At 43.5% G+C, this 120,629-nt stretch overlaps 2 protein-coding genes across 2 annotated transcripts; one reads left to right on the top strand and one right to left on the bottom strand.

The window, feature by feature from the left end:
* Positions 1–33,627: 33,627 nt before the first annotated feature.
* Positions 33,628–87,454, top strand: LOC113582967 (corticotropin-releasing factor receptor 2). The gene is made up of 12 exons (XM_035520095.1): positions 33,628–33,808; positions 33,901–34,020; positions 68,993–69,078; positions 70,791–70,897; positions 72,645–72,762; positions 74,101–74,254; positions 76,328–76,388; positions 77,975–78,047; positions 78,752–78,837; positions 82,888–83,023; positions 84,934–84,975; positions 87,096–87,454. Exons 1-12 carry the CDS (start codon positions 33,688–33,690, stop codon positions 87,234–87,236), a joined length of 1,245 nt encoding a protein of 414 aa, XP_035375988.1. The 5' UTR covers positions 33,628–33,687; the 3' UTR covers positions 87,237–87,454.
* A 12,051-nt stretch (positions 87,455–99,505) lies between these two features.
* myl13 (myosin, light chain 13) lies at positions 99,506–103,598 on the bottom strand. The gene is made up of 7 exons (XM_027019024.2): positions 103,430–103,598; positions 101,610–101,637; positions 100,935–101,084; positions 100,664–100,837; positions 100,464–100,541; positions 100,036–100,068; positions 99,506–99,765 (listed from the first exon to the last, which is right to left on the bottom strand). The coding sequence occupies exons 1-6, from the start codon at positions 103,529–103,531 to the stop codon at positions 100,040–100,042; spliced, it is 561 nt and encodes a 186-aa protein (XP_026874825.1). The 5' UTR covers positions 103,532–103,598; the 3' UTR covers positions 99,506–99,765; positions 100,036–100,039.
* Positions 103,599–120,629: the final 17,031 nt, after the last annotated feature.

Genomic DNA, 120,629 nt, shown 5'->3' with positions numbered 1-120,629 from the left:
GGTAGTGAAGGCTCGGTCAGGCAGTAACGGCTTGGTCAGGCAGTAACGGCTCGGTCAGGCAGTAACGGCTCGGTAGTGAAGGCTCGGTCAGGCAGTAACGGCTCGGTCAGGCAATAACGGCTCGGTAGTGAAGGCTCGGTCAGGCAGTAACGGCTTGGTCAGGCAGTAATGGCTCGGTAGTGAAGGCTCGGTCAGGCATTGTGAAAGCACTGGAGGTAGCACCTGTGGGCTTGAGAATAGAACATGGCACATGTGAAGGTGATTATGTGAACAGGTGTTTAGTATTCAGGGGATTCAGTATGGAAGAAGCCCAAGGGGTGTGTGTGTGTGTGTGTGTGTGTGTGTGTGTGTGTGTGTGTGTGCGTGTGAGTGGGCGGGCCCCTCTGGCTAGTGGTGACAGGTGTAATTGGTGTCTTAGATAGGATTTGTGTAGGCTATTTTCCCAACTCCAAAGCTCAACACAGCTGGAGCAAAAATGCACTGGACTGTCCAGGGGCCTTGAATAGGTCAAGAGGGAAGATTCCAGAACATTAATATTAAAAATTCAAACATCAAAATGTATTTATGTAGCACTTATTACGACAGAATTTGTCACAAAGCAGCTTTACACATGTCTGAGTCCAAGCCCCCAGTGAACAAGCCAAGGGACAGTGGGGAGGAAAACCTCCTCAGAGCACGAGGAAGAAACCTTGAGAGGAACCGAGACTCATCGTCCTGTCTGATATTCTGGATTATGTATAGTACATGTCTGCATCAAAGCACGCAGGAGGAAGTATGATCTGAGGAGAGTTCTTCGTCCATCACTGAAGCATCTCTGCTCAAAATAATCTTCTCTACCCACAGTCCCCTGGTTCACTCCAGTGGTGAAGAAAAGACTGATGTGCGATGAATCACAATGATGACATGGTAAAGTAGCTTCCATGCTCCAGCCTTATTCTCGCTTAAGTGTAACTCACTTCCTGTTAACCGTCTTGTTTATCTGAGTTCACTATAAACACAACATCACTGTTTGTATGTTTCACACATCTGGGAGTTGAGTGATGAGTTGTCATGGGGGCAGAACCTCTGAGTAGCGCTGTCCTCAGAACCTCAGAACCTCAGAACTCAGAACCTCTGAGTAGCGCTGTCCTCAGAACCTCAGAACTCAGAACCTCTGAGTAGCGCTGTCCTCAGAACCTCAGAACTCAGAACCTCTGAGTAGCGCTGTCCTTAATCTGCTCGGCCTCAGTGCAGACAGGTGCACATGTATGACTGTGTGATCGTATCTGCTCAGAGTGGAGCTGTGCACGACAGAGTCACATTCGCACATGCACGCGTGTTCTGCAGGAGAAGCCAAACATGAGCTGGTGATGAGAGACGTGTCTGGTGCCTGTAACACCAAATGGCTCCACCGTTTTAAGTAAGAAAGTAACCCTTTCACCTGTAACGTGTGGCCGTCCGAGTGCCGTAGGGTGAGGGGCAGGACACACAGACTCCACCGACTGGGACGAACATTTATTAACATAAACGACAGCAGCACTCACGTATTACAAACAATAAACATGGACATGACACGATTGACGGTAAACAAACACGATACACAAGAATACATCTAACACAAACACGTTACATTCAGACATTACGTCTACAATAACCAACACCCAGCACACCCAGCATGGGTTTATATACATTTAGACAAACAGGGTGCAGGTGTGTGCAGGTGCGGTTACAAACAAGACAGCCCTCCCACTGCACATGGTGGGCCAAACCACGTGACTCGGGGGAGGCGAGCGTTCCGTGACATCATCATTTAGAGTAACCCTTTCACCATTAGACTAACTCTTTCACCATTTAGAGTAACCTGTTCACCATTTACAGTAACTCTTTCACCATTTAGAGTAACCCTTTCACCATTTAAAGTAACCCTTTCACCATTTATAGTAACCCTTTCACCATTTAGAGTAACCTGTTCACCATTTAGAGTAACCCTTTCATCATTTAGAGTAACCTGTTCACCATTTAGAGTAACCCTTTCATCATTTAGAATAGCCATGGTAAGAGACTTCAGTGTGCTGTAAATGTTTGTTTTTAAACCATCATTTTGAATCTTTTCTATCAAGAGGGTAATTTGTTTTTTTTTTGCTCAGACCCTCTTAACTATCTTGACCTTTCTGGACCTTTCTGGACCCTTCGGCTGGAGCGTGTGCTTGGAAGCCAGCTGTGCTGAGTCTGGGGAGGGTTTGGTCTGAGCAGGCTGAGTTTTGCTTTCCCAGGCTCTGAGGGAGCCATTATTTATTGGCTTGCCCTTTACTGGGTCCTGGCCATGCAAACGTCATACATCATATAAGCATGGTGTATACATCATATAAGCATGGTGTATGAGCTGAGGAGCATAGAGGGTGCTCTGAGAACTTAAATCTTTCAAAATCCTTCAAGACAACAATAAATGATGCTTAAATACTGACTGAATGCATATTATATAATCATGTTATTGTTATACAAGAACACACCCTTGTAGGGCTTAGGAGTGAATTGTTGGTATTAATTATATATTAGAAACTATTTTTTTATTATTCTAATAAAGCACCAGTTTAACAAAACAAAATATTTTCAGAATGATTCACTCTTGATAGCTAACATTAAATAACCTGCATGTTGATTGATTGGTTCTCTTTCCAGCAGCAGTGGTCTGTCACATCTGGTCCTCCGTCCTGATTGGTTCTCCTTCCAGCAGCAGTGGTCTGTCACATCTGGTCCTCCGTGCTGATTGGTTCTCCTTCCAGCAGCAGTGTTCCACCTCCCATCATCCCCACACAGGACGGTATTTTTCTAACCAGATCTAAAGTTTCTTTTTATGCCCTTACTAAGTAACAGATGTCTCACACAACTTTGAAAATCAAGGCACTTCACATTTTATTCCAAATGAAACACGGCATGTCTTGTATTTTTCACATGCAATTAAGGAAATGCAATAGATAACACTTTCATACAAAACAACTTCATTACATAAACAACAAATGGTGTGTCACGGGAGGTTATGAATGTCTTGGGAAATTTCAGTAAAGAAATCCTATTTCTCATGAAAGGGTTGTTGAGTCCTCCAAGTGCATGCGCCAGTCTGGGTCAAGCACCCCCCTGTTCCTTCAGTGTTACCCTGTCATGTTTTATGGCATCAGGCTGTCAGCAATTCTCCATGGAAACAACACAGAACCTACCAGTTCTGAAGCTTTTATTCATCTGCAAGGCATGGGGCTCCCATCCCCACCTGATGTATTGGACGTATTGCTCCTACGCCGCTAATTATCCAACACACAGGAAGGACATTGGCATATTTTATAGAATCAAAAATATATTAAGCAGTACCTTTTACACAGGCAAAGCTTGTGGTTAAATAAATATTACAAATCAAATGCAAATCTCCTCTTTGGCGTTGCGTGAGTGCAGGGTGCACTGATCTCTGACCCTGTGTTCAACCATAGACTTGGTGGTCCACACAGGTTGCCTGGGGCCTTGCCTCTTTAATACCCATATAAGATGTTGGGTTTTTCATTTTCATTTTCATCACAACTTCCCAGAAACCCCTAGTGCCCGTACTCAGACAAGCCAGCGCTCCACGTGTTGGAACATACAACGGGCGGTCCTCTCAAATCTGGTGCAGTCTGTAGGGGGTGGGGGTTTCCTTACGGATCTCTGTAGCTCTGCTGGCCCTGGGGTTGTGAACCTGGATAAGCCTCCACGTGACACCATCTGTTGTGAAAAGCAAATAAGTGGAGCTGTGGTGGGTCACCGTTACAAGGCACACGAGTAACGGACGAAGACCAGGGAAAACGATGACCCCGAGTCTCCAAAGCGTTCATGTGAAAGAGCGCCTCACAGTGGAGGATGAGGCTGAGACCAGTGGGGGCTACATCTGTTCCAGTGGTGTTTGTGGGACGGACTGGCCGTATAACTGCAGGATGCTTTTTCTTACGTGCTCATTGGCTACTGGGTTCTCAGCTGTGACTCCCCTTCATTCGGCACACAGGCGCCTTGCTTGTTTTCCGTAGGAAGTGCATCGTCTGCCAGATGGGGACCAGAGTTCTCATGGAAAAGCAACATTCAAGATGAGATTTCCTTTGAATCTCTGACATTTCAAATTCAGATTGAGAGTTAAGACTTTTCTTATTCAAAATTCTCAAAACTCTTTGGTTTTTGTCTGTTCTTGGTCACAGACACGTCTCAGATTTCACAGCTCTCGGATGTTTAGATCCGTCTCCCCATCCTCAGAAATCGAGGGCTCTTCATTTTCTCACTTTATGTCTTTCTATCATCTTTGTCTCAGAACATAATTAATTAAAATCACAAAATAAGATCAAGAATTATTTGAATATATTTTCTTTTCACCATATACCCACAACATTTAGTTCTTCGCCACAGATTCTTGGCAAATTTCCACCTCAATTCTACATGGTAATTGATCCTTCATGGCTACAAGATCCAGGATGCATGTCTCAGTCTTTCACATACACTACACGAGAGGATTCTGCCCCATTTTTCAGGACAACCCCAGAATTCTCCTGGCCAATTAACGCAGAACTCTCCTGGCCATCTAAAGCACAGTCATTTCTCAGATATCTCATGCAAATATCAGATGTTTAGGTCCATCTTCCCATGATCAAAAACTGAGTAGTCTATCTGCCTTAAAGCTTTTCCCCCCCAGTGCATTGCTGAAGATGTCCATATATAGTCTCCTGACCTGAGAAAATGCCTGTCCTATTTTTCCAGTGGGAAGATCTGAAATCTCTCTCTCTCTGTCTCTCTCATCATTCCACATGCACTTTTATGTGGCGTGCCACTTTTCCCTGGTCAGTCCTGAAACCGCCAGTCGTTGTCTCCCAGGTGCTGGAGGTTTTCTGGAGATTTCTCTAGACATTTTAACCTTTCCCTCTTCCTTGTCCTCTCAGCTGTTAACAATCATGATTTCCATCCTTGCAATAAATCCTCACACACTTACTCTGCCAAATTCTTTCCCTCTGTTGGTTTATACCTTCAGTGCCATTTGGCACTAGAGTTGTGTGTGTGTGTGTGTGTGTGTGTGTGTGTGTGTGTGTGTGTGTGTGTGTGCGTGTGTGTGTGTCTGTGTGTTTCTCTGTTTCTGCACATATAGCCAAGAGGTGACTAGGGCAAAAGAACCCTCAGAACCTAACTCAGACCCAGGGCAGAAGAACCCTCAGAACCTAACCCAGACCCAGGGCAGAAGAACCCTCAGAACCTAACCCAGACCCAGGGCAGAAGAACCCTCAGAACCTAACCCAGACCCAGGTCAGAAGAACCCTCAGAACCTAACCCAGACCCAGGGCAGAAGAACCCTCAGAACCTAACCCAGACCCAGGGCATAAGAACTCTCAGAACCTAACTCAGACCCAGGTCAGAAGAACCCTCAGAACCTAACCCAGACCCAGGGCAGAAGAACCCTCAGAACCTAACCCAGACCCAGGGCAGAAGAACCCTCAGAACCTAACCCAGACCCAGGTCAGAAGAACCCTCAGAACCTAACCCAGACCCAGGGCAGAAGAACCCTCAGAACCTAACCCAGACCCAGGGCATAAGAACTCTCAGAACCTAACTCAGACCCAGGTCAGAAGAACCCTCAGAACCTAACCCAGACCCAGGGCAGAAGAACCCTCAGAACCTAACCCAGACCCAGGGCATAAGAACTCTCAGAACCTAACTCAGACCCAGGTCAGAAGAACCCTCAGAACCTAACCCAGACCCAAGGCAGAAGAATCTGCACACCTCTACATCTGCCACTGACATACACCCACGAGATGTCACACACACCTCTACTGATGCCACTGACATACAAACAAACAACAGACGTCCATTTCTTAGGGGTGAAGTTAGAGGATGGAAGCCCGCACAAGACATTAGTCTCCATGACAGATCCTGGGAGTACACACGCAGAGTCTGTGGAAGAGAGAGAGCTAAGATTTTCTGATGAGAGCAGTCCCTCGAGTCTACAGATTCTTTCACAAGTGGACGAATTAACAAAATAGAATGAAAAAAATCTTGCGTTTATGTGAAATGAGGTTAAACCTCACTGATGTAATATGAAAAAGGACCAGATGTGCTGCATGTTTACTGTAGGAGCTGTTGTCTAGCTTCCTCTATTCTACCTGTTAGTGTGTTAGTGCCCAGGACATGAGGCACTCCTCTTCTGCCTCCAGCTCTAGTTACGGCCAATACATTTACGGCATTTAGCTAACTCTTTTATCCAACACAACTTAAGTAATTGAGGGTTAATGGTCTTGCTCAGGGGCCTAACAGTGGCAACTTGGAAGTATTGGGGCTTAAACCAGAAACCTTCAGATTACTAGTCCAGTACCTTAACCACTCCCTCACCTTCATTGTGGAGTGCTCTTTAAACAAACACTGTAACAGCGATGAAAAGTGAAGACCTCAACTGAAGGTCTTGCCACGTGTCATTTGTTTAGTGCCCTAGTTATTGATCTGTTTACCAAGACTCTGACATCTGTTAGATATTTTATAAAAGCAAATGAAACTTTAAACAGTTTGGCATTAAACACTGTTGAATTTATCACTAGACGTAATGTTTTTCTGATGTTTGAATAAACGTTGATTTGGTTTGTCACAGATTTGGTGTTGCTTCCCCTGAGGCCTGCCATTAGTGCTGCTCATAGACAAGTGTGAATGCATCACCAGTGTTCACGCACTGCTCCAGACCAGAGTGAACCCCCCCCCCCCCCTTCAGCGGCTTATACCCATGTGGGTTTTTCAGTAAGGCATGTGCATCGTTAAAATGAATTTCTCTTTAAATATTACTGTCCTTCTGAGAAAGGTCTCAGAGTCTCGTCTGGTGATAATTATTCTCTCAGCAGGACACAGAGCAGTTCTGATGCTTGGAACAGTTGAAACTGAGTCCCAGTAAGTTCCAGTAAGAATGCAATCTCCAAGTAGAACAGGGAGCTATGTGGTGGGTGGGGTTAAGGGGAGGTTGGAACTCTGCGGTAGGCGGGGCTATGTGTGGAGCATTATGATATGGCTGGGTTTTTGGGGTTAAGGAGAGGGTGGAACTCTGTGGTAGGTGGGGCTATGAGCAGAGCATTATGTCAGGAAGAGCAGAGCCAGTCCGAGGATCTGTAGGCATGCTCCTAACTTCCTTCATTAGATAGAAGGCCAAACGTTTGCCATGTTTGCACAGGTGTCTAATAGCGCAGCTGCAAACACTGGCAGTTGCAGTCACGCACGGCTTAAGCTGCTTAGCGGGCAGCGTGGATAAGCAGCATGCACTAGGCAGTGGCAGTAAACACACGACTCCAGGCTTTTCCATGTCTGCACATTTAATGGATTTTCTGACTGTAACAAACCTGACGGGGATTTCTGGGTAGTTAGTTAGGCCTTTAAAAACTGATGCTGCTACAAACACTTCACACATGAGAGGAGAGAGTCCTGACTTCTCCTGATTGCTATAATGATGCTGTAACGGTGCGCGGTACGGCGGCGGACATGTGTCGGAGAAGAGTGAGATTTATTAGGGGTAAATCCAGAGTTGCAGTCAGAATACTACAGAGTCATCGAGCCAACATGGAGATTACGGGCATACATGACAAAGAAACAAAAGCACACGAAGGCAAACGTGGGAAGATAACAGAGGCTAGCAAACAGGAAGGCTAGGATAAACACAAAGGCTCCAAGTACAATCTTACAGGTACAGACTTTCAAACAGCCAAACATTCACACAAACAATACTATGAGCCTCAGTACAACCAACCAAACAATGAACAGCCAAGACACAGGGAACAAGACAGGGTTTAAATACATGAACCTAACAAGACTAGAAACAAGGAACAGGTGAAAGCAATGACAGGCGTGGAAAACCAAACGAGGGGCGGAGAAAATGAAACTAAGGACTGGAACTAAAGTAACACACACGACAGGCAAACCATGGAAACAGAAGACAGGGAGGGTCTAACCATGATAGATGCGCCTTGAGTTACATACACACACACACACACACAGACGTATATAAACTTAATATACAGTATAGCATTGCATACATATTATATTTGAATTGCTATAGTATTATGAGAGCTTTTTCATATTACACACTTTGTGGTAGACCTCAGAGGGTTTAGGCTGTCAGATAAATAACATTAAATACATGTATCTAGCCTCCACCGTGTCTGTCGCACACAGCCACCGAAATCCGAAAAGACTGTGGGAAGAGTACTGTCTAGACATGCTCTCACACACTACACGAGCCACCACAGATGAGCTCTCACACACTACACGAGCCACCACAGATGAACCCTCACACACTACACGAGCCACCACAGATGAACCCTCACACACTACACGAGCCACCACAGATGAGCACTCACACACTACACGAGCCACCACAGATGAGCTCTCACACACTACACGAGCCACCACAGATGAGCTCTCACACACTACACGAGCCACCACAGATGAGCCCTCACACACTACACGAGCCACCACAGATGAACCCTCACACACTACACGAGCCACCACAGATGAACCATCACACACTACACGAGCCACCACAGATGAACCCTCACACACACTACACGAGCCACCACAGATGAGCACTCACACACTACACGAGCCACCACAGATAAACCCTCACACACACTACACGAGCCACCACAGATGAGCACTCACACACTACACGAGCCACCACAGATGAACCCTCACACACTACACGAGCCACCACAGATGAACCCTCACACACTACACGAGCCACCACAGATGAGCACTCACACTACACGAGCCACCACAGATGAACCCTCACACACTACACGAGCCACCACAGATGAACCCTCACACACTACACGAGCCACCACAGATGAGCCCTCACACACTACACGAGCCACCACAGATGAGCCCTCACACACTACACGAGCCACCACAGATGAACCCTCACACACTACACGAGCCACCACAGATGAGCCCTCACACACTACATGAGCCACCACAGATGAGCCCTCACACACTATACGAGTCACCACAGATGAGCCCTCACACACACTATACGAGTCACCACAGATTAACCCTCACACACTACACGAGCCACCACAGATGAGCCCTCACACACACTATACGAGTCACCACAGATGAACCCTCACACACTACACAAGTCACCACAGATGAGCCCTCACACACACTATACGAGTCACCACAGATGAACCCTCCCACACTGCACGAGCCACCACAGATGAACCCTCACACACACTATACGAGTCACCACAGATGAGCGCTCACACACTATATGAGCCACCACAGACAAGCCCTCCCACACTACACGAGCTACCACAGACACTACACAAGCCACCACAGATGAGGCTCACAAACACCACACAAGCTACCACAGACAAGACTCACACACTACACGAACCACCACAGATGAGCCCTCACACACTATATGAGCCACCACAGATGAGCCCTCACACACTATATGAGCCACCACAGATGAGCCCTCACACACTATACGAGTCACCACAGATGAGCCCTCACACACACTATACGAGTCACCACAGATGAGCCCTCACACACACTATACGAGTTACCACAGATGAACCCTCACACACTATACGAGCCACCACAGATGAGCCCTCACACACACTATACGAGTCACCACAGATGAACCCTCCCACACTACACGAGCCACCACAGATGAACCCTCACACACACTATACGAGTCACCACAGATGAGCACTCACACACTATATGAGCCACCACAGACAAGCCCTCCCACACTACACGAGCTACCACAGACACTACACAAGCCACCACAGATGAGGCTCACAAACACCACACAAGCTACCACAGACAAGACTCACACACTACACGAACCACCACAGATGAGCCCTCACACACTATATGAGCCACCACAGATGAGCACTCACACACTATATGAGCCACCACAGACAAGCCCTCCCACACTACACGAGCCACCACAGACACTACACAAGCCACCACAGATGAGGCTCACAAACACCACACAAGCTACCACAGACAAGACTCTCACACTACACGAACCACCACAAATGAGCCCTCTCACACTACACGAGCTACCACAGATGAGCACTCACACACTATATGAGCCACCACAGACACTACACAAGCCACCACAGATGAGGCTCACAAACACCACACAAGCTACCACAGACAAGACTCTCACACTACACGAACCACCACAAATGAGCCCTCTCACACTACACGAGCTACCACAGATGAGCCCTCACACACTATATGAGCCACCACAGACACTACACAAGCCACCACAGATGAGGCTCACAAACACCACACAAGCTACCACAGACAAGACTCTCACACTACACGAACCACCACAAATGAGCCCTCTCACACTACACGAGCTACCACAGACACTACACAAGCCACCACAGATGAGGCTCACACACTACATGACCTTTCAACTGAGGAGGCCCTGATGCAGAGTGTCTGGTCCACAAATACCATTTTTTTCACAGAATGCACACAAGAAATGTAGCTCTATCTCGCCAAGATGCAGCCTGAACAATTGGCTAAAGTGGTTCTTTCTGCGCTAGCTTATAGAAACAAGAAAAAAGAGAATTAAAAGGAAACTGTAGAGGAAGAAGTGTTGAGCTGTAGGTCAAGTCATTCTATTCTGGTGGTACATAGTCCAGTAAAATGCAACAAACGCCAATAAAACATGAGCCATTTAAGCAAGAATTAGTCAGAACCTCTGATTTTTACAGCATTTATCTGACTGAATACAGCTTGAGGGTTAAGGGTCTTGCTCAGGGGCCCAACAGTGAAAACCTGGCAGTAGTGGGACTGGAACTGGAAACCTTGTGAGTACCAGTTCAGTACAAGTTGATGACCTTCACCACTGAGTTACCACTACCACCAAGCTGCTATGATGTGATTCAAAGATACTTATGTCTGTGCATAGAACAGCACTTTCATACGTTTACTGAGAGCTTTGTAGAGGCATATAAAACTATTATAGCATTGGTGGTGTAACGTTGAGCGGTAAAGAGGCGGACGCATTTGCAAAGAAGAGCGAGATTAATTATGGGCAAATCCAGAATTGTTATTGGTATAACAGTTCAGGGTCATAGAACTCATACGTAAAGCACGGAAATACATGATTAAACTAAATGAAGCAAAACACGATGAAACAGCAATGATAAGAACAAACAACGAAGCCCAGAGATAACAAACAGGCAGCAGAAACAGGAATCTTGGACGCAACTAGCGGCTAGGATTAACGCACAGGCATGGACTGCACACGGGCACCACGGCAGGGTTTAAACACATGAACGAACACGAGTTAAACAAGACACAGGTGCTACTAACGAACCACGGAAGCAAAACTAATACGAGACAGCGTAACCATGATGGAAAGGACGCTAGGAGGAGCCAATCAGGTGGGCAAGGCTTCTTTGCCATTTACTCTCATTAAAAACGCTCTTATTAAGCAGTGTAAACAACACAAAAAGGACTAACAAGCGAAAATAGCAGGTCACCATAAAGCAACACGAAGCCCGTGGCACACTACCACCACGGTAGTTGAACGATTTTCCAGTGATTCTTCACATTTTCATAATACCTGGATGTTTCATTCTAGTGGCCCACTGGCATGGACTGGCCATCGGGAGGCCTCTCCCAAGATAAACCGCGTCACAACAAGCGCGAACATATTAGTTTAGCATTGAGTGCAAAATGGAGAAAGCATCAAAAAGTGCAAAAAAAGATACTTCAGAAAGATGCAGAGAAATGCATGTAAATGCACAGCCTGTGATTCTGAGAGTAAAACAGTGCTTGTTGTTCAATGTGCATCCACAGTAATGACAGCAGGCTTCTTTATCTTTAACAAATGGGAACGGTCAGGTTGTATTTCCAACAATGTCTAGAGGTTTACAGATACAGGATGAATAAAACCCATTCCAACCATTTAAGCATAAATTACTTATCGCTCTTTAAAACTAAAAAGAACATACACACAATTCAACAATTCAATTTTAAATGTTAAAAATTTGAAATAATTAAGTCTGCAGAGCGGTGAACAGCACTATGGAAGGCAGGTATGGCTGAGGTTAAAAAAGCGTAATGCACAAAATGTTAAAAGATGAATCTCTTTCTCTCTGTCTCTCCTACACACACACACACACACACACACACACACACACACACACACACTGAAAAGAAAAACTGGGACAGATTTTTAGAGAAAGTTAAAGTTCGACTTGACTGGTGGAACTGGACACGGTCTCGACTGTCATATAGCGGACGGCTCTGATCTGTAACAATCCTGGTAGCGTCTTCTTGGTGGCTCAGTTTAGGGTGGTTAGACTGTTCTCCAGGTCTACTGTCCAGCATCCAGGACCGGACAGTAGTGGACTTTTTTGGGACAAGCTACACTGGCTCCCTCAGAGTGTATTGTTTTTATCTAAAGAAGACGGCGGACAGGGGCTTGTACACCTTGTCGGCAGGGTTGCAGCCTTTTCTCTTCAGTTCTTGTAGAGACTTCTCATTGGTCCGGCAGCCCTGGTATTGAGACCTTTGGCCTATGCGATGCTTCGTACACTTGGGGGCTGGGATATGGACCTGTCTCTGTTCCTAATGGACACTAAAACATTGCCCTCACAAAATCTGCCACCTCTTTATTCTGGACTTTTTAAAGCTCAGTGTTGGTACCTGAGAGAAGCTTTGTTTGGAGGAGCTGGCCTGGACATCACTAGTGGGTTGGCCCCTTTACTGGACAGAACCCAGTGCAGCGCTGGACTCTGGACTCTAGCGGGTCCTTAGCTGGGTGATGTGGGCAGGGGAGCCACTGACGTGTGTAAATGGAGATTCACATTAACAGATGAAGTGTGTGTTCTGCCCAAGTCTAACCCCGCCTACAGCGGTCTAACCCCGCCTACAGCGGTCTAACCCCGCCTACAGCGCTAGGAGTGTTGGCGGGGCCCACAAAACATTCCCTAGGTTGTCGCTATCGCCTCACCTTGGGAACTGCGAGAGCTGTTTTTTTTTTGCAGTTATCTGATGTTGAGAACATGACCTTAGAGGAGGTGTCTGAGAGACCCTCTATAGAGCCTGTGTTAAAGTATTAAACAAGGATAAACTAAATGGCAGGATCCATACCCCTTGGCGCAAAAAAACTTGCTCTGGCGGAAGGGTTTAGCCCAGCATGGAGAGCGCTCTATAAACCACCATGGACGAAGCCTTACTGTGATTTACAGTGGAGAATTTTGCATGGTGTAGTAGCGGTTAATGCTTTTGTTTCAGTTTTAAAGCCAGCTAGGAGTCCCGAGTGTCTGCATTGAGGGAAACAGTTTTTCACCGTTTTATGGACTGTCCCAGGGTGACGTCTTTGTTTAGCCTCTTAGTAATGATCTTTGATCGGTCTGGTGTTGTTTTTACATCAGCACGCTTTATATACAGAAGAATAAAACACAATGTCAACTTTTAAATGTCATTTCAGGGTGATCTAAGATGACCGTGCCGATCAGTAGGAATTGTTTGACTGAGGTCCAGGCTGACAGCAGTATTGAGGTCCAGGCTGACAGCAGTATTGTTTTATTCTGCTATGATCTGACTACTTTTAAAAATATTGTTTTGTACTCAAAAGATAAGGCAGTGATTTTGATTTTTGGTGATTTTTGGAGTTTTCTTTTTCCTTTTTCAAAAAGTAAGGTGTGTTTGAATGTTGTGTGCTTGTATATTGTAATTGTTTAATAAAGTTTATAGTGAAGTCTAAAAAAAATCTCTCTCTCTGTCGCTCTCTTTCTCATCTTGTCATTGAGGCCAAATAATTTGTCTGTGACAGCAAATTCACACAGTCTGCACCTGGCCTTCATCTGGCTCCATTTCCCAGTCCCACAGTTAGGCGGTATGATGAGCTCAGCCTGCCACACGGAGTGAACAGATAAATAAATGAACAGGTTTGCAGAACGAGCCGTGCACCAGAGCAGGAGTTCTCTGCCGTGCAAGCAAGAATCACAGTCACCCAAGCGGAGATTTGCACCTCCTTCTTATATGCTGAATGGGTTTTTCCCCCCGAGATTTACTTTAGATAACAAATTATTCCTTCAAGCACAGTGGCAGGAACATGACAGCGTTGTCAGACAGTAACACAAGACAGTAACCTCCAGCTCATGTTAACTTTGCTGTAGAAATATGAAGACCTTTCTTATATGAAGACCCATTCATAAGCACACAAATCCATTTTTGTGTGCGTGCTGATGTGTGACTAGACTGGAGAGTGAGGCTCAGGTCAGGGTCTCCTCGCGGATCTCAGGGGTCTTGGTGTCACCCTGTAGTGGAGTTCCTCCGTTACGCCTGACATGTCTCGCTGCGCTTGAACCCTCGGCTGTCCAGGACAGAGCAAGGCCGAGCTGCTCTGATCAACCCGACCGATTACGGATCGTTCAATCTACAGAGAGAGGAGAGTCCTAGTTCTTGTCCTAGAAGGACATTTTTAGATGTCAGTGTAGATGACTGAGATTTTCTGTGTTAGGGAGTAGCCAGTCCTGCTCTCCTGGTTTCATACTCACGGCTGTGAAGTCAGACCTACTGTTCACCGACTAACTGACGTCAGCTGACAGAAGAACGGAGCTTGTGCAGTAATCCCTGAAACAGACCATCCTGGCCTGGACAGACAGAAGCTTCAAAATCACCCAAACACTCACTGCCAGAATTCTAACTTCATTCAGTCTTCATCCTTAACAGCTAAATGCACAAGCTGACCTTGCGATTTCAAAGATTTCCAGAATGGATGCTCATTAAATGGAAGTTCATTGCAGTGGCATGCGGACAGCACACAATAACTCGAGGACTGGACCAGTGGTCAGATACGCACACCCCTTCCTGCCACGAGAACGCATACTGGCCAGATTTAATGTCTGTCCTAAACCCCTTCTGACCTGTGCATACTAGAACAAAACAGGTGCTGTGCAGTAGTGAGCCATGGACGCTGGGGTCATGCAGGAAGTCGGGGAAGAATCTCCACTGCACCACACAGAGTGTGAGCCCCTGCTTTCATGTCGTGGTCAGTTTACACTGGAGGTGAGGTTGATGTGGTGTCGGTCATTCTCAGACTGCGCTGGGTTCTCATACATCTTACTGGCGATTACACACTCTTTATTATTCACTTATATCTATTTGCACACTGCCGCCGAGCATCTTTAAATCTTTTACAGGTATCCTGATAACAACAAACCTAATAAAGACTCACACCAGAAAGACCAACAATGGCATTATCATTGTAAACTAAGTCTTTATTATTATTGCTTGCTTATGTAAATTTAAAGATGACACAGTGCATATCATTTCCATTAAAACCCCTGCTTCCTCAAGGGTGTTTCAATGGTGTCATAAAATACCTGGATGCTTGAGGACTCCCAGTGTCCTGACAAAGGTCATCTCTTGGGATTAAAAGGCCTGTCCCAAAGTGGGGGATTCTGTGACTCGCCCTCCCCTCTCTGCCCGGGCCAGCTGGCCCCAGGGCCAACCCCACTCATTTAAAGGAGGCTCCCTCTGAACTGACAGCGCACCAAAATAGTTCTGGACTCTGCAGTGTTGACTTTGGCGGACGTCTGGCTGTCTGGCTGACAGGCTGACCGGGCAGTCCGGCGAGGCACGCAGTGTGTGAGGAGCTGGACATAAGAATCAGGACGTTCGCACACAACGTTGTGTCCACCTGTAAGTCTTAACCTGACCGTGGATCCAGATTCTGCTGGGTTGCGATGGCTGAAAAAGTCCCTGTTTATCATCTCCAACGTGGATGGCATTTGTCCAGTTTGAAATCTTCCTCATCTCTACGAGTGGACCAGATTTGTACATTAATGCTATTCGTAAAATAACGCTTTTCTTTATGCAGTATTTTTAACAAATGATTCTTTTCTCTGGACCTTCTCATGCACCTGGTGTGTGACCTACAAAATCAGATGAAGCCATGAAGACATTCTTATTGCTTCTTCTGACCTGCGTGAGTATTGGGCATTTGCAGTGTTTTGACAAGCAGCCAGTGGGACTCACACAGATCATCTTATAGAATTATAATCTGAAACCTTAAACTCTGTAGCCTGTGCCTCTGGCTGTTCTGCTGAGGTGAGTCGGGCTCTTTCAGCAGGTAATTTAGATATTGGAGAAATTTCAGCTGAGAGTCCAATGAGAGCATGAGATCAATGAGAGCATGTTTTGTTGTTAAGTTGGGAATGAGCGTGAAATTTGATTGGCCAGTTGATGTGGGGCTCCATCATTCATGCAGAAAGGAACATCAGTGTGACGTCATGGAAAAACAAGGGGGTTTATCCCCACAGGACACACCGAGGTGATGGGAATACTGATCCCTAAAGGAATCGTTATTCACTTCAACAAATACCCATGGGAAAGTTTTGACCAGTGTGATGGCTATTTTATTGGATAAACACTGGCACAACCATGAAGTAGTTAGTTCACACGTGATCTGTATTATATGTTCACGTTGTATAATATATTCATATTGAACTTGTTGCTTTCAATATTCCCATGTTTGGCACACATTCAACAGCGTCCGTAAGTGCCTACATCGTTATTACATGCCACTGGCTTTTCTTACCCATAACTCCTCTGTATGATCTGAGACCCTCTGTCTTACCCATAACTCCTCTGTATGATCTGAGACCCTCTGTCTTACCCATAACTCCTCTGTATGATCTGAGACCCTCTGTCTTACCCATAACTCCTCTGTATGATCTGAGACCCTCTGTCTTACCCATAACTCCTCTGTATGATCTGAGACCCTCTGTTTAATCTGACTCTCCTTTCATTTTAATAACAAGATCCCAGCCGCTGGTACGGCTCGGAGAAGAATGATATTTTTTAGAGTTACGACCAAGTCTCTCCTTCCTCATGTCATCTCTGGGTTCATCTGTTCTCTCTCCGCTCACTCGTTAGCAGCGTAAGCCCTGACAGCTGCAGAGCTGCCGTGGAACAGCTGTTGCATAAAACTATTAGAATAAACCTGGGAGGAATGCAAGTATTTATCGAATTAGAGAAGAAAAACCTTGTAATGGATACTTCAGAGTGTGTCTTGTAGAAGATGCTGACCTTAAGGAAAAAAGGAACCTATAACCATAGGAACACGACTCTGTATCAGTGGAAGCTCTCAACTTCCTGCATGGCTCTGGAACGAGCTACTGTGCACCCGTTAAAGGTTTCTGCATGTCAGGGTACCAACCGTTCAGCACATGTCAGGGTACCAAACGTTCAGCACATGTCAGGGTACCAAACGTTCAGCACATGTCAGTATACCAAACGTTCAGCTCATGTCAGTGTACCAAACATTCAGCTCATGTCAGTGTACCAAACGTTCAGCTCATGTCAGTGTACCAAACGTTCAGTTTATGTCAGGGTAGCAAACGTTCAGCACATGTTAGGGTACCAAACGTTCAGCTCATGCCAGTGTACCAAACGTTCAGCTCATGTCAGTGTACCAAACGTTCAGCTCATGTCAGTGTACCAAACGTTCAGCTCATGTCAGTGTACCAAACGTTCAGCTCATGTCAGTGTACCAAACGTTCAGTTTATGTCAGGGTAGCAAACGTTCAGCACATGTTAGGGTACCAAACGTTCAGCTCATGCCAGTGTACCAAACGTCCAGTTCATGTCAGGGTAGCAAACGTTCAGCACATGTCAGTGTACCAAACGTTCAGCACATGTCAGGGTACCAAACGTTCAGCACATGTCAGGGTACCAAACGTTCAGCACATTTCAGTTTACCAAACGTTCAGCTCATGTCAGTGTACCAAACGTTCAGCTCATGTCAGTTTACCAAACGTTCAGCTCATGTCAGTGTACCAAATGTTCAGTTCATGTCAGTGTACCAAACGTTCAGCACATGTCAGTGTACCAAACGTTCAGCACATGTCAGGGTACCAAACGTTCAGCACATGTCAGGGTACCAAACGTTCAGCACATTTCAGTTTACCAAACGTTCAGCTCATGTCAGGGTACCAAACGTTCAGCTCAGTTCTTTTTCACTTCTGGTTTGAACAGTTCTGGAGTATTACTGCTTCCTCAGGGTCAAGGGGATAATATGAAAATCTGATCAAACTAAACAAGAGTTTAGACAAAGAATAAAACAGAATGCTTAGCAGAATAAACATTGTATTTAAGCAAATCTGTGCATATATTAGGTCACTGCAGTGAGTGGGATATTTATTGAAAAACAGATGAATAAGCGTTGTGGGAAGTGCCCTTGAAAGTGTTTTAAAATGTTCAATAGATATTCCTCTATATATATAGAACAGATATTCCTCTATATACATAGAATAGATATTCCTCTATATATATAGAACAGATATTCCTCTATATACATAGAATAGATATTCCTCTATATATATAGAATAGATATTCCTCTATATATATAGAATAGATATTCCTCTCTATATATAGAATAGATATTCCTCTATATATATATATATAATAGATACTCCTCTATATATATAGAACAGATATTCCTCTATATATATAGAATAGATATTCCTCTATATATATAGAATAGATATTCCTCTCTATATATAGAATAGATATTCCTCTATATATATATAGAATAGATACTCCTCTATATATATAGAACAGATATTCCTCTATATATATAGAATAGATATTCCTCTATATATATAGAACAGATATTCCTCTATATACATAGAATAGATATTCCTCTATATATATAGAACAGATATTCCTCTATATATATAGAATAGATATTCCTCTCTATATATAGAATAGATATTCCTCTATATATATATAGAATAGATACTCCTCTATATATATATAGAACAGATATTCCTCTATATACATAGAATAGATATTCCTCTATATATATAGAACAGATATTCCTCTATATACATAGAATAGATATTCCTCTATATATATAGAACAGATATTCCTCTATATACATAGAATAGATATTCCTCTATATATATAGAACAGATATTCCTCTATATACATAGAATAGATATTCCTCTATATATATAGAATAGATATTCCTCTATATATATAGAATAGATATTCCTCTCTATATATAGAATAGATATTCCTCTATATATATATAGAATAGATACTCCTCTATATATATAGAACAGATATTCCTCTATATATATAGAATAGATATTCCTCTCTATATATAGAATAGATATTCCTCTCTATATATAGAATAGATATTCCTCTATATATATATAGAATAGATACTCCTCTATATATATAGAACAGATATTCCTCTATATATATAGAATAGATATTCCTCTATATATATAGAACAGATATTCCTCTATATACATAGAATAGATATTCCTCTATATATATAGAATAGATATTCCTCTATATATATAGAATAGATATTCCTCTCTATATATAGAATAGATATTCCTCTATATATATATATATAATAGATACTCCTCTATATATATAGAACAGATATTCCTCTATATATATAGAATAGATATTCCTCTATATATATAGAATAGATATTCCTCTCTATATATAGAATAGATATTCCTCTATATATATATAGAATAGATACTCCTCTATATATATATAGAATAGATATTCCTCTATATATATATAGAATAGATACTCCTCTATATATATAGAACAGATATTCCTCTATATACATAGAATAGATATTCCTCTATATATATAGAACAGATATTCCTCTATATACATAGAATAGATATTCCTCTATATATATAGAACAGATATTCCTCTATATACATAGAATAGATATTCCTCTATATATATAGAACAGATATTCCTCTATATACATAGAATAGATATTCCTCTATATATATAGAATAGATATTCCTCTATATATATAGAATAGATATTCCTCTCTATATATAGAATAGATATTCCTCTATATATATATATAGAATAGATACTCCTCTATATATATAGAACAGATATTCCTCTATATATATAGAATAGATATTCCTCTCTATATATAGAATAGATATTCCTCTATATATATATAGAATAGATACTCCTCTCTATATATAGAACAGATATTCCTCTATATATATAGAATAGATATTCCTCTATATATATAGAACAGATATTCCTCTATATACATAGAATAGATATTCCTCTATATATATAGAACAGATATTCCTCTATATATATATAGAATAGATATTCCTCTCTATATATAGAATAGATATTCCTCTATATATATATAGAATAGATACTCCTCTATATATATAGAACAGATATTCCTCTATATACATAGAATAGATATTCCTCTATATATATAGAACAGATATTCCTCTATATACATAGAATAGATATTCCTCTCTATATATAGAATAGATATTCCTCTATATATATATAGAATAGATACTCCTCTCTATATATAGAATAGATATTCCTCTATATATATATAGAATAGATACTCCTCTATATATATAGAATAGATATTCCTCTATATACATAGAATAGATATTCCTCTATATATATAGAATAGATATTCCTCTCTATATATAGAATAGATATTCCTCTATATATATATAGAATAGATACTCCTCTATATATATAGAATAGATACTCCTCTATTGGCTCCTGGAGATCTTCTGGCCTACAGAGTTTAAATATAATATAATATAATATAATATAATATAATATAATATAATATAATCCAATCTAAACTAATCTAATGTAACTAATCTAATCTAAACTAATCTAATATAATCCAATCTAAACTATTCTAATGTAATCTAATCTGAACTAATCTAATCTAATCTAATCTAATCTAATCTAACCTAATCTAATCTAATATAATCTAAACTAATATAATCTAACCTAATCTAAACTAATCTAATCTAATATAATCTAAACTAATCTAATCTAATATAATCTAAACTAACCTAATATAACCTAATCTAATCTAATTTTGGCATTTCCTTCTGCCAAGAAGTAGCTCTACAACAAATATCTCATTGATATGCAACAGTAACAACTGTCTGCTTCACAGTATAAACGGCTAACAACACTACCAAGAAATATTCGTTTAAAATGTGAGTTTAAAGTGACAATAAGTGACAATAAGATAAAATGAATAGTAAAAGAAATAAAAATGTATTAAGAACAAAAGGGTAGGCCTGAGTTATTGAAGTTATTGCATTGTTTGTGTATGTTGGTCTGTACCCTTTCTTTCAGTGTGCAGTTCGAGTGAAAGGTCGCTCTGTGTGACGTGTCGGCACCACACCAGTAGTCTTGCCCCTCTGTGGCCTCTGTGGCTTCTGTGGCTTCTGTGGCCTCTGTGGCTTCTGTGGCCTCTGTGGCCTCTGTGGCCTCTGTGGCTTCTGTGGCCTCTGTGGCCTCTGTGGCTTCTGTGGCCTCTGTGGCTTCTGTGGCCTCTGTGGCTTCTGTGGCCTCTGTGGCCTCTGTGGCCTCTGTGGCTTCTGTGGCCTCTGTGGCCTCTGTGGCCTCTGTGGCTTCTGTGGCCTCTGTGGCTTCTGTGGCCTCTGTGGCCTCTGTGGCCTCTGTGGCTTCTGTGGCCTCTGTGGCCTCTGTGGCCTCTGTGGCTTCTGTGGCCTCTGTGGCCTCTGTGGCCTCTGTGGCCTCTGTGGCTTCTGTGGCCTCTGTGGCCTCTGTGGCCTCTGTGGCCTCTGTGGCTTCTGTGGGTTTAACTGTCCTGCCATCACTGCAGTCCACATAAACGTAACGGCACATCAGAATTTGTCGTGTCTGCGGTCAAACTCTCCCTCAGAGTCTGACCAAAGTGGCTGTAGGTCAAACGTTATCTTGTAAAAGTCATCCAACATTTCCCACAACTAAGGGGTGGGTAAGTAAGCAAGCTTTCGCTTAGCAAAGTATCTCTGGGGGTGATACAGTTCTGGTGTTGATAAACCTGTGCTGTTATCACAAATATCATCACCGTTAAAATGCTTCTCAACCAATCAAATACAGAACCAACTATTTATATCTTCAGAACTTAACGCAGAACCTTATAAACAAGCTAATAACTTCAGATAAATTAGTGTGTACTCTACAGGGTGTCTGGATTTAAAGTTATGTTGTTTACACTTGTTGTCATTGTTAAATGTAAATACTGTAAATAATTAAATTAGAAGACCTCCCATGAGATCTCTTCAAAACTTATAATTAGTAGCCCCCAAAGATTGCCAATGTACTCCAACAATAAAGTGTTTGGATCTCTTTATTGCACATTAAAGAATCTTATTACATGTTAAAGAATATCACCTCATGAATAAACATTAAAGCTGGTGTAAACAAAATGGCTTGAAAAATGATTAAGCGGCTGGCCTTAATTCAGATGACAACTTTTAAAAAAATTCCCTGAACAGTCCTGTTAGAAAGCTCCGCTCTCCAAGGACCATGCTGGTTCCAACAGCATCACTTACCATGCTGGCCAAATACATGTTACAGCCCTCAGATGAATTCCGTTTAGGGTTCAAATCCTTGGAATAAATTAGCACCCGGAATAAACAGCACTGCAGCAAAGTCTCTAATGGTTTACAAACTGATCAGCATTCCGATCTTGTCTTCTGAAAACAACACTCAGTATCCCTTTCAAATGGTGCGTCTGATGCGGTAACTGGTGGTGAGACAGCGAATAAACGTAGAAACTGGGTCAGTCAGTGACCACAGATCAGTCTGTGACCACCAAAGGAGTGTAACCAATCACAGATCAGTCTGTGATCGTGAAAGGAGTGTAGCCAATCACAGATCAGTCTGTGACCATCAAAGGATCATAGCCAATCACAGGTCAGTCTGTGACCACCAAAGGAGCGAAGCCAATCACAGGTCAGTCTGTGACCACCAAATGAGCGTAGCCAATGACAGGTCAGTCTGTGACCACCAAAGGAGCATAGCCAATCTCAGGTCAGTCTGTGACCACCAAATGACCGTAGCCAATCACAGGTCAGTCTGTGACCACCAAAGGAGCATAGCCAATCGCAGGTCAGTCTGTGACCACCAAAGGAGCGTAGCCAATCATGGATCAGACTATGGACATCAGAGGAGCACAGCCAGTCTGTATGTGTGGATCAGAGGAGAAGCTCCGAGCACATCTGATGAGACTAAATGCGAAGGCCTGTAGGTCATGAGTGCTGCTCAGAGATTTCCCCTCATGCATTTCAGACAGTAGATTAGCATGGTGCCAAGAAATGACAGTATCAGTTGCTGTTAGCGGACACACCTGTTTTCATGCATCCTTGCTTCTCGCTATCCAAACGTAGGAAGACAGACTTGCAAGTTCTGACAAAAGCTGAGGACTGCAGGCTCTATTTCAGACAATGGCAATCCCGCCATGATTTCATCTCACTACGGAACCTTACCTATTGAATTGAGCTAACTGGGACAAAATAATGAAAATGAACTTTTCTGGAATCAGGACTACCCACCTATGATCTGGATACTTTTAAACAGAGGCTGCAGAAATCTGCTGGCCCACACATAGTGTTTTACAGTTTTAGTTAGTAAGAAAAAAGTAAGTAGGTGAACATTTATTTGTATCGCACATTTCCAAGCAAAGCTGCAAGCTTCACAATGAACACAATGAAAAAATACATTAAAAAAAAAACAAGACCATGGGTTGAATGTCTGTGGGTTAAATGGCAGAGTCTATGGTTTGCATGGTAGAGTCTGTGGGGTGAACGGTGGAGTCTGTGTCTTGAATGGTAGTCTGTGGGTTGAATGGTAGTCTGTGGGTTGAATGGTAGTCTGTGTCTTGAATGGTAGTCTGTGGGTTGAATGGTAGTCTGTGGGTTGAATGGTAGAGTCTGTGGGTTGAATGGTAGTCTGTGGGTTGAATGGTAGTCTGTGGGTTGAATGGTAGAGTCTGTGGGTTGAATGGTAGTCTGTGGGTTGAATGGTAGTCTGTGGGTTGAATGGTAGAGTCTGTGGGTTGAATGATAGACTGTGGATTAAATGGTAGAGTCTTGGGTGGCCTGATGTGTTGTATGTAATGCGAGATGTTATATGTGTTGTACGTAGATTAGAAAAGATAGATTAGTGTAGACATTACAGATAGATTAGTGCATACACTTCAGATAGATTAGTGTATACACTACAGATAGATTAGTGCATACACTACAGATAGATTAGTGTATACTCTACAGATAGATTAGTGTATAAACTTCAGATAGATTAGTGTGTACTCTACAGATAGATTAGTGTATACACTTCAGATAGATTAGTCTGTACTCTACAGATAGATTAGTGTATAAACTTCAGATAGATAAGTGTGTACTCTACAGATAGATTAGTGCGTACACAAGAGATAGATTAGTGCATACATTACAGATAGATTAGTTCATTTTCTACAGATAGATTAGTGTATACACTACAGATATATTACTGCATACACTACAGATATATTAGTGCGTACATTACAGATAGAATAGTGCATACACCAGATAGATTAGTGTGTACTCCACAGATAGATTAGTGTATACACTTCAGATAGATTATTGCATTTTCTACAGATAGATTAGTGCATACACTAAAGATAGATTAGTGAATACATTAAAGATAAATTAGTGCATACACTACAGATAGATTAGTGCATACTCTACAGATAGATTACTGCATACACTACAGATATATTAGTGCATACATTTCAGACAGATTAGTCCATACACTTCAGATAGATTAGTGCATACACTTCAGATAGATTAGAGTGAACTATACAGATAGATTAGTGTATACACTTCAGATATATTAGTGTATACACTACAGATAGATCAATGCATACACTACAGATAGATTAGTGCATACATTACAGATAGATTAGTGCATACACTTCAGATAGATTAGTGTATAAACTTCAGATAGATTAGTGTGTACTCTACAGATAGATTACTGTGTACTCTACACATAGATTAGTGCATACACTACAGATAGATTAGTGCATAGTCTACAGATAGATTAGTGTGTCCACTACAGATAGACTAGTGTGTACTCTACAGATAGAATAGTGCATACACTCCAGATAGATTAGTGCGTACATTACAAATAGATTAGTGTGTACTCTACAGATAGATTAGTGCGTCCACTACAGATAGATTAGTGTATTTTCTACAGATAGATTAGTGTATACACTACAGATAGATTAGTGCGTACACAACAACTAGATTATTGGATACATTACAGATAGATTAGTGCATACAGTTCAGATAGATTAGTGTGTACTCTACAGATAGAATAGTGCATACAATACAGATAGATTACTGCATACACTACAGATAGATTAGTGCGTACATTACAGATAGTTTAGTGCATACACTTCAGATAGATTAGTGTGTACTCTACAGATAGATTAGTGTATAAACTTCAGATAGATTAGTGTGTACTCTACAGATAGATTAGTGCATACACTACAGATAGATTAGTGCATACATTACAGATAGATTAGTGCATACACTTCAGATATATTAGTGTGTACTCTACAGATAGATTAGTGCATACACTACAGATAGATTAGTGCTTACACAAGAGATAGATTAGTGCATACATTACAGATAGATTAGTGCGTCCACTACAGATAGATTAGTGCATTTTCTACAGATAGATTAATGCATACACTTCAGATAGATTAGTGTGTACTCTACAGATAGATTAGTGCATACACTACAGATAGATTAGTGCATACATTACAGATAGATTAGTACATATACTTTCATATAGATTAGTGCGTACACAACAGATAGATTAGTGCATACACTTAAGATAGATTAGTATGTACTCTACAGAAAGATTAGTGCGTCTACTACAGATAGATTAGCCTGCTAGTGTTCCACTGTGACTACACCTGTGTAGGCTACATTTCATCAGTTCTGTACTCCACCCAATTACAGGCGATGGTAGCATGATGTAGGGGGAGCATTATTGTCATCATACATCACACATCAGACTCGGGCTTGCTCCAAATGACCCCCCTTTCCTGCGATGGGTAAGAGCCTGGGGCTGATGGGTGCGCCTGGCTGGGCAGCGCCTGGAACGGACGACCTCCGTCCACTGAGTCATCATCTCTCATCAGTCAATTAGCTCAAAGTGGCAAGACGTCTGGAAGTACACACACATACACACACACACACACAAACACTCAGTCAGTGCGCCAGTGAGTGACACTGTGCATACAGTTAAAATGCAGCACATGCACTGTGATGAAGTAGCCATCTATTCAGCAGTGTGTTGACGAGCAGAACTCAAGCACTTTACTAAATATGGGATGGATTTAAACCTCTTACATTTCCTTAAGCGTGTGTGTTTAGGTTAAGGGCAGGGAGGGAGTGAGACATGATGGCAGGGCAGCAGTGAGACATGATGGCAGGGCAGGAGTGAGATGCGAGGACGGGGAGGGAGTGAGACATGATGGCAGGGCAGGAGTGAGACATGATGGCGGGGCAGGAGTGAGACATGATGGTGGGGCAGGTGTGAGACATGATGGCAGGGCAGGAGTGAGACATGATGGCGGGGCAGGAATGAGACATGATGGTGGGGCAGGAGTGAGACATGATGGTGGGGCAGGAGTGAGACATGATGGCGGGGCAGGAGTGAGACATGATGGCGGGGAAGAAGGGTCTTTATTCTCCATTTCAAAATAAGGAAACAAACTGAAGAGCACAGTGATGAGTCTATAAGCACTAAAACGCTTAATAGTCAGCAGGGGAACTTGGGGTGCTGAGACACAACAGAGCTACTGCAATCCTCAGGGTGTCATGTAGAGTACAGTAGACCAACAGTGTGCAGCACTGCAGAAGAGTAGCTGTGGAGGAGAGTAGCTGTGGAGGAGAGTAGCTGAGGAGGAGAGTAGCTGTGGAGGACAGTAGCTGAGGAGGAGAGTAGCTGTGGAGGAGAGTAGCTGAGGAGGAGAGTAGCTGAGGAGGAGAGTAGCTGAGGAGGAGAGTACATGTAGAGGAGAGTAGCTGAGGAGGAGAGTAGCTGAGGAGGAGAGTACATGTAGAGGAGAGTAGCTGAGGAGGACAGTAGCTGTGGAGGAGAGTAGCTGAGGAGGAGAGTAGCTGTGGAGGACAGTAGCTGAGGAGGAGAGTAGCTGTGGAGGAGAGTAGCTGAGGAGGAGAGTAGCTGTGGAGGACAGTAGCTGTGGAGGACAGTAGCTGTAGAGGACACTAGCTGTGGAGGAGAGTAGCTGTAGAGGAAAGTAGCTGAGGAAGAAAGTAGCTGAGGAGGAGAGTAGCTGAGGAGGAGAATAACTGTGGAGGAGAATAGCTGTGGAGGAGAGTAGCTGTGGAGGAGAGTAGCTGTAGAGGAAAGTAGCTGAGGAAGAAAGTAGCTGAGGAGGAGAGTAGCTGAGGAGGAGAGTAGCTGAGGAGGAGAATAACTGTGGAGGAGAATAGCTGTGGAGGAGAGTAGCTGTGGAGGAGAGTAGCTGTAGAGGAGAATAGCAGTGGAGGAGAGTAGCTGTGGAGGAGAGTAGCTGTGGAGGAGAGTAGCTGTGGTCTTAAATAGGGGAGAGAACAGAAGAGACAATCAAGGCAGATGTGCTCATATTCAATTAGCAGTTGATTGGGAGAGAGGCCGTGTGTGTGTGTGTCTCAGTGGGTGTGTGTGTGTGTCAGTGGGCGTGTCCTTCAGGTTGTGTGCCTAACACACCATGACACTGAGCTGTGCACTGGTCTATTATGTAATCTGACTGACAGATACTGCAATTAGGCCAACAGTAAAGAGGAAAGATATATAATCTCTGAATTACATGTATCACGAGTTCCTCTTTTATGGCTGCTTACCATTTTAGGTTGATTAGCTGGATTTCAATCTCAGTCAAAATCTATTTTCAAATTTCCTGAATTAGTTTCCTTCCCATTTCCTTTCCTAGATCCTACATGCGTTACCCACGTCCTGGACACATCCTACATGCGTTAACCGTAGTGCTTGGTTACAGTGCAATATTCTGCATACATTCACAGTTTTTGTTGTTGTTGTTGTGTTTTTGTTACAGTGTAACATCTAATCATTTCTGTTACAGCTCATCATACATGTAAATGAACATGTCTCTATTAAACACCTACTACACTCTATACACTCTTAAGAGTTTAACCTCCGGTATAAAGTGTCCGTTTCTTTTGAACCACTCCATCCTGTGTGAATGCCTCTTCTCTCTGTTTCAGCACAGCATCCTGGGTGAGTTCACCTTGTTTGTTCTACTACAGAAGTACTGTGAAGCCCTGTCTGCCCTTCAGAACATCACAGGTGAGGAGAAACACTCCTTCTGCCCTTATGTGCAACACATTGTCTAAAACCAGTCTGATAACCTTCCTAAAGCTCTGCATTTGTTTTAAATTTACTTACACCATGGAAAGGTTTTAAAGCCATTGGGAAGAATATTACCTGGTACAAAGATTAAATGTCCACTTCCAGCTATAATTCCATTCAGTCCCCTATAGTAACTTTGACCAACACAAGATTAATTGGTCACACATATTACACCTGGTGTCAGTAAGTCATTAATTGGGCACACATATTACACCTTGTGGCAATAACTCATTAATTGGTCACACATATTACACCTGGTGGCAGTAACTCATTTAGTGACTGGCATGAGAAGGGAAGACTGCCATCAGAATGACTTCTCAGTAGCTTTACAAATAATGTGGCCATCTCCTCTTCAAACACATTAAACAGATGGAACACCCTAACCAACCACTCCCTACATATAACCTACCACTATACTGACCTATAACCCTAACCAACCACTCCCTACATATAACCTACCACTATACTGACCTATAACCCTAACCAACCACTCCCTACACATAACCTACCACTATACTGACCTATAACCCTAACCAACCACTCCCTACACATAACCTACCACTATACTGACCTATAACCCTAACCACCACTCCCTACACATAACCTACCACTATACTGACCTATAACCCTAACCAACCACTCCCTACACATAACCTACCACTATACTGACCTATAACCCTAACCAACCACTCCCTACACATAACCTACCACTATACTGACCTATAACCCTAACCAACCACTCCCTACACATAACCTACCACTATACTGACCTATAACCCTAACCAACCACTCCCTACACATAACCTACCACTATACTGACCTATAACCCTAACCAACCACTCCCTACACATAACCTACCACTATACTGACCTATAACCCTAACCAACCACTCCCTACACATAACCTACCACTATACTGACCTATAACCCTAACCAACCACTCCCTACACATAACCTACCACTATACTGACCTATAACCCTAACCAACCACTCCCTACACATAACCTACCACTATACTGACCTATAACCCTAACCAACCACTCCCTACACATAACCTACCACTATACTGACCTATAACCCTAACCAACCACTCCCTACACATAACCTACCACTATACTGACCTATAACCCTAACCAACCACTCCCTACACATAACCTACCACTATACTGACCTATAACCCTAACCAACCACTCCCTACACATAACCTACAACTATACTGACCTATAACCCTAACCAACCACTCCCTACACATAACCTACCACTATACTGACCTAAAACCCTAACCAACCACTCCCTACACATAACCTACCACTATACTGACCTATAACCCTAACCAACCACTCCCTACACATAACCTACCACTATACTGACCTATAACCCTAACCAACCACTCCCTACACATAACATACCACTATACTGACCTATAACCCTAACCAACCACTCCCTACACATAACCTACCACTATACTGACCTATAACCCTAACCAACCACTCCCTACACATAACCTACCACTATACTGACCTATAACCCTAACCAACCACTCCCTACACATAACCTACCACTATACTGACCTATAACCCTAACCAACCACTCCCTACACATAACCTACCACTATACTGACCTATAACCCTAACCAACCACTCCCTACACATAACCTACCACTATACTGACCTATAACCCTAACCAACCACTCCCTACACATAACCTACCACTATACTGACCTATAACCCTAACCAACCACTCCCTACACATAACCTACCACTATACTGACCTATAACCCTAACCAACCACTCCCTACATATAACCTACCACTATACTGACCTATAACCCTACCACATCTTATCATTGAGGTTTTCCAACCACGTACTGGTGGCCTCTGTGTCCTTGTAGACAGAAGAGTGTTCCCAGGCTATAGCACTGAGTGTGGCTGTAACCGTGTGCAGTAGCACATCTGCTCTATTTTCAGAAGTTCAGCAGAAGGGTGAAGATGCAGGGAACTGTGTTTTCTTATATCTTTTTTTGATCTACTGGTTACTATAAATACCTTTAAATGACTCATTTATTTTGCCAGTGTAACGTGGCTCATGCTTATGTTGGGTAGAGATTATGTAAGATTTACTTTCACCAGTCAGAAAGCCAATGCCCCTCCCACACACTCTCTGCGTTTCTGCTTTTTCAAGCGGTTTGAGTCTGAGTAATCTAGCTTGGAGTGAAAGCGTTGGCCTGATGCGTAGTATCATTTGCATCTTTAGGATGGAGGAGCTAATTACGTTACAAACATTACTCCGATCGTGCATCCTTGCACCGTTGTTCTCAGCTGTGCTGGTGTAACGCAGCAGGCCGTGAGTCTATGCCAGTGAAGAAGACCCCAGCCACAGCTTTATTTCTCATATAAACATACACAGTACAAAGACACGCTTGTGTCCACATATCCTGGCTTCTTTTGGAGGCTGGGGTCAGAGTGCAGGGTCAGCCACTTTACTGCATGCCTGGAGCTGCGAAGTGTAAGGGTCTTGTACAAGGGCCCACCAGTTGCTGCATGGCAGAGCTGGGATTCAGACCCACAACCTCCCACTTGGTAACCCACAGACTCCCACATGTGAGACAGAGGACTGTTTGGGTGGATGTGTACATTTCTTAGAGACTCACAGCACAACAGATCTGAAGGTTTGCTCTGAGTGAATGTGTGCGCTAGGGCCTTCCATGACCTTTCTGACACACCTGCTCTTGACAAGGCACCAATAATCAGCAGATTGAAAAACACATTTTGAAGCAATAATTAACTTACATAATTCATAACACTCCTCACTTTATTGTCCATGGGACACATTCCAGCAGGACACTGAGCACACAGCCTGCACACATCTCCCTCTCAACTCACTCACTTCATTAGTATTAAGATCTAGGCCAGATGGAATGACTTTTTGGTTATATATACATGTACACGTGTGCCGTACAGTGAGATGTTTCTCTTCTCATATCTGGGATCAGCTGGGATCAGCCACTGTACCCTGGAGCTGAGAGAGTACAGGGCCTTTCTCAAGGGCCCAATAGTAGTGTCCCAAAGCTATCCGCTGTGCTCCCAGTGCCAGTTTGGCTGGAGAGGTTCAGACATTAGATCTGATTTCAGGACTCATCACAGCGAAGAGGGTGTCTAATGCCCCAGTATGACACTGTCCTGGTCAGCACCGGACAGTGTGAAAGCAGAGATCCAGCAGGACTGGATGGAGTGGGCGGAAGAGGAGTTGATCTTGTGCACAGTGCAAGGCAGACATGTGGCTCTCTGCTGCTCTCCAGGCTCGGCGCACCTGTCTAATGCCTGGGAGGAGATTTCCAGCCAGTTCTGTAATAAGACAGAAGCTCGTTCGATCACGGGCTGTCATTACTGGACGACTCACACTCTGGACTATGTTATTATGCCTAGCAGTTCAGACAACTGTGGGCAGAGAGTGCTCGCTGATCACTGACAGTGTCTCTCTCTCTGTCTCTCTCTCCCGCTTCTCTCTCTCACACACACACACACACACGTCATGCTTGTATGGGACTGGCTTGACTGGAGCTGTCCATCATGGCCAATACTTGAGAATTAGGCATGATTCACTCCAGTTTGCTGATATTTTCTGTAATGCCAACTAAAATGATAGTTCCAATTACATGACTCATCTTTTAATTTGAGGGATTTGTTAGTGCCAGAAACTAATCATATTAATCACATCATCTGATGTTGTCCCTATATCGTGCATTGAACAGAACATTTGTGCCACTCTGTGTGTTAAATAGTGTCTGTTTTAGATTGAACAAGAACGTCACAATGGTCCAAATGTTTTAATTTTTCATAAAGTGATAGAATTGCTCTGATTTTATTACTAACCAGAGCTGGATGTCCCGCTGCTTCATTAATTACTACATATTTTTTATATCTGCCAGTATGGTGCGTCCTACCCCTGTTCATTTGGAGAGGCTGCAGGACACTGTGATAGCTTTATTCAACTGTGCAGTCCCACTGTGCATGAAAACAGAATCATTCATGCGACCTGCTTTCTTTTATTGTGTGTGAATTTGTCTGTGCGTGTATATGTGTATGTGTGTGTGCTTGCGTGTGTGCATGTGTGTGTGTGCGTGTGCGTGTGCGTGTGCGTGTGTGTGTGTGTGTGTGTGTGTGTGTGTGTGTGCGTGTGTGCGTGTGCGTGCGTGTTTGTGTTGGGGGTGTTTAGGTGTGCGTTTGTGTCCGCGCGCGTAGATGGGTGGGATTTATGATACTAATAAATTAGAATTATGAGACTCGTAATCATCAGTAACGCCCACACTTTGCCACGTGGCGATGCGAAATCGTGCGCCTCTGACGGAGTAATAATGTTTAAAATAACACACTGACATTTGCCAACACACACGCGGTGACTCTCAGCAGAGCCCGAGCCGCAGACGCAGGTCTTCCCCCTCACATAACAGGGCCACCGAGACAAGAATCCCATGATTCGCATGTTTACATGGAGTGGGAAGGAAAATTCCAAACCCTATTAATTGAGATGAAATGATCGTTGAAAAGCAATTACTCATTCCTTTTACCATAAATTAATCTATGTTTGGTTAATTATAACCAAAATATAAACTCTAAAAATGTCAGTTGTAATGATTTAGTGCCAATGCCAATATACCCTAATTCATTTAAGGGGGTTAATGAGTTCGAGCCCATTTGAGTTTAATGAGGCACGATCGCTCTACACAGGAGAGTACTGTTCATGGTACAGCCTACAGCTTGTTCAGGCTAATGGAACCCACTTTCTCCAGGTAGGAAAGGTTTTTAAATTTTTTTTTTAAATCATTAAAAATCCGCTACGGGGGCATACCGTTTGTGCTGCTCCGCTATAGAAAGAATGCTCATGTTTTACGTAGATTGCTCACGTTGTTAAGAGAACACGTTGCGCCGTGGCAAAGTCAAGTCAGCTGTATTCATATAGCGCTTTTTACCGCACACGTGTCATCTTTACGCATGCATGGGGACAGGGCAAGACAGAGGCCATAACGCCAAGGAAATTCCCTGCGCGAAATTAAGGAAAATAAAAAACGTGGCGCCCCAATAAAGTAGAAAAAGGCGTGAAATAATAAAAACAGTTTCGAGCAAAACGGTTGACACGCGGCTCCTGGGGAATAAGACATGTTTTCTGCCTGACAGACACTTCGACACAGCGCAAGCTTCAAACCGGTGCGCGAGTCCGAGAAAGACGAATTCATTTCGGGACACGCGAGCGCTCCAATTGGGTGAAGAGCAGGCTCCTCGGTGTGCGCGCGCGCACGCGGGACGCACTTGCCTTCACGGAGGAGATTAAAGTGTGTAGGTGGTCAGATTGGACGCCGAGGAACGAGACTCCAAACCGCACAGTCCGCTGTACCCCGCGAGCCCAGATCGCTGAGCTCATTCATGGACGCCGCGTTATTCCAGATCTTCATTGGAGAGTTCGGGGACCCGAACTGCAGTCTCATGGATGCACTGGAGGCCACTTTCTATACCAACACTTCGGTCGCTCTGCTGAGTCTCGACGGTGCGGTTAACGGCGAGACCGTATCCCAAGTTTGCTGAAGCAGTCGCGTGATGTGCGGTACTGAGGTGTTTGTGTGCATGCTTGTTTTGCAGGGCTCTACTGCAATGCCACCACCGATGAGATAGGAACTTGCTGGCCAAGAAGTACCTCGGGGCGAATGGTTGAACGGCCGTGTCCGGAGTACATCAACGGCGTGAAATACAACACTACAAGTAAGTTCATGTTTGTTAAGTTTGGAGTGGTGGGGTTGATGATATGACCCGAAGAGCTGGAGCGCTAACTTGTCCTTTAAGGGTTTGTTGCGCGTGCATTGATTTGTTACCTGTGTGCAGTCTAGCGATAACTGTTAAAAATGTTCATGAACAAGAATCGCGAGAGGAATACGCTGCTTTGGTTGCACTGCTACTGTTGCACCGGCTTCTAATGCGCCGGATTATTGTCCGTTATATCGGCTTTCTGGACTTTCTGCTTGTGCGCAAAAGCTTATGCGAAGCTAATAGACTACTGTTGATTGGTCGATTACTTACGTTTTGTATGCTCTTAACCCCCAAATGCGAAAACCGTACTGTCCCAAAGTGCTTCAAGGAAGGGATGCAAACTCAATAATGGAAACAGTCGTAAGCAGTCGGACTGTTGTCACGTGTCACTTGCGTTCTGAACACACGAATTACGCACGAGTGCCCTGTCCTACACCGAAATAATAAAACATTATGGGAACTGGAGAGCCTCTTAAATAAGGTGATTGGGATTAATGACAGTAAGCCTTCATTTAGCGCATGTAATGGGGATTCTCATGACCGGTGCAGCCGTGTAATACACGTAAATGTGTGAATCCGTGTCATTTGTTACGCCTTTCAGAAGTAGACCTACTTCAAATTGGTCAATGCCCTGTTGTCTAAAGCTGTGTGTGTGTGTGTGTGTGTATTTCTCTTTGTAAAACTGAGCCGTGGTGCAAGGGGTATGATACTAATTGTTTACGAATTCATAATTAATATTTTTTACATTTTTACTATTTTTCTTGTGAAATGGCAAATGTGAATTTGTATTATTGGTTGTTTTTATTTTGTTCATTCATCCATTCATTTAAATTACAGAGAGACCATAACTGTGCTTTCTGTTAAAACATGGTAGTTGGTGATATATATATATATATATATATGATTAATATTAATTTCTCCAAGGGTCATGCGTTGTTTTCTATATTGTGTTAAATGTGTCATTCCCCCAGATACCTCTGTCTGAATGAATACCATCAGCTTCTTCAGCTGTGAGTAGCCTCTTGTTGATGCTGTGAAGTCTCCAGATCACAGATGCCCGTGACACTTGTTCTGTTTGGGGATGGTGAAATTACCTTCTCCAAAATGCTGCGCAGTGCTGTAGATTGCTGGTTGGTGACAGGCTCTGTCAGAGCTGCATGTTTAGGAAGGCATGCATGCCTGTGTTTGATTAGAGCCAATAACATGGTTATTTGGGTATCGATCCTTTATTGGGTACTCAAAGCTGTTTATTCAGGCTTTTCCCATTACTTGCAACAGAAACATTATCTGTTTGTGTTCTTTGTTACTAATCAAACCCAAATGACTGAAGTCTTAACCAGTCAGTTCTAAAATACCATACTAGCTCTGTATCAAAGTTTGCCAAGATAAGTGAGGTTTTTTTAAATTTGTTTGTTTGTTTTTTTCATTGATTGATTGATTTTAAAAAAGATCAATTAAAGATCAGTTAAAACAGTGCAAATTGCAGTTAATAGGATTTTGATTGTTGTGCCTGAGTGAATTTGGTAATGTTGGGAAGCAGGAGAACATGAACCTCACTGAACTGCAGATGAGCTTAGCACTTAGGGGTACAGTGCTGCCTTCTAGAGGTCATGACGGTCATGACTAGGAGTCCAATTCATCAGTCCCGTTGTGGCTTTGGTCTGCATGACATCACAATTCTGGACTTATCCCGGCCAATTAACAGCTTTCCTGAACATACACTTTCATCAGAAACTGCATCAATTTACTCTCCCCTCATCCACCATGAAACTGTACCAGGTCCAGATGACCTTGACAAACCCAAAATAAAAAGAAACAAGGTTAGTTCAGTGATTCTCTTATGACCAAAATGTGCATGTGATTGCTATATTAACTAGTCCTACAACACCATTTATCATATTGCGGCTTATAAACCTAATATTTAGCTATCTTAATATTTAGCAATGGATGTTTTCATCCTGAAAGATCAGAGGTTATGTTCTCCTGTTCTGCTCTGGTAGCAAGGGCTCTGGTCTCCTATGTACTAAAATAGCTGTTGTGTGTGTGTGTGTGTGTGTGTGTGTGTGTGTGTGTGTGTGTGAGAGAGAGAAAGAGAGAGAGAGCGAGAGAGAGAGAGATAAAGAGAGAGAGAATGGTGGGGATATTAAGTACTCATTTTAAAAGGTTTATGAGTCACACCACATCTTAAATCTCATATTGCTTAAGTGCTGAGATGTAGAGAGACTATAGAGGTGTGAATGTGAGTTTGAATATGTGTGTGTGTGTGTGTGTGTGTGTGTGTGTGTGTGTGTGTTTGTGATTGTGTGTGTAAAGGAGGGGAATCCTAAGGTTGAAAAGATAAAACAATAATCGCAGTGTGAACTAGGCAATTTGTTTCGTTTGATGAACAGAGAGATGGTAGTTCCTGTAGATTTGTTTACTCTTCAGTGCCAGCGTGTGTCTGTTCTTAGCAGTGGAGATGTGGCAGTCATTGCAGTGTGAGTAAGGCCAACCGCATTTGCATACTTCTTGTTATCTGAATGGGAAACTGGGTTGTCAAGCTTTTCTGTGCTTAATTACTGTGAAGGTGCAGTGGAAGGAGATGTGATGTGCTGCTGGTCCTCATACCCAGTGAGGAGCTCTGGGGTCAGGGGTAGAAGTCCAGGATATTATGAACAGGAACCAAGCACCACTCCTAGAGGCCATACATCTTCTGGAGGTGATCGTTCCTAGTCCTCGTTTAATGGATGGTGCATAAAGACATACTGTCTATGTTTGGTGGTTGAAGGGAAGCCTCTGGGGTAGCTGCCTCTGCCTTTGGACCAGGAATCATTGGCTTTAAAGGGGAAACATGAAAGGACAGTGAAACTCAGAAATTAGAAGGCAGCAGAAGGTTGTCTGTGATGGAATTGACCACATTGAAGGGACAGGGAAATCAGAGGTCTATAGTGGACAGCCTAACTGTCCACTGTCCACTTGTTGATGGGTGTGGGACATGGACGATCAGCATGGTTCTTCTTTTGTCTTTGTACGCAAGCAAGGTGGACATCTGTAGCCTCCCAGACCTGCTCCACATTGCTAAACCATTGCTAAACCTCCTCCCATCTCAACATTCCAGGGATATGATGGGGGTTGATGGTCAAGCACACACTAGAACGGGGTCAGCCTGTGGAGGAGTGGATGAGCGAATTCTTGGTATATTCAGTCCAGGGGATGAACTCGGCCATTCTTACCAGAAATTCTACAGGAATCTGCCAAGCACATAGTTGTTTCTGTCTATCTGACCGCTGGCTTGAGGATGATAACCAGAGGTCAGACTGGCCAAGCAATGAAGGTTCTCCACAAGCAGGAGGTGAATTGTGGGCCTGAGACAGTGGCTTTGGTTGTTCCATTCTTCCAAGCCAAGCTTCCCTGCTTGTAGCTCCTGGTTCACTATGTTGTAATCGTGTTCTGCTGGGCATAATATGCACAGGGAGTCTCTCTCTCTGCCATTAGGACAGCACTGCTCCCACTCCTACCTTTGATGCATCAACCTTCATGAACGAATTGGTAGGGTAAGGGTGCTTAAGACAAACACTGGATGTGAGTAATGCTCTGGTACTGGAAGCCAGTCTCCACAACATCATTCCACGGCAGCTGTTTATCATTATTATTATTATTATTTACATTTATATAGCACCTTACTCATACTGGAGGATGTTTTATATATATATCATTGAGCAGTGTTGTGAAGGAAGATACTGATCGAACTGATGTTCTAATCGGGGGCTCTATGAAGGGACACCCCTTTTGTAGCAATGGTACCCCTTCTGGCAACACTAAGGCTTTTCCATGCTCAACGGGATGCACCTGTGTGGAGAGACAAGAGAAAAAGAGAGAGGAATGTGGTAAGGAAGGTAGGGCTAAGGAAAGGAGAGGGGGTGGATGGAGTGAAAGTGGGGCTCCTCTTGGTAGGCTGCAAGTTGGTCCTCTGCAAGCCAGATGGCCACCTCCAGGAACCCGTTCCATTGTCCTTGTGGAAGTCGGGTGATGATTTGTTCTAGTACCCTATCGGGGTGATGACAGTTGTGAAGTCTCACTCTGGACTGAAGAGCCACCTCTTGCAGCAGTCTCAGAGCTGGCAGGTTGAACTCCTTTAGTGTCAGGATCTGCAAATGTTGTCAGCGCTGCTCTGGAGTCCTGTAGACCTACTGCCAGATAGCATTCTTCATCATTCTCCAGCCATGAGAAGAGAAGCAGATGCACCACCCACTTCTCCCTTATCCAGACCCAGGCAGCTGCTGCATGTTTGAAAAGCTGGAGGCAGGGGTTAAACACAGAGCTCTCACAGACAAATAAAACAAGGTAACTGTTCCATTTGGGATTCATTCATTCATTTCACTTTTCAGCACTGTTTTTGCAACCTCCTTAAAGACGTTTACATGTAGGTAAGCTGCTGTCAACCACACTTAGGTGCAATTTTAATTAGCCACCTGGGTCATCTCTGTCTCACGCATGATAATTGGCCACACCCCCACACCACAATCAGGATGCCATCTACACAGATGATGCTTGAACACACCCCAACACCACAGTCAGGATGTCATCTACACAGATGATGCTTGGCCACACCCCCACACCACAATCAGGATGCCATCTATACAGATGATGCTTGGCCACACCCCCTCACCACAATCAGGATGTCATCTATAAGGGTAATGATGAATCTGTAAAGATAATGATCATACTGTTCACAAATGATTGGAAAACCGAAGGAGCGGAAGTGAGGCCACAGGGCATAAGCAGATATTTAAAGTGCCTTCTAGTGGAATCTCCAATGGTGTGCCACAGGGCTTGGTGCTAAGTCCTCTTTCCTTATTTATTTACAGTTGCTCTTTTGCTGCTGTAATACCTTTTCATGGTATCTCCTACCGCTGCTATGCTGAAGACCCTCAACTGCATTTCTTTCCACCTTCCGACACTCAGGTTTCCAGTTGTATCTCTGCATGCTTGGCTGATATTGCTTCTTGGATCACCACCTGAAGCTCAACCCAAGCTAAATCAAACTTTTGTACATCCTAGGAAATTCCGATCCTCACCATGGCCTCACTATATCCTTTGCGAACTCCCTGGTAACTCTGTCTGAAGCTGCATGCAGCCTCTGTGTAATTTTGGATGACCAATTATCATTCTTGACTAGTGCTTCAAATCTGACCCAGTGATGTTGCAACTTGCAATGTTGGATGCGAAGCTCTCTTGGGAAGCTGCCAGGTAGTTGTTCTGTCTCTTGTCACCTCAAGGCTCGACTTCTTCCGCTCATTCCTTGCTGGTCGTCCTCTACAGACAATCAGGCCCCAACACTTGATCCAGAATACAGCAGCATGACTGGGCTTCAGTCATTCAAAGGTGAACCATGTTACTCAACTCCTGCTTCCAGTACCTGCTCGCAGCAGAGTTCAAGCACTAATGCTCACCTACAAGGTCAAGAGTGAACCAGCCCCTCCCTACGTGATGGCAAGTTTCAAGTTTCAAGTTTCAAGTTTCAAGTTTGGTTTATTTGTCACATCCACAGTCATACACAGTATAACTCGCAGTGAAATGGTGGAGAGTGCTCTGTCCAAACTGAGGGAAAAGAAAACAGGGGTGCATAGAGGAATATAGATATTCTATATATGTACAAAAATATATTAACAATTGTATGTACAATATATGTATATTATGTTTATATACACAATGTACAATGTATATGGTTATGTATATATGTATGTACAAAATGTACAGAATGTACAGTTCCATCTTGTAGATGACATATTTGCAGTTTTTATGTTACATGGTGATAATTCAACATATTTACAGTTATGTAAATGGTGGTGGTGGTCCCCACAGTTTATCAGTTTCCCTGATTCAGGGCCCGAATGGCCTGTGGGAAAAAGCTCCTCTTCAGTCTCTCTGTCTTGGTCTTCAGGGAGTGAAAGCGCTTCCCTGACCTCAACAGAGAGAAGAGCCTATTGTTGGGATGGGTGGGGTCCTTCACAATCCTCCTGGCCTTGGTCTGGCACCGCTTGTAATAGATGGTCTGCAGGTCAGGAAGTTCCGTGTGAGTGATGCGCTCTGCTGAACGCACCACCCTTTGGAGTGCTTGTCTGTCCTGCTTTGTGCTATTCCCAATCCAGACTGTGATGTTCCCCGTGAGGATGCTCTCGATAGTGCAGGTGTAGAAGTTCTGCAGTACCTTGGAGGGCAGTCTGAAGTCTCTTAGGCGTCTGAGGTGGTAAAGACGCTGACGAGCCTTCTTTGCTAGGGAGTTGGTATGGTGGGTCCAGGACAGGTCTTGCAAGACGTGAACAGCAAGGTACCTGAAACTATCTACTCTATCCACCGTGGTTCCACTGATCCTCACAGGTTGGTAGTGCCGCTCCTACTTCCTGCTGCAATCCACGATCAGCTTGTTTGTCTTACTGACGTTTAGGAGGAGATTAATTTTCCTGGCACCAGTTTTCCAGGTGTTTAATCTCCTCCAGGTAGACCCTCTCATCGTTGTCCGAGATCAGGCCCATGACAACGGTGTCGTCAGCAAACTTGACAATGATGGTGGAGCTGGAAGTGGCTGTGAAGTCGTAGGTGTACAGTGAGTAGAGCAGGGGGCTTAGGACACAACCCTGAGGAGCTCCAGTGCTGAGGGTGAGGGTGGATGAGGCGCAGTTGCCCACCCATACTGATTGTGGTCTGTCCGTTAGGAAGTTGGAGATCCAGTCGCACAGGGATGTATGCAGTCCTAGATCCTCCAACTTAGTAGTGAGTAGGGAGGGGATGATAGTGTTAAATGCTGAACTGTAGTCCACAAACAGCATTTTAACATAATTACCCCTCCCTTTGTCCAGGTGGGTCAGTGTGGTGTGGAGCAGATGTGCAATTGCATCATCAGTGGAGCGGTTGTGGCGGTATGCAAACTGCAGTGGCGGTATGCAAACTGCATGGAGTGGTCAAAATCCCAATGGTCAGTGGTCAAAGCCCAATGGTCAGTGGTCAAAGCCCAATGGTCAGTGGTCAAAATCCCAATGGTCAGTGGTCAAAGCCCAATGGTCAGTGGTCAAAAGGCCAATGGTCAGTGGTCAAAGCCAGATCTGTACCTCAGGCCCTACAGACTTCAAGTTTGGCTCGGACTGAAACACCATCCTCCATGTCTCATGGAAGACAACCATTCAGTCTCTCCTTTGTCCTGGGTCCCAGATGGTAGAATGAACCTCCACTGTCCAAATAACAGAGTCCCTTGCTGTCTTAAAATGTAGACTGAAGACTCATCTACTTGTGCAGAATTTGCATGACCACTAATCCTTCTTATGATTTTATTTAGCCGATTAATGCTTATTATTTGGTACTGCACTTATGATGTGGTCATTTTGTCATTTTTTTCTAGGCATCAGCATTGACGTTATATCTAGCATTATCGTAGTATTTTGAATTCTGACCTATTGTACTGGTAAGTTTTTATTCTGTGAGTAGATGCCAAAGCACTTTTGTAAATCGCTCTGGATAAGAGCATCTGCTAAATGCCGTAAATGTTAAATGTCATCTTCCATTTGTGTTTAGTTCTAATTCAAGAGTTTCTCAGCACTGCAGAGACTGGGCTTTGGGGAGCGGTGCACCCCCGCAATTGTTCCAGCACAACATTTTTTTTACTTCTCCCTGACTCTGGAGCAGAGACTCTGGAGCAGAGACTTGGTAGCAACTGAACTCGATGGCACAGTTGTTGTGTGTCACTTATTTTTACTGAACACCTCAATGAAATGAGGAAAGGAGAGTCGAGTACTGGGTGCTTGTAAGCTGTGGTGAACACACAGAGTATCTCAATGACAAACTCCAGCCGTGAGACATCATGGTAGCAGTCATATGGGCAGAGTAGTGATGGTTAAACATAAAGGTAGGGCACAGTGTTGATGCAAAGTAGGGGGCACTGTTGATGGTGGAGCAGGCTTACTACATTCAATATGCTATCTTTGATATTACTACTGTAAATATCCTTTAATTTATGATTGTTCCCAACAAGCTTTTAATTCATAATTTTCCCATCCAGCATTTATTGCTCATGCACTGTGGTAGCAAGATTCCCAGTGTACTTGGTCCCACTATCACCAAGGACTGTGTAACCAAGGCTGAAGGCCACCCTACCCAGGAGGACTCAAACCCATGGCTCACGGGAGCTACGCATGAGCACTGACCACCAGACCAAGGAGCCAGCTCCTTGGTACAGCAGCCATAACACATGCCAATGGTCTCCATCACAAATGGCAATGCCTTCTGGTGCAAATTAGGGGGACTGGATACAGTAGCAAGTTTATTGGACTAAGGCAAGAATCAGGGTCAGACAGTCCAAGGTCATTCACCAAACCAATGGACTATTGGAGGCTGGTAGTCTCAAAGTCACAGAAACACAAGTGTTTGTATCTCTTTTCTCTTTCTTTCTCTCTCTCTCTCGCTCTCTCTCACTCACACACACACCACACACACACTGTTTTAGATCTTGGGGGTGCCATCATGAGAGACTGAGTAGCGGAAGAGTTCAGCTCCTGTGTTCTGTGCGAGTGTTTTCTGTGAGTGTACTATGCAAGTGTTCTGTGCGTGTTATATGTGAGTGTTCTGTGAGAGTGTTCTGTGAGAGTGTTCTGTGCGAGTGTTCTGTCAGAGTGTTTTGGGAGTGTTATATGTGTGTGTTCTGTGTGTGTTATATGTGTGTGTTCTGTCAGAGTGTTCTGTGCGTGTTCTGTGAGTGTTCTGTGCAAGTGTTATGTAAGAGTGTACTGTGAGTGTTCTGTCAGAGTGTTCTGTGAGTGTTATATGTGTGTGTTTTGTGCGTGTCCTGTGAGTGTTATATGTGAATGTTCTGTCAGAGTGTTCTGTAAGAGTTTTGCCTAAAATTCCTCCTATAGCCCTGTAGCAACTGATGGAACCAGCAATAACTGGGTTACTTTTATTATTATTGTTTTTCAGCCAACAACAATGCTGTGCATAGACTGTGCAGTAGCTGGATTTCCTCCACTCTCTGAGAGGAAGTGCAGCGGTGTTGCTATGGTGATGTTTCATCACTGGGGTTCTAGAAGCCTAAGTCAATCATTTTGCTCACGGTCATGCTCTAGAACTCATCACATAAATGAGAACCGTTTGCTTATGGACAAATGAGTGCCAAATGAATAAAACCCACCAAATTTTGTCTTCTTTTTGGAACTGTAAATAACTTGAAAATAAGGAAAGGGAACTTAAAATAATTGAATGTGGTATCTGACATATTCATGCTGTAGCTGAATTGTTTGTTGTTTGGCATCATTGAACAGCCATAAACATCATTCAGCACAATAACACTAAAAGTTGGATAATGGGCCTTGGAAATCATCAGAAATGTATCTGAGACACCAAGTCTAATCCTCCAAAGGCCTATTATTGCAAGGAAGCAATATACAATTTACAAGGAAGCTGCATTCCAAAAGTTCATTATTAGCACAACTCTCTTGGCAGTTTCATATAAATGTGCAGTTAGTAAAACAATAAAACGACTCCTCTCAAGGTTAAAGGGTAAGTATTTTTGTGTTCCTTGGCACTAAGGGTGCAGTATTCGATTTTGGTGGAAGTGAGCTGATGCTACTGGTTTTGATCAATACAGTCCTGTCCTCACCACACCCTCCAACCCGTCAAAACCATGCTGGCAGACCAGTATAGACTGGGTGCCAATCCACAGTTCACATTTTTTTCTGATTACAGAGCATCCACAGATAGTGGATTGATTTCCTTTGAGCATATACTTTATTGCCAGCATATGTTTTGTTGAATTTTCACCATATATTACAAAAAAGTGTTGCACTTAAATTAATCTAATTCTACTAATCCTACATTTAAGCAATCTTAAATTTTCTGTTGTTCAACGAAGGGTGTTGTTTGTTGACTGTTGTTCCTGGAAATCCACCTGAAAAGCTGGACTATGAGCTGAGCGAGGCTTTTTACGAGTTCACACACACCAACAGTGGCTGCTCAAGGACACACACAGTGTTCCACTGCGGTCACTAATGAGTCCCAGCACTGACCTAATGATCAATTACACAGATAGCAATTATGCAAAATGCTTCTTCCTGCTGAGACCTTTCAGTACTGGGAGCTCTGGTCTGCTCTGGTCAGTGTAGTTCACAGACACACACCCACGCCATGCTGCCAATCTGTGTGATCCGTGAGTCACTCCTTAAAAAAAAGATACTTTTAAAATAAGAGGACTGAAAGGTGAGTGCTCTGATGCACATGTCTAAGAAATTGTGCTGGAAATTATGGCTTTAAGTCACAAGTGCTACCATGGATGGGGAACGTGACCCCAGACTTGAAAGCTTGGATTTAAAAGTCTGTTGTTCATCTTTTAAGCGCTGCCCAGTGTCGCTGTAGTGCTCCAGTCGTCTCTGAGACCATGCAGGGGGGACAATGAGGGTCGTTCTGTCTGCCGGAGTTTGGACTGAGCTTGTTGCCCAGTTGCCCCAGCCTCTGTTTCCCCAGAGCAGGACTTCCATTAAGTGCCACACGCCCTGGGCCTGAGCTGTTCTTAACTGTGCTGAATGTGGAGCACTAATCCATCTCTATCTGCAGAAGGATTTGTTCTCAGCTCTGTCCCAGTAAGGACGGCTGCTTCTACTAGTGCACGCTGGCCAGTATTTTTGGTTCAGTCAGTAGGTTTTGGTTCTTAAAAGAACACCAGTTAGGAGAAACCTCATTACAGAGGCTCTGATGGGCTTTTTCACATTATGTGTGTGGCTTGTTTATTTATCATAAATAATCTCAGCTGCATGGTGTCCATGTCTTTACGGCTCTTCACAGCGCCCCTTTTCCCAGCATGCTAGTACCAAACCGACTCCTCGTCCCACGAGCGCACACACAGGAAGGCAAGCGTGACTCTGAGGTTGGAGGTAATGAGTCAGTACAGGGTGAAGTGAGATGTCCTGCTGCTAACATTATGGCTTTATGCCTGGGATGATCTCTATGTCTCCATGCCTCCGCCCGCCATGCAGCTCCCTGCCTCCACCTAGTAGATGCACCTGGCAAATGTGGTCTCTCTCTCTCTCTATCTCGTTGTCTTTCATTTTGTCAGTTGCTTCTGTCTCTCCCTTTCTCTTACATTCTGTCTCTCTCCCTCTGCTTATCAGCTGCCTATAATGCTCTGTGCTGCCTGAATTCCTGCAGTGTAATTTGAATTGGTGCCTTGTGATTAGTTTGAGGTGTGAAACCCTCGAGGTTGGTCAGAATTAACACCCTCCCATAGCTGTGAAGATTGGTTCTAAATAGGCTCTTGATAAAGAGAGTTATATATGTAAGGACCTAAATACCCATCCTCCTCTACCTCCACTGAAAATAGTGGATTCTTCTGCTTGGGTTTATTCCAGACTCAGAAATTCACTGTGCTCATGTTCTTCAAAACCAGTGCAGCACAGGCAGAGGTTGGTGCTCTGGGCAGTGGTGGCTCAGTGGTGAAGGTACTTGTAATTGGGAGGTTGTGGGTTCAAGCCCCACCACTGCTAAGTTGCAACTGTTCGGCCCCTGAGCAAGACCCTTAACCCTCAATTGCTCAAGTTGTAATTTTCTTTGGATAAAAGTGTCAGATAAATATAAATGCTCTGCAGAGCACTGGGTTGCCTGCTGGAAGGCACAGGCTGGGGGGTGGTGGGCCAAGGGGGACACGCAGAGTATGTCATCTGCAGTACTTGGACAGAGAATGTGTAAATAAGATCTACAGGCCTGCTGGGCCCTGTCTCTGCCCTGACCTCTGTCCTGCCAGTAGCTGTGTCACCACCACTGCTCTGCCTTGACCTCTGACCTCTAGCTAGTGACCTCTCTCCCAACATTGTGTTCCTGGGGAACAGGGCCTTGTCCTCCTAGAAAGCCCATGTGTGTTTTTAGGAGTGCACCAAAACGCATTCACTGAAATAAACAACTGAAACAGTTATAAATGAGAGCTATTAGTACAGTGTTTTATTTTGTAAGCTTATTGTCTCACATAGTAACTTGCCTGCAGAGCACCAAAATTACTGCTGTTTCACTGGTTTTTCCAAACGTCCCACAATCCGTTTGCCTTTTCATTTTGGTTAAATGCGTAGGACTTCAATAACCAAGCAAACTTTCACTTCATCATGACCCCAACAGAGTACAGTGGTATCTGCAAATCCCTGCCCTGTTTCCAATATTGCAGAGTATGTTGGGATAAAGTGTTCAGTTCTCTTGAAAATAATCAGTGTAATCAGAACATTTTATTCAGGAGAAGGTTGTATAACAACATGGTACTGTGTGTGTGTGTGTGTGTGTGTGTGTGTGTGTTTTTGCATGAGTATAAAGTTATGTAAAGCAGTAACAAATCTCACAGGGAAAGAGGTGTGTATTCGTTGATATACATGGCCTGCGTAATATGTATGGACGGTGTCTGACTTGTTGGATATTCCTTGTTAAAAGGAATTGAAGAAGTCATTATATTTTTTTAGCACATCAGTTGCAATCTGATTATATTTGTTTGAATTAGTTTGTTACTGGAAGATTTTTTTGACATTCTATTATTGCCATATGAATCTCAGCTACTGCAGCTCTTATTAGGCACATAGTGGCTTCAGTATAACCCAACTTCCTATCCTCATCTGTCTCAGAAATATCAATAACAGTGGAGGGTTTTCTTTCGCTCTCATTTCCCTGTCCTGTTGTTCGACAGTATGTTACGCAGAATGCCTGCTCATCATGGATGTGAGTGTCATAACCGAAGCTGCTGTTCATAGAGTGTTGTGAACAGCGTGTGGGGTGAACAGCGTGTGGGGTGAACAGTGTATGTTGTGAACAGCGTGTGTTGTAGTCCCAGGTAGACACAGGCTTTGCATATCTATCCCGAGGGGGTGTGTGTGTTGTGGGGGGTGAGGAAAGTATGTGTGTGTGTTTGTGTGTGAGTGTGTGTATGGTAGGTGAGGAGAGTGTGTGTGTGGGGGGGGGTGGTTGATGAGGAGCATGTGTACATATGTATTGTGTATTGTAGTGTATTGTAGTTGAGTGTGTGTGTGTGTATTGTAGGTGAGGAGAGTGTGTGTGTGTGTGTGTGTGTGTGTGTATGGTGGTACCATTTCAGTGGGTATGCAGGTCCATTACAGCTCTGTGCATTGGAACAAGCTCTTGCAAGGAACGACAGATGAAACTCCAGTACTCCACAGGGAACGACAAATGAAACTCCGTCGCTCCACAGGAAACAACAAATGAAACTCCGTCGCTCCACAGGGAATGGCAGGATCTTCTCAAGAGGTTCTGTGTGCACACACCGTGCACCCTTTAAAAGCTTGGCCAGCAGGCTGCCAGCCTGAGCTCATGCACCAAAACCCAAAAACCTTTTCAGGGTTCAATGGCTGGCACAAGAGCATCTGTGTCTCACCCTGCTGGTTTGGAACAGCTGTGTGACGTGCGCACAGAGCCAGACTGAACTGAATGATTGTGTACTGTAGGTGGCGTTAATGTGCAAAATGGTGCCTAATCTGTAATACGAAGAAGAAGACCTGAGAAAGTGAATCATGTTGATATAGTCTAGAGAAACAATAAGGTTGAGTTCTGGGACTGAATTAAAAACAAGCGCTCTGCAGAGCCACCATTTTGAGAGACATATGTCACCACACATTTAGGATAAGGAGGGCATGTGCAGAAAGAACACAGTCAGAGGGTTATTGGCTTTAGTCGTTTACATGGGTACACAGTCAAGAGGTAATAGGGTTTAGTCCTTTACATGGGTACACAGTCAGGGGGTAATAGGGTTTAGTCATTTACATGGGTACACAGTCAGGGGGTAATAGGCTTTAGTCATTTACATGGGTACACAGTCAGGGGTAATAGGGTTTAGTCGTTTACATGGATACACATTCAGGAGCTAACAGGGTTTAGTCGTTTATGTGTGTACACAGTCAGGAGGTAATAGGCTTTAGTCATTTACATGGGTACACAGTCAGGGGGTAATAGGCTTTAGTCATTTACATGGGTACACAGTCAGGGGGTAATAGGGTTTAGTCGTTTACATGGGTACACAGTCAGGAAGTAATAGGGTTTAGTCGTTTACATGGATACACATTCAGGAGCTAACAGGGTTTAGTCGTTTATGTGTGTACACAGTCAGGAGGTAACAGGGTTTAGTCGTTTATGTGGGTGCACAGTCAGGAGCTAACAGGGTTTAGTCGTTTATGTGTGTACACAGTCAGGAGGTAACAGGGTTTAGTCATTTACATGGGTGCACAGTCAGGAGGTAACAGGGTTTAGTCGTTTATGTGGGTGCACAGTCAGGAGGTAACAGGGTTTAGTCGTTTATGTGGGTGCACAGTCAGGAGGTAACAGGGTTTAGTCGTTTATGTGTGTACACAGTCAGGAGGTAACAGGGTTTAGTCATTTACATGGGTGCACAGTCAGGAGGTAACAGGGTTTAGTCGTTTATGTGTGTACACAGTCAGGAGGTAACAGGGTTTAGTCGTTTATGTGGGTGCACAGTCAGGAGCTAAAAGGGTTTCATCGTTTATGTGTGTACACAGTCAGGAGGTAACAGGGTTTAGTCATTTACATGGGTGCACAGTCAGGAGGTAACAGGGTTTAGTCGTTTATGTGGGTGCACAGTCAGGAGGTAACAGGGTTTAGTCGTTTATGTGGGTGCACAGTCAGGAGCTAACAGGGTTTAGTCGTTTATGTGTGTACACAGTCAGGAGGTAACAGGGTTTAGTCATTTACATGGGTGCACAGTCAGGAGGTAACAGGGTTTAGTCGTTTATGTGGGTGCACAGTCAGGAGGTAACAGGGTTTAGTCGTTTATGTGGGTGCACAGTCAGGAGGTAATAGGCTTTAGTCATTTACATGGGTGCACAGTCAGGAGGTAACAGGGTTTAGTCGTTTATGTGGGTGCACAGTCAGGGGGTAACAGGGTTTAGTCGTTTATGTGGGTGCACAGTCAGGAGGTAACAGGGTTTAGTCGTTTATGTGGGTGCACAGTCAGGAGGTAACAGGGTTTAGTCATTTACATGGGTGCACAGTCAGGAGGTAACAGGGTTTAGTCGTTTATGTGTGTACACAGTCAGGAGGTAACAGGGTTTAGTCGTTTATGTGGGTGCACAGTCAGGAGGTAATAGGGTTTAGTCGTTTATGTGGGTGCACAGTCAGGAGGTAACAGGGTTTAGTCGTTTATGTGGGTGCACAGTCAGGAGGTAATAGGGTTTAGTCGTTTATGTGGGTGCACAGTCAGGAGGTAACAGGGTTTAGTCGTTTATGTGGGTGCACAGTCAGGAGGTAACAGGGTTTAGTTGTTTATGTGGGTGCACAGTCAGGAGGTAACAGGGTTTAGTCGTTTATGTGGGTGCACAGTCAGGAGGTAACAGGGTTTAGTCGTTTATGTGGGTGCACAGTCAGGAGGTAACAGGGTTTAGTCGTTTATGTGGGTGCACAGTCAGGAGGTAACAGGGTTTAGTCGTTTATGTGGGTGCACAGTCAGGAGGTAACAGGGTTTAGTCGTTTATGTGGGTGCACAGTCAGGAGGTAACAGGGTTTAGTCGTTTATGTGGGTGCACAGTCAGGAGGTAACAGGGTTTAGTCGTTTATGTGGGTGCACAGTCAGGAGGTAACAGGGTTTAGTCGTTTATGTGTGTACACAGTCAGGAGGTAACAGGGTTTAGTCGTTTATGTGGGTGCACAGTCAGGAGGTAATAGGGTTTAGTCGTTTATGTGGGTGCACAGTCAGGAGGTAACAGGGTTTAGTCGTTTATGTGGGTGCACAGTCAGGAGGTAACAGGGTTTAGTCGTTTATGTGGGTGCACAGTCAGGAGGTAACAGGGTTTAATCATTTACATGGGTGCACTTTTTTCTTTTTGATGGAATTATGAATTTTGGGCCATTTTATTTTGATTGAGGTGTTTACATGGAGCTTTTTTTATTTGGTTGGGACTACCAACTATAATTGGAATATTATGCTCCATGTAAACTGATGTACTGTCCAGTGGGAGAAGTACAAGATATTACTGTTGTGCTTTTCCTCCATTAGCGTTGCGATCCCCATGGTAACCTGTCTCGTGTTCTTGTTTTGCTTTCCTTCTTGTTTTTCCCGTCCTCATTTATAGTCGCCGCCCCTTATCAGATTGAGTTGTTTCAGGTGTATTTAAACCCCGCTGGTCATTGTAGGAGACACTGTCCTGTGTACACGCCATTGTCTTGTGTTCTGTGCTCGTTTTGTGTTCATTCCGCCTGTGATCTGTGTTCTGCTTTGTGTACCTCTTTAGTTTTAATTTCTGGTTTACCCTGTTTTGTTTCTAATCTTTCTGGTCTTGTTATGTTTGCCTGTCGCATCTCCGTGTGTAGAACTTCTGGCTACTCAACCCTGGTCTTCATTAATGACTCTGATTACGGGTTTGCCCTGAATAAATCTCATTCTATTCTGTGCTTGCATCCACCCCTCTGAAGCTCTGCATTACAATTACCTACAGTTCTCAATTTGGGTTCTTCAACTTACTGTGAAATGCCGATTTATGATGGAGTGTACCAGCAGGAGTAGTTTTGCTTATGTCTAATGATAACTGTAATGTTATAACGGTTCTCAGGCACACCAGGGAGAGAGACTAGGTATGAGAGTGTCAGTTCCCCAACATTTTTTTTCTCATTTGTTTGAACTCATGTTACTCATGTTACGTCTGTAGCTCTCTGTTAATGAACAGCAGTCCTCTTCCTTTGTTTTTCCAGCTCAGTGCCCCCCGATTGGCTCTCTACAAGTTCATAATCTACCAATTAGATCAGAAAACATTTGCATCCTGTTATAAGACCTGAGAGCAGAATCCTATTTTTACATAACCATGTGCAAGTCCTTATTTGGTGAAAAATTGTCCTTATTAAAACCACACTGATCATTTCTCCTCTTCTTTCTTTGTCCCACACAGGCATTCAGCTGTACTGTGTGTTTTAGGTAGTTTGGGGCCTAACAATGAGGTCATTCTGTAAAAATCAGGTCAATCTGTAATAAGTAGGTCAATCTGTAACAAACAGGTAATGATCAGTTTGACTTTGGACTGCCTCCATGTACATGCCATGTGCCCCATGCTAACACTGGCTAATCAAATTCTCCTTAAAGCCAGATGTTTCTTTAAATCAAACAGCCTTTGGGTTTCTGATCTTGGTAAATGGTTTGTTCAGTTTTCAGATTAATGCAGTCCTTTGCTCATCATTTATGGGTCATTATTTGAAGCTCCACCCCAGTAAAACCGAGCTTCTGTACATTCCAGGAACTCCCAGCCCTTACCATAACCTCACAGTTTTGAGCACAGTACGGCTCGATTTAAAACGCCATGCTTCAACTCTCATGGAAGACAAGCATGGAGACTATTCTCTGTCCTGCCTCCTAGATGGTGGAACAAACCTCCACTGGCTGTCCGGACGGCAGAGTCCCTTGCAGTCTTGAAACGCAGACTGAAGACCCGTCTATGTGTGGAGTATTTAAATGACCACTGACCCTGCTCCTGTATTGACTAACTGAAGCTCGAGCACTTATTGTCTGGTGTTGTTTATAATGGGAGGAGAGACAGGATGCAGAGACAAGCTGTACTGTACACACAGACGTTTATTAACACGATGACCAAACATGAAGAATGAGAACTTCGCAGACTGATTAAGACACAACAAATGGCCAAATGCGGTAATCATGGTCTTACACAGCGAGGCGTGTAGAACATGAGGACAAACATGACAAGCACCAACAACTAAGCAGGACTTTATATACACACGGTAACAACGTAAAACGAGGAACAGGTGTGATACACGTGAGGGGTGTGTGCATACGAACACACACACAGGGCAGCGTCTATATGGAGGGGTTGTGCCATAACACACCGATGTTGACTGCTCCTATGCTGAGTAATTCTTGTACTTATTGTTTATTGCGCTTATCATCTAAGATGGAGCTTATATGTATTTTGTACTTCTAGGCATCAGCATTGATTCCTGTATTTCTACAGTGTTCTAGTTCATTGCTATCTTGGACTCTAACCAACTGTACTGGCAAGGATGTATTCGACTAAAGGAAGTCGCTCTGGATAAGAGCGTCTGCCAAATGCCGGAAATGTAAATGTAAATTATACAGCTTGGAATCTCATGATGAAGTGAGAAAGAAGCTCTCAGATGCTATGGTAATTAATATTTTTTCAAGATTCAAATTCAGTAAGCTCATTTGAAAAAAACATACATGGAAAAGGCAGCCAGTGTTCAGCTATTTCACCTCCCGCTCCTCAAACATGACAATCATTGCTCCCCTGTGAGGTTTTGCTTTAGACCCCAAACCAGGACTTGGTCTGAACACATATTTTATGCTTAAAATCCAGGGTTCACATGTACACTGCTAAACTGGGAATTTCCTACATGGCATCACTTGGGGGCTAATTAATTTTGCCCAGCATTTTCTACTCGTTAGCTTTGTTAACTCACTGCACTGTTTACTCCCTTACTGTCCTGCATGTTATTTTCAGTGTGAATTCATCAGACTGACATCAGGTCACACCATTGCCTGCCATCTCATGTTCTCATCTGTTTAAAATAAGATTATTTAATGGGAATTAAAACAGAAGTAAACCCACAACAAAACAAAAAAACTACTGTACCAACATTATGACAATAATGTGGACACAGATTGTTATATGTAATAATGAAGATTTATGTATAATATAATAGTGTTGTAGCTTCTTTTGTGAGATAATTGCCTTCACTGACATGCTGATAATGTCTCTCTGAAGCAAAGAATGGAAGCTTCCATATTAATATGCCAATACACAGAGTATCCATTACACAGGGAGGTCCATTACACAGGGAGAAGATCCAATATACAGAGTGATCCATTACACAAGGAGAAGATCCATTACACAGGGAGGAGCAGCTCACAGTGAGTGATGAGTGTGCTTATTGAAGTGAGTGATGACTGTGTTAAATTGAAGTGAGTGGTGAGTGTGTTAAATTGAAGTGAGTGGTGAGTGTGTTAAATTGAAGTGAGTGGTGAGTGTGTTAAATTGAAGTGAGTGGTGAGTGTGTTTATTGAAGTGAGTGATGAGTGTGTTTATTGAAGTGAGTGGTGAGTGTGTTTATTGAAGTGAGTGATGAGTGTGTTTATTGTAATTGTAGTTCATCAGACGATGATAAATGCCATGTTGATAATGGCCATGGAGCAATCCAGACCTGTTTGTCCAAAGAAGTTTGTCTGCAGATAGCTGTGAAGCTGGTCTGAAGACAGTCATGAAGCCGATCTAAAGATAATTATGAAGTTGGTCTTTTATGATGATGTAGCAGCATTACATAGAACGAAGCTTTAAATGTCAGAATAACTCACACCCAATTTAAACCAAGCACTTATCAGACGACAGCGACAGTGATTGTGATCCAATTTCTGTGGATGAAGTCACCATGGTGGTTGAAGGTATAAGTTGTTTGATGTCATGGTGGCAGAAATGGATGAGATTGGACCAGAAATATTAAAGGCACTGGACAGGATCGGGGTCGTGTTGCACTTCTTCATTGGGAAGTGAATATGGTACCCATGCACTGGAGAGGTGGTTCTGGTATTTAAACAAGGACACCATAGGTATGCTCCATGGGGCAAAAAAAAAACAAAAAAACAACTATATATATATATACACATATAGTTTCACTAACTAAATAGGCGGACTTTTACACTGAATTTTTAATTTTAGAATTGTTCTATCATATGTATTTTTTAAATTGACAAAGAAAGTTAATTTTACATTACACAATATTTGATTTATTCTCAAATAAAGCTGTTATTACACTTAAAATCTGTACAAGCATACTTTAATGTTAAATGTCCAGGTGTCCCGCAGGTGTCTGTTCACACAGAGGGGCTCCATCTTCCTTAGACGCACTTTTCCACACCGTGCATAATGGTGTGTGAGTATACTAGAACAAAAACATTAAGGGTCATAGAGAAACTCTGAAAAAATATTTAGATTCAGGAAGCAAAAATACATGATAAACAGTTTTGTTTTTTGTTTCTTAGAAGAAGCAAAATAAATATTGACCAGTGTTGTAGGGGAACCGCACTCCTCAGCCTTCTGGGAAACGTCTATGCTGGGGTACTGGAAAAGAGACTCCAACTGTTGCTTGATCCTAGGATACAGGAGGAAGAATGTGTATTCCACCCATCCATGAATCAGTGGTCCAGCTCTTGGCTCTACCACAGCTTTGTGAGGGATCATGGGAGTATGCCAAACCAGTCTACGTGTGCTTTGTGGATTTGGAAAAGGCATATGGCCCATCAGTGGTGATGCAGGATTACAGAGTACATTTATCTGACACTTTTATCCAAAATGACTTAAAATTATGACTGAATACAAGTCAATCACTGCGCTACCACAGTGTTGCTGCTTCAGGTGGTTTGGACTGAATGAGTGCAGTGTTGGGTCCCAGTTTTGGTGCTAAGTTGGATTCAATGGCCGTGGGTGTCGGGGGCACCAAGGCAACGTCTCGTCTCCATTGCTGTTTGGGGACAGGATATCAGGGTGTACCCAAGGCTGCAGTGGGTGTTCAGTGTTGTCCAGAGGAATAGAGGGGACATCTTTGTTATGTGCAGATGGTGACGTCCCCATAGCAGCCTCAGAGGAGAGACCTACAACACACACCTGCACACTTCATATTCAAGGGCTTGGAAATCAGCACCTCCACGTCTGAGGTCATCTGAGGTCAGGGTACTTTCCCGCAATGGAATGGAATGGAAAGCTCCCTCTTCTCATCTCATATATTCAAATACATTCAAATAGCAGGAAGCTCTTCCTTAGGACCGTTCTGAAGTCATATTGTTTATTTTGTGTACTTGCTGTTGCATATTCTGTGTATTTTGTGTATATTTAGTACATTATTGTCATCTCATCTCTAGTGTATCAGTGCCAGTGCTGCTCCTCTGCTGTAGAGGAGCTACCTGAGCCTCACCACAAACATTTCAGTGCATGAATGTCCTGTATGTTTGTTAAATGACACATAAACTTGACTTGACCTGACATCAGGTGTGAGGAGAGAGCTTGACTTGAGCCTGACCTTTGTGGAGGAATCTCGGAATTCTGTATGGTGATGGGAAAAGGGAGCAAGAGCCCAACAAACTGAGCATCTGCTTTATTTATTAGTAGTGGTAGCTTCCACAGAGAAGTATGGGAAGAGGAGAGTTAAGTGCATTAGTTAACTGACTTGTTGATTACATTTGTAGCTCTTATTTGTATAGCTGGAGTACATTAGTGGTGAGAGAGTGATTGTGTGGTCTTTCTGTCTAATGTCACATAACCCCTGGAGCTCTTCAGGAATGTGCTGGTACTGTGGTGGGGTGCTGTCGTATTTCTAGAACACCATTTATTCAGGTGAATATCCGTTTGCTCTCAGGAAATGCTGCCACTAATCTAGGAGATCAATAGAAGGACTGCAGGGTCTGGTGTCAAAAATGCAAATTTATTAAAAGGAACACACTGCTGCAGGAAGAGAGGAGGCCATTCAGTGAGACGGAGAGGACAGAGTCGAAATCATTTGTTGTGAGATTATTAGTGCTCATGCTGTAATAAGTTTAAAACTGTGTGTGTGTATGTCTGAGTTCTGCTCTCTGCCATCCTAAAGCTCAAAACAGTGCTGTAGTGTTTGCCTCCTCCTCTTCTGACTGAGGCTGCTCGGGGAAGCTGTTTTTGTGCAACAGACAAGACCATTCTGACCTGTCTTCAGGGAGCCTTTCAAAGCCCCTTCCAAAGCCTGAACCCCACGGACGTCAGGTAGTAAGCCCCCCAGCGAGGTGACTGTACCCCTGCGTTCCCGTGCTGTGATTGGTGGAGCTAGACAGGGAGAGTGGGGCAGAGTAGCATATGCGAGGAGAGTATCTGTGCAGCCAGTGATGGCTTGTGGTCCCCACAGGCCACACGTCTGTTGTCTCCCAGGTAGGAGCTGTTCTGTACTGCTAAAGGAAGGCAGGTTTAATCCCTTTATTCCCCTCACAGCAGCTCCTATCCACTTTACAGCTGCATTGTTCAGCAAGGACTGTTTGCTAATTACATGGTTATGTAATTATAAGATAAAGCGGACAATGCACACACACACAGAAGGAGAGGGCTGGGACTCTACGTCTGTCTTAAATGTGCCTCAAGTGGAGTATCTCGCCATACTGAACCAGATGTTGGCTTATCTCACCATACTGAACCACACGTTAGTTTATCTCACCATACTGAACCAGATGTTATCTTATCTCACCATACTGAACCAGACGTTAGTTTATCTCACCATACTGAAACAGATGTTAACTTTTCTCACCATACTGAACCAGATGTTGGCTTATCTCACCATACTGAACCAGATGTTAGCTTATCTCACCATACTGAACCAGATGTTAGCTTATCTCACCATACTTTAACAGATGTTAGCTTATCTCACCATACTGAACCAGATGTTAGCTTAGCTCACCATACTGAACCAGATGTTAGCTTCTCACCATACTGAACCAGATGTTATCTTATCTCACCATACTAAACCAGATGTTACCTGATCTCACCATACTGAACCAGATGTTAGCCTAGCTCACCATACTGAACCAGATGTTAGCTTAGCTCACCATACTGAACCAGATGTTAGCTTATCTCACCATACTGAACCAGACGTTAGCTTATCTCACCATACTGAACCAGACGTTAGTTTATCTCACCATATTGAAACAGATGTTAGCTTATCTCACCATACTAAACCAGATGTTACCTGATCTCACCATACTGAACCAGATGTTAGCTTAGCTCACCATACTGAAACAGATGTTAGCTTAGCTCACCATACTGAACCAGATGTTATCTTAGCTCACCATACTTTAACAGATGTTCTTATCTCACCATACTGAACCAGACGTTAGCTTATCTCACCATACTGAACCAGACGTTAGTTTATCTCACCATATTGAAACAGATGTTAGCTTATCTCACCATGCTGAACCAGATGTTAGCTTATCTCACCAGACTTTAACAGATGTTAGCTTATCTCACCATACTGAACCAGATGTTACCTGATCTCACCATACTTTAACAGATGTTAGCTTATCTCACGATACTGAACCAGATGTTATCTTATCTCACCATACTGAACCAGACGTTAGTTTATCTCACCATACTGAACCAGACGTTAGTTTATCTCACCATACTAAAACAGATGTTAGCTTCTCACCATACTGAACCAGATGTTAGCTTATCTCACCATACTAAACCAGATGTTACCTGATCTCACAATACTGAACCAGATGTTAGCTTAGCTCACCATACTGAACCAGATGTTATCTTATCTCACCATACTTTAACAGATGTTAGCTTATCTCACCATACTGAACCAGACGTTAGCTTATCTCACCATACTGAACCAGACGTTAGTTTATCTCACCATATTGAAACAGATGTTAGCTTATCTCACCATACTAAACCAGATGTTACCTGATCTCACCATACTGAACCAGATGTTAGCTTAGCTCACCATACTGAACCAGATGTTAGCTTAGCTCACCATACTTTAACAGATGTTATCTTATCTCACCATACTGAACCAGACGTTAGCTTATCTCACCATACTGAACCACTCACCATATTGAAACAGATGTTAGCTTATCTCACCATACTGAACCAGATGTTAGCTTATCTCACCATACTGAACCAGATGTTACCTGATCTCACCATACTGAACCAGATGTTACCTGATCTCACCATACTTTAACAGATGTTAGCTTATCTCACCATACTGAACCAGATGTTAGTTAATCTCACCATACTGAACCAGATGTTATCTTATCTCACCATACTTTAACAGATGTTAGCTTATCTCACCATACTGAACCAGATGTTATCTTTCCCTGCAGCTTCTGCTGTTATACGCCGTTACGGCAAAGACGTCTATGTGACATTGCTGTAAACTCCGTAAGAATAACGTTGAATATCACTACAGTGATTTATTTATACAAGAGGGGAAAGAATTTCACTTTCAAAACAAAGGAAGAAAGATTGAAAGGTCATAAAGTGATCACCCTCGTGGCACATGGCAGGATCTGTCTGCAGGGATCTGTTTGTGTTTATACATTTTCAGTAACCTCTCACACAATAATAGATATCTGCATGAAGAGCGGGTACAAACAAAAGCTGTAATGTTTGTGTAGGACTGGTGTTAAGGTGGGAGGAAGGAGAATTTGTCATTTCAAAAAGCATTATGAGGAAATTTGTAGTTTTGGCAACTACCTGGCTTGCCACATTTACAGGACTGGGCACGTTTACCAGTTATGTTGTTATTTTGTGGAACTGAGACTAAGAACCTACTGGAGTCATAATTGGAATTAATTCTATATAACAGTTGTGTTAGTTTTAGATAAAAAAAAAAAAATTCATTTTTTTGTTTAAACTCTATTTTGACTTCTCTCATCAGATTTGTAAACATGCTGTAATAAAATAGAACAATTAAGTCATTTGGGAATCGTTTATTGGGGTAATGTGAATTGTTCCCAATGATGTGTGTCAACCAGAAAAATTAACACAAACACACACGTGTACACACTCGCACACTCACATACACACGCACACAGACATATGCATGCACGCGCGCACACACATCCTCAGAGGAAACATAAGGCTGTTTTGAAACTGAAACACTGAAATACAAATTCGTTGGTGGTTAGAAATAGATGGTGATTGTGGTGAACGCAGCTTGGGGGGGTACTGCGCCTATTGCTGGGCTGTGCTGAGCAGAGCTGACATGGCTCATTGCTCAAAGCTGTGGAACTGTAGCGCAGCTGATAAAGAGAAAACATCTGTACAGTCAAAGCGGCTTTTTGTCTTTTCACCTGACGACTCTGGTCTCGCATGCTGATTTGGGCAATTTAAATAAATGTGGAATACATTGGGCCGCCTTGCATATCCCCCATGGATGGGTGAGTGAGGTCAGTCAGACCAGCATGAAGTGCTCACTTCACTCATCTCTGTGGGGGATTCAGGGACTTGTCTGTCTGTTTTTTTGTTTATTTGTTTTTACAGTAGGTAGTTTTCTAAATCATATTTGTCTTCCATTTTTAATGTAAGTGGTGGAAAAACAAAAAAATAAAAATCACCGGCATGGGGCCTGGATTTCTTTTCTTTTCCCTCTGCACTGAATTTTTATGACAGGCATAACTAGTGGTGTGTGTTCAAGGAGAAGGCCATTTCTGAGGTGAATGCGTGAACACACTCGCCGTTTCTGTTTTTCTAACTGCTGAAAAGAGCAGAGAGGAAGAAAAAAGAAGCCACAGATCTGACGTTTGTGCTCGTGGAGGAGGAGAAGTGATGCGTTTGCGCCGAGCAGGGTGCAGCGTGGGTCAGGTGACGTCGCTGAAAGTTACTTCAGCCAGACTAAAAAGGTCCCTATGTCCATAGCAAACAGAACTGCCTTGGTAAAAGTCTGTCATCATTCATTATTTATACCTTTAAAGCAACCACCTCAGACAGACTCAACTTCAACTTCCCAGTGTGCCAGTTGAAGAAACGTGTAACGGTAGAAAACACGAATGTGGTACGTGTGTGTGCTGCCAGAGGCAACAGACAGTTTCTGTGTCCATACTAATGAGGTTTTAAGCTTGGACCCAGTTCATGCTTTCTGACCCCACCCTCGCAAGCTTGAGAGATTCCAAGGCCTTCCTTTAGTTCACGTAGTTGCGTGGCCTCCGGGTCTTTCAGTGTGCAGTGTTTTGGTTCGTCTGTCTAATGGAAATGTGCTTGCTCACTGTAACTGAGGTAGCAGGGTGTGTTTGCACATGCAGATTTCATATAAACGTGCACACTTCATATAAAATCAACCAGTTAATTAATTACTTAAATGAACTTGAATTGTAACCAATAAAACGGCAAGGCTAAAAATGAATCTAAAACTCTCTATTAACCTTGGTAGTGCGCAAATGACTCAGGTAGCTCTTTTTAGCTAATTAATTCATTAATTCAGCTGATTAATTCCATTATTATCTCATTTAAAATAGCAAGCCCCCCTTTGGGTGACTGGAACGTTTGTGGGGGTGGTGAAGTAGAACCTCCCCTGGAGAGGAACCTTGAGAAATGGCCCTGGTCCCTGCCCAGCAGTTCCCATAGCCATGTGGCTCGGGTGTTCTGGAAGGAACCTGTAATGGCATTCTGCTCAATGACTCTGACTAACAAGCAGCACAAATACCGTAAATAAGCCCAATAACAGTAACATCAAATGATATTTCATTTGTGTTTGGAAGTATAGCCAAAGAGATAATGATTCAAAATAAACTGTAAATGGAGGACCAAGTATAGCCAATTTTTGGTGTAACACATAATGATAAATCTTGTAAAGAAATGCAGTGATTAAATAAGACCTTTTACATCTGGGATAAAACAAGGTGCTTGTAGAAAGACATTATCTAAACCCCAATTTCCCCCAAAGCAGAGAGTTTAATTCCATATCTTTCTGGTACTTGGAGAACCATGTCATGTCTTACTGTAGGGTGAGTGGCAGAACACTGAGTGAGCGCAGGATCACTGACTTTTCACCGTGAGGAACTTGATTCAGTGCCCTGTTGGGTGTGAAAGCCTGGCGTGATTGCTGCTACTGTTGACCGAGGAAATAGAGATTTAACGATGCTTCTTTAGGATGCCGTTTTGACGAAAATATATTCCAAAAAGATTTATTTTTTTATTGCTTCTAATTAGGACGTTTCTTATTGGTTTGACGTGTGACTGTATTTTCTGAAAGTCTACAATAACTTCTTACTTTAGAAACAGAAACATGGCGGAGCATGGTCTCTCATCCTCTAGTCATATTTCTGTGCCATGGTTCCATGATGTATTGTAGATTATGTCAGATCTTATTCTCTTCATGTAGATTGAATTTTTCTGGACCAAATAAAATCAAATGTCCATTGCCTACAATACGCTGTCAAAATAACATCACCCAGACTCCAGCTACCTCAAAAAAGAACCCTGTGAGAGTTGATTTAAAACAGTATATTGCAGAAATATGTGGAAATTTGGCTCACAGTAGCTTGGCCCAAAAGTGCACAAAGAATGAAATCAATGGTGGGTCATTCTGTCAGAACACAGGAAACAGGAAGAGTGCATGTCATACAGGCCGAGGCTTTGCAGAGAGAGCTGACAGGTACTTTGATTATGACAGACATATTAGGGAACTTTTATTTTGACACTGGATTGTAACTTTTTTGTTTGTTTGTTTTTGTTTGTACAGACAGTGGTAAGAGAAACAAAGGTGAGAAATCTGAGCAAATCATGGAATGTGTATTGAGACATATTTTAAACACAGAAAAAGTGAGAGACAGAATTTTTTTTGGTCTTTGTATTGCAACGACTCATCTGCTGTGTTTTTACCCACTTAATGTTCTTCTAATGTCAGAGTTTCACACATACGTATTCAGCTGATTTTAATTAGCTCTGAAACTTTTAGCACTAACGAGCAAAGTGAAGTGAGAAGGGGTGAGAAGTGACAGGAGGAGAGAGGAGGTGAGAGGAGGAGAGAGGAGGAGAGAGGAGGAGAGAGGAGAGAGAAGGTGAGAGGAGGAGAGAGGAGGAGAGAGGAGGTGAGAGGAGGAGAGAGGAGGTGAGAGGAAGGGAGAGGAGGTGAGAGGAGGAGAGAGGAGGAGAGAGGAGAGAGGAGGAGAAAGGAGAGAGGAGGAGAGAGGAGGAGAGAGGAGATGAGAGGAGGAGAGAGGAGAGAGAAGGTGAGAGGAGGTGAGAGGAGGGGAGAGGAGGAGAGAGGAGGAGAGAGGAGGTGAGAGGAGGAGAGAGGAGGTGAGAGGAGAGAGGAGGAGAGAGGAGCCATCACTGCACTGATATTTCCTGGAGGAGTGTGCAGTGTGATCCATCTGAGATCCTCTCAGTCTGTGAAGAGTAAAACTGGGTGAACAGCTGATTTGAACTACATGATACCGTTGATGTTAAACAACCTTGAAACATGTTCTCTTATCTGGAAACAAAGGATTTTGGTACAGTGATTAACTAATGTTGCATAAATGTTAACTATTTAAATAATTCCATGTTTAAAGCTATACTACACTGTGTACCTAATTTGAATATTATAAATTAGTGTTAAACTGGCACCTGCAGTGCTCACAGCAGACCAGTGAGGCATGAGGAAGACCATCAGTAATGTAAGTGTGAGGTCATCAAATACCCCGTGCATTTAAGCATAAACAAACACAAATATGACATTACTTCTGTCAGGAAATCTCCGCCCTGGGTTTTGTGCTCCTGATTGGTCCCTCCTGGCTCCACCCTCTTGCCTCGTTTCTTGTGTCATGTTTGTCTTTTTCTGGGTTTGTTTCCCACATTTTGGTTTATTGCAAAGATGTGTCTGTGGGGTGTGAAAGTTATTATTGTAGGCGACTTACAGGTGTAGCAAGTGTTGCTTGGTGCAGACATGTAATGAGTGACAAAGACGTGGTGTTTATATGCAAATTATCACACAAGTTAAATTAGAAGAACTGAGACGATATTCCTGAGAAGAGTTGAGACATGTAATTTACACTTTTTTTGTCAGTCTAACCTTCAGGGCAGATAAAGTTTTAAAGCTGAAAAAGTTTTTAGACTTTGTAGATGTTATCAGGGAAAGCACTAGGCACTCACAAAAGCTAGACACATTATTCTCCTGCTCTTCGTCCCTGGTTTTATTAGTCACCCTAGTCCCAGGCGCTCTTAGTCCGGTCCACAGGGATCCGAGGCCAGTTCAGGTTTTGGCTGTGTTCCTGTTCCTCTGCATTACCCACACAGCTGTGATGCCAACTGGAGCAGAACAAAAACCCGGTCAGGTTATTGTAGGCTCGCCATCCTGAATCACTGAGGTCTGGAGACACCCCTGCCCCCACGCCCTCCCACGCCCCCATGGGGCCACACACACACACACACACACACACCCACATACACACACATATATATATATATATATATATATATATATATACTTACTGATCCATACATAATCATTAAATAATCATCTCAGATAATTAATAACAAACACAACAATAAAAATGGAAAAAAAAGATGGGCTTTAATAATATAAAATATAATATACAAATATGAGATACTTAATCCCAATAAAGTGTTAATAAGTTATGGGACAGTGAGCCTAGTTTGGGGATGTGTGGATCCAGTGTGCTCATGGCGATCTCACCAGAGATCCATATGAGTTTAAAAGTCGTCATGCAGCTGTGTTCTGGTAAAAAGGAAAGGTACGAATGTGATGGGCCACACCAGAGTTAACCTTTAAAACCACATGTTACGGTGAACAAAAACTGTTGTCCAAACCGTCCTAAATTTGAAGCTGGACGTCATGTTGGTACGCTTGCACGAGAAGATGGAACAAAGTAAATTAAAAGGCACGTAAAGAAGATTTTCTTTCCACTAGCAATGTCTAAGGGTGTGTGTGTGTGTGTGTGTGTGTGTGTGTATGAGTATGTGTGTTGGAGATTAGTCTAGTATTATGTGTCCTGCTCATTGACCTGTTAAAAAAAGGCAATGGTTGCCATGGTGAGGAACAGGCCAATCAGGAGGCTGCCTGCGATCCTGGAGCACCTGCCACTCATTTTGCATTGCGGCTTATTCCTGAGTGTCGGGGAGGATCAACGTGTGTTGCAGTTATTACTGTAGAAGAGAAGGGCAGGTGGGCTCTGTCTGCAGACCACTGGGGCACGGAGGGAGCACGTACTGGTCTGAATGGTTTCACTGGTCAACAGTGATTTTGCTTCCTGCAAAAAATACCTTTTTATTATGGATTTTTGCTTGCTGAATCCAAACAAGTTTTTCAGCATTTCCCTATCACCCATAGTGCTTTCCCGGTATACATATATACTCATGTCATTACAGTGTGGAAAAGTGCTACCATAGTAAGTGGAGGCCCTCGGTGTTGACAGCCTACTGCTGGACAAGGCAAATATGGGTAAAGTCATACATTATATACAGACTTAGACCTAAAACGTACATTTTAAGCATAATTCATTATTTATGAATAGGTAACGAATAGGTATACATAAAGTAAAACATATGTCACTTAAAAACTATATATGATGGAAAAATTCTAAAACAGATTTGAATTCAACATAAAAAGCATCACAAGGTCCATCTACTTTAGTTTGAGAAGCAAAAATAAGTTCAGATTTTGTTGCCCAGTGTTGTCAGTTGTAAACTCTGAGTGACGGAAGTGAATTTGATTCCCCCGGTGACCCTGTACTGTTTATCCCCATTCAGGCTGTCGGTATTAATTATACTGGAGGGATCTGGGGCTTATTGCTTACATGGAGAGAGGTAATGTATTCCTAATGAGGATATCTGATTGGCTGCGTAAACCCCGTGCCTTTCTGCTCTCTCTCCTGATTTTGGGCAAGGTTACAGCTGAACACTGCGCTGATGCAAATTGATATCTTGACATTTGGTAAACAAAGAACACGAGAAGAAGAGCGTGAGAGACCCAGCGTGACTGCTTCAGGAGCAGCTGCATGTTGAGGTCTGAACTGAAAACCGCAGTGGCGTTCTGGCCATCATTCTCTGAGGACAGCTCTGAGGATGGAAATTCATTTTGACTAAAATTAGTTTTATAAGTGGTTGTTTTGGTTCCAGATCATTATGGCAAGCCCTTTCTATAGGTCACCCCAGGAGGGTGGAGGGAGGTGACAGCAGGGTAGGAGAGGGTGGAGGAGGTGGCGCTCTCACGTTGGAGGAGGGCAGGAACTCTCCTCCATTTTCCTGCCATTCAGGTAGCCCTCTCATGGAAGCTCAGACAGCATTCCAGCAGTGATCAGGCAGAACCCACTCATATGTTGAACTGAACGCTTACCCTGACATAGAGCTCCTGGCTTTGGCGCCGAGCCCAAATAAAAAGCCTTGTTCTCAGAGTGTGGAGCTAAACACCAAACTGTTCGCTTCTTAAAACCCCTAGAAGGAGGCTGGGAATGTCTTACTGCTCAAACTGAGGAGACAAGAATGTCCAGCATTAAGTTGTGTCTCCAGGTGGCGAAATTACCCAGCATGCCCTCACAGACATTGTGCCAATCCACTGTGTTGACTGTTTTACTCTGTGAGTTTGTTTTTCACTGTCTCCCACTTGGCCATCTGAGGTTCAGGAGCGTAAAAAGCCATCCCAGAATCTTGTCTCCTTCACTTCAGCTCCTGATGTTCTGGCTGCCAGCACTGGAGAGTGCCACACCGGACTCAACTTATCAGCTCAGTTTTACAGTCCGGCAGGAGCAGACTCAAATGTGCAACACCAGCGAAACATCTGAATTGCACTGAGATCCACAGACACACCACACCGATCTGAGCTCTCACCAGTCTCAGCTCTGCCACACCAGTCTCCACCAGTCTAAACTCAGCCTCACCAGTCTCAACTCCGCCTCAGCAGTATCAGGTCCATCTCACAAGTCTTAGCTCCGCCTCATCAGTCTCAGCCTGGTTCTGAAATTTATAGATGTTAAAAAAAATCCATAAAAAGCTTCAGTGCTTCTGGGCTGAGAACGACCTTCAGCTCCAAGGCCATGTCCCACTTATGTATTTTAGGATATGCTAACTTCGTGTGTGTGTGTGTGTGTGTGTGTGTGTGTAAAATCAGAAAGGCTCACCATTTGCGGGGCTTCTGCTGAGTTCTGAACAGAACCTCTGCTCTGCTCCTTGTCCTAACGAGCTTTGATAAGAGGCTTTTGAAAACTCACATACATTAAGCTTGTAAGCAAGAGGCCCAGGCAGTAAATGGTGAACTCTGCAGGGCAACTGTGAGGGGAGCTGTAGAAATGGAAGCTGACCCTGCAGCTTACCATGAGGGTGGGTGAGTGATACGATGTCATGGTGATCCAATGCCACGGAGCAGGGGTCTGGAGGACCTGGGGATGGAGGGTGTGTCTGGAGGACCTGGGGATGGAGGGTGTGTGTGGGGCAGGGGTCATGTGGACAAGGCTGTGGTGGGTGTGTGTGGGGCAGGGGTCATGTGGACAGGGCTGTGGTGGGTGTGTGTGGGGCAGGGGTCATGTGGACAGGGCTGTGGTGGGTGTGTGTGGGGCAGGGGTCATGTGGACAGGGCTGTGGTGTAATTGTGGTGTAAGCATGTTGCCCGTTGCTTGCTGGGTTTTTGTAAAGGCAAATTTATTGCATGTTTTTATATTTCTGGAGAAAAATATCAGTGGAAACATCTAATCTTGATATATATATATATATATATATATATATATATATATATATATATATATATATATATATATGGGGGAGGGAGGACTGGGTGGGTGTGTGTGTGTGTGTGTGTGTGTGTGTGTGTGTGTGTGTGTGTGTGTGTGGACACTGCTGTGAGCCATTCCTACATGCTGTACAAACTACTATTTTCCTTGAGATTAAGATCATTTCATCTTCTATCATCAGTTGTTGACCTTTCTTCATTTTGTTGAACACACTGCAGACTTTATCTCGGCCTGTATTTCTTTGCTGTGGTCTCTGATGTCACATCCTCTCAGGATCGGTCTTATGAATTCTCATTCTGAGAGCATTCTGTTTCCACCAGCTATGTTTGAAGGCCACATCTCACAACATCTGAAAACAGGAAAGGTTCTCAGGAATCATGTAGTTTCTTTGCTAATATGATCCAGCAGAATGTAAACAGCTATATTTTCGGTCTCTTTTCCAACGAATGGCAGTGATTTTCAAATGCATTAATGGTAGTGACAGGTGGCAGTAGCTGCAGAAAGCTAACAGGAGACGTCTTTCTGCTCTGAACCCTCTTAAAATGACTCCCAAACTATCAAAACCCCCTGAAAACAGCAGAAAGGACAAAAAAAAGTTGCTGCTGTGAAATTGGTGGCACATCACTTTTAGAAATAGTTCAATAGGCACATAAGTTCCCCCGAACATTGTGATGTAACAGTAATGTGATGTAATAGCGTTGCGATGTAACAGCAGTGTCCATGACAGGCTAGGTGATGAGAAAGTGGGACTGCGCACGGCATACAGGCAACAGCATGGAACCAGGGACCAGCCTGCAGGCCTGATTCATTACCTCCTCAGATCTATGGCTAAGGTGGTAACGCTCCTGAACCAGCCCAAAACGAGGCGCCTGTCTGCGGACCCACGGGGGAAATCTCCTACGAGCCCGGCGCTGCGCTGGCGCTCAGCTGGAGTGTGGGGCGGAAGAAAAACGAAACAGTCTGTCCTGGAAGATGACATACTGCACCTCTGTAGCAGTATATTTATGGCCATCTCCTCTCACGTGCACACAGACATGTCCTCCATAGTCCCGCTGGGGACAGGCGTGTGCGGTGGTGTGCACACTGAGAGCTCAGCATGGACGTCTGAGTGGAAGTCACAGATGCTCTGGAATGCAGAAAACTAGAGAAAAAAATGTACTCAAACGTTGGACTTACCCTGGTTTGTATTCCAATTTATCTTTTAATGTGATTCTTGTCTTGATTCGATTGTATGTTTTTATTCAATTAATTATTTTATTGTTTTAATGTTTTTATTTGTACTTTCTGTTTTATTCAACTGTTTGTTTGTTTTTTACTTTTGGTGTATTTGTAAAGCACCATGAATTTGCTTGTCTAAGAAATGTGCTGTATAAATAAACCTGGCTAGCTTTGCCTTGTTCTGTGGCCAAGCCCACACACCACACACACACAACACACACCACACACACACACACACCACACACACACACACACACACACACACACACACACACACACACCACACACACACACACACACACACGCAAACACACACCACACCTGCCACGGTCCCAATCACTCACTTATTAGTCATAACACACACCTGTTGCTTGTTTCCGCTCTTGTTCTCCATTATTTATGCTCACAGGTACCTTGTCGTTGTCCTGCTGGAACCGGCGCTTGTACCTTTACTTCCTGTGTTAATCTACGCTTCAGGCTATTACCACTGCCTCGTCTGCTTGTTCCATTTTTTGACTCCGCTCAAGTCGGGTGTTTTTGAGAGCACCTCTCGCTCGCTCCTGCCACCAGTGTTGCAGGGCTTTTTTCTGTCAAAATGTGGGGAGCTTCCTTTTTTTTGTCCTGGAATGTGTTGTTTCCAGATATACACATAAAATGTACGTTTGATTTTTAATTTGCAAAAGCCTTGGTTGAATTTGCACCCGAGCTTTTGGCAGTGCAGTGTGCAGTGCTTGTATGCAGATGAATCCTTTTCTGAACCTGACCTGTCCTAAGAGAATTCCATGAGAGCGTTTAAAATGCTCCCTGACTGGAGCATGATTCAGTAACCCCTCCCACTCCTGCAAAGCCACTGATGAATAATCAGCTCTCAAATTCCATAATGTCCAGAGCTCAAGGAAATGTGGCGACAGTAAGACACTAGACACAAACAGGGATCATCTCCAGTCTCATCGAGCCTGGGTTTTCTGCGTCTGAATAAATCGGCTGGCTGAAATTGGTTTGTAAACCTTCAGTACAAATGCACATTACTTCCTGGGGCAACCAAGCAACACAAAGCACATCAGAGTAGTAAACCTTGACCTGGAGACTAGAAACAGGATAGTAAAGTGTTGGTTCAGGGAAATCCTTAAGAGAACGAATGTAAGTGCACAGTTACAGAGAAGGAACGCATATGTGTGTTCGCATGTGTGTGTCAGTAACTGTTTTCTTTCACAAATATGAATTGAATTCTCCAAAATTCGTTGAAAGGGTTGAAATATGGTATTTTCCAGGACCTGGAAAATATAGACAGTTCTATTCCATACCTCAATACCGTACAGAAATGCAGCGTGTGCCTTTGGACTGGAGAGGTGCTGTTTTTTCAGCGATACACCAAAGGACATCCGTATGCTATGCGGCTTTATCATTTTGGACTTTTAAAAAAAAGATTGGATGTTTTTTTTGTTTTCACTTTCTTCTTCGTGGCTTGGACAACCCTCACATGCTGTTTTGTACTTTTCTCCTCCACAGGGAGTGCCTACAGAGAGTGTCTAGAGAACGGCACATGGGCCTTCAAGATCAACTACTCCAGCTGTGAACCCATTTTAGAGGAAAAGGTGCGTGACGCGCTGGTTCACTCAGATTTATCAGAATGTTAATGAACGTGCCGTCTACCATTCTGCTGTATTCTCCTCTTTAACTCATTCTCTGATTGGCTGGTTCTGGTAGTGTGTTCCTCCTTAGTGGCATCTGTCAAAGTGCTAAATCTGTCATTATTCTAAATGTGGAATCTGAAGGAGGCTTTGAGCCCTGCCTCCTCAGGTCAGCACCCAACATGGGGGATTTTAAGTACAGCACATTACTGAATAGCTCAGCAGAGCAGCTATACACAGGAAGTGCCCTTCCACGTCTGCAAAGGACCACGGCTGCAGTACTGCATTTCAGCAGAACAATCGTTTCGCTTCGCTTAAGTCAGATAACAGAACTAATGCAGAAGGGGTTTATTTTCGGGTTGAATGGAAGAAATTGTCTGAAGCGAACCATCCTGACCTCCCCATACAGGCTTGTAGTCGGCTTTGGTCTCATTACTTCCACCAGAGCTGAAGGTGAAGGAGTGACTGGTTAAACTGCACAGACTTTCAGCTTCACTTCCGTGTACAGTTTCTGTCCCATATCCATTCACTCACTCACCCATTATGTGATGTTACTCCATTCCACACCACCAGTCTGTTCTTTTTTTTACCCATTGCATGCTGTTTCAAACAATTATGACATTAAGTCATTCTATATTTCTATTTCTTATTCGCTGCACATGAAGTCTTAGGCCAGACGGAGCTCAAAATGACACATTTGTGTGTTCCTGTAGAAAGATGATTGAACTGCCAATTATATTTTGATTATGAAATTATGTTTTTGTATCAGTCACAAATGAATTTGTGTTGTATTTACCACCCCTATGTCTATCACCCCTGTATCATTCAGCCATGTATCTATCACCCCTGTATCTGTGAGCCCTGTATATATCAGCCCCGTAACTCTCACCCCTGTATATATCAGCCCCGTAACTCTCACCCCGGTATATATCAGCCCCGTAACTCTCACCCCTGTATATATCAGCCCCGTAACTCTCACCCCTGTATCTACTAGGCCTGTATTCATTGAACTTCTCCAGTAAAATGATTCTGATTTTGATTCCAGGAAGACAGGATAAAGGCTAACCGCTAGCTCTCATGCTGTGCATTCTCCTAAGTGTTAGCTGTGTGGGGTTAACCGCTAGCTCTCATGCTGTGTATTCTCCTAAGTGTTAGCTGTGTGTGGCTAACCGCTAACTCTCATGCTGTGCATTCTCCTAAGTGTTAGCTGTGTGTGGCTAACCGCTAACTCTCATGCTGTGCATTCTCCTAAGTGTTAGCTGTGTGGGGCTAACCGCTAACTCTCATGCTGTGCATTCTCCTAAGTGTTAGCTGTGTGGGGCTAACCGCTAACTCTCATGCTGTGCATTCTCCTAAGTGTTAGCTGTGTGGGGCTAACCGCTAGCTCTCATGCTGTGCATTCTCCTAAGTGTTAGCTGTGCCAGTGTGTTTGGGCTGAACAGGCATTTTAACCTATGGTGTAGACCAAGCTTCCATACACAAGCTAAGTGTAGTTCATTGCAAGTGAGCGATAATCAAGTTGTAAAGTATAAGAACAACAGAGTGCGCTGTGGTGGTGTGGAGAGGACAAATGAACAGTATTGGTGCTCACTTCTTTTGATGCCTCTATGGCAGGCAAGTCCATCGTAAGAAGGGTCTCATTTAGTCCCTCATTGAGTTCAGTCTTGTCTTTACAGAGAAAGTATCCAGTGCACTACAAAATCGCCCTCATCATCAACTACCTGGGACACTGTATATCCGTCGGAGCACTCGTCGTGGCCTTCGTGCTGTTCTTGTGCTTAAGGTACATTTACAACATCCAGAAGAACTATGGTTTTTGTAGTCCATTTCAATAGCAACGCAAGAGCTTCATAAATGGATTTCAATTTGCAATATTGTGCTTTACAGTAAGCATTTTTTAAGAATTCGTTTATCCTACTTATACTGTAGACCCCAAAGATGACATTGATAACATCAATGAAATAAGAAAAGGGGGGGAAGAGGGAAATTGATCAGGAAACGTTTAAAATATGACCTTGGCTACCCTTGAGAAAAGTGGTGCCCAGTGGAAGACTTTTACAGGACGGGAACGTTCTATAAGTGTCTCCTGAAACAGCTCAGAGTGAAGCACAGATGCTTGTCAGTGGTACATGACCAGAGGAAGATAAAGTAAGGCATGGAGTGAGTGGCAGAGGTGTACAGTACCGTCATAACAGCTGCAACTCGGAAGATTCTTCACAAACGTTGCAGGGAAGGGAAACTGAGTCCTGGCTAACCGGGTTTTTAACATTTTAAGTTGTTTATCGCAAACCTGTATATTCTTTGAGCACTTGGTGTAAACTGATGATAATAAAATTGAAGGTAAAGATGTTCTTTGTCAGAAAAACCAGGGCGATGTCTGAACTGGCATGACTCTCATGTTCATTCTCGCTCTCATGTTTCAGAGGTAGGCAAACTGTAGTATTAGGAGTCTTGCTCATAGGACATGTATTGGCCATAGCACTGTTTTGTGTTTGTTTTTCTGTTTCTTTGGCATTTGCCTGACCTGATTAGCAAACCTCGGTGCCCTGCTCCTAAATTATGGAAACGTCCAAAGGAAAGAATATGGAAAAGTAAGGAATACAGAAAGAAAAGAATACCAGGGAATGCAAAAGAAAATGACGATGGGGAATGAGGATTAGGTTGTAGCAGTGGTGAAAGGGACAGTTGGAGCTGTGAAGCCCAAGGTGGACCATTCCTGTCTGTATGCTGAACAGCTGTCTCTCCCCTCTCTTAAATTCTTTTTTCCTTTCGATCTTTTATTCACTTGGGAGCAGGAATCTGCATCCCCAACACAGACAAACATAAACCAACACAGCGGCCCGTGAGATCTTGGGCAAGACACCTAACGCCAGTCTCCGATACAGGAGAATGTGAACAAAGATAGTCATGCAGGCTCAGACATCAAGAAGATTACATCACACAGATTAACAAAGCCCATGCTGAATGTTGAAGAACCAAGATAATTTGATGGTATGTGGGCCACTAGAACAATCCACAGGATTTAAAAACCATTGTACTTGATATGATTTCATTGGTGTGAAAAGTAAACTGGCAGCTCTTGTAGTTCTGGAATGTGAGCTAGAAGCTCTTGTAGTCCTGGAGCATGAACTGGAATCTCCAGTAGTTTTAGAATGTGAACTGAAAGCTCTTGTTGTTCTGGAATGTGAACTGGAATCTCTTCTCCAAGTTGTTTGTTGTAGGCCAGTTTGCTGGACATGGATTAAGTGTTGGATTAAATTATAATATCAGTGGTAATTCACAAGTGAAAGTCCTTTTAAGTCTGGATTTAGGACTGGTATCTGGTATGTAATTATGAAAAAAAAAAACACGACAAACACTTCCACAAATGCATTAGGTCTCCTCCAAATGGTTACATTTGATTCTGTGGCTTTCTTTTATAGAGTGGACAATTGTTAAAATATTTATATATTCATATATTATATATTTATATATTCATTTAATTTATGGCCACCATGTAGTCCTTAGAATGGTTGTCTAATTGATTCCAGGAGCATCAGGTGCCTTCGAAACGTAATTCACTGGAACTTAATCACCACCTTCATTCTGAGGAACGTGATGTGGTTTCTGCTGCAACTGATTGATCACAACATCCACGAGAGGAATGAGGTGTGTTAGTGTTCTAATGACTGCTGTGGTGTTTGTTACATCATATGAGAGGAAAGAGGTGTGTTACAGTGATCTAATGTCTGCTGTGGTGTGTTACATCATATGCTGCAAATTTTGTTACATTATGTGTGTTACAACATTCTAAAACCAATCACACTCTAGCATTCTAAAGTCCATTACACTAGGTGTGTTATAGCCCTCTGAAATCTTAGACTAGGTGCATTATAGCTCTGTAAAGCACAATGCGATAGGTGGATTTTAGCTTTCTGGTGTTTGTTATGCTGGTTGTATGATAACACCCTAAAGTGCTTTATAGTGCTCTGAAGTGTGTTATGCTAAGTGCTTTACTGCACTCTAAAATGTGTTACGCTAAGTGCTTTACAGCACTATAAAGTGCTTTATGCTAAGTGCTTTACAGTGTGTTATGCTAAGTGCTTTACAGCGCTCTAAAGTGCTTTATGCTAAGTGATTTACAGTGTGTTATGCTAAGTGCTTTGCAGCGCTCTAAAGTGCTTTATGCTAAGTGATTTACAGTGTGTTATGCTCAGTGCTTTACAGCGCTCTAAAGTGCTTTATGCTAAGTGATTTACAGTGTGTTATGCTAAGTGCTTTACAGCGCTCTAAAGTGCTTTATGCTAAGTGCTTTACTGCACTTTAAAGTGTTGTATGCTAACTGCTTTACTGCACTAATGTGTGTTATGTTTTACAGTGCTTTTGCATGTCCCAGTGTAGCTTTCACTGAACGCTAGCTCATCTTTCACTTCTACACACACTGCCCCACACAACTGCCCTTCCTGTTCAAGACTTCACAGCTGCTCTTAGGTTTAACCTTGTTAACGCAGCTGCATGACAGTGCAGTGAAGAATCTGCATCGCTTAACTATGGGTGCTGTTGTTCATGCACACAGCTGGTATTGTGCTTGTAGGCACTGCGAGATGTCCTTTGTCACCATGAACAGTGATGAACAGCCTTGCATTAAGGGCCCCACTCTGCAGCTACTGTTCGTTTGTTGGGTGATATCGGTCTTGTTTTACAACACTATTATGTAATAGCACTAATGTGTCTCTAATTAATGTCCTTGTCATGATTCTCATCTCTCTTTTTTGTGCCTTTTTCCAGGTTCCCACAGTTCACATGCTTTTAATTTATTTGACTGATTTATTTAGAATTCAGACTCTTATCGTGGTTATAAACAATATCATCTGATATTTCTGTTCCAGGCAATTCCAGCAGTCTTTATGAACCAGGCTCTGATATTTCCTCCCAGACTCAGCAGATTGATATAAAGCCAAAATCATCATGAGTGTGTCCTTAATGTCCAACTTCTTCTTTCCAAAGCCATGGTGTCGCCTCATAACTACTATCTACAATTACTTTGTGGTGACCAACTTCTTCTGGATGTTCGTGGAGGGCTGTTACCTTCACACGGCCATCGTGATGACCTACTCTACAGACAAGCTGCGCAAATGGGTTTTCCTCTTTATCGGCTGGTGTGAGTGTATTTTTTCCCTTTCACTTCTTGTCGTCATGTTTAACTAAATGACCTTAGAGTCTCATCACCGTGTATGGCAGGAGATGGAGGATGGCTTCCCCTTTGAGCCTTGACTCCTTTTATGGTTTCTTCCTCGTTCTTTATGGGTTATAGTTTCATGGATTCTTCCTCATACTTTATGGTTTACGGTTTCATGGTTTCTTCCTCATACTTTATGGTTTACGGTTTCATGGTTTCTTCCTCATACTTTACGGTTTATGGTTTCATGGTTTCTTCCTCATACTTTACGGTTTATGGTTTTTTGGTTTCTTCCTTGTACTGTATGGATTATAGTTTCATAGTTTCTTCCTTGTACTTTATGAAGGATGGATTTTTCCTGTCACTGTTGCGCTTAGTTTATTTTGTAAGACGTTTGGATATGGTTTGAGAGTGTGCTGTAAAAATGACTTTAATCATGAAACCATCTGTCAACCATTGTTAGCATGTTGGCTTTTATATTCTGCTGTGAGTTTTCATCATAACAGTGCAGTTCTCAGATGCAGGTGAACAGTAGAACAGTAAAGTCCTATGAGTCTTGAGAGTGGGGCTCTGACAGCCAGCCAATGTCTAGGGGGACATCTGTGTGGAGTTCATTTGACCAACATCAACTAGGAGCTTCAAAAATCAATACTGCGATTTGAGATTGAATTAACAGTGATGTGCTCTTTTAATGAGGAGGGGCGAGCTGTTATGCTAATGAGGAGGAACGAGCTATTATGCTAATGAGGAGGGGTGGGCTGTTATAGTAACGGGGGGGGGTGCTTTTATGCTAATGAAGGGGGCGTGCTGTTATACTAATGAGGAGGGGCGTGCGGTTATGATAATGAGAAGGGACGGGCTGGATGTTTGTGGTCCTCCACCACTCCCAGGCCTTCTGTTCTAGCTCTTAAACACCTGATTAAACTAATTGTGTAATTATCATGGAAGTGTATGCCAGTAAATCAGGGGAAAAACTGTGCACCTGTTGGATATGAGTTTGAAAAAGTGGCTTTAGAAGTAAACAATGTTATCTAAGGCAGTATGAGTTGTTAAAGAATTGACACCCTCAGCATGACACTCTGAGGGGCGACTTTTCATCATCTCTTTATGTCTCAAGTGCGATAAAAGACATGCAGAAAGCCCGATATCAGGTGCCTGAAGTTGTGCGCAGCATCCACATCTGAAGTGCTTTCATTGTGGAACAGAAGGAACTTTCCATTTGGCTTCTGATTATGTAAAAGAATTTGACATTCGCTGAGATAAAGTCAATAACTTCCAGGCAGTACTGGAGGAGTGTTTTCCATCTGTCATTTCTGAGGTATGCTGTTTGTCTTTGGTTGCACGATTGTGAGAGGTTTGATTTCAATTAGAAATGCATGCTCTCCTCTCACTTTAAAGGTTAGGGTTCCTGGAATATCCCGCTGTATGGAAAGTGCTTTTCCGGCTGCGTATTCCCGTGTTCCTGCACCGTGGGTGTGAAGGATAGCACGAGGTTGGAGGTTATGAGCTAGAGGTGTAGATTATGATAAATCCAGCCTTTTCAGATGCAGCCTGACACTTCAAGGGTCCGTCTGCTGGTAATTGGATCCTGAGATGCATGCTGGAAGCGTGACACTTTCCCCGCCGCCGCCATCCTGAAATCGTGTCTTATGTGCTCGATAAAGTGCCTAACAATCGCAAAAGAGCTTGTCGAAAGTCGCTGGATAGGCATGGTCTCGGAAAGGAAAGTGGGTTCTTGGAAAGAAATCGGGTTCCTAGTGCTTTTCCTGTCCAGTGAGTTTCCTCCCTCCCATCTGCTTGTGAGAGCGTAATCACTTGCAGCTCTAGCCCAACACAGCACACACACTGTCCGAGCTAATAGAAGCAATCAGACCCACGGTGCCCATTCAGCTAAGATGAACCCAGCCACCTTCGCGCTGAGTTGGAGCTCTGCTATTGTGTCCCATAAATGAAGGCTCCCATGCCAGTCTCCCCTCCACTGTTATCTGGGGAACAAAAAGCCTGATTAGTGATTCCATCTTGTCTTTTCTTTTTTTCTTTCTTTCTTTTTGGCAGGTATTCCGTGCCCGATAATTGTTGCGTGGGCTGTTGGGAAACTTTACCATGAAAATGAACAGTAAGTGGGTGTTTTTATCTTCTGCAAAATGAGGAGATTTACCTCGAGCTGCAGGTGAATGGGGCTTGGAGTGTGAATCAATGGTCATTCACGTCTTGCTAGTTCTGTAAAATTAAGGCAACATTGATTCAACAGTAGGAAGCCTTGGCGTGATCTTAAGTCATCACTCCACTTTGTGAAGGCAAATTGAAATGGGGTCATGATTAGTCATACACAAACACCACGCCTATGTGCTCATACACAAACACCATGTCTATGTGCTCATACACAAACACCACGTCTGTGTTCACTCACAAACACCACGTCTATGTGCTCACACACAAACACCACGTCTATGTGCTCACACACAAACACCACGTCTATGTGCTCACACACAAACACCACGTCTATGTGCTCACACACAAACACCACGTCTATGTGCTCACACACAAACACCACGTCTATGTGTTCACTCACAAACACCACGTCTATGTGCTCACACAAACACCACGTCTTTGTGCTCACACACACAAACACCACATGTATTTGACCACACACAAACACCACATCTCTGTCATCCCTGCCAGTGCCCCCAGGTCCCTAACTGTGAGCACTGACGAGTGTTTATCTCTGTTTTCTCATGGATAAGCCACAAGAATAAATGTCCTGATTGTACATTGTCTCTGTGTACATCAGCTCAAAGACAATGTGCACATTTGAGAAGCAGCTATTATGAAATCCATATATGTGTCAATACATCATTATTGTGAAGTGCAGTCTATGCATGAAGTTGAACACTGGTCATTTATCCCTATTCATGATTCAGAAACGAATATTAGATACCATCTTCCTGTCTCCCTTTAGTGCACGCACACTAATGCACACATTTTGTAGTAAGTTATAAATACATGTAATATGCTATTGCATTCATTGCTTCAAAAATTGCAGGTCTCTGCAGAAAAAAAATTAAATAATATAAAACTGGGTTGAAGCTCGCAAAGTCTGCAATCTTAATTACGGCACTTCATAAGTCTGTGCTCTCCAGAAGGCTGTGGAAAGACAAGGCAAGAAATGAGCTGCTGATGGTTTCTCTCTGTAATCAGAGTCCTGTTTGCGTGCTCTGTTTGGGAGGACATTTCGTTCTCGGGACCTTAAATAAAGTGCTGGCTGAAAGATGTGTGTGAGCTAGTCAGAGCTCCACTCAGGAAGCTCCATCCAGACGAAACGACTCCTCCTACCAAGAAATGTTATTCTGAGAACATGTTCCCCTTTGGCTTCCTGTAAACTGAATATATGCACATCTGAAACTAATCGGGAAGTGCAAGGTACAATACTACCAAGTAAAGAAAGACAAGCCAGTCTGTCCTGCCCGTCTGCTTCGGAGACATGCTAATGGAGCCGTTTCAGCTTTCAGCTGTCTAGGAATGAGCTGGGTTTAACTTCCTTTCTCCCCACACAGAAACTATACACACTGCACAAAATAGCATTCCTGTACATCTCCTATTCCTGCTCGACCTTCTCACATTTAGGATGGTTTCTGGCCTGTGGCATTGTGATTTTTGGTTTTGGACATGTCTGCAGTCCTCTGTCGCTCTGTCCACTTCCAGATGCTGGTTTGGAAAAGAACCTGGAAAATATATTGATTACATTTATCAAGGCCCAGTTATAGTGGTCCTTCTCGTAAGTATGACTGCCTTTCTCCTTTGATCCCTTCAGTAGTGAATTAGCTCTGTATAAGCTGCCAACAGTCTCAGCCTCATTGGGGGTGTATTTACGCTTGCTTGGTGGGTAAAATGGCCCCTAACTGTAGCTGTGCCAAGTTTCCTGTGACTTCTGGTTCTTCCCAGTTAAGGTTCATGCTCACTTGTTATCACATGTGCCTAAAAGTGCAGCTTCACTCACACTCGCGCACACACACACACACACACACACACACACACACACACACACACGTACACGTACACGTACACACACACGCACACACACACACAGAAGCCCAAACACCTCAGCTCACTCATACACACAGCATTCAAAAGGAAAGAAGGAAATTAACAAATGAAGTAAGGATAAACTGATCTCAGATTTTTTTTATACTTTGCAGGATATACCTGAAAAATATTTAAAAATGTGAATAAAGACAAAAGTAGTTAGAGTCTGTTTGCAGTCATATTTAATGTACTAATAAGCATTACTGTAATAAAGGCTGATAGCTGTGTATGTTTAGAGTGTACAGATGTGATGTTTAACATAGTTTTGCTAAAAGCCTGGAGGGTATATATGATCTGCACTAGAGGATGAAACAATAGTGGAAACAGCTGATATTCCTGCTACAAACGCAGTTTTCCGTATTCCTCACTTTCCTCTCTTTTCCTTTTTCCAATTAGATCAACTTTGTGTTCCTTTTCAACATAGTACGGATTCTCATGACAAAACTACGAGCCTCCACCACTTCTGAAACAATACAGTACAGGTAAGACAGACAGACGTGTGTCGGAGATCTCACAGTACAGGTAAGACAGACAGACGTGTGTCGGAGATCTCACAGTACAGGTAAGACAGACAGACGTGTGTCGGAGATCTCACAGTACAGGTAAGACAGACAGACGTGTGTCCGAGATCTGACAGTACAGGTAAGACAGACAGACGTGTGTTGGAGATCTCACAGTACAGGTAAGACAGACAGACGTGTGTCGGAGATCTCACAGTACAGGTAAGACAGACAGACGTGTGTCGGAGATCTCACAGTACAGGTAAGACAGACAGACGTGTGTCGGAGATCTCACACTACAGGTAAGACAGACAGACGTGTGTCGGAGATCTCACAGTACAGGTAAGACAGACAGTCGTGTGTCGGAGATCTGACAGTACAGGTAAGACAGACAGACGTGTGTCGGAGATCTCACAGTACAGGTAAGACAGACAGACGTGTGTCGGAGATCTCACAGTACAGGTAAGACAGACAGACGTGTGTCGGAGATCTCACAGTACAGGTAAGACAGACAGACGTGTGTCGGAGATCTCACAGTACAGGTAAGACAGACAGACGTGTGTCGGAGATCTCACAGTACAGGTAAGACAGACAGACGTGTGTCGGAGATCTCACAGTACAGGTAAGACAGACAGACGTGTGTCGGAGATCTCACAGTACAGGTAAGACAGACAGACGTGTGTCGGAGATCTCACAGTACAGGTAAGACAGACAGACGTGTGTCGGAGATCTCACAGTACAGGTAAGACAGACAGACGTGTGTCGGAGATCTCACAGTACAGGTAAGACAGACAGACGTGTGTCGGAGATCTCACAGTACAGGTAAGACAGACAGACGTATGTCTGATATCAAACTGTACAGACAGACAAACCTGTGTTTGAAATCAGACAGTACGGGTAAGATATCAAACCTGTGTTTGAAATCAGACAGTACAGGTAAGATATCAAACCTGTGTCTGAAATCAGACAGTACAGGTAAGACAGGCATAACTCCACATCTCAAACGATGCATCACAGGTGAGGAAGGTGTCCTCGCCCCCGTACACATCCCAGTATACCTTATAACAGAGGAGCAAAGGCTAGTGACGTTTCTCTTCTAGAAATGATCATAGGGTTCCTCACAGGACTCGTGGGAACATCAGCAAAGCTAAACATGTGTCTTTACAGCCAGTTGCTGTGTTGCCATGTCTGTTACTATGAGCCTGGCATGGGACCAGACCTTCAGAAAGGCAACTCTACAGGAGATCAATACTGCGAAAGGCCACTGGCTGTGCTTCTTGTATTGTGTGTGTGTGTGTGCATGTGTGTGTGTGTGTGATATACAGGAGAGGCAAGCATACTCACAGGTTCACAAAGTAAACAAGTGCGCCCCCTGCTGGGAGTGGTCTATGTAGGCTGTGGTCTGAGCCCTTCATACTGGACCAGAGCCTGGCTGCTTCATGTCTCCTCTGTGTTGTCCTCCATCTTGTCTGACAACACACTCTGGTCAGGTGAATGAAGCGTTTGTTATCCTGCAGCAGTCTCAGGTATCTGTGGGCTTCGCTTTGGCAGGGTTTTGCGTTCAGTGAAATCTGCCTCTGTATCCCGGGGAAGCGGTACAGCTACAGGTGAGCAGGGCCGGTCTCTGGTAGAGCTACAGGTGAGCACGGCTGGTGTCTGGTAGAGCTGCAGGTGAGCACAGCTGGTGTCTGGTAGAGCTGCAGGTGAGCACAGCTGGTGTCTGGTAGAGCTACAAGTGAGCACAGCTGGTGTCTGGTAGAGCTGCAGGTGAGCACGGCTGGAGTCTGATAGAGCTACAAGTGAGCACGGCTGGTGTCTGGTAGAGCTACAAGTGAGCACAGCTGGTGTCAGGTAGAGCTGCAGGTGAGCATGGCTGGAGTCTGATAGAGCTACAGGTGGGACTGGCTGGCATCTGGTTTGTGGTGTTGAGGTCAGTGTTGCCGCAGGCCCAGACTTTTTACTCCCATATTGGAAGAGCTGCTGTCTGGGAAATAGAAGGTTGAAAATATTCCCATGTGGTGGCGTGATGGAGCCTCATCTGTGACAGTCAGGCAGTCTGGGTAAATCTTTGGGTAAATAAAGTGGATTTCACCTGTATAGGGTTTACAGAAACCTGTTTATTGCTCTGCTCTTTCAGCCTTGCCTCCTGGACCCTCACCCAGACAGAGGGCTTCTACACCTGGGTTCTGTAAATATGCATTATGACCAAGTCTGCTGCAAAGATTGCTACACTTTGTTTTTTTTTAGAAAAAAAACGACTAAATAAATTTAAACAAGTTGAATGGAATTAAACTGATCTGAACTGAGTAAACGGAATTGAAAGTGTGGTGGATGTAAGCCAGAGAACATCTGACTGCTCATGTCACACAAGGTGCTGCTCTGTGGCATGTGTGCCCACTGTCTTCAGTGAAATGGTTCCAGTGTCATTGATGAAATGGTCCCAGTGTCATCGGTGAAATGGTTCCAGTGTCATCGATGAAATGGTCCCAGTGTCTTCGGTGAAATGGTTCCAGTGTCTTTTGTGAAATGGTTCCAGTGTCTTTTGTGAAATGGTCCCAGTGTCTTCAGTGAAATGGTCCCAGTGTCTTCAATGAAACAGTCCCAGTGTCTTCAGTGAAACGGTCCCAGTGTCTTCGGTGAAATGGTTCCAGTGTCTTCAGTGAAATGGTTCCAGTGTCATCGGTGAAATGGTTCCAGTGTCATCGATGAAATGGTCCCAGTGTCGTTTGTGAAATGGTCCCAGTGTCTTCAGTGAAATGGTCCCAGTGTCTTTAGTGAAATGGTCCCAGTGTCTTCAGTGAAATGGTCCCAGTGTCAACGGTGAAATGGTCCCAGTGTCGTTGGTGCCCCATCCCTAAAGCAGGTGCTGCCTCACACACAGCAGGGTTGAACTTAGACAGGGTGTTTATCTTGGATTCATCTCCATAGCCCCAGTGAAACGTTAACTCCTCCTTATCAGGGTGAATCCTTTATTATTCTCCAGTACCAGCAGGTGGAGGAGACTGTTTGACACTCGGGCTGGCGGAGAGTTAGCCGATGGTGAGATAGAATCGTTCTTTATTGACTACAGAGTTTATTAGACACACACACACACACACACACACACACACACACACACACACACAGCTCTTGCTTAAAACTCAGTGTTTTAAAATATTGCTGGGGTGTGAGGAGGTTCTATTAGTATGGTATATGGCCAGACTTACAGTACATAAACATTTAAACATTGTGTTAGTGTGTATGGACAGAATACAGCACATAAACATTGTAGAAGGTTAAAGGAGCACTAGGATACCTGCTGTGCACAGATCTAGTGTTGAGAAGCTGCTCTGATGTCTGAATCATGTCTCTTTAAGCTCCTCTCCTTTCCGAGAGCACAGAATAGCATCTTGGCTTCACTTTGCCCTGGACCTGTTACTCTCTGCCTGCAGGTTGGAATGTCACACAACATTTGCATCACTGAAATATAGAAAAATAGCAAACTATGGATTGAGTGAATGTGATCCAAGGACATGGGGAGTGGCAGTGGAGGATGGGGGTGTGGCCTGGGGGTGTGGCCTAGGGGGTGGTGGCTGGAACTGTGTGGTAAGGGGAGGTGAACAAGGTTTGCAATCATATATAGTAGCTCACTCACCATTTGGACCATAGCCAGGGCCATGAATCTGTGGTGGTGAATGTACCTGTTGTTGGAGCAGATGGAGGGGGTGCTGACAGAGTGAGCACTCTGTGGGACAGCACGGAGCTGTCAGTCTCATTGAGCAATCTGATTTACTTGTGCTTTTACCACTCTAGTCATCGTCCATCACTGGAGAAGTAGGAGCTGAATCTAAGGTAACGTTACAGGCCCGGAAGCTGTTTTCATCCCGACACAGTGAGCCAGGACTGATGTTCAGAATTACCCTCGCAATCCAGAACGTTCCACTAATGTTGTGTACCGTTATTCTGCAGTGACATTCCTAATTAGTTGCTGCTTGTGTGCTCTCTTTCTCTTCCTGCCTTTCTGCCTCTCTCTCTATCTCTTTCTCTCTTCAGGAAAGCAGTAAAGGCCACTTTAGTCCTGCTACCCCTCCTGGGTATCACGTACATGCTGTTTTTCGTGAATCCTGGGGAGGATGACATCTCTCAGATAGTCTTCATTTATTTCAACTCATTCCTGCAGTCCTTTCAGGTAAGAGTGCCCTGCACCTTTGATGTAAGCATCTGATGAAATGATGAAGATTTCTAGATTATTTCACAGATTATCTCTCAGATTAAGTCCAGTCACTGGGCACTTTTACGGTGCTATTAAGCATATCCATTCAGACCTTTTTAAATCCTTGACTAGATGTATTGTGAGAGTGGGAATCTGATCTTCTAGCATGTGACCTGATTATAAAGGCTCTTCTTTAGGTTCTGTCAAGTTTCTCCAGGATAAAGCCTGCCTAATTCTCCATTCCCCTGGAGGAAAGCGCAGTTTCATAAAGAGATTTCTCCCCCGCTCCCCATCTGGAATAAACAGCAGTTTCTCTTTATTTCTGTCCTTGATTATCATATAGAAGAGAGAGAGAGAGAGAGAGCCAGAGAGAGAATTTCACTTAGTAATTATCACATGGGTCATCTATCACCCATTGGTGGGTGGGGGTCCCAGTTGGTGGGTGGGGGTAGATGGGGTAGGTGTGGTAGTTGGGGGTAGGTGGGGTAGGTGTGGTGGGTGGGATAGGTGTGGTGTGGGGTAGGTGTGGTGAGTGGGGTAGGTGTGGTAGTTGGAGGTAGGTGGGGTAGGTGTGGTTGGGGGTGGGTGGGGTGAGTGGGGTAGATGTGGTGGGTGGGGTAGGTGGGGTAGGTATGATGTGTGGGGGTAGGTGGGGTAGGTGTAGTGAGTGGGGTAGGTGTGGGTGGGGTAGGTGTGGTGAGTGTGTTGCTCCCAAGTGGAGTATTCTGTGCGTTTGTTTCCAAGTTTTATTCCACATTTATTATTCAAATGTATAGATTTGATGATCATATACTTTACCTCCTACACCACATTTTAGAATTTTAGAATAAGATACTGAAATAGAATCAAAAGCTTTTTTGAAATCAACAAAACCTGCAAATATTTTAATCTTTTTATATTTTGGTGGATAAGATGTTTGATTAAGATGTGTAGGGTGTAAATATGATCTATAATGAGATTATTTGGTAAAAAGCCGATTTGACTCAAACTCAGCACACTGTGTGGAAGGCCTGTATTTGGGCATGAAAAACCCAGCAGAAAGCCCTCCCCAGAGTATTGCTGACACAGACACCTTGCTAGGTGCCAGGGTCAGGTTTGTCTCTGCTCTTATAGATCGGGGATATCACCCATGTTTTCAGTTTCAGGAAAGCAGTCAGTTTAAAGAACCAGGTTAAAGAGTTTTAGTGAGACCCTGTGCAGCTCAGGAGAGACGTTCTCCAGCGTCTCAGTTCTGATGATGTCTCCTCTGCAGGTTATGAGAGACGTTCCTCAATGTCTCAGTCCTGATGCTGTCAGCGCCATTTACCTTTTTTGGTTTGACACCCTGAACCTAAGTTTCAGTTTGGAAAAATCTTCCAGTTTCCCACCACAAGCACCATTTCCCAGCTTCCTTTGTTGGTTCATTCATCCTTCTATTAGTAAACAAGCTGACCCCTCAATAACTCAATAAGCATTTGAGAATTATTCAAAATGTAGCTTCCTACAGAGCCTCCTCATTACACAGCCTGATGTGCTGAGCAGGGTGAGGCGGGGTGATGCAGGGTGAGGCAGGGTTCTGGGGAGTGAAGCAGAGTGAGGCAGGGTGAAGCAGAGTCAGGTGGAGTGGAACAGAGTGAGGTGGGGTGAAGCAGAGTGAGGCAGGGTGAAGCAGAGTGAGTTGGAGTGAAACAGTGAGGTGGGGTGAAGCAGAGTGAGGCAGGGTGAAGCAGGGTGCAGCATGGTGAGGTGGGATGCTGTGGGGAGATGTGGAGTTAAGCGGGGTGAGGCAGTGTGAAGCAGAGTGAGGCGGAGTGAAGCAGAGTGAGGCAGAGTGAAGCAGGGTGATTAGTGAGTGATGGCTGGATTTGTTGTTTGATGGTTAACTGTGTATTCACGTCCATTTGCAGGGCTTCTTCGTGTCCGTCTTCTACTGCTTCCTGAATGGGGAGGTGAGTCAACAGAGACGCTCATTTCATTCCCCAGAGCAAAAAGAGGTGACGGCTTCAGCAATAAAAAGGCCATGCTATCTCCACGCCACCAGCAAAGCCTATTATTACCTGGATGGATATTTACACACACACACACACACACACACAAGCCAAAATGTGGAATAAGGATTTATCTGTGTCCAGCAGAATGCTCTCAGGTGTTAATGGGGTCATTGTGTTTTCCTGTTGCCAAGGAACTGATTAATATGATAAGATTCCCTCAATGTAATGTCTCAGCATAATAATGTCTCAGTAAGTGTAATATGTACATTTAAACACTGGGAGTGTTTATTATGCATAATAAACAGTGTAAGTGTAATATGTACATATAAACACTGGGAGTGTTAATTATGCATTATAAATTAAGTGTAATATGTACACATGAACAGTGTAGGAGTGTTTATTATGCATAATAAACAGTGTAAGTGTAATATGGTGACTTATACACTGTGGGGATGTTTATCATGGATAATAAGCTGTGTGTGTTTAGGCTGTGAGAGGAGGTATGGAAGGGACAGTGGTGATAAGCTCTGAATAAATTCAGACTGTTATTAAAAGCACAGTTTTGGGACATGGGCAGAATTTCCTGCAGATTACAGGACTGAGCTGGAACTCTCTCCACTGTCAGGATATTGTTGGATTTTGGAAGGATCACAACCTCACTCTCTCACTGTTCTCATCAGCGAGTTCCTCTACCACTTTGGATATAGTTTGTAGATTTGGATGCGGCCCCTGAGACACACACACAGTGGCTTCTGGGCTCACACGGAGTAAAAACCTGCCCATTCATTTTTAATAGAGGTCTCACAGCTGTTGTGGGAAATTGCAGCAGCCGCACTTCTGCTAGTGCTGACATATTCTCCGTGTCTTCCAAGAGAGATGATTCGATATCTCCTGGTGATATCACGTGAGGTTTCGGGTCAAGAATTCCATTAGTGTTGGTGTTACGACCAAGCACACACCTGGGCACATAAATGAGAGGACGCTGCTGTCCGTCTGCTGCCCAGAGCTGGGGACTCGCGTCCCCGCAAAACCTTCACTCCTGGTCAGCTAAAGAACAATTAAGCATCCTCAGGAATGTCTAAAGTGTAGAAAATAACCAAGTGTTTTCATGTTGTCAGAGTCCTGCACGTTATTTCTGTTCTAGAAATTCACCTCAGCTGCCCCAGGTCTCTGTCCATTGCCGTGCAATAAAATAACGCAGGGTTAATGTTTCTAAATGCTTAGGTAAGGTTTTTTAAAATGTGATGGTGTGGAAAAAAAGGTTTCGGAAAAGTCTTTTGCATCTTATCTTTAGTTTCAAAGGGAGGAAAGATTTTATTGAGATTTAGAGATTTTATTGTTTTATTGGTCCTGTCTAAATTATAGTTTCCCCTTTCTTTTGTCTCTAATGCATCACTGTGATAGATGTTGTGTGTGTGTGTGGGTGTGTGTGTGAGAGAATTTCACATTTCACATTAGCCTGTATACTAGAGCGTAGTGCAGCATGCCCTGTATGGGCACAAACTGGGGGAGATTTCCAAAAATAGGCCAGATTTCAGGGGCTTTTTCCACAGAGGGGGCAGATAGTCAGGGCAGATTAGACACGCCGCTGTCTGCTTGCGGGTCTGGAGCTGAGCTGTAAAAACGAGTGAGGAACAGATCCACCTTTCTGCCCTGACAGCTAAACCACGCGTGTCCTGCTCACGAAGACACAGCGTCAGGACACACGCCCCAGTCCCCTCAGGCATTGCAACACAGTGCCCATCTGCTCGTGTGCGCTGCAGTTGCATGGGGGGCTCCAAAACACTGTGTGGATTCAGTTATTTCCTGAACTCATGCTAATGCAGTGTAAAACGGTTCAGAGATGCATTCTGTAATCATAGTCTAATAATACAGGTGTGATTTGTTTCTGTTCAACAGCAGATGTATTGAATGGGGTTGTTGAGCTGAACAGGTACAGGACAATGAGCAGAAATGATCCACATATGTTATTGTGTCTGCGTTCGATGGGGTAAGTATACGTAGCAGTTCAGGGTGTTTTACAGTGTATGTGTATATGTGTGTCTGTGTGTGTGTGTGTGTGTATGTGTGTGTTCCAGGTGCGCTCTGCAGCCCGGAAGCGCTGGCATCGCTGGCAAGATAACCATGCCCTGCGTGTGCGGGTGGCACGGGCCATGTCGATCCCCACCTCACCCACACGCATCAGCTTCCACAGTATTAAACACACCACCGCCGTGTGACTGTCCACACACACACGCACACACACAGTATTAAACACCACCGCTGTGTGACTGTCCACGCACACACACACACACACAGTATTAAACACACCACCGCCGTGTGACTGTCCACACACACATGCACACACTATTAAACACCACCGCCATGTGACTGTCCACACACACACACACACACACACACAAACACACAGTATTAAACACACCACCGCCGTGTGACTGTCCACACACACGCACACACACATACAGTATTAAACACACCACCGCCGTGTGACTGTCCACACACACACACACACTATTAAACACCACCGCCGTGTGACTGTCCTCACATACACACACACACACACACACACACACACACACACACAGTATTAGACACCACCGCCATGTGACTGTCCACACACACACACACACACACACACACACACACACAAACACAGTATTAAACATACCACCGCCATGTGACTGTCCTCACACACACACACATGCAGTATTAAACACCACCGCCATGTGACTGTCCTCACACACACACATACAGTATTAAACACCACCGCTGTGTGACTGTCCATACACACGCACACACACACACACACACACACACACAGTATTAAACACCACCGCCGTGTGACTGTCCACACACACACACGCACACAGTATTAAACACACCACTGCTGTGTGACTGTCCACACACACACACAGTATTAAACACCACCGCCATGTGACTGTCCACACACACGCACACAGTATTAAACACCACCGCCATGACTGTCCACACACACACAAACACACACACATACACACACACACACACACTCACAAAACACACAGTATTAAACACAACACCGCCGTGTGACTGTGCTTCACACACACACACTGTGGACTAAACCTTTCTCCTCTCCCCATGTGCTTGTGTATTCTGACTGGGAACTTATGAAGAAATGATGTCATTCAGTGATCCGTGCTTATAATTTATTTGTTTGTATTTTTGTGGATGCGACATTTTTGTCAGGCAATGGAAAAATACAGGTTTTTTTTGTATCATAATTTTCAACTGAAAAAAACTATGTAAATAGATTCTTTTTTCACAAACCCCTTTTCCTTGTTTTTCTTAAAACACATGCTGTTAATATTTAAACAAATATTAGTTTGTCATTTGAATTATTAGTAGGCTGTGTTGAGTGTGTCTGTTAACATATACTATAGCTGTCAACACAAAAGTCATAAAAGCAAAAGTACACAGATTTCTAATACTGCTCTCTCACTCACTTGCTCTCTCTCTCCAAACACACAGGAACAGTCTCACACAACACATTTCATTTTAGTCTGGATAATCCAGGAATTTATCCAGGAGCAGTGGAAGCATCCTGCATCATGGCAAACCGCAGTTATATATGTCATTCACACACTCAGTTATATATGTCATTCAGACACTCAGTTATATTTGTCATCCAGACACTCAGCACCCTGTAGCTGGAGCAGGACTGTGATGATGTGCACGACACAGCAGGACTGTACTGATGTGCAGGACACAGTAGGAACGTTCTTATGTGCAGGACTGTGCTCATGCGCAGGACACAACAAGACTGTACTAATGTGCAGGACACAGGACTGTGCTCATGTGCAGGACATAGCAGGACTGTGTTAATGTGCAGGACACTGCTAGACTGCTAATGTGCAGGAAACAGTAGGACTGTGCTCATGTGCAGGACACAGCAAGACCGTGCTCATGTGCAAGACAGGAACTTTCTCATGTGCAGTATTGTGCTCATGAGCAGGACAGAGATGGACTGTGCTCATGTGCAGGACACAGCTAGGCTGTGCTCATGTGCTGGACACAGCAGGACTGTGTTCATATGCAGGACACTGCTAGACTGTGCTAATGTGCAGGAAACAGGACTGTGCTCATGTGCAAGATAGGAACTTGCTCATATGCAGGATTGTGCTCATGAGCAGGACACAGCAGGACTGTGCTCATGTGCAGGACACAGCTAGGCTGTGCTCATGTGCAGGACACTGCTAGACTACTAATGTGCAGGACACAATAGGACTGTGCTCATGTGTAGGACACAGCAGGACTGTGCTCATGTGCAGGACACAGCAGGACTGTGCTCATGTGCAGGACACAACAAGACTGAGCTCATGTGTAGGACACAGCAGGACTGTGCGCATGTGCAGGACACAGCAGGACTGTGTTCATGTGCAGGACACAGCTAGGCTGTGCTCATGTGCAGGACACTGCTAGACTACTAATGTGCAGGACACAATAGGACTGTGCTCATGTGTAGGACACAGCAGGACTGTGCTCATGTGCAGGACACAGCAGGACTGTGTTCATGTGCAGGACACAACAAGACTGAGCTCATGTGCAGGACACAGCAGGACTGTGCTCATGTGCAAGACACAGGAATGTGTTCATGTGCAGGATTGTGCTCATGAGCAGGACACAGCAGGACTGTGTTCATGTGCAGGAGACTGCTAGACTGTGCTAATCTGCTGCAAACAGGACTGTGCTAATGTGCAGGAAACAGGACTGTGCTCATGTGCAGGACACAGCAAGACCGTGCTCATGTGCAGGACACAGCAAGACTGCTCATGTTCAGGACACAGCTAGGCTGTGCTCATGTGCAGGACACTGCTAGACTGTACTAATGCGCAGGACACAATGGACTGTGCTCATGTGCAGGACACAGCAAGACTGTACTAATGTGCAGGACACAGTAGGACTGTGCTCATGTGCAGGACACAGCAGGACTGTGTTCATGTGCAGGACACTGCTGGTCTGTGCTAATGTGCAGGAAACAGTAGGACTGTGCTCATGTGCAGAACACAGCAAGACCGTGCTCTTGTGCAAGACACATGAACATGCTCATGTTGTGTTGTCTTGTGTATAGTCATATGTTTTCACCCTGTGGTTCTGAGCACAGGTGTCGGTTCCGGAGAGCAGACCTGGACCATTGGTGGCACTTTAATAAAGCTGTGCACAGGTACACTGTCCACATGTGTGTGACCCCATCATGAAATCCTCCTGCTTCAGCACAGCCTGCTTCAGCACAGTCTCCTTCAGCACAGGACCTTTCAACACAGCCTGCTTCAGCACAGTCTCCTTCAGCACAGCCTGCTTCAGCACAGTCTCCTTCAGCACAGGACCTTTCAACACAGTCTCCTTCAGCACAAGCTGCTTCAGTACAAGATCCTTCAGCACAGGCTCATTCAGCACAGCCTGCTTCAGCACAGCCAGGCACGTCTGCACAGACATTTCCTGCAGACACATGTGATATAAAGATATGATATGGAGAGTTGAATGTGGCTGGATTTGCTGGGTGGGGTGTTGTCACAGAAGTCCAAAGGCAGGCGTGCATTATTACATCCTGTCCTAACTGCACGGTAAAGACAAAAATAGCCTCATGATGTGGGTTTCTGGAAAAGCGCCACACCAGCAAGGAGTCTGGCTTTCCTGTTCCTGTCATTCTTGTCACATTCTATTGGTAAAATAAATTCCTTTGAACAGACAAATATCTCTTATAAACCAACTAGATGGAATTCAGCTATTTCGTGTTCAAATCAGTTATTAAACATGTATTCAAATGAGAAGTGTATTTGTTAGTCATCCAATTTTCAGTCATTTCTGATATATAAAACTAATTAATCATGGTAACCTGGAGGTACAAGATTACTGAAGATGTCTTGAAATTATGACAGTGTGTGTGTGTGTGTGTGTGTAGGTGTGTGTGCGTACGCACATTGTGTGTGTTGATGGGGCTGTCAGTTAAGTGCTGTTGCTTCCAAGCCAAGCATTTAACCCCAGCTTTCACTTCATGGATACAGCATTATACCTGCCCCTACAGGGGGAGACAGCTTTATACTGCCCCCTACAGGGGGAAAGAGCATTATACCACCCCCTAAAGAGACATACAGCTTTATACTGCCCCCTACAGAGACATACAGCTTTATAGCAGCCCCTACAGAGACATACAGCATTATACCGCCCCCTAAAGAGATATACAGTATTATACCACCCCCTACAGAGATATACAGCATTATACCACCCCCTAAAGAGACATACAGTATTATATCGCCCCCTACAGAGACATACAGTATTATACCCCCCCTACAGAGACATACAGCATTATACCGCCCCCTACAGAGGGATGAAGCATTATAAGCACACATGCAAAAGTGAAGTGGTGCTCAGTTTAATAAAACTCATATGCTTGTCTGATATATTCACATCACAGAGATAGGATATTACAATATCGGCTGCATGCTGTTCATAGATACAAAGATTTTCATGCTGGTACATTCTGAGTTGTAAATATTTTTCTTGTGGTCAGGGAACATGTGAATTTGTCAGAGGTGTTAGACAATACAGATCTATGTGTGAATCTATGTCATGATCAAACTCATTATTTCACAGAGCTGTGTGTGTATCCATGTCATGACTCATTCCTGATTACATGTAAATGTTTACATTAATACATCCTGTCCTAACTGTACAGTAAAGACAAAAATAGCCTCAAGATGTGGGTTTCTGAAAAAGTGTAACACCAGCAAGGAGTCTGGCTTTCCTGTTCCTGTCATTCTTGTCACATTCTATTGGTAAAATAAATTCCTTTGAACAGACAAATATCTCTCACAAACCAGCTAGATGGAATTCAGCTATTTCATGTTCAGTTCAGTTATTAAATACATGTGTATACAGACTAATTTTGTATTTACATTTACATTTATGGCATTTGGCAGACCTCTTATCCAGTGCTTAGTCACATCCTAGCCAGTACAGTTGGTTAGAGTCTGAATACTAGAATACTGTAGAAATACAGGAATCAATGCTGATGCCTAGAAATACAAAACAGACAACAGACAATCTATAACAGACAACGATAAGTGCAATAAACAATAACTACTAGAGTTTCAGTTAGTCAACACAGGAGCAGGGCCAATGGTCATTTAAATATTCCACAAATAGATGGGTCTTCAGTCTGCGTTTGAAGACTGCAAGGGAGTCTGCTGTCTTCTGCAAGGGACAGCCAGTGAACGTTTGTTCCACCATCTAGGAGCCAGCACAGAGAATAGTCTCCATGCTTGTCTTACATGAGACTTGAAGCATGGTGTTTCAAGCCGAGCCATACTCAAGGTATGAATCGGGCTTTGACCTTTGATCTCATGTATGAAGCGGCTGGTCCATTTTTGGCTTTGTAAGCGAGCAGCTACTGGAAGCCAATGAAGGGAGCACAGCAGTGAAGTAACATGTGCGGTACTTCAGAAGATTAAAGACCAGTTGTGCTGCTGGACAAGTTGTAGAGGTCTGATGGCTCTTAGAGGAACACCAGCAAGTAGCGAGTTGCAGTAGTCGAGCTTTGAGATCACAAGAGACTGCACAAGCACCCGGGCAGCTTCCTGTGAGAGAAAGGGCCGAATCCTTTGTATGTTATTAAAGAGGAATCTGCAAGACCAGGTCAGATGTAAAATATAAGTGGAGAATGACAACTGAAGATGTGTCCATTTCATGATCAGACTCATTCCTGATTACATGTAAACGTTGCCTTGTTGTTAAGAGGAATGATGTGGACTGATGCAGTCTCCAGTCCGTCATGACTCAGACACTCTCAAACCCTCCCTAAGCCCTCGAGTGTTGTCGTGTCCTTTCTTGTCCTGGTGTGGCCTGGACTGTTCCATGTTAGTGGTAATCAAATGTTCAGTAGTTCAGAAGTTATTTCTAGTTGAGTGGAGACACACTACTCTTGATGCAGTGCAGCAAATACATAATAACATTTCAGCTGTAGCTGGTATCCAGTTTAAAGCCAGCTATGTGTTTCAGATTAGTATTTGTTTTCTAAAGTATTTATTTTTGTCTTAAGTAAGTTGAACTGAAATAAGAGAACAAGAAATATGTGTTCATTAGGAGTCCTGATTAAGACTCTCTTGCCAGTTTATATTATGTTAGCTAAATGTTTCCAGTAATTTATGGACACTGTCTCTCTTTTGGTGTAATTGATGGACACTGTCTCTCTTTTAGTGTAGTAGATGGACACTGTCTCTCTTTTGGTATAATTGATGGACACTGTCTCTCTTTTGGAGTAATTTATGGACACTGTCTCTCTTTTGGAGTAATTGATGGACACTGTCTCTCTTTTGGAGTAATTGATGGACACTGTCTCTCATTTGGTGTACTCAGCCATGACACCTATGCTTCTCTGTGCAAAACAAAAATGCCTTCATGCTTTGACAGCAGGACACTGCAAATACAAAGGCAGATGTATTACCTACAAAGTGAGATGTATTATTTATGTACAGGTTACGGTTAGAATATAACCATTTACTACATGCAGATACTAACATCTCATAAAATACTGGGCTTGTGGAAGTAGCTTAGGTCTTTAGATGTTTTCTGTATTACAGGAGTTTTAGAACATCCTTTAAATGCAATCATTTCCTCAGATGAGCTCTCCTACTGTCATGGTCCATTTTCCTGGTAAAGCTCAGAGGCTCTTGTGACGTACTGTCATACTGTCATCCCATGAAAAACCCATCTGTGCTGCCTGACCTGCTTCAGATTAGGTAGCACTTAGACAGGTGCATGCATGCGCACGTGCGTGTGTGTGAGACGAGTCAGGTGTCACAGCAGCAGGGGTCAGAAATCTGCTATATCCCACCATCCTGCATCTACCATCTAATGATGATCGACACCTTTTGAAAATGGTCAGACTTACACTTAATCATTATACTAACTGATGAAACATTTCACACCGTACCTGTGCATTCATTTGATTGTGTCTAAAGACCTAATTATTTTTTGCAGTGGTTATGTAATTAAAAAAAAATCTAATTCAACAAAGCTAGGTTACGCACACCTTAGTAGCAAAATACAGAGCTCAAAATATCTAGTGTGTGAGCGCCTGAACCGTAAAGAGCTTGTGACTAGGTTCTCTGTAGTTGTCATATTGTGTTAAGGATGACTCTGTAATGAGAAACAAACAGAAATCTGTTTGAAATGCACAGCAGGGCGTCGCGCATTATTATGAGTGCCAGAAGGAATCTGGCAGTAGGAGGCAAAACACGTTTGAATTCAAGCCGCCCTGAGTCATAAACTGGACCCCCCCACGACTCCACCGCCCGCCTTGATATTGACAGTAAAAATGAATGGAACACTTATCATGTGTTCAGTGAATTCGTGAATTTTACCTACTGCTTCAGTTTGATATTGACCGCCGGTGTCTCCCAAATCCACAGAGCCAAGTTTTTATTTAGCGTGGTTTTAAAATGTGGTTTCTGTTTATTTATGAATGGTAGCATGCTTTGGTTAGTAGGTTGCTGAAGCTTTGTTGTTTAACCTATGACACTCGCACAGTGCTTAGCAGGCAGCCGTTTAAATCATGTACTCCGTGGAAATAAAGACTAAGGGTGTGGAAAAACTTTCTTTCTGCCAGTCAGCCATACACCAGCTTCCCCTCAGACGCCTCTAGATCCGTGTGCCTGTCCCCGTCACTCTCTGTAATTGGGATCTCTGTAGAAGATGCACTTACAGCCCCAGGGTGCCTGTCTATAATCATTACAGGTGAGTATACGTTTCTACAGTTTCTCTTCAGTTATTTCCCATTTGTTCAAAAATAAATAAATGAAAAGCAAGACCAACGTTTTCACAGCTACAACGGTCTTTATTAGCCAGATAAGCTAAACTAGCTGTTTAAACCACTGCTTCTCGTCTAATCTCCGTGGTAAAACCACGTTGGTATCAGAATATGGCTTAAACACCTGACAAAAGTACTATTTCTGCTTTTCTCCTTTAAAGTTATACCTTTTCTTTTGTGTACGCAACGTTTTGTATGTTAAGGCTTTTTATAGGTGGAGGCTGTTTAGCAAACTGCCCTACTGGTTTATCTGTCTTAGCATGGGATGCTAGCAAGTTATCCGCTATCTGTCATTAACGAAAACAGACAAGTCACCTAGTCTAGCATCATGGATTCAGGAAACTGTAGGCACTGCTCCTGGTCACGACGTGGAAAAGATTATTGTCTGGTAAGAGGGAAGAGGTTTCCTCCGTTCTCCGGTCCTGAAGAGAAGAGGTCGAGGCTTTCACTTGGATCCTGCTTTTGGAACAGGACCCTGCTTGGGAGTTCTTCAGGTTGGACCCTCAGGATGTTCAACTACTGCAGTGTGATAGTTAGCCATGGGCAGAACACAGCCAAACGACTTAAGATCTGTTCAGTTAGAATACATAAGGACATAATGTTTTAGTTAGCATACCATTAAAAAATGAATAGAAAAGAAATATAAACAATGCTCAAAACCAAACAAATTAGTTTATCAGTCTTAGCTAAGAACAGTCTGAAGGTGGTCCTTACATACCAGTAAGCAAGTGTGATAGACTCACAGCCTGTTCATGCAGAACAGTACTAGCACAAGGAGGGACGACAATCAGAATCCATCCATACATGTATGAACCTACTAACAACGGCACTGAAGCAAGTAATGATGACATTCAGACACCTGAGAAGTCTTGATCGTGGTGCTGACAGACCGTGTTTTCATATGCCAGTGTGTGTTAAATATGCCAGTTTTAGGAACATTAATGATTGGTTATGGTTACATCTACATCACTTTCTATCACAGACACACACACACACACACACATACACACAATCCACAATATCATTGTATAGTTTTGTTAGTTCAATATGTAATTTATTAAGACACACTGTTAGTAAAATAATAGCAATAAAAGTTCCTCTACTAGCTGCTCCCTTTAGGTAAACTCACTACAATCATTCAGAGTGCACCGGTACTTTATCGCCTTCTGTACTACAGAACAGCTGTGGCTGGCTCCCAGCAGGGCTGATTGGCTGCTAGCGTTGAAGTCCTGCGGTCTGTCCGTCCCTGTCGCTGTGAGCGAGCCGTTGTCTGCTTTTCCTTTGTCTCTGTCAGACTTTCCCCCGCGTATTCTTGCAGCATTCGCTACATGCCAACGTGACTGCAAACCCCAGTTACACCACATCACCTTCCCCCACAACCTATTTTAGCCTTCACCTGTGTATAGAAGTGTGTACGTGTTGAGTCTCATCTATGCTAGTCGCTACATTTCTAAGACTTGTTGGTCCCTCCTGCTTGTCACCTTTCTCATGTATATGAATGTTTGGCTCTGCTTGAGTCAGACCGTCACTCTTCCCATTTTGGATTTTGTTAGCCTGTAATGAGTCAGTCGCAAGATTCCCCTGGACTGTTCTTGGGTTTGTGTTTGTTTTTTTGTTTGGGTTTGTGCTAGGTTTGGGGTTTGTGTTTGTGTTTGGTTTGCAGTTATGTTTGTGTTGGTTTTTGTGTTTTGTGTAAGGTTTGTGGTTGTGTGTGGTTTGTTATTGTGTTTGTGTTTTGTGGTTTTTTTTTGGACCATGTGTGTTCACCACCCCTCCCAAGCCCTGACAGTATGCAAACATAGTCGTTATTAAGAGAAGAGACACGCAAGGTCAGCGTGGAAACACACCAGACGCTGTTATTGGAACCTTTTACATTACAGTGTCCAACACACGTGGGCTTCAGTGCTACTAGTGACCTCACCAAACAGTCGCCATGGGGAATTTGTGGTGGTCCCCAGATCACCATTGACAGCAGTGATGCAAAAGTTCACACAGCAGACAACAGTGTCCCAGTCTTGTTAGCTTTTCAGCTAACAAGTAGCAGTGTGTCATCACGGTGTGTCCTCACAGTCTGTCATTACACAGATGAAATGTGCTTCCTGGGACACTTTGCTTTCCATCTGGATATCTGCTATAACATGGTCTCCTTCAGTGTCTTTATTATCTCACCTTCTGTAGTGGGGTTTGTATAGCTTGTCCTTCAGATCAACATGCTCCAAAATAATAATAATAATAATTATTATTATAACAGTCATACTATTGTGGAGCAGTGGTTGGACTTTGGCCTAACAATTGGAAGGTTGTGGGTTTGAATCTCTCCAGACAGAGTGTCTGACATGGCAGCCTGTTATTTGGATGTTAGTTTGTCCTCCCTTTGTATCGCCCAAGGAGAACTGCAACTTTGTCTATATATATATATATGTGTGTGTGTGTGTGTGTGTGTGTGTGTGTGTGTAAAAAATGCAATGACATTTCAGAGGTCCTCCAGAGACACCTTCAATGCAGTTTTGACTACCTCTCTCTCTCTCTCTCTCTCTCTCTCTCTCTCTCTCTCTATATATATATATATATATATATATATATATATATATATATATATATATATATATATATATATATATGACGATAGTTATGGATGTCATTTGTTTTGTTATAGAAGTAAAATGGTTATAGATAGTTCTAGAAATAATTGTTTTGTATATTTTCAAACTACACCAGTAAATTGTCTCCAAGCCCATGTTGACTAAATTTATGGCTTTGAGGTAGGCATATGTGTATTATTTATGTGTATATTAGACTTAACAATCAGCAAACCCCTGTCCTTTTGTATTTATGACTTCAAAGGTCCAACAGCTACAGAGGTGGCATCACAGTAGGCTGCCTGGTTCTGGAATGAGTCGCGAGACATAACGGGCGTGTTTCCCGGCGCTCCAGGACTGGTCCGTGGGTATCGTCCACACACGTCGCGCACGGGACTGCTGTGACGCCTGGCTACATGCATGCTCGGCGTGTGCTTGTCTCGCTCTTTAACGCTGAAAGGACAGGTCATAGTGGTTTGCATGGATATCATGTCGAAAAGGTCTTTAAGTTTTTTCGAGGCCTAGGAGAAGGGGGTACTTTTATTTCCTATGGCAGTTGCATGCTTGAATCGCGGCGGTTCGGTGTGCGTAAATAATCCTAACACGCTCTGACCTTAGCCTAAACTCAAACTAGACTCAAAACATGTAATCTCTTGCTGAGATAAACAGGCATATTTTCCCTCATAAAATTAGTATTGCGCGTGGGTTTGTATACAGCAGGCCTATTATATGATGATGTTGTTTTGGCATTTTGCTCGCGTTCACAGTGTTGGCGCATAAATAGTGTCGCTTACATAAGTTCCATCTATAAGCACTTCCAGACAATTACAGGCTTTTACAAGCACCATAACGACACCTATTTGCAGCCGTAACAGCGCCTTTCAAAGGCCAAGCTTGTTGTTCATGATGCGTTCCTGCCATCTAGTGGCAAAAGTAGGGAGTGCAGCGGGGTGAAATGCCGTCAGCGGTGCTTGAGAGCGGAATCGCATCGTCTAGGATTTTCTTTTCTTACTATAAACTTCTATCACTCAGTCTCCTGTTCTTTCGCCAATTTTCTGCTCAAAATTTATTTTATTTTTTCGTATCATAGCTACTCTTAATGGCATTCTATAATCTCACTCAACATTCATCACTTAACGTAAGTAATTTGTCGTCGCATTTCTTCGTTTGTAGTGCTTACTGATCAGAGTGTGATAAAGAAGGGCGCCCACTGGTGGGGCATTTGCAAAACTTCAGTCGGTGGCGTGGATTAGGCCTGGGCTGCATCCAAAACCACATACAACTTTCCACATACAGCTAAATAACAGCTTATGTCAAAATAGTACGCCACTCTGCATTTCTGCCAGCTAGTGTTGCACACCCATTTGATTTGTTTCCAGACTATTTCTCATTCGTTAACAGCACGAACTGATACAATAGCAATGTTTTGCACAAAGCACCTTTGTAGCCCAGAGTATGTGTGTTTGGAGTAAATTCTTCAAAACCCTGGTCTTGAGCAGATCTGTAATGTCAGTGGTGATCCCCCATTAAACATCCTTACGTTTAGGACTATTCTTGGCCCTGGGGGACCAGTCCGCGGTTTATAAGTAAAATGATCACATTTAGTGTTTTAAGTGGTTATGTATATCTTGCATATTCTGCTGCACAGTTTAGCTGTAATCACGTGCCACTGGTCTTATGCACGTATACCCAACTGCATCTAAATGACTCTCTTACTCTCTTTCCCAGTTTCAAGGGTTTGGTGTGGTCCTGTGCCCATATTTGAAGTTTGAATTGATTTCTGGGAACCAACCATTATAACCAGACCTCAATACCAGAGCCTAATTTGTCAGCGTATGCATTTTCATGGCCGAGGTGCTCCAGTGGCTGCGAGTGCATGCGCTGCCCCGTATGAGGTCATTCCTGGGCAGCTGGTAAGGTTCTGCATGTGTTGTGGTTTCAGACTGAAGCTAGTTCAGTGAGAACACATGAAACACAGCATTCCCATCGCCACAGAAACAGGCTTTTGTGAACTCATGCTCAGCACTGCCTTCATGTTTATACAGCTATGGTGACACGACTTTAAGGAGGCTTATTTTAATTAAACAGGACGTTTAATGAAATCTTTTTCTGATCCACGACACAAACAATGATGATATACAATGGAATTATGGCTGTACAGTCTTTAGAAAAAGCAGGAACATATGAGCAGTGATGATAACTCACGGAGGGAGACGCAGGGACATGTCAGCACAGGACAGGCTTACAGAAAAGAAATGAACAGAAAGAAACAGAAAAAGGAAAGAAATGTGTGACATTCTGCCCCCTCAGTTGGCTTTCTTGGTTCTGTAGAGGAAAAACAGCAAAGCTCATGTGTGTGTAAAGAGTTCACGCTTTGACATAGTGAAACGTGGTGTGTTTAAGAAAGCGGTCGTGTTATTTCCCGTAGTGGAATGTGGTGTGTTTATTAAGTATGTGGTTGTGCTCTCAGAGAATAACTGAAACGCCAGCAGAATCAGCACAGACAATGTAGCATTAAAAGAAACTAAAAGGCAATTAAATGCAAAGAAGCACAGAGAGTCATGAGAAAGATATAGAAGAGGGTGACTACTGCACCTGCTCAGCCAGCCATGATGTACTTTATAAATGCTAGAGAGAGAGAGAGAGAGAGAGAGAGAGAGAGAGAGAGAGAGAGAGAGAGAGAGAGAGAGAGAGAGAGAGAGAGAGAGAGAGAGAGAGAGAGAGAGAGAGAGAGAGAGAGAGAGAGAGAGAGAGAGAGAGAGAGAGGACACATCTTAAATGTTATATTTGCCCCGTGCAGCTGTGTGAACACACCGCACTGCTGCTGTGGTTGAAGGACTCATGTTGCTGAATGTTACTGTCTCAACCCACAAGAGAACACTTTAAAAAAACCGCTCAAAATAGGGAAAAAAAGATCACTATATGAAGACAGTACGTAAAAAGTGTAAAAAGAAAGTATCTTGTAGATGTGTTGCACAGGGTACAGCGAGGGCATGCGGTGGTGGGCGTGCACCAGCGCTTACCCTCGTAGTTGATGCAGCCGTTGGCGTCTTCCTGGCCTGCCATGAGCTGCTCCACCTCGTCCTCTTTCATCTTCTCACCTGACACACATTGTGAGGGTGTCAGACAGCCCCCCTCCCCAGAAGGCTCACACAACATACACTCACGGTGACCTGTGATCTTATGCACTGCCATTGCCAGATATGTACCCAGGGAGACCTACCCAGGGTTGCCAGGACGTGTCTGAGCTCGGCACCCATGACTGTGCCATTTCCCTCCTTGTCGAAGACCCTCAGGCCCTCCACGAAGTCCTCGAAGGTGCCGCGGTTCTTAGCTTTACAGATGTGCTGGTGCATGGGGAGGAACTGGTCGAAGTCCAGCATCTTAACGCTCATGTCTGCGCAGGACGATTGAGAGCCCATTCAGACCCAGCACGCTACCCTACATACGCCAAGCCAGACCGAGATCTAAAAAAGACTGTGCACCCAGCTTACCTTCAGCCTTGGGCTTGCCAAGAACATACATGACTTCGGCGTTGGTGGGGTTCTGCCCCAGAGCCCTGATAACATCGCCGCACTGCGCAAAGGTGATCTTCATCTCATTGGTTGGCGTCCTGTCAAACAGCTGGAATGCGTCCTTGAAATCTGAGGAAGAGAGAGCTACCGTGGCATGGTTCAACACGTTTACAGGCGCTGGCCGAGTGGCGTGCCTTGCACTGGAGGACCGTACTGAGAAGATAAAGCAGAATCGTCAGCAACTGCCAGATGGGTATTTAGAGGACTTCAAACCCCAGCAAAACAAATGCCACAGCCGCCGAACAGAGCCCCCGCCTTCCTGAGAGCTGTCTGGCATTTCATGAATGCCACATTAAGTAAACTTGAAATGTTATCTCTTCAGTGTTCCCTCCCAGTAGTAACCTGCTGTGAACTCAGTAGTGCTACTCTATTGACTGCTACATTTCTCATTTTGGGTAGAAAATGGGTTTTGTAATGATGAAACCTCTGTTGTTGCAATTAAAATAAAATGTATTGTCAAAGGCACTTAGGTGACTGCTGTGAAAAGACATTAGACCACAGTGATCCTTCAGAGAATGTCTGTAGAGTAGCCAAAATTGAGGCTAGTGTGAATTCTACTTGAAGCAGCACAATAAAATAAATCCAGACACTTACCCTCTATTTGCTCAGGGGTGAATTCAATCTGAAAGAGATAAAGTTATTTTTCTTAGTGATCAAGATCGAGTACAGCCCTGTTTTCAATTTACATGGGCATCGATTGTCTCAGTACACCATTCTGCAACCACTTTAATTAAAAATGAAAATGCGGGACAAACGGCACCATGCCACTACCAGATGCGCGGAACATAAATATTTCTGGGCGCTGCGGCCTCCAACGCCCCCCTAGCCACGCGGAGATGTCGCATACTTCACACGCGCGGGTCAGGTTGCACGTGTTCTCCAGCAGCCACTATCCGCGTGCAGAGTGTGCGCAGTGAGCAAGCTGCGCCGGCACATCGCCGTGAAGCAGTTTAGGTCAATGAAAAGGCACCGCCCGAGTTTTTATTTTTCCCTGGCTGGACTGTAGCGCAATTTAGTGAAAAATGTATGTAGTTATTTCGTACAATACAGGCAGGTCTCGAACAGCGACGCAAAACGAGTGTTTTATTAACCCGATTACAGAACATGTCTGTACAGCAGAGATTTGCAGTTTTCAGCTGCTTGCATAGATTCACGAGCCACGCTTAAGCAATCCATTACGGAAAATATATCCGTTTTCAAAATGTGTTTACGTTACTGCGTCTTTTAAGGAACATTTCAACGTATCACGTTAATGGGCAGGTTAAGTGTTGCAGGTTACTGACTGCTCACACGTGAACATAACTGCGCGCAGTCTCTATTGATAGATGTGTAGAATTCAAACGAACAAAGAAAGCAAAAGCAGTAAGTTCCCTCAGCATTTCGCCCAGCGCCTCCGCTGTAATGGCCCATGGCTGGGTGGTCCACCGTGGAAACGCCATAATGAAAATCACGTTGCTTGCGGCCTGAACCTCAACGCGCAAGTATGGCTGTTCCAACCAACCCAGACATTCCTGTACGTGGAAACGAAGCAAAAGCGGAGACCACTAAAAATCTTTTGTTGTGACGGATTTTCTGAAACCCAAGCAGTGTGGTCAGCTTTCTGTGGCTTTCATCGGGAAAACAAAACATTAATTGCTAGGAGAAAATAACGTAGTGCGTGTTTGTAAAGGGTTACGCCACACCAATGATATGGTTTAGAATATCGCTTTCACATGTCGGGGCTAAATATATGAAATGTTGAGCTATAATAACATCAAAGCGCAGGCTCAACGTTTCATATATTTTACGCATTACTGAAGCCCCTCACAGTAACAAAAGCATTTTTAGCACTGCGCTGGAGTCGTGCCGTAGATGTGAGCTGTCCTCGTAGAGCTCAGCCGACTCAACATTTAACCTTATAATTAGAAACAGCAACTTCATATAAAACCCGAAGCAGCAGTCTTACACTAGAACTGGACAAGTATAGTAGCTGTGTGTTAATGTGTAGGTGACCTAACATCAGAGGCTGTGCGTGATCTATGGTGCTCCGCGTTAGTCGATCGACCTCAAAGCAGACTCAAGATTTTCAGTGAACGGAAACTGTACGCCAATTATCTGCGCGAGAAGGTCATGTTTGTCCCGGGGGAGATGCGACGTGGTGATAAAAGCACACCTACAGCTGTGAGGACTCTCTCCTGCCAGGATCAAGGCAAATGAAAGAAATGTACATCAGTCCTTTTTCCTTTCCAACATATCGCGAGGAAAATTACTAGAAAAACACAAAGGACAGCTTAAAAAAAACAAGGTATGAATAGATGAATGAAGATCATCATGTCTCTCACTCTCTGCCTCTCATCTTCATGCATGCAAGCACTCTGGCGTGCAGAGTAACTGCACCGCGTGACTACACCACGCGCTCGGGGCCGGGTAGCTACCTGCACTTCGGCTGGATTAAATCCAGGCTCCTTGGGGGGCTCAGGCTCTGGGGGTTTTGGAGCAGGTGCAGGTTTGGGCTCTTCCTTCTTCTTGGCCGGCATGGCGAGGACTTCGTGTGGCGCGGGAAGCAAAGGTCGGCTGGCTGGAGCTCAGACTGCTCCTCGTGCCCCCCAGGGGGGTCTTTTATCCCACCCTCCCAGGTAGACCCCTCCCCTCCTGTACCAGGATGGTGCTCAGTCCTATAAGAGGAACGCCTTAAAAGGCTATGCCTCTAAGCTTCTATTTGAGACACCACTGTCCTCTAAGAACAAATGGACTGCGTGTTCATATCACCAGGCTGAACACAAGCAGGCTAATTTGGGTAGAAATCATGGGTGACAGCCATTGGTCAGTCAGCACTCCTAGACAATGAGAGGACAGAATGGATGTAATGTGAGACCACTGTGTGCTGCTTAAGGCTGGGACACCATCTCCCACGTCTGTTACGGCGGGGACACCGTGTCCCACATCTGTTCTTAAAGATCTGTCCATCAGGAATCAATGAGAAAACAGCTTTTTTAAATGAAGTGCTGTTATTTGCAGGGCAAAACTCTGAGTACTAAACTGGCCATAATGAGTTTGCAGCCTTTTATTGGCTCAAGATACAACACAAAAAGAAAGAAAGGAGAAGATATATTGTAGCATAGTTGGAAGACACATTTATTTACTTCCCTGGGGGTTTATCTGACCTTCACTTGATGACGGGTCACGAGGAGAATTGAGAATAATTGTCATTTAATAGATGTGTCGTTAATGCCGGAGAGATCTCAGCTGGCGAGACTTACTGACCGCGAGAAAAACTCTGACTCATACGTACATTCCTGTCTGGCCTAGGATTCTTGTCCATTAATGACACTGCACGAGCAGATCCTGTTAGATTCTTAGAACAGCTATTGTTAGTTTCAAGCCCTTTCTGAACAAATAAAATCACCCCCCTCCGCTTGTCTATAGAAATCCGCAACCCCGTTAATGGCTGAAGTGAGGGCCACAGTTGTGGACATCAGCCAACACAACCTGGGGGTGTGTGACATGATTAATGAGCTATTTTTAATGTTGTTCTGGAGGTGTAGATTAATGCTTGCAGTGACCACATGTGTCTTGAAACTGTCCTGAGATCGGTGTTTGAAAGTGTCCAATGTAAGTAGACCCAGTCTGATAATACAGCCTCTGTGAAAACAGGAAGTGGATTTGTTTTTGTTTTTTATTTGTTGTTTTATTTTTTTTAGCAATCTTGTGCCAGTGGCAACCTATAACATTTCAGACCACATCAGGAAGCAAGTGTTTGGTTCTCACAGCAGTAACCCAGGGCCACAGCAAGGATCCTGCCCTGTGCAAACTATAGTCACTGCAATATTCGCAGAAGAAACAATGATCTCTAAATGGGTTAAATATTCCTCCTGGTGCACCTGTTCTCCTCCTCTGTCATCTGCAGGGGTGTGTATATATCCACAGGGGTGTGTGTGTATCTTCAGGGGTGTGTGTATATCCACAGGGGTGTGTGTGTATCTTCAGGGGTGTGTGTATATCTGCAGGGGTGTGTGTATATGCTGGTGTAAGTGACAGGTGGCCATGGAAGCCCATCTGACCCAGGAATCCTCTTCTCAATTAGTCCTGATTCAGTGGATCAGCCTCACCCATGCTGGACTACAACAAGACATCAACCCCACCCACGCGGGACTACAACAGGGCAAAAATAGAAAGAGAAAGAAATGAACATGTTACTTATCACCAACCGCACAGGAGCTCTTATTAGTGCTGGCTCACATCTGTTCTTGTCAGGACTGTTGTTTTTGCCATGTGCTTTGGGAAATGTTCAGATATCCAAGGTGCTGAAGTGAAGGAGAGATTTAATCCTCATGAATGATGAATTAATCGAGGGAAAGGTAGTGCAGTCCTAATCTAAATCCCAGTTTATTCATACCGGAGCCGGAGGGATTAACACAGACTTGGTAGAGCAGGCAGTGCAAAATGCAACACCAAGGTCATGGGTTCAAGTCCCTTGATAATAACGTATAATAAGTATAATAATGCAAGTCGCTCTGAATATTAGATAAATGAGCAAGCCAACCAGTCAGTCAGGCTGAGAATGAATGAGTTATTATTATTGATATGATAAATGTAAAACACTACAAAAATGATTATGAACAAACACAACAATGGCAAAACTGCATGTGTGTCAGTCCCGAGAATAAATGGCCATAAACAACAGTGCATGTGCGACTATATCAGGTGATCATCACTGAATCACTCGCAAATATGTCTCCCATGAATGCGTGGCCCCGAGGGCCAGCCCCCTCCCAGACCTGCCCTGCCCAGCTATTCCTGTCCCGGCCTGTTGTGCAGCTGGTATGCCAAGCAGGGATGGGTTTTCAGATTTACAGGGCCAATTGTTATTTGGCCTCCTTTGAAGCGACCTTCAGTTCTAAATGCAGCCGTAACACTGGAGCTCGCTAAACAATTTGGGCAGGCGGCCACTGAGAACACACGCCTGGAAACAATCGCCCTGGAAACAATCGCCCTGGGGTGCAGCAGAGGTAGAGCAGAGGCAGTTAAGAGGGGTATCAGAAGCTATTTCGTCCAGAGCAAGAAAGATGCTGACAGTGAATTGTCTCTAACTGTCTCTAGTCATGAAATCGGTTTAAGAGCTACAAAGCTTTCGTAAAAACATTTGGTCTGAATTCTTTGCTCTGAGCAGCTTGAATGACTGTAAAGTTAAACCACTACTGAGTGGTTTATTAAAAAAATTAAAAGTACCATAAAACACATTGTATATTTCCTGCTGACTTAAAGTCTAATACTGTGGTGTTATTTTACATGCATTGTATTTTATTGTTTGCTAAATAATGCTTCAGTTGGTGTTTTTTTGGTCCTTACAGCTCTAAGATTTACTGTTTCTCATTCAAGTGGTTCTGTCTGCCAGAACCTCCCCTTCCTCAAAATGGGATGGAGAATGCAGAAATCAATAGTTGGTCAGAAAACTATTTTGCCAATCAGTTTAGATTACTCAGGTGCTCATCATTTGGAGGTCACACAGTTTGCACTCAAAGAGGATTATAATAAAGAAGACACGACATCTGGCCAGCAGACAGCAGTCATGCATGTTAAACCACTGTGCCACAGCAATATAGATTTCTATGTCTGTACACTGTGTATAGACACACACACACACACACACACACATGAAATAGAAGATAAGTTTTTATTGCACACTTGGTTGCATCTTTCAGACAAGATCTTGTCAAAACCCTCCAACCTCCAGCAAACCTATATGGGGGGGGGGGGTGCTTTGAATTACATTCTACCAATCAAACAGCCCAAAATCATTTACATTTCTCAGATTATTTCTGATTAAGGTTAAGTCTTCAATACTGAAATTATTGGGTATCTTTTCAGTAATAGTGCAGCTATACAACATGATCTGGACCAACTACATTTATAGCCTTTGTCTTAAACTGTCCTGTCCTGTTACCAGTCCTGTTACTGCTGAAGTCATTGTTACACGTGCGTGAGCCTACTCACCTTTATCGCCTGCTTTTCTTCCCCCTTGTCAGCACGGGGTCTCTGGGGGATTTCCCCTGCTGTGTGACGGGCCCTGGGCTAATCAAGTCAGGAGCTATGACACCGCGTGCACAGGTCGAGGCCGAGGTAGTTTCCATCAGATTAATGTCCACCCTGGAGACATTATGCTTCTACTTATTCATGACCATAGCTTAATTTAGGCGAGGAGGGAGCGCTTTGACTTTTAATCCTCTTCTCAATTTGCTCACAAACCCTTTACAATTATTGCAGCCTGGGAACATTTTTTTCTTTCCCCTCAGTTGGACAGCATACAAAGCTAATACCAATCCAATATTTTGTTTTTGGGAGCCAATTTAAGAATCGAGGCGGTATGATCCGTTCTTTTGTTTCTAGTAAACTCAGGCTGCTGCATTTTGAATCCAATGTTAATATTTTTGAGCTGATAGAATGCCTGCTAACATCCATTAGAACATCGGGTTACAAACCTCTACGATGAAGATAATGTCCCTTGTCTTTCCAAATGAAAATAATCTCAGTTTATCTTTATCCAGCAGCAGACGGTTTTGGCACGTCTGAATTGAGTCAGTAGGACCATCTGGTAAGAGATCCCAATCTGAGTACACTGCTGTGGGGGAATACTCCATGTTTTTTGACAATTTGGCCAAGGGGAAGCATATATTAATTGAATAAAAGCAGCCCACGAACAGACCCTGGGAGACACCACAGGTCACAGGCATCTGGTCAGGCACATATTTGTCTGTTTAAACAAAGAACTGTAAAAATGACTCAAACCATTTTATGACCTGAAGGTCTAAGCCCACTCTCAAGTCAAAGTGTACTTTGTGATCAGTGGATTCAGAGGCAGTGCTGAGCTCAAGGACCAGAAGAGCTGTTATTTTTCCAGACTGTATTTCAATGGATGTCTTAAAGAACCTTTATAAGAGGCATCAGAGTGCTGTGGTTGGACTGAAACCCTGACTGAAAGTTGTCAAAACAGCAGTTTAAAAAGTCATTTATCTAAATAAAACTTTATATAACAGCTGAGGTATACAGTATAACAGTTATGTAACCTCTGCTACTCAATTATCTAACAAACAGAGTAGTAACCGCCCCAGATGGCTGTCTGTGTGATCACCTATGAATCTGTTCTTGAAACAAACACATCTGGTCTTGGTGTCTAGTGACACCAACATATCAAAGAAAATGCAGTCATGGTCTGAAAGAGTAACATCCTTGACAGTGGCAGGTGTGCCCTGCCCACCTAAACTTTGAGACCTTTTGAGGTAACCAAGTCCCAAATGTGGTTCCGGCCGCAGGCTGTGGGAGACCAAAAGGGTCCAGAATGGTATAGAGTTCCATGGCATTATTGTCCTTGGGGGTGTCGATGTGTATGTTAAAATCACCAGCAATGACAAAATGGTCCTTAGGAGGTCTGTATTCAAATTCTAATCATATTCACAGAGACCCTTTCAGAACTGCACAGAGATATTCACAGATTGTATATAGGCGGGTGTTTAAACCAAGTTGCCTGGGAAACATCTTTGCTTCTCTGTGCAAGAGGTGGGCAGCTGATGAATGACTGCACGTTTGCCAAGAGTGTTATGAAGAAACTTCTGACTCCTGTCAGCTCGAGTCATCCTTGCCAACATGCACAATAATCCGCTTCACGGCTTTGTTATTGCTGGAAGCCTTTGAATCTGTTCAGAAACCTTTGGTTGGCAAACTATGACTTAATAATTTTTGACACGGCTGATAGTTTCTCTGACAGCGAGATGCAGTGGCAGTAGAGAGCTCCAGCCTCCAGTTGCATTGCTAAGGTGCTTCTGGATCACTAACACTGACATTTTCACTTCTGTCCAATTTCATTTTCCCTGCTGTTGGCAAGTTGCTTCCTTATCCATGCATTGCAATGGTTCAAGGCTGCTTTCTAAACTTGCCGATTGAGATGGAGTTTCTGATCTAGTTTTGCACCGTGGTCTCCATTTTGCGCCATGATCTCAATCTCTTTCATTCTGTCGTCTCAGAGCAGCTATGGTGGAGTTACTACAGGGATTATCTTGAGCGAGAACCGTATTAAGATTGACGGGGTTGAAGAACGCAACCACGGAGCTATAAGTGCCTCTGTGTCGGGTTTTCTGGCAGGCATCGAGAGCAGCAGCTCCCTGCCCCTCCATGTTACTGTGATGAAGCAGAAGGGTGCTCAGCAGCAGACCACCTCCTCCTGCACTGTGCTGCGGGAGCAACGTGTGAGCTCACTGCCCCCCACTGCTATCAGACTCTCTAACGTGTCTCCTACGAGGCTCCTTACAGGCTGATTTATGAGGTCAATAACAGAAGGTCTGTGTAACACTGCTCTGTACTCTCCAGACTCTGGGTGCCAAGGCATCATTTGTTTTTTTCTGTAAACATAGTGAGCTAACTGCACGTTTAACCACATGTTGCTACTTTCATCATGCACTAAATGGAGAACTACTGTTGCTCAAGGATAATTCTCTCACAACACTTTACTGAAGCGCTTTATTTTTGCACTTTACCAAGTTACACTTGAAGTGTCTTGGATTTACAGTGGCTTAAATTTTATTATCCACTTTTTAGGCTTTGTGAGATATCTAATACATGTTTGTGTTGTTTACAGGCCCTTGTGAGATATCTAATATGTGTTTGTGCTGTTTACAGCTCTTTGTGAGATATCTAAAGCATGTGTGTGCTGTTTACAGGCCTGTGTGAGATATCTAAAACATGTATGTGCTGTTTACAGGCCTGTGTGAGATATCTAAAACATGTATGTGCTGTTTACAGGCCTGTGTGAGATATCTAAAACATGTATGTGCTGTTTACAGGCCTGTGTGAGATATCTAAAGCATGTGTGTGCTGTTTACAGGCCTGTGTGAGATATCTAAAACATGTTTGTGCTGTTTACAGCTCTTTGTGAGATATCTAAAACATGTATGTGCTGTTTACAGGCCTGTGTGAGATATCTAAAACATGTTTGTGTTGTAACAGGCCTGTTTTCCTGCTGCTACAATGCTGTAGTTCCCTCAGGATTAGTTAAGATCTATCGTCTGTCTACAGCTATGGAAAAAAAATATTTTTGTTTTTGTTTTATTCTATGAACCACTGACAACTTTCTATCAAATTCCAAAACAACAATATTGGCATTTATCATATTTACTTGCAGAAAATGACAACTGGTCAAAATAACAAAAAAAGATGCAGTTTTCAGACCTCAAATAATGCAGAGAAAAGTCGATTTTTAAAGAACACAATACTGATGTTATACCTTATCACTCTCAGTTTTCGCGTGTCTTGGCTTTCTCTCAACAGTCGATCACGTTTGGTTCAGGTCACTTAATCAGAAGCTGATGAAATAAACATAGGTGAGTGGGTGTACACACTGGAACGGAATGGCTGGCATACACATGCTGATTTAGAGTTTCCAGAGCTATATCTATCTGTTGAAAATCTGATCGTCTACGTAACTGTCCATCTGTCCATCTGTCTCTCTTCTCAGAGCTCTGTCACTCATTGATTCAATATTACGTGTATTACATTTTAGGTCCAGTAGATTCAAATGACTTGGTACATTGCCTTGTTATAAGCCCAAGGATATGTCCCAATGCTCTGTCCCGCTCATGTAAGGCCCGGTGTTGTCTCCGGTCTAGTGCAAGTCTGGCCAGCTCTCTCTCTGCCCTGTGATTCTTCTTCTCTTATCCCGTGTTTCTTCTTCTCTTATCCTGTTGAAGTGTGGGAACCCTCAGCTTTGGGCCAACACACAGAAGCAGCTGTTACATCACAAAGCGTTTAAGAGGAAAGAGTGTCACCTACTGGCCCATGAGCCTCATATCAAAGGCAGATGGCACTTGTACAGCACAGACTACAGTGCTTCTGACATTCGTGTGGACCTTGTGTTGTTATAATCCCTGACGTGAAAACTAATTGTATTTCATCCACTTTGTAGTGTATCAGATTTCTTATGTAGCTAATTCTCTTATTCAGCAAGAGTTTATAGAACTCAGCTTATAAACAGCTTGAACTACATTCACCACACATTTTACCCTAAATCTTCTGACTGGAACTGTCCTAACTAATTAACTAGTTCTCACAGGAATGACTGGAAATCTCTAATTAAAAATATCCTTTATATGGTACTTTTTATGGCTATTTACATACTCCCAAACAGAAATCATGTGCAATCACACACTCTCTCTCTCTCTCTCTCTCTCTCTCTCTGTTTCTCCCTCATTCACACAACTTAGAAAGTGATTCTGTAGTTATTAGTTCATGTAGCTTTGTTCTTTGAGCTAATGACAGGGAAAAGTGAATAGGTCACATGTACCACATGCTAATATAATTTCAACTCAGACAACCTCAGTGTCCTGGGCAACACTTGTCCCTAATCTTCCAGGATGTGATGCTTGAGTCAAACTGGAGCTTTTTCTTATTGTCCTTGTAGTTTTTCCCTGTTGAAGTGGAGGCGTGTGGTTGTGCTGATTCCCTGAACTTTCTGTAGATTTAAACTTTCCAAAGCAAAGATTTAAAAAGGTTATAAAACCCCCGTTTTGGTCAAAGCTACCTTTCTGCAAGGGATGAGCCTGACACACACATGACTCTGTTTTTCTAGTTCTATGCTTAAATGTGTTTGTGCAGATTCTTCTCATTGTGGTTAAATTATCTGCTGTTTTGAACAGCTTCGATTTGCTGCTAAAAGCTTTTCCAAACATTACGTAAGTATGGTTGACCCATTAGCACTCTCCCTCTGGTCATCTCCGTGTTGTTAAATGGACTGTAGTGAAACTGGAGCTTGCCCTGGCATCTGGTCCTGCCCATGACAGTCGTGGGAGGGTGTATTGTACTACTGCTCCGAAGGGTCGTGGGACTACACAGGCTCTAGGGTTCAGTCAACAGAGCTTCAGTCTATGTAGTAACAGCACTGGCAAACTTTAGAGTTCAAACTGCAGTTATTCGTTTAATTTCAATCAAAGCGTAGGAACCCAGGGGAACTGGGCAGTGGTGGCTCGGTGGTTAAAGTATTCAGAAGGTTGCCAGTTCAAGCCCCCCCCCTGCTGCCAAGTTGCCACTGTTGGGCCCCTGAGCAAGACCCCTAACCCTCAATTACTCAAGTCTGACTCAGTTATTGTAAGATGCTTTGGATAAGTGTCAGCTAAATGCTGTAAATGTAAATTGAATGGCACATGCACTGGTTTAGTGATGTGCTGAGAACCAGTGAAGTGAGATGCTGAACTCTGAGGGTGACCTTGGGTCTGCTGGACCAACATTGTCTTGACTGGGATGGTTTGTGAGGTGGGTCATAGCTTTTTGAACAATCTGTACTTTTAAGATTTGTTTTAAAAGACCCAAGTACATTTGCTAGGCCAGAAATGTACTTTTACTCCATTATAATTGTAAAGTTCCGTTGCAGTTTTAAAACACCTTTTACATTTTGTACATTTCCTCCTGCCCAGGGTGGGAATGTTGGTAAAATCCCAACAGATGATGACAGCTAGACAGTAGACCGACATAATGAACAACAAACACACACATTTTCTGGCGTAGGACTCAAAAGACATTTATGAAAAGTAGCTCGCAATGTCTCTTTTCTTTATGGCTCGCTGAGGGGAAAACTCGGCTAACTAGCTAGCTGCGTAGCTCTAAACTACAAGCAGCAGAAAAATATCTGCAGCAGCTGAACTGAGCTCATGGCGTGCAGCAGTCAGGCATGTTTCCAGGATTACTAAGGTTTTAAAAATGAAGGTTTGCTATTGATTTCATATGTCAATATTCCTTCCGAGCACAAACAGGAGCAAGTTGTGAGCAATGCGACGTAGGATATCCAGCTAGCTAGCTGACTAATCGGTCAACTAATTGCAATGTAAATCTAACGAAAAGTAAAATGAGCAGTAAGACATCTTGGGCAAGAGCTGCAGATATTCCCAGAAACTACTAATCACAAAGTGTTCGGCAAGTCCAGTGTGATGCTTGGGACTATGTTATATAGCCCATATGAAAAACCTCATGTAGCTTAAACATAACTCACCAACTAAGTAGTACAAAGACCCAAAGCAAAGAAAGCAATTGTTTATTATTCATTTTTGCACGCAAAATCCAAATATGTTTTCAGAATTTGTTCATATTATGTTATTAAATGAGTTCTGACAAAGTAACTCGCAATTTGAGTAGTCATTTTAACTGATACTTTAAAATAATACTGTCTATTTAATTGAAAGTAACAGTACTTGTAATTGAGTACAGTTTTTATCTACTCTACCCACCTCTGCTGGTAGGTTAGGGTTAGTTTGTAGTGGGATCCACCAAACTGCAACTGAAGAACTAACACACCTCAACAGGTGTTCACAGGTGACCTCCTCGTATTTATGCTCAAGCACACTGATCAGCGCTCTGCGCATGCGCAGAAGAATATAACGCAAAAGGAAACGCAAAAGGCAGCTTCCCGAAAGCGTGGGCTGTTTTTAGCCAATCAGAAAACTCCCTCGTGGCGGACCGCCAACGCCGATTAAACAGGCACAACAGCCCAAAACAGCACTAAAGCCATCTCACACTGGGATGAATACGGGCGACGGGGCACAACACACCGGGCTGAGTACGGGCGACGGGGCAGAACACACCGGGCTGAGTACGGGCGACGGGGCAGAACACACCGGGCTGAGTACGGGCGACGGGGCAGAACACACCGGGCTGAGTACGGGCGACGGGGCAGAACACACCGGGCTGAGTTTGGTGACGGTTGGCGCCGATGCCCAAGGGCCTGATGTGATCTGATGTGATCTGACAGCTGGTAGTCAGCTCAGTGTGCCCCCAGCCTTAGCTCGGAGCTGAGACATTTCTCAGTCTCTGTATGCTCCCCTGTACTTCTAGCTGTTTGAGTCAGAAGGTTGAAGAAGGAGAGAAAATGTGTGTGTGTGTGTGTGTGTGTGTGTGTGTGTGTGCGGCGGTGAGAGAGAGACAGAGAGTTTAACAAGGAGAAGCAATATGTCTGTGTGAAAGAGCTGAAGGAGAGGAAATATGTGTGTATTAGTTTAAGAAGGAGAGGAATATATGTGCGTGTGGTTCAAGCTTATACTGGGTGATTTCAGTGGTCTTATAAGAGTGTTGTATGTCAGACTGTACGGGTGTAACGTCCAGGGTCATAGACCCAACAAGAAGGGTTCGGGAAAACTTCAAACACTTCTATACAAGCTGTACCTGTCAAAATCGGTAGGCATTCCAGTGGAGTAGCTACAGAAGTTGGTGTAAGCCTCATACAGTTCACTGTTTTTTTGTTTTTGGGTGGTTTTTTTTGTTTTGTTTTGTTGTTCCCCTGTGTCTGACAGTATCGATTTCCAGTTGGCAAATTGGATTTGCAGATTCCCGGTCTGTGCACTGGGATTCCCAGTCTGTCCACTGGGAGCTGGAAGTCGGGTGCTGTTAGAGGAGTTGCCATCTCTTCCACTCTGGCCGGGCGGGACTGAAATGCACTCTGATGGGAAGTGACTCATAGCTCGTTATGTGCTGGTGAATGGGCTGTGGTTTGCAAAGGCACTTTCTGTTCAGACACCGACTCATGGGCCTGTGTGCGCCCACATGGGTCCAACTCGCCGTGCACGTTTGATGACTCTTATTCCTTTAGGGAGATCTAAGAAGGCATCAACATGACAGCAGCAGGAGCCCTGGCCAAACAGGGAATAATGAAACGTTTCGAGTGTAGAGAGCTAAACTTTATTTCACTTACAGAACTTTGTATAAAAAAAGTCATTTCATTTGGTTCAGGTTTATATGTTGTATTTATGCATGAAGAAACATCTTTTGGATGCAACAAGAGCTCAGAGTTGTTTCGCTCCTCCATTCTAAGTTAATATCGAGAATTTCTTTCTTCCATTTACAACCCACTGAGTTCAACCCTGTTCCCGGAGATACACCCTCCTCCACAGTGTAATTCACACCCTGGGGACAAGCTAATCTGAGCCTTCAGGAACGTCTGATTATTAAGGTTGTGTGTGTAAGATGTGAACTGGAATTACGCTCCGCAGGAGGGCGGGTCTCGGCTCAAAACCATCAGCTCTTTCTGCAGACTATCGGTTAACTCAGGCTCATGCTTGGAGACGTGGCCCTCAAGCTGTCCATGAACCAGTTTTGGGTTTGTTAGAGCTGACCACGCTGAAGCACAGCAACTATTCAGGCAGGAGCTAAATTGTCATTGAAAGTGCTTTTATGAACTAAAGGTGCAGCACTGGAGTGTTTGTGTGGAATTTAGCTCTTAAGGCTTTCTAATTATGGGCTTGGGAGTCGTCTGATTGGCCGAGGGGACCGTGTTCTATCGAACTTCCCTCTGTCTATGAGGCATCCTGAGCTCTGAAGTGCCATGGCAGCTAATGGCACATGTAAGGGGAAAGACTAGAAACAGTACAAACAGCAGGGAATGGGATGGATTCCTGTGGTACTCCACAAAGAAATCCTGACCGGAATTTTTAATGGAAGTTATTGTGAATAGTACGGTCCAAGAGTTATCCAAGCACGCTGCTGAAGAGAGAATGGAGAGAGATCAGATCAGTGTTTTAGTCCTTCACATTTACACGCTGGCAGATGTTCTGATCCAGAGTGACGTACAGTTTCACAGAGTTTTTTTACAGTGTTACAGAGGTACGTGAACGTGGCGTCTTATTGGTGTAGTGTGGTGCCCAGTCAGGGGACTGAACCCCACTCCCCCAAAGCAGAAGCACATTTAGTAATGTGTTGTCAGTGTGTATGTGCATGTCATGCATACAGAACCGCAGAGTCAGCAGTTGTTTCTACAAATGTTCAGTACTTTTATGATGTGTAAATGGCAGGTTGGAAAGACGTGACAGCTGACTGGCAGAAGCACGTGTGACTCTGCAGTAACTAACATTACAGCACCTGTAGTGACTCTGCAGTAATTAACGTTACAGCACCTGTAGTGACTCTGCAGTAGCTAACGTTACAGCACCTGTAGTGACTCTGCAGTAACTAACGTTACAGCAGCTGTACTGACTCTGCAGTAACTAATGTTACAGCAGCTGTAGTGACTCTGCAGTAACTAACGTTACAGCAGCTGTAGTGACTCTGCAGTAACTAACGTTACAGCAGCTGTACTGACTCTGCAGTAACTAACGTTACAGCAGCTGTACTGACTCTGCAGTAACTAACGTTACAGCAGCTGTAGTGACTCTGCAGTAACTAACGTTACAGCAGCTGTACTGACTCTGCAGTAACTAACGTTACAGCAGCTGTAGTGACTCTGCAGTAACTAACGTTACAGCACCTGTACTGACTCTGCAGTAACTAACGTTACAGCAGCTGTAGTGACTCTGCAGTAACTAACGTTACAGCAGCTGTAGTGACTCTGCAGCAACTAACGTTACAGTACCTGCACTTACTTTGCAATGACTAATATTAGATAGGAAACTGTAGGGGAAATCTTAAGACATGCAGTTCATTTTTAGATTATAGCCCAAACCTTTGACATGTTCACTGAATTATGAATTATGCACACTGAATTATGCAGGACAAAACCTTCACTTTTGCACACAGGAATTTCACCTTTACTCTTTGCCTGTGTATAGCCCTCATTACTTTTACAGTACTATATATGTCCCAAAAATAGATTTCAGTTAAGAAACATTTTCTTAAGAGACTGGAAAGTTTTTTTCTCCTTTTCTTCAATTTAAAACAGTTTTCAGTTTCCATTTAGCCTGACTGCAAATATAATGAATAAGGACAGTTTTACTGGATTGCCGTCATGGAATTCATAAGACAAATGAAGCACATCGGGGGAATCCTAAACCAGCACCCATCTGAACCACATCAGCTCAGCTTCTGTAAGCCCTATGAATTTGAAACGACTGCGTGAATTGGTGTGATGATACTGAACAGAACGGAAAGCTAAAGCAGTCCAGTCTTCCCGTGGAAACACAGCAGACTTGCTTTTCTTCCGTTTTAAAGGACTACTGATACAGTTTGGGGTCATACCAGTATAACTTCAGAGTGAGCTTTCCAAAAGATCTCTGTCACCTTCTACCTCCAGCTGGTTTTGACATGCATGAATGTACGGATAATACTTGCTGTGTCATAATTGCTGCTAATGGAACTCTGAAATTATGCATTCTGGATGTTATTAGAGGCATCTGGGAAATCCATGGCTGCCACAAAAAAGTCAAGTTACACAAATGAAAAATTCTGAACTTTAAAAAAGAGGGAGAGAGAGACAGATGGGCACTGGTACTTGACTACTGTACAACACACATTCATGTACATGATGTAAGTGTGGTACAATTAGCCAAATAGCTCATTTTCATCTGCAGTACCTGAGCAGGCTGACGTCGAAAAATACAAACGTGCACTTCTCAGTCCACACAGAACAAATATGACAATTCAGCATTAAAGTACATGAGAGCAAAGCAAAACACAAACACATACAAAACACAGAACCAAAGCAGTCTGATTGTTTCTCCAATAACTATATTCTTAATGATTCATAATGAAAAAATAAATCATTTTGAAACCTCTTAAATCAGATGGGAGAGTATTCCAGCCATTTGATGCTCAGGAGACAAATCGTGAATTATGACAGAGCTGGACTGTATACAGCATATGGGGAAACTTATGAGACTCTGTGATATGAACAAACGAAGACCATTCAAACTTATTATAATTGGTTTATTTACAACTGGCTACATTTCCATTCTAGTGATTTTTTACAAAATTTGCTTTATGTGTGTAACATGTTTGTCGATATAATGGAAATGGAAAATGGGTAAAACGTTGCAGATGTAGATGATAGGGACAAACATTATTAAGCGAATTACAGGATGAAATACAATAAAAGTGAATTACTTTGGACCATATCTATACCTGCGTTAAATTAAAACAAGAAAAAATGACATTAGTTACTTGCCATGTTTCTAAATTCAAGCATATCACATAAGATAGACTCTGTTTCATATTCATTAGTGAAGTGAGAGGCAAGTCTGAGCTGAACTGTTCTTTATTTTCCATTCGGACAATAAAGAACGAAAATCCACAAACAAATGATGCTGGTAGCAGTGCAATACGCAGCTAGTCTCACGGCAGTAGTCCTTCAATTTACAGCGTCCTCTCTCGATACCTAATTTTATAGAGAATCTTTCTTAAAATTCAAAACCAAAGTATTTTGCGGGACACACAATTCATTCTTCACAAATTGAATAATTAATTATTTAATAACTAGAGTCATTGATTCCATCGTTTAATATCACCATCATTATAGTGACTTATAGTGCACCATTTGTGCATTAAATTTGACACACCTGAACCTCTAGCCAGCTGTGTCTCCAGGGGTCCAACGAAATTGGGTCCAGGAATCATGATCAATCAGAGGAAAAACCTTTGGTTCAATATACAAAACTGGACATCTGGAGGGGGGGAATGTTGGTGACAGCATCTTTCATTCGCAGCCAGTCACCAGCTGCTCATTCCAGGAATGACATTTGAAGTGTCCGAGCAGAATCCCTAGGGACGCAACCCTGTGGACAGAAGTGTGACAGCTCTGCGGTAGTATTCCGGCAGAGCCGGGGCACTTGGAAAGGTGTAGTGTTCCCAGGTTAACCTACGGATCATCCCTCAGCAGTTAGGTAGGTGCACCTGCAGGCCAGCTATGGCAATATGCTCAAGACCCTGGTCTCCATTTTGTAGTCTGCTAGTCACAGTCTCGGAGTCTCGGCACTGTGGACTTTGCAAAATTACTTTAGGAAGTTGAGAATGTGATTTTTTTCTTGGTAATTTGTAATCCAGTTATGAATGATTACCTTAATTTCAGCTGTGAGGTGCAAATTGATTTAAAGAGCAGCACTGACCAAATGAGCATGCATTCTCTGAATTAGAAGCAAGACAATTGCATCTGTTATCCAACTAGAAATGTTGAGAAAGGCAAGAATTGTATTCACAGGATGGAAATGGCTTTTAGTGAAGAGAGACTATTCCAACACACGGATCGGGAAGTGAAGAGGAACTATTCCCACACACGGATCGAGAGGCATTGAATTGGTACTCAACCTCTCCTTCCTCCCAGTCACCCCCTACTTTTCAAAGTGGGAATGTTGAGAACATTACCTCGTCACCTTGATGATCAGTTCTGATTTTTCTCTCAAATTGAATGCACTGACTTCCATTTGTATTTATAATGAAAAACTACTGCTCCCAACACAAAATAAGTACAATACACACCTACACATATTCATACATGTACATACACACATACAGTACGGTATACAAACATTCATATACATGTACCCCCTCACATACATATACATCAACTCTGTAACATATACATTAAATCTAAAACATATCCACTGATTCTCTGCCTAAACACATGTATTTAGTTCACTAAATCTTTAAGCAACAAGATTACCGCTTTAAGAAAAAAGGCTCTGCAATTCATCTCCATGGTTGGTCACTCTTATAAAAAGCACTATGTCCACTTTTCAGCTATCATTGTAAAAACACTTACTGAAGTCATATCACTTAAACTGATCAAATGGATGTCCTGATTCTTCACTCAGGTTATAAGCCAGAAAAGGAATCTTAACTCCTCAGCTTCTTAGCAAAATGAACAAGAACGTAGTTTCAATTCAGCTGAAATCATGTTAAAGAAATTTCAAATCTGGACGTTGAATTGCACTAAGGCAGCACTTTGCAGTTTCACAGGATTTGAGACTTAATACAGATTTGGGCAGTATGTCTTAGCTCACTTTGGCCTTTTACTTTATGTGCTGTAGAACAGTGGCACAGTGACACAGTGGTAGAGTGCACACATCCTGCTTAAGGCTGTGATTACCATGTCACACTGATGAGCTCTGCAGTACCCTGTGGTGTTCCATAAGGGTTGACTCTGGGCTCTTCATTATTCATTCTATATGTTTATATAATCAATGGATGTGGGTCCTATTTGTTCCTATCTGATCTAAAAATATTTGGGTTTTGTTATTTTTGATAGTGACTAGTTTTAAGAATCATATTAGTGAGGTTTGTACAATGTCACCTCCAAATATCTCTAAAGTCAGTGACAGTCTGCTTCATCCAGAAAACTGGATGATTATTGGACATGCTGCCTTTAGTTACTGTAGCTCCACACTCTAGAATTCTCTACTTGAAACTCTGTGGTCAATTATCAGCCTTAATATTTTCGATCTCAATGACATCATACGTTTTCATTATAATGTTAGAATATTTGTTCTATCATTAAAAAAAATGATTTTACTGCAAAGCATTTTCATGCACTTAGATTCATTTTTCATGTTTGTACTATTCTTTGTAATCGTGTTTTATCATGTAAAATAGTTTGTAATTGTGTTTTGCTTTACTTAATGTGATAAAATCCATCAATGTGATGGTCAAGATTACCTTGAATTCAAAATGCAATGAAAATATGACCCGTGGCCCACAAACAAAGCCTTCAGATTACCTCAGATCTTTTCACTGCTGCAATCTGGTTAATATGAACTTAAACGTCTTAACACAGGCACCGTTTAAAGTGCCCTGTATCACTGTGCCCTGGGTGACCTTAACACTGTCACATGGAATCGGAGACTCTAGCAGAATAAACCTTAATGGAGAAAAGCAAAGTGCTGTGGCGAGTTTACTTTGCGAGAGTCG

The sequence above is a fragment of the Electrophorus electricus genome, chromosome 19 (assembly GCF_013358815.1).
Source record: "Electrophorus electricus isolate fEleEle1 chromosome 19, fEleEle1.pri, whole genome shotgun sequence".
NCBI classification, from domain to species: Eukaryota; Metazoa; Chordata; class Actinopteri; order Gymnotiformes; family Gymnotidae; genus Electrophorus; species Electrophorus electricus.
This window is presented reverse-complemented; position numbering and strand designations above follow the sequence as displayed.

Bases quoted from the DNA above. Each gene is read 5' to 3' on its own strand.
- LOC113582967 (XM_035520095.1), top strand. From the start codon at position 33,688: ATGGACGCCGCGTTATTCCAGATCTTCATTGGAGAGTTCGGGGACCCG. The intron at 74,255-76,327 runs GTGAGTGTATTT...TCTTTTTGGCAG, and splicing joins TTTCCTCTTTATCGGCTGGT to GTATTCCGTGCCCGATAATT. The intron at 84,976-87,095 runs GTGAGTCAACAG...TGTGTGTTCCAG, and splicing joins ACTGCTTCCTGAATGGGGAG to GTGCGCTCTGCAGCCCGGAA.
- myl13 (XM_027019024.2), bottom strand. From the start codon at position 103,531: ATGCCGGCCAAGAAGAAGGAAGAGCCCAAACCTGCACCTGCTCCAAAA. The intron at 100,838-100,934 runs GTAAGCTGGGTG...CGTCCTGCGCAG, and splicing joins TGGCAAGCCCAAGGCTGAAG to ACATGAGCGTTAAGATGCTG. The intron at 100,542-100,663 runs GTAGGTCTCCCT...AATGTGTGTCAG, and splicing joins ACACGTCCTGGCAACCCTGG to GTGAGAAGATGAAAGAGGAC.